Source organism: Cibotium barometz, chromosome 6 (assembly GCF_041138505.1).
Source record: "Cibotium barometz isolate CiBa-2024 chromosome 6, ASM4113850v1, whole genome shotgun sequence".
Lineage (NCBI taxonomy): Eukaryota > Viridiplantae > Streptophyta > Polypodiopsida > Cyatheales > Cibotiaceae > Cibotium > Cibotium barometz.
In genome coordinates, this window is record NC_141051.1 from 5192884 (window position 1) to 5337062 (window position 144179).

The following is a 144179-nucleotide window of genomic DNA, read 5'->3' on the forward strand; positions in this document are numbered from 1 at the left end:
ACGATCGGATAAAGAAAAATCTATTTATCAGACTTAAGTCATAGATCTCCAATAAGATCAACTGAGGAGCAAATTATGTCAAAAGTTTATCAAGACGCACAAAAAGGTTGTAATTGTTTGATATAATTCATACAAATTGTTAATTCAAATTGAAATTCGTAAATTAGTAATTGGGTCTTCAATTGGAAGTACCGCAATTGTATGGAACCCTGACTTGCTTGAGACCTAGACATGATGGTATTTACCTTATAGTTTCGAGTATCATGACTATTCGTATATACCGAGGGTATAACTGCAGCTCTTTACCGATAGTATATACGAGTAAATCTAAGACTTGAAATTATAAGCGTTAATGCTATCCAGATGATGATTTCGAATGTGGTTGATATGATTTTTAATTCTGTTTGAGAATTGATGAATTGAATTGGATTCTGATTGAAAAATGACGATTTTCGAAATTTAGTTGAAATGTAATAAGCTGAGCGAAACCACAATGAGGATGAATGGGACGAGTCCCAGTGATGATATTCATAACTGGAATGATGATAATGATTTCAGCAAATCACTATGAGATTAGTGGATTGTGCTGTCAGATTGCTACTGTTAACACTTGAGACGGTAGATTAAGTTAAGGGATGACAAATTGAGAACTTGCTTAACTAAAATTCCTGTGGAGGAATGTTCAGAAGGAAAATTTTCAGACTAATGGACCATTATCGTGTTAAAGATATGAATGATATGATCTGAATGAATTGTTATTTAATGATGAGTTCTATATAAGGGATAATTATCCCCATATTCTGTTGGGTTGACCAGAATATAAGGAACCCCAGAATAAATTGGATCTTAAGAAAAAGAGTTGTCCTCTACCTTGCGAGATGAGGACATCTCGCACTTTTCAAGTGGGGTAGAATGTAAGATTCTCCCCCAGCCTTAGAGGTATACAGGAGTAAGAATCTCCCTTTCTGATCTTATAATTATTCTCTCTCTAAAATAAAAGAAAGATTCTGTTTAAAAAAGGAAGAACCTTTTTCCTGAATACTTCTCAAGAGTCCCACCTATTTTAAGATTCAGAACAATGAGTTCAGAAGGAGAATCGATGTTTTGGATATCAAGGTTTTGGTCTTCATTCGAGTACGGCCCAAAAGAAGTTCTTTATCTCTTGGGAAGAAGTTATCTCCCAGATATTGTGGACCAAAGAAAGTAGGTGATTTAGCTTACGAGCTTCTTTTATCTCCTCATCTCAAAGTTTGAATGCCTTCTATAGAAAAATGTGCCAAACCCAAATCATGGAAAGACGGTAAAACTTCAGTAGCAAGTTACCGTTGGCTTCTAAGTTACGCTAGCTCCTTCCTTTATATAAGTCGTAACTTTTACTTGTCGTTCACAGTAATCTTACTTCCATCAATCTCCTTTCTTTCTTAATCTCCTTCATGGCTTGGCAACAAGAATTAGTTTTATCCATGATGATTTCTCACCTTCAAGACGCAAGGGAGTCTGTGAAGAAAGATTTTATAGAGCAGTATGAGCGCTCACTTTTCCCTCACTTGGGAACTTCTGTAGCGCAGACAAAATGGCGGACCTATCAAGACATAACTAGGATAACACCCTGGGGTCAGCAGCACTTTCGTAACAATGTCCGCTTGGCCATGGTTATTGAAGCTTTGGGTTTGGGTCCCCGATACTACTGCATCATGAGATCAAGGCATCCTGGGTTTTCTGAGCGGGTCTTCTTACTGGCGTGTTTTCTTCCTCATGAGAAGATATGCCTTTACCCCGTTTTTGGCTTGCCTCTCAGAGGTCCTTTTCTTAGAACACCTCATACCACTGAGATAGGTGCAGCAATAACCCATAGAATCATTCCCATAGATGAGTTACCTTATACTTGTGCAGCTTGTGAGGACTGCTTTTGTGACCATATGATGGACGGGCTTATGGAAGTGTAAAGAGTTCCTCTATCTTTACTGTATAAGTTCCGAGAATGAATAAAGTTTAAATCTTGTTCGTATTTTGAATCTTGCTCTCTTTAAGACTTATCTTGGTGGTTAATCTTGATTAAAATTTTTCTCTAAGTCTCATATTCGTGCATCTTGCGAAATTATCTCAGTTTGCGAGATGAGGACATCTCGCATTTTTTTAAGTGGGGTAGAATGTAAGATTCCTCCCCCACCCCCTTTTTGATGTCTAGTATCTTTCCCTGTAATCAATCCCTCTTCAGAAATATAAAGACCTTGTTTCTATCTGTTTTAGCCTAGAGAGAGAAAAATATTCTAGAGAGAGAATATTCAAATTTTGAATATTTTTGGATAGAAAAATATCTCTTCTAATTCAGATGAGTTCCCCTGAAACAGAAATTCAAAAAGAATTTTCCAATGTGCAATTGGAATTAATTGAAAATAGCTATAAAGAACCTTAGCCTAAGGGTCTAGATTTTCAGAAATCTTTAGACTATGGTCCAATTAAGGTTCCTATGGACCAATAGCATCAATCCATGTGTAGGGAGGAGATAAATCCAACTTGTAAAAAGAAAATACCCAAAAATGAGTAAATGCTCACATGAGGTGAAGAGTTGAAAATGTACAAGGTTTATTAGTAAAAAAACTATGAGCAATATTAAAAGTATGACATATGTAAGGAAGAGGAGTTCTTTAAAGGAGGTGAATATTTCACATAAGATGAAGAGTTGAAAATGTACAAGGTTTATTAGTAAAAAATTATGAGCAATATTAAAAGTATGACATATGTAAGGAAGAGGAGTTCTTTAAAGGAGGTGCATATTTCACATAAGATGAAGAGTTGAAAATGTACAAGGTTTATTAATAAAAAATTATGAGCAATATTAAAAGTATGACATATGTAAGGAAGGGGAGTTCTTTAAAGGAGGTGCATATTTCACATAAGATGAAGAGTTGAAAATGTACAAGGTTTATTAGTAAAAAACTATGAGCAATATTAAAAATATGACATATGTAAGGAAGGGGAGTTCTTTAAAGGAGGTGCATATTTCACATGCTTGAATGAGTTTTAAACTCATAAAAATTGAGATATTTCATCTCTCCTCTCTCCTCATTCAAGTCTAGTTCCAAAAAGTTAGATTAACTGACCTAAAAATGGTCAAATATTGACCAAACTGATTTAGAAAATTCTAGAATCAGTTTGTTTGGTTAGGAGCTCAATTTTTCCTATAAATAGAAGCCTCACCCTTGTTGAAAAATATATAGTGTTTATGCATCGTTACTCTACTCCACCTAAGCCAAGAACTGTGAATTCATTTAATAATTCACTAGTTTTTGGAGCTTCCCTCTTTCTTCAATCCCCATTAGTGGCTCCATCAACATACTTAACCAATTGATTGGTTGGGGGCCTCTACCGTGAACAAAGAATCAAGCAAGTTGTAAGGTAATTAGTGAATATTCATCTTTCTATAATTTCTCAATGTTTCTCTCTTCTCAACCCCTCTCAAGCTTGAGAAGTTTAATTGGTATGGTTTTTTTTTTTAAATGCTATTGAAGTTTGAATAGTAGTGAAGAGTTACATAATTTAATAAATGCTATTGAAGTTAATTTTCATTTATGTTTAAATTCTAATGATTCTTATGTAAATTCTCTCTCTCACTCAAGAAATGGTCATACTCATGACCCATTCTCAATCCAAATCAAGCTTTTCATAAAGTTTTTCCTTAACCCAAGATAAAGCTATGCTTGAGGCCAAATTAATGGCTTTTTCTTATGCTTTTAGTTTATGTATATTGATGATTCAATCCATTATGGATTAAGGATCCAATTAGAGAATCATTTTAATTATTTCCTTAATGATAAGCTTTATCCCTTAGAAAAATTGAGATTTATCAGTCATAGCAGCGGAGCTATGGCAAAATTTTTATAAAAATTATGCATAAAAAATTTTCATTCAAAGCATAAAAAGAGGACTTCCTACCATACTCTAGGAATCATCATCCTAGATTAATTGAAAGAATTTCATTATAATCATGGAGAAATTGAATTTTAATATTATGCATAAAGGATAAATTTTTATATCAAAAGTGTTATTTTTACCATTTTTATTTTCATGCATAGAAGTATGCATAATGGATAAATTTTTATATCAAAAGTGTTACTTTTATCATTTTTATTTCATACATAAAAGTATGCATAAAAGAAAATTTTTATATCAAAAGTGTTACTTTTATCATTTTTAATTTCATGCATATAGGTATGCATAAAAGATATTCTTTTTATACTAAAAGTATGATTTTCCTCATAAATGGATTTTATGCTTAACTTAGATGCATAAGAGAAATTCTTTTATTCTAAAAGTATAATTCCCTACCAAATTGAAATCATGCATAAGAAGATGCATAAAAGATTGATTTTAATTTCGAAAATGTTAGTCTCCTTAAATGGAATTTATGTATAAATAAATGTGTAGAGAAATCTTATATCAAATAAAAGAATTCTCTTTTTTTTTTTTAAGATATGAAATGTGATAAGATGTGATAAGAGGTGTATGAGATGTGATAAGAATTGATAAGATGCGTATGGAAAGTGATAGGATGTGATAAGAGGTGATAAGATGCTTATGAAATAAGTTAGGATGTGATAAGATGAATTAAGATGTGTATGGGGGAATGAGGTAAGAAGTATATGTGATAGGATAAGATGTATATGGGTTGTGATAGGGCGAGAATGGATGTGATGTAAAAGATTAGATGTGAAAGTATATGGGGTTATATAAATGGAAATGTGAAAATGGATGTATGTATGTGGATGTGTGGATATGGAGATGGGAGTGTGGATGTATGAACATGAAAATGGATATATGCATGAAGATGTATATGCATAGATGTAAATGTGGATGTAGATGTGGATGTATAGATGTGAATGGATGTGGATGTATAGATGTGAATGGAAATGTGGATGTGGATGTATGTGAATGTGGATGTAGATGTGGATGTATAGATGTGAATGTGGAATGTAGATGTGGATGTATGTATGTATGTGGATGTAGATGTGGATGTATAGATGTGAATGGGAATGGGGATGTGGATGTATGTGAATGTGAATGTAGATGTGGATGTATAGATGTGAATGTGGAATGTGGATGTGGATGTATGTATGTATGTGGATGTAGATGTGGATATATGGATGTGTATGTATGAATGTGGATATGGGATGTGGATGTATAAATGAGGATGTGAAAATGGAGATAAGCATGTAGATGTGGATGTATGGATGTGAATGTGGATGTGGATGTGGATGTATGGATGTGGATATGGATGTGAATATATGATATGTGATGTGAAGGAATCTGAAGTGAAGAGATGGAAAAGGAGGTGATTGGATGAGTACATATATACATGGAATGTGGAATAAGTAATGTGGAATAATGAGGGATAATGTGAAAAAATGAGAGTTAATATAGAAACTGTATTTGTAAACTGTTTGTAAATGCTGTTTGTAAATGGCTGTTTTATGTCAAGAATGCTGGGGAAGCATTTTGACCGTCTTGTGATTAAGGTCGTGGAGACCTAACTGATAAAGTTGCAACTGCTGACGGAGAGTCAATGGAGGACGTCTCGCGTAGCAAGGTCGACCGAGGTCTTGACCAGCCTCGGTTCGATTAAAATGGTGAGCTTCCGGTACGGTGGATGAGGGACCAAGGAAGCGGCCTATGAGTGAAGCGCTAGGTCACCTGCGAAGGATCCTAGAGGGTGCTGACCATACGGTGCTCGGGCTCTGGGTCGCCTAGGATACCCACGCGTGCGTCGAGGAAGATATTGGAACAAGGAGTAAGAGTTGTTTTGTGAAACCGGGCATGGATCTGGTTGACTGACCTTGCTGGTCCTCAACGGATGAGTCCATGGCTCTTTTATATGGATCTGTTGGTTGATCTTGCTGATCTTCAACGAGAGTCCATCTTGATAAGTGATTATATTGCCGAGTATTATGGGCTAGGAACTATGGAAACGGCCTCTGTGTGGACAGGTGGTGAGCGTTCTAGTTGCCAATGATGCCATAGATACTCTGATGAAGGAATGATGGGAAATTATGAATCAACTGGATAAATTGGGAGATTGTGATCAGTGGTACTATGGTTTCATTAAAGGATTGTTTTAAAGTTAGCTGATGCTAAGAAAAAGGCAATTTTCATATTGGGTGTGTAAGTGGTGTGGCTAGTTTTATGTTTGCATGAAATTCCGGCTAGGGGGCCTTGGAACTCTTTTCCTTGGTACCCGGGACAAAACCTAACCAAATTCCAAATTGGATCCCATCACTACAGTGGTTGGGCGGTTGGCTAACCCATGGGATCGGATGGGGTTAGGCTAGACTGATGGATCCATAAATCGAGACTCAACTTTGTTTTTACGATAGATAAAGTAAATCCCGGATAGAAATTGTTCTATGGATAGGAATCAACGGCTGTGCCTCTTGATGGGGAAAAAAGCGTTGATCCCAATGATCCAAGTGCAAGTTTCTACCTTGAATTGACCAAGTACCGTTAAAGGTGCAGTCAGATCAGTTGATCCGTAATGATCTTGACTACGTTAGAGTAAAGAGTTATCTTGGTGGAATCGCCCATGCTTTCCGAGTAAAGGAAGTTTTTCCAGTTTCGGTTTTGGACAAACCGACGGATTAGTCTCTTGTCCGGATATCCGTGGGCGAGGCCCCGAGTGTGAGACCCCTACCCACGCATGATGTGCTACTTCCGCTGCTAGTACCCCGAATCCGTTGATCGGTGGGGAACAGGGATCTCACAGTAACGAAGTAGATTTGGTTGCACATGCACATGGGGAATGGGGCCTAAGCACTTGGGCTTAGGGTCATTTACATGTGTAATTTTGGGGAGCCATGGGCTATTTTAGGAATTGGGCTCATAGGCATTGTACCTTTTTAATCAAATTCACTTTATAGACATCTATGTCTTCTTGGTGCTCATGCTTGCCCAAGCTTTCATGGTGAGCTTCTCCCATATGAGATGTAGGATGATGAACCACACCCTTGTTGTCTACTCCATGTAATGAGTGGGCCTCTTTCTTACATTGGTATTAGAGCTCTAGGCTTAGATCTTAATGCTTTGATTAGTAGATTAATTTTTCGGATTATTATTAACTCAATTTTTTTAAATGTATTATCTTGATCAGGATTAGTGTTAATAATTTTCAGAATTGATTTTTACGATGGTGACCTACATCCATGCTGCCTACTCCATGCCTTGAGTAGCCCCTTTCTTGCATGCCCTTGAGGCCCATGTCTTAAGAACAACCCTTGATCACATGTATCACGTATAGGACTAATCTTGTACCACTAGGTTTTAAACCCTTAGTGATGGCAATTCCCACAGTGATTGACTGGTCATACAATACAACAACTGGTCCTACTTTATTGCAAATGCTCAAAGTTGGTAACCCACCAGCCTCGTAACCCCTAGATGCCCCAACTCTAGCTATGTTGAACAATTTAGGAAGGGGATTTTCAAACGAATTACATGATGCTTTAACCACTAACGCCACATGACCAGGAAGGGGAATCATCTAGATTCGTGTCCATGTTCCAAGCTCATGGGTAAATACGATGGATCTATTGATCCTATTTAATTCATGCAAATGTTTGAGCAGCGATGTGAAGTATTTGGAAATCGGGATTGCCCTTCCAAGGTATGTGCAAGCTCATGGGTAAATACGATGGATCTATTGATCCTATTTAATTCATGCAAATGTTTGAGCAGCGATGTGAAGTATTTGGAAATCGGGATTGCCCTTCCAAGGTATGTGCATTGAATCTATGCTTAGTGGGCAAGGCTAGCAGTAGATGGTTCATCATAAATTTCACAACTCTAAAGATTGCCTTCTCTATGTATTCTCAAGACAAAGGCCCTAAAGTGGAGTGCTATAATAGAACTCTATAGGATAGAGTAGAGACTTGAGAAAACTATATGAGACTCCATCTTACATATGAAAACCTTGGGCTCACAATGTGAGGACCAAATTGAACCTTACTCTAGAAGGGGTAACCCTCCACAACCTTCAATATTAATAAACCCTTTGCTCGAGTAAATGGCATCTCCACCAAGACTGCTGCCATTGATAATAAAGACCTACCCTCTATATTGACATTACCGTATGATGAAATGCCTCTACTATGAGAGCCCCTCTTTGACCAGCCTTTCCAAAGGAGTCAATGGTTTCCATCACAAAAACTTCATTCATTAACAGCCCCTCCTGAAAACAATCCTAAGGCATCCATGATGATAACACCAAAGGTCATGTAACGAAGTAGATTTGGTTGCACATGCACATGGGGAATGGGGCCTAAGCACTTGGGCTTAGGGTCATTTACATGTGTAATTTTGGGGATCCATGGGCTATATTAGGCATTGGGCTCATAGGCATTGTACCTTTTTAATCAAATTCACTTTATAGACATCTATGTCTTCTTGGTGCTCATGCCCAAGCTTTCATGGTGAGCTTCTCCCATATGAGATGTAGGATGAAGAACCACACCCTTGTTGTCTACTCCATGTAATGAGTGGGCCTCTTTCTTATATTGGTATTAGAGCTCTAGGCTTAGATCTTAATGCTTTGATTAGGAGATTAATCATTTTTGGATTATTGTTAACTCAATTTTCTGAAATGTATTATCTTGATCAGGATTAGTGCTAATAATTTTCAGAATTGATTTTTACACAATTTTAGGATTTGATAATTTCTTGTTTTGACAAGATTAGTAATTAACCTTATGTTAATCATTTTTGAATTTGTATTAATCACTATTTTTAGAACCCTGATCCACTTTACAAGGTAAATTTTTGAATCTACAATTAAGGTAAATTTCACAACTCTAAAGATTACCTACACCTACACCTACTCCATGCCTTAACGTATTACCTTAGGATGGTGACCTACATCCATGGCTACTCCATGCCTTGAGTAGCCCCTTTCTTGCATGCCCTTGAGGCCCATGTCTTAAGAACAACCCCTGATCACATGTATCACGTATTGGACTAATCTTGTACCACTAGGTTTTAAACCCTTAGTGATGGCAATTCCCACGGTGATTGACTGGTCTTAAACAACACAACAATTGGTCCTACTTTATTGCAAATGCTCAAAGTTGGTAACCCACCAGCCTCGTAACCCCTAGATGCCCAAACTCTAGCTATGTTAAACATTTTAGGAAGGGGATTTTCAAACGAATTACATGATGCTTTAACCAATAACGGCACATGACCCAAAGGAATCATCTAGATTCCTGTCCATGTAAATTTCCAAGCTCATGGGGTAAATACGATGGATCTATTGATCCTATTTAATTCATGCAAATGTTTGAGCAACAATGTGAAGTATTTGGAAATCGGGATTGCCCTTCCAAGGTATGTGCATTGAATCTTTGCTTAGTGGGCAAGGCCAGTAGTAGATGGTTCATCATAAATTTCAGAACTCTAAAGATTGCCTTTCTCTATGTATTCTCGAGAGACAAAGACCCTAAAGTGGAGTGCTATAATAGAACTCTATAGGATAGAGTAGAGACTTGAGAAAACTATATAAGACTCCATCTTACACATGAAAACCTTGGGCTCACAATGTGAGGACCAAATTGAACCTTACTCTAGAAGGGGTAACCCTCCACAACCTTCAATAATAATAAACCCTGTGCTCGAGTAAATGGCATCTCCACCAAGACTGTTGCCATTGATAATAAAGACCTACCCTCTATATTGACATTACCCTATGATGAAATGCCTCTACTATGAGAGCACCTCTTTGACCAGCCTTTCCAAAGGAGTCAACGGTTTCCATCACAAAAACTTCGTTCATTAACAACCCCTCCTGAAAACAATCCTAAGGCATCCATGATGACAACACTAAAGGTCATATAACGAAGTGGATTTGGTTGCACATGCACATGGGGAATGGGGCCTAAGCACTTGGGCTTAGGGTCATTTACATGTGTAATTTTGGGGAGCCATGGGCTATATTAGGCATTGGGCTCATAGGCATTGTACCTTTTTAATCAAATTCACTTTATAGACATCTATGTCTTCTTGGTGCTCATGCCCAAGCTTTCATGGTGAGCTTCTCCCATATGAGATGTAGGATGATGAACCACACCCTTGTTGTCTACTCCATGTAATGAGTGGGCCTCTTTCTTACATTGGTATTAGAGCTCTAGGCTTAGATCTTAATGCTTTGATTAGGAGATTAATCATTTTCAGATTATTGTTAACTCAATTTTTTAAAATGTATTATCTTGATCAGGATTAGTGTTAATAATTTCCAAAATTGATTTTTACACAATTTTAAGATTTGATAATTGCTTGTTTTGACAAGATTAGTAATGAAACTTATGCTAATCATCTTTGAATTTGTATTAATCACTATTTTTAGAACCCTGATCCACTTTACAAGGTAAATTTTTGAATCTACAATTAAGGTAAATTTCACAACTCTAAAGATTACCTACACCTATGCCTACGCCATGCCTTAACGTATTACCTTAGGATGGTGACCTACATCCATGGCTACTCCATGCCTTGAGTAGCCCCTTTCTTGCATGCCCTTGAGGCCCATGTCTTAAGAACAACCCCTGATCACATGTATCACGTATTGGACTAATCTTGTACCACTAGGTTTTAAACCCTTAGTGATGGCAATTCCCACGGTGATTGACTGGTCTTAAACGACACAATAACTGGTCCTACTTTATTGCAAATGCTCAAAGTTGGTAACCCACCAGCCTCGTAACCCCTAGATGCCCAAATTCTAGCTATGTTGAACAATTTAGGAAGGGGCTTTTTACAGGAATTACATGATGCTTTAACCACTAACGGCACATGACCCAAAGGAATCATCTAGATTCGTGTCCATGTAAATTTCCAAGCTGATGGGTAAATACGATGGATCTATTGATCCTATTTAATTCATGCAAATGTTTGAGCAGCGATGTGAAGTATTTGGAAATCGGGATTGCCCTTCCAAGGTATGTGCATTGAATCTATGCTTAGTGGGCAAGGCTAGCAGTAGATGGTTCATCATAAATTTCACAACTCTAAAGATTGCCTTTCTCTATGTATTCTCGAGACAAAGGCCCTAAAGTGGAGTGCTATAATAGAACTCTATAGGATAGAGTAGAGACTTGAGAAAACTATATGAGACTCCATCTTACACATGAAAACCTTGAGCTCACAATGTGAGGACCAAATTGAACCTTACTCTAGAAAGGGTAACCCTCCACAACCTTCAATATAAATAAACCCTTTGCTCGAGTAAATGGCATCTCCACCAAGACTGCTGCCATTGATAATAAAGACCTACCCTCTATATTGACATTACCCTATGATGAAATGCCTCTACTGTGAGAGCCCCTCTTTGACCAACCTTTCCAAAGGAGTCAACGGTTTCCATCACAAAAACTTCCTTCATTAAAAGCCCCTCCTGAAAACAATCCTAAGGCATCCATGATGACAACACCAAAGGTCATGTAACGAAGTAGATTTTGTTGCACATGCACATGGGGAATGGGGCCTAAGTACTTGGGCTTAGGGTCATTTACATGTGTAATTTTGGGGAGCCATGGGCTATATTAGGCATTGGGCTCATAGGCATTGTACCTTTTTAATCAAATTCACTTTATAGACATCTATGTCTTCTTGGTGCTCATGCCCAAGCTTTCATGGTGAGCTTCTCCCATATGAGATGTAGGATGATGAACCACACCCTTGTTGTGTACTCCATGTAATGAGTGGGCCTCTTTCTTACATTGGTATTAGAGCTCTAGGCTTAGATCTTAATGCTTTGATTAGGAGATTAATCATTTTTAGATTATTGTTAACTCGATTTTCCGAAATGTATTATCTTGATCAAGATTAGTGTTAATAATTTTCAGAATTGATTTTTACACAATTTTAAGATTTGATAATTTCTTGTTTTGACAAGATTAGTAATGAAACTTATGTTAATCATTTTTGAATTTGTATTAATCACTATTTTTAGAACCCTAATCCACTTTACAAGGTAAATTTTTGAATCTACAATTAAGGTAAATTTCACAACTCTAAAGATTACCTACACCTATGCGTACGCCATGCCTTAACGTATTACCTTAGGATGGTGACCTACATCCATGCCTACTCCATGCCTTGAGTAGCCCCTTTCTTGCATGCCCTTGAGGCCCATGTCTTCAGAACAACCCCTGATCACATGTATCACATATTGGACTAATCTTGTACCACTTAGTTTTAAACCCTTAGTGATGGCAATTCCCACGGTGATTGACTGGTCTTATACAATACAACAACTGGTCCTACTTTATTGCAAATGCTCAAAGTTGGTAACCCACCAGCCTCGTAACCCCTAGATGCCCAAAATCTAGCTATGTTAAACAATTTAGGAAAAGGATTTTCAAACGAATTACATGATGCTTTAACCACTAACGGCACATGACCCAAAGGAATCATCTAGATTCGTGTCCATGTTCCAAGCTCATGGGTAAATACGATGGATCTTTTGATCCTATTTAATTCATGCAAATGTTTGAGCAGCGATGTGAAGTATTTGGAAATCGGGATTGCCCTTCCAAGGTATGTGCATTGATTGTGGGCAAGGCTAGCAGTAGATGGTTCATCATAAATTTCACAACTCTAAAGATTGCCTTTCTCTATGTATTCTCGAGACAAAGGCCCTAAAGTGGAGTGCTATAATAGAACTCTATAGGATAGAGTAGAGACTTGAGAAAACTATATGAGACTCCATCTTACACATGAAAACCTTGGGCCCACAATGTGAGGACCAAATTGAACCTTACTCTAGAAAGGGTAACCCTCCACAACCTTCAATATTAATAAACCCTTTGCTCGAGTAAATGGCATCTCCACCAAGACTGCTGCCATTGATAATAAAGACCTACCCTCTATATTAACATTACCCTATGATGAAATGCCTCTACTATGAGAGCCCCTCTTTGACCAGCCTTTCCAAAGGAGTCAACGGTTTCCATCACAAAAACTTCATTCATTAATAGCCCCTCCTAAAAACAATCCTAAGGCATCCATGATGACAACACCAAAGGTCATGTAACGAAGTAGATTTGGTTGCACATGCACATGGGGAATGGGGCCTAAGCACTTGGGCTTAGGGTCATTTACATGTGTAATTTTGGGGAGCCATGGGCTATATTAGGCATTGGGCTCATAGGCATTGTACCTTTTTAATCAAATTCACTTTATAGACATCTATGTCTTCTTGGTGCTCATTCCCAAGCTTTCATGGTGAGCTTCTCCCATATGAGATGTAGGATGATGAACCATGCCCTTGTTGTCTATTCCATGTAATGAGTGGGCCTCTTTCTTACATTGGTATTAGAGCTCTAGGCTTAGATCTTAATGCTTTGATTAGGAGATTAATCATTTTTAGATTATTGTTAACTCAATTTTCTGAAATGTAATATCTTTATTAGCATTAGTGCTAATAATTTTCAAAATTGATTTTTACACAATTTTAAATTTTGATAATTTCTTGTTTTGACAAGATTAGTAATGAAACTTATGTTAATCATTTTTGAATTTGTATTAATCACTATTTTTAAAACCCTAATCCACTTTACAAGGTAAATTTTTGAATCTACAATTAAGGTAAATTTCACAACTCTAAAGATTACCTACACCTATGCCTACGCCATGCCTTAACGTATTACCTTAGGATGGTGACCTACATCCATGCCTACTCCATGCCTTGAGTAGCCCCTTTCTTGCATGCCGTTGAGGCCCACGTCTTCAGAACAACCCCTGATCACATGTATCACGTATTGGACTAATCTTGTACCACTAGGTTTTAAACCCTTAGTGATGGCAATTCCCACGGTGATTGACTGGTCTTATACAATACAACAACTGGTCCTACTTTATTGCAAATGCTCAAAGTTGGTAACCCACCAGCCTCGTAACCCCTAGATGCCCAAATTCTAGCTATGTTGAACAATTTAGGAACGGGCTTTTTACAGGAATTACATGATGCTTTAACCACTAACGGCACATGACCCAAAGGAATCATCTAGATTCGTGTCCATGTAAATTTCCAAGCTGATGGGTAAATACGATGGATCTATTGATCCTATTTAATTCATGCAAATGTTTGAGCAGCAATGTGAAGTATTTGGAAATCGGGATTGCCCTTCCAAGGTATGTGCATTGAATCTATGCTTAGTGGGCAAGGCTAGCAGTAGATGGTTCATCATAAATTTCACAACTCTAAAGATTGCCATTCTCTATGTATTCTCGAGACAAAGGCCCTAAAGTGGAGTGCTATAATAGAACTCTATAGGATAGAGTAGAGACTTGAGAAAACTATGTGAGACTCCATTTTACACATGAAAACCTTGGGCTCACAATGTGATGACCAAATTGAACCTTACTCTGGAAAGGGTAACCCTCCACAACCTTCAATATTAATAAATCCTTTGCTCGAGTAAATGGCATCTCCACCAAGACTGTTGCCATTGATAATAAAGACCTACCCTCTATATTGACATTACCCTATGATGAAATGCCTCTACTATGAGAGCCCCTCTTTGACCAGCCTTTCCAAAGGAGTCAACGGTTTCCATCACAAAAACTTCGTTCATTAACAGCCCCTCCTAAAAACAATCCTAAGGCATCCATGATGACAACACCAAAGGTCATGTAACGAAGTAGATTTGGTTGCACATGCACATGGGGAATGGGGCCTAAGCACTTGGGCTTAGGGTCATTTACATGTGTAATTTTGGGGAGCCATGGGCTATATTAGGCATTGGGCTCATAGGCATTGTACCTTTTTAATCAAATTCACTTTATAGACATCTATGTCTTCTTGGTGCTCATTCCCAAGCTTTCATGGTGAGCTTCTCCCATATGAGATGTAGGATGATGAACCACACCCTTGTTGTCTACTCCATGTAATGATTGGGCCTCTTTCTTACATTGGTATTAGAGCTCTAGGCTTAGATCTTAATGCTTTAATTAGGAGATTAATCATTTTCGGATTATTATTAACTCAATTTTCTGAAATGTATTATCTTGATCAGGATTAGTCTTAATAATTTCCCAAATTGATTTTTACACAATTTTAAGATTTGATAATTTCTTGTTTTGACAAGATTAGTAATGAAACTTATGTTAATCATTTTTGAATTTGTATCAATCACTATTTTTAGAACCCTGATCCACTTTACAAGGTAAATTTTTGAATCTACAATTAAGTTAAATTTCACAACTCTAAAGATTACATACACCTATGCCTACTCCATGCCTTAACGTATTACCTTAGGATGGTGACCTACATCCATACCTAGAGTAGCCCCTTTCTTGTATGCCCTTGAGGCCCATGTCTTAAGAACACCCCTGATCACATCTATCATGTATTGGACTAGTCTTGTACCACTAGGTTTTAAACCCTTAGTGATGGCAATTCCCACGGTGAATGACTAGTCTTATATACAATACAACAGCTGGTCCTACTTTATTGCAAATGCTCAAAGTTGGTAACCCACCAGCCTCGTAACCCCTAGATGCCCAAACTCTAGCTATGTTGAACAATTTAGGAAGGGGCTTTTTACAGGAATTACATGATGCTTTAACCACTAACGGCACATGACCCAAAGGAATCATCTAGATTCGTGTCCATGTAAATTTCCAAGCTCATGGGTAAATACGATGGATCTATTGATCCTATTTAATTCATGCAAATGTTTGAGCAGCGATGTGAAGTATTTGGAAATCGGGATTGCCCTTCCAAGGTATGTGCATTGAATCTATGCTTAGTGGGCAAGGCTAGTAGTAGATGGTTCATCATAAATTTCACAACTCTAAAGATTGCCTTTCTCTATGTATTCTCGAGACAAAGGCCCTAAAGTGGAGTGCTATAATAGAACTCTATAGGATAGAGTAGAGACTTGAGAAAACTATATGAGACTCCATCTTACACATGAAAACCTTGGGCTCACAATGTGAGGACCAAATTGAACCTTACTCTAGAAAGGGTAACCCTCCACAACCTTCAATATTAATAAACCCTTTGCTCGAGTAAATGGCATCTCCACCAAGACTGCTGCCATTGATAATAAAGACCTACCCTCTATATTGACATTACCCTATGATGAAATGCCTCTACTATGAGAGCCCCTCTTTGACTAGCCTTTCCAAAGGAGTCAACGGTTTCCATCACAAAAACTTTGTTCATTAACAGCCCCTCCTAAAAACAATCCTAAGGCATCCATGATGACAACACCAAAGGTCATGTAACGAAGTAGATTTGGTTGCACATGCACATGGGGAATGGGGCCTAAGCACTTGGGCTTAGCATCATTTACATGTGTATTTTTGGGGAGCCATGGGCTATATTAGGCATTGGGCTCATAGGCATTGTACCTTTTTAATCAAATTCACTTTATAGACATCTATGTCTTCTTGGTGCTCATGCCCAAGCTTTCATTGGTGAGCTTCTCCCATATGAGATGTAGGATGATGAACCACACCCTTGTTGTCTACTCCATGTAATGAGTGGGCCTCTTTCTTACATTGGTATTAGAGCTCTAGGCTTAGATCTTAATGCTTTGATTAGGAGATTAACCATTTTTAGATTATTGTTAACTCAATTTTTTGAAATATATTATCTTGATCAGGATTAGTGCTAATAATTTTCAGAATTGATTTTTACACAATTTTAAGATTTGATATTTTCTTGTTTTGACAAGATTAGTAATGAAACTTATGTTAATCATTTTTGAATTTGTACTAATCACTATTTTTAGAACCCTAATCCACTTTACAAGGTAAATTTTTGAATCTACAATTAAGGTAAATTTCACAACTCTAAAGATTACCTACACCTATGCCTATGCCATGCCTTAACGTATTACCTTAGGATGGTGACCTACATCCATGCCTACTCCATGCCTTGAGTAGCCCCTTTCTTGCATGCCCTTGAGGCCCATGTCTTCAGAACAACCCCTCATCACATGCATTACGTATTGGACTAATCTTGTACCACTTAGTTTTAAACCCTTAGTGATGGCAATTCCCAAAGTGATTGACTGGTCTTATACAATACAACAACTGGTCCTACTTTATTGCAAATGCTCAAAGTTGGTAACCCACCAGCCTCGTAACCCCTAGATGCCCAAACTCTAGCTATGTTGAACAATTTAGGAAGGGGATTTTCAAACGAATTACATGATGCTTTAACCACTAACGGCACATGACCCAAAGGAATCATCTAGATTCGTGTCCATGTAAATTTCCAAGCTCATGGGTAAATACGATGGATCTATTGATCCTATTTAATTCATGCAAATGTTTGAGCGGCGATGTGAAGTATTTGGAAATCGGGATTGCCCTTCCAAGGTATGTGCATTGAATCTATGCTTAGTGGGCAAGGCTAGCAGTAGATGGTTCATCATAAATTTCACAACTCTAAAGATTGCCTTTCTCTATGTATTCTCGAGACAAAGGCCCTAAAGTGGAGTGCTATAATAGAACTCTATAGGATAGAGTAGAGACTTGAGAAAACTATATGAGACTCCATCTTACACATGAAAACCTTGGGCTCACAATGTGAGGACCAAATTGAACCTTACTCTAGAAAGGGTAACCCTCCACAACCTTCAATATTAATAAACCCTTTGCTCGAGTAAATGGCATCTCCAGCAAGACTGCTGCCATTGATAATAAAGACCTACCCTCTATATTGACATTACCCTATGATGAAATGCCTCTACTATGAGAGCCCCTCTTTGACCAGCCTTTCCAAAGGAGTCAACGGTTTCCATCACAAAAACTTCGTTCATTAAAAGACCCTCCTGAAAACAATCCTAAGGCATCCATGATGACAACACCAAAGGTCATGTAACAAAGTAGATTTTGTTGCACATGCACATGGGGAATGGGGCCTAAGCACTTGGGCTTAGGGTCATTTACATGTGTAATTTTGGGGAGCCATGGGCTATATTAGGCATTGGGCTCATAGGCATTGTACCTTTTTAATCAAATTCACTTTATAGACATCTATGTCTTCTTGGTGCTCATGCCCAAGCTTTCATGGTGAGCTTCTCCCATATGAGATGTAGGATGATGAACCACACCCTTGTTGTGTACTCCATGTAATGAGTGGGCCTCTTTCTTACATTGGTATTAGAGCTCTAGGCTTAGATCTTAATGCTTTGATTAGGAGATTAATCATTTTCAGATTATTGTTAACTCAATTTTCCGAAATGTATTATTTTGATCAAGATTAGTGTTAATAATTTTCAGAATTGATTTTTACACAATTTTAAGATTTGATAATTTCTTGTTTTCTACAATACATCAACTGGTCCTACTTTATTGGAAATGCTCAAAGTTGGTAACCCACCAGCCTCGTAACCCCTAGATGCCCAAATCTAGCTATGTTAAACAATTTAGGAAGGGGATTTTCTGTTGAGATATCGAGCTCTAGTGAGGCGGTGGACACTGATGACCCGCCTGGGGGATAGGCCCCGCACTTACACCACTGGCATGGTTGGTGAGATCTTGGGTGATATGCGGCGAGTGGGATGACAGGCTTTGTGACAGCCACTCTAGAGACTGGCATAGTTATAGCGCCAGCTCATTTAGTCGGGTTCACACTATAGAGAACCCGTGTATGTATTGGTTGAGTACCTTTCATATTGTGTGTACTCTTATTCTTGTATATGTGTGTTGAGTGTTGAGTAGAGAAGAAGAAGATTTTCAGCCTCTCACCTTGTGTGTTCTCTATTAGGGTTTTGTGAGTGTGTGTGTGTGCTTGCAAGAGCTCAAGCTCTATTCCCCCCTGCATCTTTTCATGGTATCAGAGCCTGGTTCGTGCTAAGGGCTGAGCTGCAAGCAAGAGAACCACAGGAAGCGGTACGAGGGTAAGAGCTTCAACTACTCTTCCCTATTGTGTTGGTGACTACACCCTTGTCGGGAGCTCTACGGGAGGCACCGGCAAACGATCTCCGATTGAGGAGCTTTCTTCGCAGGAGTGAAGCTATAGGGCAACTATACAGTCCTTCGGACTGAGATGTCCTTCGGACTGAGATTTTCGGGCCGAAAACGCGTTTCGGGCGCGTCTGGACCTCCGTTTTTCAGAAAGCAGACGATTTCGAGCACTGCAGGTAAGTCATCGATTCTCTGCAGAACTCTGTTTTAAGTACTGCAGGAAGACAGATTGACTGTGCAGACACTGTGGGTGCTGCAAAGAGGTCTACAGTTGCCATTGGGTGTATGTATGTGCATTGAGGTCACTGGTTGTGACATTTGAGTGGATTGCAGTACCGCTGTGCAGAAAATACAGCAGTTGTGCAGGAAAAACCAGAGTGCAGTTTCTGGTAAAATTGTGTGTTTTGCAAGATGTCTAATGATGGCATAACACAGATTGTGGCTGAGAAGCTGGATAAGAATAACTTCCATGCTTGGAGGTTCAGGTTGACTAATTTCCTGATGGGAAAAGGCTATTGGGACTACATAGAAGGTGAGCATGAAGAGGCACCGGAGATACCGGATATAAATCCGACTGCTGCAGATGTGAAAGAGTTTAAAGACTGGAACCAAGGAGCCAGGAAGGTTATGTATTGGCTTTCCATTAGTATACAGGACACCATGATTGGGCACATTCAGGATGCCAAGTCCCCCAAGGAGGCGTGGGACACCTTGGTAAAGCTTTATGAAACAAACACCAAGGCACGTAAGATACAGTTGAAGAATGAACTTCATACTGTGGAGAAAAAGAGCATGTCTGTGAATGACTATGCACTGAAGATAAAGGGTATTGTGGAATCCCTTGCATCTATTGGTGTGTCAGTAGATGATGATGACAAGGTGGAAGTCTGTCTACGTGGTCTCGGGCCACAATACAAGGCGTTCAAGACGTCCATTCAGACTCGGGAAAACATTCCCAACTTTACAGATTTGGTGTCTATGCTGATTATCGAAGAGAAGAGCTTGGGTGAAGACCAACAGTCTTCACAAAGCAAAAATAGTTCAGAACAACAGGCCTTCTACACGAGTTCAGGAAGAGGACGAGGTAGAGGAGGCCGTGGACGCGGTCAAGGAGGTGGCCGAACAGGTAATCAGAATTATGGCCAGCAGCAGCAGCAACAACAACAGTCCCAGAATCAACAACAACAACAACACGCAGGTGGAAGAGGCAAATTCAGAGGCAGGGGGAGTCAAAGAGGCCGTGGAAATTGGCAAAGACAATATAATGATGCACGTGAATGCTATTATTGTGGTAAGCCTGGACATGTGCAGTCAGAATGTTATAAGAAGCAGGCTGACATGCAAAATGGGAAAGTGCAGCAAAACAACTATGCATCCTCAAGCAGAAATAATGAGGATAATGAAAGGTTGTTTGTTATGCAGCATGTTGTGAATGCCATGTCTGAAAATGTTGATGCAGCACAAAAAGATAATGTATGGTATGTGGATTCAGGCGCTTCGAACCACATGACGAGTCATGGGGAGTGGTTCAAGGAAATGAAAAACCCGGAAAGACCAGGTTTTGTGGAAACAGGAGATGACACTGCTCATCCAATTGCCCACGTTGGAGATGTGCCATTATCTATGCAGGATGGCAAAGTGAAGTACCTTGCAGATGTACTTCATGTACCGAACATAACAAAGAATCTGGTTTCAGTTGGCCAGATGATTGAGCAGGGTTTGCAGGTTCGATTTAATCCTGATGGATGTTATGTTGAAGACTTTAAAGACAAGTGCAGGTTGGTTGCAAAAGGCAACAGAGTGGGCAGAATGTTTACGTTGGATGTAGACATGCCTGAAATGAGTGCTGCAATGTTTGCAAATGGTTTAGGAGTTGTTGCAGACATAGACATATGGCATAAAAGGATTGGTCATGTGAATGTGCAGAGATTGAAGTCTATGCAGACAAAAGGAATTGTGACAGGGCTGCCAAAATTTAAAGTGGAAGGTATGCAGAAAATATGTGAAGCATGCCAATTTGGGAAGCAAACAAAGCATGTGTTTCCACGTAACAGGTATGTGAGCAGAAATGCACTAGATGTTGTGCATTCAGATGTATGGGGTCCTACGAAGACCATGTCTATGGGAGGCTGCAGGTACTATGTCACTTTCATTAATGACCACACAAGGAAAGTGTGGGTATATTTCATGAAGGAGAAGAGTGAGGTGTTCACTCACTTTCAGAATTTCGGAGTTTTGGTTGAAAAGCAAATAGGGAAATATGTAAAGTGCCTAAGGTCAGATGGAGGGGGAGAGTACTTCTCCAATGAGTTCTCTGAATTCTTGAAGAAGAATGGTATTCGGAGACAGTTTACATGCAGATACACTCCGCAGCAAAATGGAGTTGCTGAGCGGAAAAACAGGCACATTGCTGAGATTGCGCGAGCATTGATGGAAGAGAAGAATATGCCGCATTGCTATTGGGCTGAGGCTGTTTCTACAGCAGTATACATCATGAACAGGACTCCAATTGCAGCCATACATGATGTAACTCCAGAAGAGAGGTTTACTGGCAGAAAACCAGATTTGTCTCATCTGAAAGTTTTTGGATGCATTGCATATGTGCATGTGCCAGATGAGCTGAGAACTAAGCTGGATCCGAAAGCTGAAAAATGTGTGTTTATTGGATATTCCCTTGAGCAAAAGGGATACAGGTGTTATAACCGTGCTACACGTGAGTTGAGGGTAAGCAGGGATGTTGTCTTTGATGAGATGAGCAGCTGGTATGCTGCTGAAAAAGAAGCTATTGGGGCTGATGTGAGTGGAAGTGTGGTTGCACAGAATGCAGGTCAGCAATCACAGTCTTTGAGTGGACCAGGAGAGTCCTCATCTAGTGGGTCTGTTGATAGACCATGGAGTGGCAGGTTGCGTCATAATACCAGTCCTGCAAATGTGATTAGTACATCACGTAAAGGAAAAGAGAAAGTGGTTGAGCCCCTTGGTATGCCTGACATGTCTGCAGGGCATTCTCATGTTGATGGAGAGTCTAGTGGCTCAGATATGAGCCTTGATGAGGAGCTTGGGATCCCAGCTATGAGAACACCTGGTGTAAAGAAGGCTATGGAGGCCATGAATGAAAAGCTGCAAAGATCAGGGAGAGTGAAGAACCCTGTGCAGAGATTTACATATGATGGTTATGTGGCACATCACTACGCATATATGGCAAAGGTTGTGCAGGTTGTTGAACCCACATGCATTGATGAGGCTGTTGGAAATGTGAATTGGGAGAAAGCTATGGATGAGGAGATGGATGCACTATATGGAAATGAAACTTGGGATTTAGTGCAACTGCCAGAAGGCAAGAAAGCCATTGGATGCAAGTGGGTGTACAAAGTTAAACATAACAGTGATGGGAGCATAAACAGGTACAAGGCTAGATTGGTAGCCAAAGGATATGCGCAGACATATGGGATTGATTATGAGGAAACTTTCAGCCCAATTGCCAAGATGGCAACGGTGAGAGTTGTGATAGCAGTGGCTGCGTCAAAGAAATGGTCTTTACATCAGATGGATGTAAAGAATGCATTCTTGCATGGGGATTTGCAAGAAGAGGTGTATATGTTACAGCCACCTGGTTATGAGGATGTGGGTCACCCCGAGCATGTTTGCAGGTTGAAGAAAGCCTTGTATAGCTTAAAGCAAGCACCAAGAGCATGGTCTGACAAGATTTTTGAATATCTTGTCACTATTGGCTTTCATGTAGCCAATGCAGATTTCTCATTGTATGTGAGACATGGTGATAGAGGGGTTGTGCTTGTTGTCATCTATGTAGATGACTTGATCATTACAGGGGACCATGATGCAGAGATCTTTGATGTAAAGATCTTGCTTAGACAGAAGTTCGAGATGAAGGATCTGGGGGAGCTCAGATATTTCTTGGGCATTGAGGTGATTAGGTCACCACATGGTATTGGATTACTGCAGAGACAGTATGGCTTGGACATGTTGTCCAAGTATGGTATGACAGGCTGTAAGCCTATTTCTGTGCCATTGGATCAGAATGGCAAGTTGAGTGCAGATTCAGGAGAGATCTTGGAGGATCCTACTATGTACAGACGCATTGTAGGAAGTTTGATCTACATGACGATCACCAGACCAGATTTGAGCTATGCTGTTGGGTTAGTGAGTCAGTTTATGCAGGTTCCACGGAAACCGCATTTGGATGCAGTGAGACGCATACTGAGGTATGTGAGGTCTACTTTGCATTGTGGACTATTCTATGAGACTGGGACAGAGATATGTGTACATGGGTACACAGATGCTGATTGGGCTGGTAGTATCTCAGATAGGAGATCTACTAGTGGCTTCATGTTTTCTTTGGGGAGTGCTGCTGTGACTTGGAGCAGCAAGAAGCAGCCTACGGTTGCTCTATCGAGTACAGAGGCCGAGTACAGAGGAGCTGCTATGGCAGCATGTGAGGTAGCTTGGTTGAGAAAGCTACTTGCAGATTTGGGTCTATCAGTGGATAGACAAGTTGTCATTTTTTGTGACAACATTAGCAGTATACAGTTGGCCAGGAACCCAGTCTTTCATGCTCGTACGAAGCACATAGAGGTCCACTACCACTTCGTCAGAGAGAAGGTCTTGGCAGGAGACCTTGACCTTGTTTATGTCAGCACAGAGGATCAGGTAGCTGACATCTTCACCAAAGCATTGGGTACAGAGAAGCTCCGCAGATTCAGGGCTTCGCTTGGTGTACATGAGATGGAGTTGAGCTCGAGGGGGAGTGTTGAGATATCGAGCTCCAGTGAGGCGGTGGACACTGATGACCCGCCTGGGGGATAGGCCCCGCACTTACACCACTGGCATGGTTGGTGAGATCTTGGGTGATATGCGGCGAGTGGGATGACAGGCTGTGTGACAGCCACTCTAGAGACTGGCATAGTTATAGCGCCAGCTCATTTAGTCGGGTTCACACTATAGAGAACCCGTGTATGTATTGGTTGAGTACCTTTCATATTGTGTGTACTCTTATTCTTGTATATGTGTGTTGAGTGTTGAGTAGAGAAGAAGAAGATTTTCAGCCTCTCACCTTGTGTGTTCTCTATTAGGGTTTTGTGAGTGTGTGTGTGTGCTTGCAAGAGCTCAAGCTCTATTCCCCCCTGCATCTTTTCATTTTCAAACGAATTACATGATGCTTTAACCACTAACGGCACATGACCCAAAGGAATCATCTAGATTCCTGTCCATGTAAATTTCCAAGCTCATGGGTAAATACGATGGATCTATTGATCCTATTTAATTCATGCAAATGTTTAAGCAGCGATGTGAAGTATTTGGAAATCGGGATTGCCCTTCCAAGGTATGTGCATTGAATCTATGCTTAGTGGGCAAGGCTAGCAGTAGATGGTTCATCATAAATTTCACAACTCTAAAGATTGCCTTTCTCTATGTATTCTCGAGAAAAAGGCCCTAAAGTGGAGTGCTATAATAGAACTCTATAGGATAGAGTAGAGACTTGAGAAAACTATATGAGACTCCATCTTACACATGAAAACCTTGGGCTCACAATGTGAGGACCAAATTGAACCTTACTCTAGAAAGGGTAACCCTCCACAACCTTCAATATTAATAAACCCTTTGCTCGAGTAAATGGCATCTCCACCAAGACTGCTGCCATTGATAATAAAGACCTACCCTCTATATTGACATTACCCTATGATGAAATTCCTCTACTATGAGAGCCCCTCTTTGACCAGCCTTTCCAAAGGAGTCAACGGTTTCCATCACAAAAACTTTGTTCATTAACAGCCCCTCCTAAAAACAATCCTAAGGCATCCATGATGACAACACCAAAGGTCATGTAACGAAGTAGATTTGGTTGCACATGCACATGGGGAATGGTGCCTAAGCACTTGGGCTTAGGGTCATTTACATGTGTAATTTTGGGGAGCCATGGGCTATATTAGGCATTGGGCTCATAGGCATTGTACCTTTTTAATCAAATTCACTTTATAGACATCTATGTCTTCTTGGTGCTCATTCCCAAGCTTTCATGGTGAGCTTCTCCCATATGAGATGTAGGATGATGAACCACACCCTTGTTGTCTACTCCATGTAATGATTGGGCCTCTTTCTTACATTGGTATTAGAGCTCTAGGCTTAGATCTTAATGCTTTAATTAGAAGATTAATTATTTTCGGATTATTGTTAACTCAATTTTTTGAAATGTATTATCTTGATCAGGATTAATCTTAATAATTTCCAAAATTGATTTTTACACAATTTTAAGATTTGATAATTTCTTGTTTTGACAAGATTAGTAATGAAACTTATGTTAATCATTTTTGAATTTGTATCAATCACTATTTTTAGAACCCTGATCCACTTTACAAGGTAAATTTTTGAATCTACAATTAAGGTAAATTTCACAACTCTAAAGATTACCTACACCTATGCCTACTCCATGCCTTAACGTATTACCTTAGGATGGTGACCTACATCCATGCCTACTCCATGCCTAGAGTAGCCCCTTTCTTGTATGCCCTTGAGGCCCATGTCTTAAGAACACCCCTGATCACATCTATCATGTATTGGACTAGTCTTGTACCACTAGGTTTTAAACCCTTAGTGATGGCAATTCCCACGGTGAATGACTAGTCTTATATACAATACAACAACTGGTCCTACTTTATTGCAAATGCTCAAAGTTGGTAACCCACCAGCCTCGTAACCCCTAGATGCCCAAACTCTAGCTATGTTGAACAATTTAGGAAGGGGCTTTTTACAGGAATTACATGATGCTTTAACCACTAACGGCACATGACCCAAAGGAATCATCTAGATTCGTGTCCATGTAAATTTCCAAGCTCATGGGTAAATACGATGGATCTATTGATCCTATTTAATTCATGCAAATGTTTGAGCAGCAATGTGAAGTATTTGGAAATCGGGATTGCCCTTCCAAGGTATGTGCATTGAATCTATGCTTAGTGGGCAAGGCTAGTAGTAGATGGTTCATCATAAATTTCACAACTCTAAAGATTGCCTTTCTCTATGTATTCTCGAGACAAAGGCCCTAAAGTGGAGTGCTATAATAGAACTCTATAGGATAGAGTAGAGACTTGAGAAAACTATATGAGACTCCATCTTACACATGAAAACCTTGGGCTCACAATGTGAGAACCAAATTGAACCTTACTCTAGAAAGGGTAACCCTCCACAACCTTCAATATTAATAAACCCTTTGCTCGAGTAAATGGAATCTCCACCAAGACTGTTGCCATTGATAATAAAGACCTACCCTCTATATTGACATTACCCTATGATGAAATGCCTCTACTATGTGAGCCCCTCTTTCCTATGTCTTCAGAACAACCCCTGATCACATGCATCACGTATTGGACTAATCTTGTACCACTTAGTTTTAAACCCTTAGTGATGGCAATTCCCACAGTGATTGACTGGTCTTATACAATACAACAACTGGTCCTACTTTATTGCAAATGCTCAAAGTTGGTAACCCACCAGCCTCGTAACCCCTAGATGCCCAAACTCTAGCTATGTTGAACAATTTAGGAAGGGGATTTTCGAACGAATTACATGATGCTTTAACCACTAACGGCACATGACCCAAAGGAATCATCTAGATTCGTGTCCATGTAAATTTCCAAGCTCATGGGTGAATACGATGGATCTATTGATCCTATTTAATTCATGCAAATGTTTGAGCAGCGATGTGAAGTATTTGGAAATCGGGATTGCCCTTCCAAGGTATGTGCATTGAATCTATGCTTAGTGGCAAGGCTAGCAGTAGACGGTTCATCATAAATTTCACAACTCTAAAGATTGCCTTTCTCTATGTCTTCTCGAGACAAAGGCCCTAAAGTGGAGTGCTATAATAGAACTCTATAGGATAGAGTAGAGACTTAAGAAAACTATATGAGACTCCATCTTACACATGAAAACCTTGGGCTCACAATGTGAGGACCAAATTGAACCTTACTCTAGAAAGGGTAACCCTCCACAACCTTCAATATTAATAAACCCTTTGCTCGAGTAAATGGCATCTCCACCAAGACTGCTGCCATTGATAATAAAGACCTACCCTCTATATTAACATTACCCTATGATGAAATGCCTCTACTATGTGAGCCCCTCTTTGACCAGCCTTTCCAAAGGAGTCAATGGTTTCCATCACAAAAACTTCATTCATTAACAGCCCCTCCTAAAAACAATCCTAAGGCATCCATGATGACAACACCAAAGGTCATGTAACGAAGTAGATTTGGTTGCACATGCACATGGGGAATGGGGCCTAAGCACTTGGGCTTAGGGTCATTTACATGTGTAATTTTGGGGAGCCATGGGCTATATTAGGCATTGGGCTCATAGGCATTGTACCTTTTTAATCAAATTCACTTTATAGACATCTATGTCTTCTTGGTGCTCATGCCCAAGCTTTCATGGTGAGCTTCTCCCATATGAGATGTAGGATGATGAACCACACCCTCATGTAATGAGTGGGCCTCTTTCTTACATTGGTATTAGAGCTCTAGGCTTAGATCTTAATGCTTTAATTAGGAGATTAATCATTTTTGGATTATTGTTAACTCATTTTTTTGAAATGTATTATCTTGATCAGGATTAGTGTTAATAATTTTCAAAATTGATTTTTACACAATTTTAAGATTTGATAATTTCTTGTTTTGACAAGATTAGTAATGAAACTTATGTTAATCATTTTTGAATTTGTATTAATCACTATTTTTAGAACCATGATCCACTTTACAAGGTAAATTTTTGAATCTACAATTAAGGTAAATTTCACAACTCTAAAGATTACCTACACCTATGCCTACTCCATGCCTTAACGTATTACCTTAGGATGGTGACCTACATCCATGCCTACTCCATGCCTAGAGTAGCCCCTTTCTTGTATGCCCTTGAGGCCCATGTCTTAAGAACACCCCTGATCACATCTATCATGTATTGGACTAATCTTGTACCACTAGGCTTTAAACCCTTAGTGATGGCAATTCCCACGGTGATTGACTAGTCTTATATACAATACAACAACTGGTCCTACTTTATTGCAAATGCTCAAAGTTGGTAACCCACCAGCCTCGTAACCCCTAGATGTCCAAACTCTAGCTATGTTGAACAATTTAGGAAGGGGCTTTTTACAGGAATTACATGATGCTTTAACCACTAATGGCACATGACCTAAAAGAAATCATCTAGATTCGTGTCCATGTTCGAAGCTCATGGGTAAATACAATGGATCTATTGATCCTATTTAATTCATGCAAATGTTTGAGCAGCGATGTGAAGTATTTGGAAATCGGGATTGCCCTTCCAAGGTATGTGCATTGAATCTATGCTTAGTGGGCAAGGCTAGCAGTAGATGGTTCATCATAAATTTCACAACTCTAAAGATTGCCTTTCTCTATGTACTCTCGAGACAAAGGCCCTAAAGTGGAGTGCTATAATAGAACTCTATAGGATAGAGTAGAGACTTGAGAAAACTATATGAGACTCCATCTTACACATGAAAACCTTGGGCTCACAATGTGAGGACCAAATTGAACCTTACTCTAGAAAGGGTAACCCTCCACAACCTTCAATATTAATAAACCCTTTGCTCGAGTAAATGGCATCTCCACCAAGACTGCTGCCATTGATAATAAAGACCTACCCTCTATATTGACATTACCCTATGATGAAATGCCTCTACTATGAGAGCCCCTCTTTGACCAGCCTTTCCAAAGGAGTCAACGGTTTCCATCACAAAAACTTCGTTCATTAACAGCCCCTCCTTAAAACAATCCTAAGGCATCCATGATGACAACACCAAAGGTCATGTAACGAAGTAGATTTGGTTGCACATGCACATGGGGAATGGGGCCTAAGCACTTGGGCTTAGGGTCATTTACATGTGTAATTTTGGGGAGCCATGGGCTATATTAGGCATTGGGCTCATAGGCATTGTACCTTTTTGATCAAATTCACTTTATAGACATCTATGTCTTCTTGGTGCTCATGCCCAAGCTTTCATGCTGAGCTTCTCCCATATGAGATGTAGGATGATGAACCACACCCTTGTTGTCTACTCCATGTAATGAGTGTGGGCCTCTTTCTTACATTGGTATTAGAGCTCTAGGCTTAGATCTTAATGCTTTGATTAGGAGATTAATCATTTTTGGATTATTGTTAACTAAATTTTCTGAAATGTATTATCTTGATCAGGATTAGTGCTAATAACTTTCAGAATTGATTTTTACACAATTTTAAAATTTTATAATTTCTTGTTTTGACAAGATTAGTAATGAAACTTATGTTAATCATTTTTGAATTTGTATTAATCACTATTTTTAGAATGCTAATCCACTTTACAAGGTAAATTTTTGAATCTACAATTAAGGTAAATTTCACAACTCTAAAGATTACCTACACCTATGCCTACGCCATGCCTTAACGTATTACCTTAGGATGGTGACCTACATCCATGCCTACTCCATGCCTTGAGTAGCCCCTTTCTTGCATGCCCTTGAGGCCCATGTCTTTAGAACAACCCCTGATCACATGTATCACGTATTGGACTAATCTTGTACCACTTAGTTTTAAACCCTTAGTGATGGCAATTCCCACACAACAACTGGTCCTAGTTTATTGCAAATGCTCAAAGTTGGTAACCCACCAGCCTCGTAACCCCTAGATGCCCAAACTCTAGCTATGTTAAACAATTTAGGAAGGGGATTTTCAAACGAATTACATGATGCTTTAACCACTAACGGCACATGACCCAAAGGAATCGTCTAGATTTGTGTCCATGTAAATTTCCAAGCTCATGGGTAAATACGATGGATCTATTGATCCTATTTAATTCATGCAAATGTTTGAGCAACGATGTGAAGTATTTGGAAATCGGAATTGCCCTTCCAAGGTATGTACATTGAATCTATGCTTAGTGGGCAAGGCCAGTAGTAGATGGTTCATCATAAATTTCACAACTCTAAACATTGCCTTTCTCTATGTATTCTCGAGACAAAGGCCCTAAAGTGGAGTGCTATAATAGAACTCTATAGGATAGAATAGAGACTTGAGAAAACTATATGAGACTCCATCTTACACATGAAAACCTTGGGCTCACTATGTGAGGACCAAATTGAACCTTACTCTAGAAGGGGTAACCCTCCACAACCTTCAATATTAATAAACCCTTTGCTCGAGTAAATGGCATCTCCACCAAGACTGCTACCATTGATAATAAAGACCTACCCTCTATATTGACATTACCCTATGATGAAATGCCTCTACTATGAGAGCCCCTCTTTGACTAGACTTTCCAAAGGAGTCAACGGTTTCCATCACAAAAACTTCATTCATTAACAGCCCCTCGTGAAAACAATCCTAAGGCATCCATGATGACAACACCAAAGGTCATGTAACGAAGTAGATTTGGTTGCACATGCACATGGGGAATGGGGCCTAAGCACTTGGGATTAGGGTCATTTACATGTGTAATTTTGGGGAGCCATGGGCTACATTAGGCATTGGGCTCATAGGCATTGTACCTTTTTAATCAAATTCACTTTATAGACATCTATGTCCTCTTGGTGCTCATGCCCAAGCTTTCATTGTGATCTTCTCCCATATGAGATGTAGGATGATGAACCACACCCTTGTTGTCTACTCCATGTAATGAGTGGGCCTCTTTCTTACATTAGTATTAGAGCTCTAGGCTTAGATCTTAATGCTTTGATTAGGAGATTAATCATTTTCGGATTATTGTTAACTCAATTTTTTGAAATGTATTATCTTCATCAGGATTAGTGTTAATAATTTTCGGAATTGATTTTTACACAATTTTAAGATTTGATAATTTCTTGTTTTGACAAGATTCGTAATGAAACTTCTGTTAATCATTTTTGAATTTGTATTAATCACTATTTTTAGAACCCTAATCCACTTTATCCAGTGCCCCTTTTTGGAGGGAATATTCCGGTCAAACTTCCTTACAGGGCCCCAAAATGAGCTCAAAAATTTCCTAATGAAGGTAAAATTTTGAATCTACAATTAAGGTAAATTTCACAACTCTAAAGATTACCTACACCTATGCCTACTCCATGCCTTAACGTATTACCTTAGGATGGTGACCTACATCCATGCCTACTCCATGCCTACTCCATTCATTCTCCATGCCTTCAGTACCCCCTTTCTTGCATGCCCTTGAGGCCCATGTCTTAGAACAACCCCTGATCACATCTATCACGTATTGGACTAATCTTGTATTATCTTAGGATGGTGACCTACATCTATGCCTACTCCATGCCTTGAGAAGCTTCTTTCTTGCATGCCCTTGAGGCCCATGTCTTAATAACAACCCCTGATCACATCTATCACATATTGGACTAATCTTGTACCACAAGGGTTTTAAAGCCTTAGTGATGGCAATTCCCACGGTGATGACTAGTCTTATACAATACAACCACTGGTCCTACTTTATTGCAAATGCTCAAAGTTGGTAACCCACCAGCCTCGTAACCCCTAGATGCCAAAACTCTTGAGAAAACTATACAAGACTCCATCTTACACATGAAAACCTTGGGCTCACAATGTAAGGACCAAATTGAACCTTACTCTAGAAGGGGTAACCCTCCACAACCTTCAATATTAATAAACCCTTTGCTCGAGTAAATGGCATCTCCACCAAGACTGCTGCCATTGATAATAAAGACCTACCCTCTATATTGACATTACCCTATGATGAAATGCCTCTACTATGAGAGCCCCTCTTTGACCAACCTTTCCAAAGGAGTCAACGGTTTCCATCACAAAAACTTCGTTCATTAACAGCCCCTCCTGAAAACAATCCTAAGGCATCCATGATGACAACAACAAAGGTCATATAACGAAGTAGATTTGGTTGCACATGCACATGGGGAATGGGGCCTAAGCACTTGGGGTTAGGGTCATTTACATGTGTAATTTTGGGGAGCCATGGGCTATATTAGGCATTGGGCTCATAGGCATTGTACCTTTTTAATCAAATTCACTTTATAGACATCTATGTCTTGTTGGTGCTCATGCCCAAGCTTTCATGGTGAGCTTCTCCCATATGAGATGTAGGATGAAGAACCACACCCTTGTTGTCTACTCCATATGAGATGTAGGATGATGAACCACACCCTTGTTGTCTACTCCATGTAATGAGTGGGCCTTTTTCTTACATTGGTATTAGAGCTCTAGGCTTAGATCTTAATGATTTGATTAGGAGATTAATCATTTTCGGATTATTGTTAACTCAATTTTTCAAAATGTATTATCTTGATCAGGATTAGTGTTAATAATTTCCCAAATTGATTTTTACACAATTTTAAGATTTGATAATTTCTTGTTTTGACAAGATTAGTAATGAAACTTATGTTAATCATTTTTGAATTTGTATTAATCACTATTTTTAGAACCCTGATCCACTTTACAAGGTAAATTTTTGAATCTACAATTAAGGTAAATTTCACAACTCTAAAGATTACCTACACCTATGCCTACTCCATGCCTTAACGTATTACCTTAGGATGGTGACCTACATCCATGCCTACTCCATGCGCCTAGAGTAGCCCCTTTCTTGTATGCCCTTGAGGCTCATGTCTTAAGAACACCCCTGATCACATGTATCACATATTGGACTAATCTTGTACCACTAGGTTTTAAACCCTTAGTGATGGCAATTCCCACGGTGATTGACTGGTCTTATACAATACAACAACTGGTCCTACTTTATTGGAAATGCTGAAAGTTGGTAACCCACCAGCCTCATAACCCCTAGATGCCCAAACCCTAGCTATGTTAAACAATTTAGGAAGGGGATTTTCAAACGAATTACATGATGCTTTAACCACTAACGGCACATGACCCAAAGGAATCATCTAGATTCGTGTCCATGTTCCAAGCTCATGGGTAAATACGATGGATCTATTGATCCTATTTAATTCATGCAAATGTTTGAGCAGCGATGTGAAGTATTTGGAAATCGAGATTGCCCTTCCAAGGTATGTGCATTGAATCTATGCTTAGTGGGCAAGGCTAGCAGTAGATGGTTCATCATAAATTTCACAACTCAAAAGATTGGCTTTCTCTATGTATTCTCGAGACAAAGGCCCTAAAGTGGAGTGCTATAATAGAACTCTATTGGATAGAGTAGAGACTTGAGAAAACTATATGAGACTCCATCTTACACATGAAAACCTTGGGCTCACAATGTGAGGACCAAATTGAACCTTACTCTAGAAAGGGTGACCCTCCACAACCTCAATATTAATAAACCATTTGCTCGAGTAAATGGCATCTCCACCAAGACTGCTGCCATTGATAATAAAGACCTACCCTCTATATTGACATTACCCTATGATGAAATGCCTCTACTATGAGAGCCCCTCTTTGACCAGCCTTTCCAAAGGAGTCAACGGTTTCCATCACAAAAACTTTGTTCATTAACAGCCCCTCCTAAAAACAATCCTAAGGCATCCATGATGACAACACCAAAGGTCATGTAACGAAGTAGATTTGGTTGCACATGCACATGGGGAATGGGGCCTAAGCACTTGGGCTTAGGGTCATTTACTTGTGTAATTTTGGGGAGCCATGGGGTATATTAGGCATTGGGCTCAAAGGCATTGTACCTTTTTAATCAAATTCACTTTATAGACATCTATGTCTGCTTGGTGCTCATGCCCAAGCTTTCATGGTGAGCTTCTCCCATATGAGATGTAGGATGATGAACCACACCCTTGTTGTCTACTCCATGTAATGAGTGCGCCTCTTTCTTACATTGGTATTAGAGCTCTAGGCTTAGATCTTAATGCTTTGATTAGGAGATTAATCATTTTTGGATTATTGTTAACTCAATTTTATGAAATGTATTATCTTGATCAAGATTAGTGTTAATAATTTTCAGAATTGATTTTTACACAATTTTAAGATTTGATAATTTCTTGTTTTGACAAGATTAGTAATGAAACTTATGTTAATCATTTTTGAATTCGTATTAATCACATTTTTTAGAACCCTAATCCACTTTACAAGGTAATTTTTTGAATCTACAATTAAGGTAAATTTCACAACTCTAAAGATTACCTACACCTATGCCTACGCCATGCCTTAACGTATTACCTTAGGATGGTGACCTACATCCATGCCTACTCCATGCCTTGAGTAGCCCCTTTCTTGCATGCCCTTGAGCCCCATGTCTTCAGAACAACCCCTGATCACATGTATCACATATTCGACTAATCTTGTAACACTTAGTTTTAAACCCTTAGTGATGGCAATTCCCACGGTGATTGACTGGTCTTAAACAATACAACAACTAGTCCTACTTTATTGCAAATGCTCAAAGTTGGTAACCCACTAGCCTCATAACCCCTAGATGCCCAAACTCTAGCTATGTTAAACAATTTAGGAAGGGGATTTTCAAACAAATTACATGATGCTTTAACCACTAACGGCACATGACCCAAAGGAATCATCTAGATTCGTGTCCATGTAAATTTCCAAGCTCATGGGTAAATACGATGGATCTATTGATCCTATTTAATTCATGCAAATGTTTGAGCAACGATGTGAAGTATTTGGAAATCGGGATTGCCCTTCCAAGGTATGTGCATTGAATCTATGCTTAGTGGGCAAGGCCAGTAGTAGATGGTTCATCATAAATTTCACAACTCTGAAGATTGCCTTTCTCTATGTATTCTCGAGAGACAAAGGCCCTAAAGTGGAGTGCTATAATAGAACTCTATAGGATAGAGTAGAGACTTGAGAAAACTATATAAAACTCCATCTTACACATGAAAACCTTGGGCTCACAATGTGAGGACCAAATTGAACCTTACTCTAGAAGGGGTAACCCTCCACAACCCCTCATCACATCTATCACGTATTGGACTAATCTTGTACCACTAGGTTTTAAACCCTTAGTGATGGCAATTCCCACGATGATTGACTGGTCTTATACAATACAACAACAAGTCCTACTTTATTGCAAATTCTCAAAGTTGGTAACCCACCAGCCTCGTAAGATGCCCAAACTCTAGCTATGTTGAACAATTTAGGAAGGGGCTTTTTACAGGAATTACATGATGCTTTAACCATTAACGGCACATGACCCAAAGGAATCATCTAGATTCGTGTCCATGTTCCAAGCTCATGGGTAAATACGATGGATCTATTGATCCTATTTAATTCATGCAAATGTTTGAGCGGCGATGTGAAGTATTTGGAAATCGGGATTGCCCTTCCAAGGTATGTGCATTGAATCTATGCTTAGTGGGCAAGGCTAGCAGTAGATGGTTCATCATAAATTTCACAACTCTAAAGATTGCCTTTCTCTATGTATTCGCGAGACAAAGGCCCTAAAGTGGAGTGCTATAATAGAACTCTATAGGATAGAGTAGAGACTTGAGAAAACTATATGAGACTCCATCTTACACATGAAAACCTTGGGCTCACAATGTGAGGACCAAATTGAACCTTAATCTAGAAAGGGTAACCCTCCACCACAACCTTCAATATTAATAAACCCTTTGCTCGAGTAAATGGCATCTCCACCAAGACTGCTACCATTGATAATAAAGACCTACCCTCTATATTGACATTACCCTATGATGAAATGCCTCTACTATGAGAGCCCCTCTTTGACCAGCCTTTCCAAAGGAGTCAACGGTTTCCATCACAAAAACTTCGTTCATTAACAGCCCCTCCTAAAAACAATCCTAAGGCATCCATGATGACAACACCAAAGGTCATGTAACGAAGTAGATTTGGTTGCACATGCACATGGGGAATGGGGCCTAAGCACTTGGGCTTAGGGTCATTTACATGTGTAATTTTGGGGAGCCATGGGCTATATTAGGCATTGGGCTCATAGGCATTGTACCTTTTTAATCAAATTCACTTTATAGACATCTATGTCTTCTTGGTGCTCATGCCCAAGCTTTCATGATGAGCTTCTCCCATATGAGATGTAAGATGATGAACCACACCCCTGTTGTGTACTCCATGTAATGAGTGGGCCTCTTTCTTACATTGGTATTAGAGCTCTAGGCTTAGATCTTAATGCTTTGATTAGGAGATTAATCATTTTTAGATTATTGTTAACTCAATTTTTTGAAATGTATTATCTTGATCAGGATTAGTGTTAATAATTTTCAGAATTGATTTTTACACAATTTTAAGATTTGATAATTTCTTGTTTTGACAAGATTAGTAATGAAACTTATGTTAATCATTTTTGAATTTGTATTAATCACTATTTTTAGAACCCTAATCCACTTTATAAGGTAAATTTTTGAATCTATAATTAAGGTAAATTTCACAACTCTAAAGATTACCTACATCTATGCCTACTACATGCCTTAACGTATTACCTTAGGATGGTGACCTACATCCATGCCTACTCCATGCCTTGAGTAGCCCCTTTCTTGCATGCCCTTGAGGCCCATGTCTTAAGAACAACCCCTGATCACATCTATCACGTATTGGACTAATCTTGTACCACTAGGTTTTAAACCCTTACTGATGGCAATTCTCCCACGGTGATTGACTGGTCTTATACAATACAATAACTGGTCCTACTTTATTGCAAATGCTCAAAGTTGGTAACCCACCAGCCTCGTGACCCCTAGATGCCCAAACTCTAGCTATGTTAAACAATTTAGGAAATGGATTTTCAAACGAATTACATGATGCTTTAACCACTAACGGCACATGACCCAAAGGAATCATCTAGATTTGTGTCCATGTAAATTTCCAAGCTCGTGGGGTAAATACGATGGATCTATTGATCCTATTTAATTCATGCAAATGTTTGAGCAATGATGTGAAGTATTTGGAAATCGGGATTGCCCTTACAAGGTATGTGCATTGAATCTATGCTTACTGGGCAAGGCCACCAGTAGTAGATGGTTCATCATAAATTTCACAACTCAAAAGATTGCCTTTCTCTATGTATTCTCGAGACAAAGGCCCTAAAGTGGAGTGCTATAATAGAACTCTATAGGATAGAGTAGAGACTTGAGCAAACTATATAAGACTCCATCTCACACATGAAAACCTTGGGCTCACAATGTGAGGACCAAATTGAACCTTACTCTAGAAAGGGTAACCCTCGTATTACCTTAGGATGGTGACCTACATCCATGCCCCTTTCTTGTATGCCCTTGAGGCCCATGTCTTAAGAATAACCCCTGATCACATCTATCACGTATTGGACTAATCTTGTACCAGTAGGTTTTAAACCCTTAGTGATGGCAATTCCCACGGTGATTGACTGGTCTTATACAATACAACAACTGGTCCTACTTTATTGCAAATGCTCAAAGTTGGTAACCCACTAGCCTCGTAATCCCTAGATGCCCAAACTCTAGCTATGTTAAACAATTTAGGAAGGGGATTTTCAAACAAATTACATGATGCTTTAACCACTAACGGCACATGACCCAAAGGAATCATCTAGATTCGTGTCCATGTAAATTTCCAAGCTCATGGGTAAATACGATGGATCTATTGATCCTATTTAATTCATGCAAATGTTTGAGCAACGATGTGAAGTATTTGGAAATCGGGATTGCCCTTCCAAGGTATGTGCATTGAATCTATGCTTAGTGGGCAAGGCCAGTAGTAGATGGTTCATCGTAAATTTCACAACTCTAAAGATTGCCTTTCTCTATGTATTCTCGAGACAAAGGCCCTAAAGTGGAGTGCTATAATAGAACTCTATAGGATAGAGTAGAGACTTGAGAAAACTATATGAGACTCCATCTTACACATGAAAACCTTGGGCTCACTATGTGAGGACCAAATTGAACCTTACTCTAGAAGGGGTAACCCTCCACAACCTTCAATATTAATAAACCCTTTGCTCGAGTAAATGGCATCTCCACCAAGACTGCTACCATTGATAATAAAGACCTACCCTCTATATTGACATTACCCTATGATGAAATGCCTCTACTATGAGAGCCCCTCTTTGACTAGACTTTCCAAAGGAGTCAACGGTTTCCATCACAAAAACTTCATTCATTAACAGCCCCTCGTGAAAACAATCCTAAGGCATCCATGATGACAACACCAAAGGTCATGTAACGAAGTAGATTTGGTTACACATGCACATGGGGAATGGGGCCTAAGCACTTGGGATTAGGGTCATTTACATGTGTACTTTTGGGGAGCCATGGGCTATATTAGGCATTGTACCTTTTTAATCAAATTCACTTTATAGACATCTATGTCCTCTTGGTGCTCATGCCCAAGCTTTCATTGTGATCTTCTCCCATATGAGATGTAGGATGATGAACCACACCCTTGTTGTCTACTCCATGTAATGAGTGGGCCTCTTTCTTACATTAGTATTAGAGCTCTAGGCTTAGATCTTAATGCTTTGATTAGGAAATTAATCATTTTCGGATTATTGTTAACTCAATTTTTTGAAATGTATTATCTTCATCAGGATTAGTGTTAATAATTTTTAGAATTGATTTTTACACAATTTTAAGATTTGATAATTTCTTGTTTTGACAAGATTCGTAATGAAACTTATGTTAATCATTTTTGAATTTGTATTAATCACTATTTTTAGAACCCTAATCCACTTTACAAGGTAAAATTTTGAATCTACAATTAAGGTAAATTTCACAACTCTAAAGATTACCTACACCTATGCCTACTCCATGCCTTAACGTATTACCTTAGGATGGTGACCTACATCCATGCCTACTCCATGCATTCTCCATGCCTTCAGTACCCCCTTTCTTGCATGCCCTTGAGGCCCATGTCTTAGAACTACCCCTGATCACATCTATCACGTATTGGACTAATCTTGTATTATCTTAGGATGGTGACCTACATCCATGCCTACTCCATGCATTGAGTAGCTTCTTTCTTGCATGCCCTTGAGGCCCATGTCTTAATAACAACCCCTGATCACATCTATCACATATTGGACTAATCTGGTACCAAAAGGGTTTTCCACGGTGATGACTAGTCTTATACAATACAACCACTGGTCCTACTTTATTGCAAATGCTCAAAGTTGGTAACCGACCAACCTCGTAACCCCTAGATGGCAAAACTCTAGCTATGTTGAACAATTTAGGAAGGGGATTTTCACACGGATTACAGGATGCTTTAACCCACTAACGGCACATGACCCAAAGGAATCATCGAGATTTATCTCCATGTAGATTTCCAAGCTCATGGATGGATCTATTGATCCTATTTAATTCATGCAAATGTTTGAGCAACGATGTGAAGTATTTGGAAATCTTACACATGAAAACCTTGGGCTCGCAATGTGAGGACCGATTTGAACCTTACTCTAGAAAGGGTAACCCTCCACAACCTTGAATATTAATAAACCCTTTGCTCGAGTAAATAGCATCTCCAGCAAGACTGCTGCCATTGATAATAAAGACCTACCCTCTATATTGACACTACCCTATGATGAAATGCCTCTACTATGAGAGGCCTCTCTTTGACCAACCTTTCCAAAGGAGTCAACGGTTTCCATCACAAAAAGTTTGTTCATTAACAGCCCCTCCTGAAAACAATCCTAAGGCATTCATGATGATAACACCAAAGGTCATGTAACGAAGTAGATTTGGTTACACATGCACATGGGGAATGGGGCCTAAGCACTTGGGCTTAGGGTCATTTACATGTGTGCTTTTGGGGAGCCATGGGCTATATTATGCATTGGTGGGCTCATAGGCATTGTACCTTTTTAATCAAATTCACTCTATAGGTATCTATGTCTTCTTGGTGCTCATGCCCAAGCTTTCATGGTGAGCTTCTCCCATATGAGATGTAGGATGATGAACCACACCCTTGTTGTCTACTCCATGTAATGAGCGGGCCTCTTTCTTACATTGGTATTAGAGCTCTAGGCTTAGATGTTAATGCTTAGATTAGGAGATTAATCATGTTTGGATTATTGTTAATTGAATTTTTTGAAATGTATTATCTTGATCAGGATGAATGTTAAAAATTTTCGGAATTGATTTTTACACAATTTTCAGATTTTATAATTTCTTGTTTTGACAAGATTAGTAATGAAACTTATGTTAATCATTTTTGAATTTGTATAAATCACTATTTTTAGAACCCTGATCCACTTTACAAGGTAAATTTTTGAATCTACAATTAAGGTAAATTTCACAACTCTAAAGATTACCTACACCTATGCCTACTCCATGCCTTAACGTATTACCTTAGGGTGGTGACCTACATCCATGCCTACTCCATGCCTTGAGTAGCCCCTTTCTTGCATGCCCTTGAGGCCCATGTCTTAGGAACAACCCCTGATCACATCTATCACGTATTGGACTAATCTTGTACCATTAGGTTTTAAACCCTTAGTGATGGCAATTCCCACGGTGATGACTGGTCTTATACAATACAACAACTGGTCCTACTTTATTGCAAATGCTCAAAGTTGGTAACCCACCAGCCTTGTAACCCCTAGATGCCCAAACTCTAGCTATGTTGAACAATTTAGGAAGGGGCTTTTCACACGGATTACCTAATGCTTTATGACCCAAAGGAATCATCTAGATTCCTGTCCATGTAAATTTCCAAGCTCATGGGTAAATACGATGGATCTATTGATCCTATTTAATTCATGCAAATGTTTGAGCAGCGATGTGAAGTATTTGGAAATCGAGATTGCCCTTCCAAGGTATGTGCATTGAATCTATGCTGAGTTTGGGACACTAAGGTAAGGTATGTGGTACTTCATTATATTTATGTGTGCACCCTTTGACTCGAGGATAGTCGGGTGGATGAGTATATGCCTCGTTTATGCATAGTGATTAGCTAAAGAGACTCATGAAAATTAGACAAAGGTTATTTCCAGTTTTTGGAATATCCGAGTTTGTCGATCGGCATGTGGCGTGTCCATTCGGGTGCATGACTGTTCGAATTCCTTAAAAAATCTATTTTTTGTCAAAAAAATTAGTAATTCCATTAAATTTAGAGATTTTGATTGGATTTGAGAATTATCGGGAGAAATTGAAAATTTTGGTGATTGATGGGATTCTTGAGGGAATTTTTTTTAAATAATAATTACCAGACTTAGGAAAATTCTAGAAAATATTTTAGAAATCCTATAAATTGGTATTTTTGAAATATCAATTGTATTTTAATAAATTTTATTGCTAACAATTTCTAGAAAATTTTAGACTTGGATTGCCATAAGATAGAATTTGGTGGATTTTAAAATTAGTAAATTTTTAGGCCCTAAAAAAATAGAAAAAATTAGAAAAAAAATCATGATAATTTTTTTCTCGAGAATTTAATATTTTCGGGAGTTATTTAGTATTGAAGTACGTTTTTTATGTGTTAACATTAGATAGATGCAGGTTATTCGCATATAATTAATACGAGTGTGCCTCGTATTCGTAGTTATTTTCGTTTGGATTAATTCTAGACGGTGTTTTCATGATTTTTTATCATTGTTTAGCCACCAAATGCTAATTAAACCATTTTTTCTTATGTGAAGTCAGTTCTAGCGAATTGATTTGCTATATCGTTTTGGTCAAGAGTGGGCAAGTGAAGTTGGTTTGAGTGAATCGTGATTTTTTGAAGAACCTTATTACCATGGCTCATATTGACTTCTCGGTCAATGATAATGTTAATGAGATGAGTGATCATCCTAACTCAGGTAGGGAAGATTTCAAATTCCAAGTTAAAGAAGAGAAGGCTGTTGGAAAGAGTGAATTTTTGGAAGTGACAGAGCGTCTAGAGGCAACTATTTCCAAATGCCATGATAAGATGAAGTCACTAAAGATGCAGATCTTAACTTTGCAAAAAGCTCTTTTGGTGGCACCTCCTGATCCTACCAAAGAAATTGCTTCGTCGTGTACACCAAAGGTGTACGGCGGTGAGAAAAAGGAGAAGACTTAGGAATGTGTAGACATCTGGCTCAATAGGTGGACTACAAACTTTGCTTTTCATCGATTTTTTGATGCGCAAAAGCTGCAGATGGCGCAGGGATTATTGAAAGGAAAGGCATTAACTTGGTGGAAGGATCTCAAAGAAGATTCCATTCCTACCACTTGGCAAAGTTTCGAGGAAGCTTTCAAAAAAGAGTTTGTCTAACTAGACGATGAACTCGAAATAATTGCCAAGCTTGTTAAAAAAAGCATGGTAAATCAGTCTTTTGACAATTATATGCAAAAGTTTAGACAATTGGCTAGCAAAGCCAAGTCTGATGATCATACCTTTTGTGGAATTTTCATTAATGGTCTAGATGGTGACTATTAGTACGAGGTTTAAAAAAATGCAAGGTCAAAACAGTTGAGGATGCTATTCAGGCAGCTCAGGTTTTTTATAAGACCATGGTCAGCGCGCTAACACTTCAAAACCATCAAAACCATCCACGTTCACTTTTTCAAATAGTGGACAAAAAAGAAAGTTGGTTTCACACCAAAACCAAAAAATTCTGACAACACCAGCAAGAAGCATAAATTTGTGAGCAAGAATAATATCACATGTTTCAAATGCAAGGAAAAGGGACACACGAAGAAATTATGTCCTTTGAATGGAGCTACAGCACCTTCAGCGCCTTGACAAAAGGTGGCACCGAAGAAGTTTATACCAAAGAAATCTGTGCACATTACAAAACTTCAAGGTAATTTTTTTTTGAAGTCAATATTATGCATCTTGAGAGGAAGCCGATGTTCAGATTGTACTTTCAGTAAAGACGTTTTTGGTCCAAACGAATTATTTTGTGTTTATGGATTAATAAATGGACATTAGGTTCATATTTTGTTTGATCCTGGTAGTACTCACAATTTTATTGACAACATTGTGGTACAAAGGATGAAGCTGGAAACCACATAGAATGATCACATGTACAAGGTCAGGATGACTGGAGGACAAGTCCAATTTTGGGACAAAAAGGTGCCAAAACTACCGTTAGACATCCAGTTGTACTCAGATAGACTTGATTTTCATGTCATGAGCTTGGGTCATATAGACATCATTTTAGGGATGGAATGGTTTCATCGAAAAAATAAGGATTTTTTTGTTATTTGGGTCAAACATTTGATGTCTTTCCATTACAATGGAAACCTTGTTACTTTTAAGGGAAACATTGTTGTACCCATGGAAACTTTTATTAATGAGCTTGAGTTAATGGAAAATCTTTTTAACTATGAACTTTTCCAATTATGGATCCAATATCTTCATGTGGTCATTTTGATGTAAACATTGTTTCTTTGGATGTTTGGGAAAGTAAAGTGTTAAATTTCATTAAGAGTGAATTTCAGGGTGTATTTCTTGATGAGTTACCTCACGGATTACCTCCTAAATGAGAGGTGGACCATAAAATTTAGCTAGTGTCGGGTATAAAACCTGTTAGTATTCCTCCATATCGGCTTAGCCAGACTGAGACTGAGGAAGACGAGGTAGCAAAGCAATTAGCTGAATACTTGAGGATGGGTCAAATTAGACCAAGTAAGTCTCCTTGGGGTGCACTAGTTCTCCTGGTTAAGAAATACAGTAAAACTTTAGCTGAGCATGAGGCTCATCTTAAACAGGTTCTAGGAAGGCTCAGGAAGGAGAAACTGTATTGTAAATTATTTAATTGTGATTTCTTCAAGAAGGAATTGTTATACTAAGGTCATAAGATCTCTCGAGATGGCTTAAGTATAGATTTGGATCGGATCCAAAAGGTTTTGGAATGGCTAGTTTCGCATACGATCAAGCAGTTAAGATCTTTCTTAGGTTTCGTGGTATTTCTTTGAAAATCAGTCAAGGATTATTCAAAGTTGAAAGTGCCTTTTCCCAACCTTCTTCAGGGTAAAAATAAGAAGTCTAATTCTCCGATTAAGTGGAATGAGAAGCTACAGGAAACCTTTGATACTTTGAAATATAAATTTTGAGATACTCCTATGTTAGACTTACCATATCCTAGTATGCCTTAAATTGTTGAGACTGATGATAGTAATTTTGCCGTAGGCACAGCTTTGTTCTAGGATGGGAAGCCTATGGCCTTTGAGAGTAAGAAACTCAACGATGCACATACTAGGTACCCAGTTCAGGAGAAAGAGTTGTATGCAATCATTTATGCTTTAAAGGCATGGAGACAATATCTCTATGGGTCTCAGTTTATGGTCTTAACATATCATCAGTCTTTGCAGTTCATTTGTGATCAACTAGACTTGAAAGGTAGAAAGGCCAGATGGGCTGAATTGATGCAAGACTTTGATTTCATGATTAAATATAGAAAAGGTAGCTTGAATAGCATTGCTGGTGCATTGAGTTGAATTGGTGAAGTTAATGAACTTAGCTTCACAGAAATTACTTCTAACTTGTACGATTCACTCAAGGGAAAATACAGTATTATGGAATTTTCTTTGAAAAATATTAGAATTTGGCAAAATCATGGTCCAACTCTAAGGTAGATCAAAACCTAGTGAATGAAGGAAAAGCCAACTAATTTTTTATTCGGAATGGTCTTTTATTCCGAAATGACAAGGTTTGCGTGTCAGATATGCCGAAAATTAAACGGAGGATCCTATTTGAGTGTCATGATGATGCACCGTATTGACAGGACATCCGAGCATACAACGTATCTTGGCTTTGGTTGGAAGGACTTTTTATTGGCAAAAAATGAAGGATTTTGTTCAGAATTATGTGGTCAAGTGTCATCAGTGTCAGATTAATAAGGCATAGTGCCTTAAATATACTGGGTTATTCCATCTCGAAAGTGGGAAAGTATTTTAATGGATTTCATTATGGGACTTCCATGTACCAGCAGGGATCATGATGCCATTTGGGTAGTCGTATATAGATTGACAAAGATGGTTAGGTTTTTACCCACAAAGACAATAGTTAAAGCTTCAAAATTGGCTTACCAATTTGTTGAGCAATTGTTTAAATTGTATGGTCTACCTTCTGATATTGTGAGCAATCGAGACTCTAAGTTCACGGCTCAATTTTGGCAAGAAGTTTTCAAGAAAACGAAAACTACTTTGAGTATAAGTTCCTCTGATCACCCGCAGTCTAATGGGCACACAGAGCGTGTGAATCAGATTGTAGAGGATATGCTTCGTGCATGTCTCTGGAAAACCATCAAGTTGGGAAAAATATCTTTTAATGATGGAATTTACCTATAACAGTTCTAAGCATACGACTACTAGTTATAGTCCGTTCATGTTTATAGTCGCTTAATCCCTGAGGTTAAAATTACGTGGAAAGACAGGCAAATTGAGGATTCAACTTGGGAGTCAGTTGAGAATGTTCAACGCAATTTTCCTTCTTTTCATTGCAAGAGTGCAATGTTTTGAGAGAGGAGAATTATGTTATGTGCACATTAATGTGAATATACTAGGAGGCTAACCCACCCTAGGCATGTGAGCATGGGAACATGCTCTAGTGGGGAAAGGGTTAGGTGTAACCTTGGGTTGAGGTTAGGGTTAGGCAACCAAGGGTCACACATGGAAATGGAGAGTCAAGAGTCACTTGAGGGGCCTGCTATATAATAGGGGCATGGGGCACTCTCAAGGGATGTTCTCTTGTGTAGAGCATTGTATCTACTCTCTTGTCATTTCATGCTAGAGCTATGTGCTGCTGGAGTGAAGTCATATCTCTTGGTGGTATGGGACACCAAGGTAAGGTATGTGGTACTTCGTTGTATTTATATGTGCACCCTTAGGCCTCGAGGGTGGTCGGGTGGATGAGTATATGCTTAGTTTATGCATGTTTATGCATGGTGATTAGCTACAGAGATTTAGGGTTTTAACAACATGTGTGCGTCTCTCCATTCCTTTGTATGGGATGACGAGGAGCTATGTGGCCTACTTGGATTTCATTGATTAATTTGCGACTCTTTGCACATACTAAAACTTCTGGGAGGAGTGGTATACGTGAAAGTATGGGTTTAATCCATATCATTCCGTCGAGGATGATGATGATGTTCATGCTACGACTATAGATGATTATATGGGTGTGATGATGATCGTAATAATCATTCATGGAATACATTTTGTGAGTTACGGTATGACAAGATTGGATCCTTGGAGGACATGTACTAAGCACACTTCCACTTTTGTCACTACTATCAGAGTGGTGTTCTCATGGGCCTTGATAGCTTCTACGGCTCACCCACAAAATCGACTAGCCATCATCTCATCGATTCTCATTTACTTAGACCGACTCATTCATTGTATTATGATGGGGATGATGATGATATTGTACATACACACACATGATGATATTGATGTACCACACACACACACACACACAAAATGATATTGATGTATCACACACACACACATGATGATATTGATGTATCACACACACACACATAATGATAGTGATACACGTGCACACGATGCCACTGACATATGCACATGATGATGATGCATGTGATAGTGATATTGATAGTGATAGTGATAGTGATAGTGATAGTGATAGCGAGAGTGATGTGTGTGAGTTAGATAATGTGGGCATGATCTCGAGGGTAGAGATGACAGCGAGCATACCGAGCATTGACACTTCTATGCCTATCATCTTTCCTGCGGATCATGAGGATATTCTAGTTGATCATGGTGACATTTTAGAGGATTATGTGCATTTGATTACTGACGCATCCATTAGTGCATTTGGGATGGGTGTATCCATTAGCACATTGGAGGATAGTGATACTCTACATACGAGTCACAGAGACACCTATAAGTATAGGCCTGAGTGATACTCTACATTTGGGATGAGTGTATCCATTAGCACACTGGAGGATAGTGATACTCTACATACGAGTCATAGAGACACCTATAAGCATAGGCATGAGTTACTAGTGTTAGATGCATTAGGCTATTCTTTTAGGATTTCTATTTGTGGAGATATCATTGATACGACCACTACTTCTGTTATTCATAGCATTCCTGGCAAGGTTCATGTGGATACAGTTCATGTATTTGAGTAGTCAAGGATAGTGCATGAGAGTAGTGATGATTTTTCTCATATTAGACCTTGTAGGAGAGGTAGGATTGTGCATATGGATTTAGAGAGCTTTGTATTTGATTTGGATATTTTCCTAGATCCAGTGATTAGAGAGATTGACCTATCTTTGGATATAGGTTATATATGGATTCCATTGATGGATATAGATGATGATCATGATGATGATTTTAGAGATTGTGAGGATGACATGGTCAGTGATTTGATAAATGATGATCATATCCATAGTAGATCATATGGCATAGATCTTGAGAGATTTGCATTTGATCTAGACATCTCCTTAGATCCTATACTATTGGAGATAGATTTATCATGGATTTGAGAAATGATGACCATATCTATAGTAGATCATATGGCATAGATCTTGAGAGATTTGCATTTGATCTAGAGATCTTCTTGGATCCTATACTATTGGAGATAGATTTATCATGGGATTTAGGTCACATTGGGGCATCATTGATGGAGATAGACCATGTTTATAAGGATAACCTTGGAGGCCTTAGGGATGTCATAGATGATGATTTAGGAGATGATACCATTTATCTTTCATGTGAGTATACCTGTTCATTTTTTACTATGATGATGTTGATATCTTAGATGATCATACACACATTTAGGGTCTTGCACATGGAGATATTATGCATGGGTCAGATCATACTCATACATACTTGATATGGTGGATCATGCCTTCAACTTTTCGAGTGGTGCTACATGGGATAATGGCATGGGTTTCCATTTTCTTCTACATGAGGTTGACCTTGAGATGAGTTCATTTGGCTCCCATGGGTGTCTACATGATCCTATGATCTTTGGAGCTGGGGTATTCATCTTTGGGTGCATTCTATGCCACTTGAGATGTATGGTGGATGATTATGTTGCACGACACTTAGATGCACGTGCGACACACCTTTGTCTTGGCCTACACGATGATACTTTTGCACCAGGACCATTTTTCATTCCGACCAAGTGTGATGGTTACATTTGGTGGACTCCACGGATGTCAGATTTACATTATGATCATGATGATAGACTTACAAGTTTTCCTTGTGACCTAGGAGCTACTACATCGACATCATCGGAGATCCATGATGTGCACTATATCTATCCGTTTGATTGAGGAGGGTTGACTAGCGGCATCATCGACATTGGCTCTTCACATTTTCCATTCAATCTAGGTGGTTCGAGGGCCATTGCTTTGGAGTCTACATGGCTTGGGTTTCTCTTTTATCTAGGAAGATGCAGTTGTATGGATTACTTTACCTTTGGGGTGACATTCGTATCTTTTCCTTTGGACCCTAGAGGATGCCCGACTAGCCTCATCACTGACAGGAGTCATTTATCTTTTCCATTTGACCCCGGGGGTCATGAGATTCATGTATTGGTATTGGTGCTTTGCGATGGTGACATTTGTTCATGTATTTGGTTCATTGTATATAGCCTTTGTATTTGTTTTGTGCACGACCACCCTTCGATTTCGAGGACGAAATCATTGTAGGAAGGGATGGTTTGTAATACAATAGATTTGGTTTCACATGCACATGGGGAATGGGGCCTAGGCACTTGGGATTAGGGTTATTTACATGTGTACTTTTGGGAGGCCATGGGCTATATTAGGCATAGGGCTCATATGCATTGTACCTTTTTGATCAAATTCACTCTATAGACATCTATTTATTCTTGGTGCTCACACCCAAGCTTTCATGGTGAGCTTCTCCCATATGAGATCTAGGATGGTGACCCACACCCTTGTTGTCTACTCCATGTATTGAGTGGGCCTCTTTCTTGCAGGTCATCATCATGGCATCTGGCAAAGCTAAATCCATCTAATGACCTCACCATCATGTGGCAAACCCTATCCGAAGACCCAAGCCTCATCATTGATGGTGCCCAAATAACCAATTGTCAATCCTACATAAAGCAAATGCTAAATCTTCATTTCAAAAAAAGAAGGCATATCCACCACATAAGATAATGTCAAGATATCTTCATAGTATTAAAGGTGGGTGGAAAAGAAGTTATTAGTAGCTCAAGGCTACTATGAGGGTGGCAACCCGATTTGCCTACCTTGCCAAATGATGCAATGCTTATAGTAACACTCACCACGTAAATCTTGAAGCCTAGAAGGCAAAGTAATCGTCAACATTTTCTGCACAACAAAAACCCAAAAAGAGCACGATAAAATCTTCTTTCAAAGCCTCAATTATGAGTCCCCAAGAAATTATTATAAAGATGTGTGGATCCCAAAGAGATCCAAAAAAACTCATTACCTTACATAAATTAGGAAACCTCATCAATTTCCTCATCGCAAGATCCGTAAAAAATGCACCAATTTACTCATCGTAAGATCTGTAAAAAATGGGTGTCTCCATGCCTACTCATTACTCAAGGATATTTTAATGGTAATTCCACCATCTAGATTCCCAAGGCCAATAAGAAGCGAGTTACCTCGCCAATTGACTTATGTGCCAAGAAAAAGTACACCAATGTCTTGAATGCTGGGGCGGCCAAAGCAACAAGAAGCAAATCACAAGAACCCTCTGCCAAAATAGAGAAGCCAAAGTACTCTAAGTAAAAAAAATATGCATTAGTTCTTCGCATATCAACATCTAACGAATACGAGTCAAAGATTTAACTTTAACAATTAGTCTAGCCCATGGTGAGATGAGCAAAATTCTCAATGGCTCAATGCAAACTATTTGCCAAACCACTTTGGGAGTCACTGCCAGAGGTCCTTGAAGCTTACTAGTAGGCATAAAAAAAGTCCATTCACACCCATGAAAGGCAAGGATGAACAAAACATGTAAGAATGTTTATGCGTGTATCTTAGGTTTTCCATGCCATGAGTATCTTAGGTTTTCCATGCCCAAAAAGGATCATAAATCATGCTTATACTTCTTAAAAGTCAAGGAAATGATAAAGGCCACTCAAAAGCATGTAATTTAGAAAATTAATTAGCATGAAAAACCAGTGGGCTAAATTCACGCTGTGAAAAACTCAAGTTTTTCATGCCCAAAAAATTAGTTCCAACAACAACAAACCATTCCTAGATCTTCTCAATGATTAGGTGAACCATAAAATCACCTCACAAGCAGGGAATGCAATAGTTCAGTCGACATGAAAAACCAGTGAAAACTCATGACCGTGAGTATATCGAGTTTTTCATGTCCAAAAAAGTTGTTTCAAAAAAGAAATGAAAATCATACCTAGCCTTTCCAACAAATCACTTGAACCACAAGATAACCTCAAAAGAAGAAAACCCATAAGTTTATTGATGTGAAAAATCAATAAAAAATCATGGCCCTAAATAAAACTCATGAAAGCGATGAATAATATCTTCACCATAGCATCCACACTTCTCTCAAGAAGGTGAAGAACTTTTCAATTAACCTCTCAAGTCAGAAGAATTCTTTCCTATCCTATGATTTTGACTTCAATAGTAGCAGCTATCTCAAGAGTCGGTTCCACCTGCTTTAATGCACCTCATTGTATATCTACTTGTAAGAGCAATAATAGATTTATACATAAAAAAAGTAAAAAGCACATGGGATGAAGAATACAGGACATGTCCACTTCTAGATCATTTGACAAAGTCCTGAAGCAATAGGGAAAGCAACAACTATGAAGCTACATTTGCATTGCTTTAATGTATCAAACGAGGAACTCGGATTCACCCTCTCATTCTGATGATTGTATCAATGTTCCTCTAGACCCTCGATGTATCAAATGAGGATATGAGATTCACCCTCTCATTTCGATAATTGTGTCAATGTTCCTCTAGACCCCCAAGTCTTCTCCTCCATTGCTAATAAGCTTTAGATCCACTGCTAACTTGAAATAGTCAATGTGATTGCCAAAAAAGGGGAGAAAAAAGACAAGAGAGAGAGAGAGAGAGAGAGAGAGAGAGAGAGAGAGAGAGAGAGAGAGAGAGAGAGAGAGAGAGAGAGAGAGAGAAAGCAATCACTTATAGAAATCCCTATCATATTTACTAACTTCATCATGCACTAACTAGCCTTCCCCATTCCTTCTGGAGGAACAATGAATCATTGAACATTTATGCAGCAATATAAGCATTAACAAAATAGCTTCTCAAATCTCCCCATAATAAAGTCTTCCACTCTGTCACATGAGGACATGATCAACAACAGGAAGGGGCGGTTAACATGAGTTGCCATTATAATTGTACATCAAATAGCAAAGACGCAGACACCAAAAGCATGTAGGATTAATCTATGAAGCAACAATGTCCAAATCTATAACTTGGATGGGATGTGCAAGAATGGTCTGATGGAATACTCCAAGAGCGTGTGGCAATAAGCTAGAATAGATTCCCAGTGAATGTACTTCATATAAGGACTATGAGATTAAGCATTGTATATGAAATAGGCTATTTTTGAGCCTTGGGCATGTGGCCAGCCATAGTTTAAGTGTGTGTGAACACTTATGGCCTTGTATATAAGTCAGTTTCTCTCATAATACAATATAACTCTCCCATTAGTCTTGCTCTTGTGCTAATCCTCTCTCTAATCTTCTTCTCTAATACATGCTAGTGAGCTTGTATGAGTGTTGTGAGGTGAGAGGAGGGATGAGGACCCATAGTCCAACATGATGGTGTGACAATGCTAGTGGGAGACGGTGACTGAAACTACTACCCAAGGAGATGTGGAGCTTGGAGATCTTGAGGGTTACAAGCTTGGCCATTAGAAAGATCCCCACACGATGGTTGTAGCTTGCTAAGGTAATCTCTTTTGAGTGTGGTCTTAGGAGAGGCTGAAGCGGGCAATAATAGTGTCTTTGAGACTTTATTTGTGTCTCTAGAGTTGAAAGATGTAATGTAGCTATACCCTGTGAGTAATGTTGTTGCCTCCTTTTGAAACTGTGATGTGTCTTTATTTAGAAAATGATGTTTTTTTCTATGTTCGTTTTGCTAAATTTACCATAACCTTATCATAAAGTGCCATTGTAATTGCCATATTCACCTTGTTTGTAGCCATCTCTAGTGTCCCATAAATCCCATGTTGCCATGTAGCATTAGTTGTTTATGTCTTTTTCCTCATCTTATTGATACAAGCTTGCTAGTTTTTTTAGTCATCAGTTTCTTTTTAAAGATCTCTAATTGATTGGGTTATGCACTCTAGAACTTGAAGTCTATAGGGGGTGTGTGTGTATGTGTGGGGAGAGAGAGAGAGAGAGAGAGAGAGAGAGAGAGATGGTTATGATTCAATAGGATATTGAAAAGGCTTATGATCACATTAGTTGGCCTTTTATTTCACAACTTATGCAGGCTATGGGATTTGGCCCTCACATGTCTTCTTTGAGTTATACTATTAGCCAACATGCAGCAGCTAGGCTTATGATTAATGGTGGGGTAGCTGAGCCCATATGGTGGTGAAGTTGTAGGGCTTAGTCTTCCAGGTGGAGAGCAAATGGTCGGCTAGGCATTGGTAGATGATTCTTTCATGTTCCTTAAGGCTCAAAGAGATAATGTTCAGAAGGCTATGGCTGTTTGGGATACTTTTGGTCTTGCTTCAGGGTTATACATTAATATGCAGATAAGCTATACCGAGAGCAATTTTCTTGGTTTGGGATGGAATGGGCAGGTCATACAAAGGGGATGCATCACACACCACTTGGGTTATCTGATTAGAGTTGATGTTGATTCACATGCTTTGTTGGCATGGATTTCTGCAAGGATACATGATAAGTTTGTGTATTGGAAATCTCAGGGTTAGCCTATGCATGCTCGGTTCAAAGTGGCACAATCCATTATGATTAGCATGCTATCTTTTTTCTTGCCTTTATTGCCATGGGTGGGTAAAGCTTTGCATCAGATACAACAACCAATTATGGAAAAAAGCAAGAAATAAGCTAGGGCTGATGTGGATTTCTTGGGAACATGTTACTACTCTGAAGAGGAGTGGAGGGGCAACCCTATTAGATATCAGATTATATATGGTCGCTAGGAGATGGCCTTTATCACAAGATATGTGTGTATCTCAAGAGCCATGGGTGGTAATGGCTAAGGTCCTCATAGAGAAGGTCACACTTATGCATGGTCCAGGATTGATGGTTCATGGTGGGATGTAGTGAATGGTTCCCAATAGGTTTGAGTGGTGGCTTCACCTCTCCTTTCTCATTTGATGATCTCATGGAAGGAGGTATTGGCAACCTTGGTTAGATTGGGCATTTTGAAATCCTTAGGACATTGTCCAACGTATAACAAATCAAGTGTACCATATGATGGTGGAAGATAAGCGCTGGATCACTGAGAAGGCTAATAGGGTATGGAACATCAGGAAAAGTAGGACCTAGTGGAAGGAAGTAATCTTACAAGGCTGGTGGTCAAAGATTCCATATCAAGGGAAGGTGTCCCTATGGCGCATGCTAGTTGGAGGCCTACCATTGGGGGATAATTGTGCGTTTTGTACTACATGTTTGGAAACATGCTTGCATCTTTTCATTTCATATCCGGTGGCAAAGAAGGTGTGGGATTTCCTTTCTCGCATATGGATTCCGTTGAGACAGATAGACTCGTAAAGGTTAAAGGCTGGATTTTTGGCAAGATTCCGAATGGGCCGGATAACCCAGAACATTCAATTTTCTTTCATTTTTTCAGGTGGACAGGTTTGTGGCATATCTGGTTAACTAGGAATGCCTTCATATTTGATGCAAAAGTTGGTATTACAGCTCACAAGGGCTACTATTGTGGCAAGTCTCTTCCTTGCAGTCAACTCATTTGGTGGAGAATGACACGGCTGTATATTGGATGAGGGTACTCCGAGCTACACCTGTGGCTAGGAGTAATTAGTGAGAGAAAGCTAGGACATCACATGGTGGCCATGTGGCTATTTTTAAAGTATTTTTTTGGTAATATATCTTCTATTACGAAGAGAGAGAGAGAGAGAGAGAGAGAGAGAGTATTTGAACGCTAAAATTTGATTGGGTGTCCCACCGAACCAACCTCTCCCCTCCCACAAAAAATATAAAAAAGTAAAAATAAAACATTTATCACACTTGATTGGAGAACAAGGTCTCAACAAAAAGGCAAAGTTATCAATAGGCTGATTTGCAAAAATTGCATATTTTACTTGTCTTATATGTGATTTCCTTCTCCCCTCTCAGTTGCAATATTTTTGGCTCTTCTCTCTAGCTGCATGTGATTCAGCTCAAATTTTTGTTCCAGAAGAATGTTGTAAAGAAACCAACCATGGATGACAGGTTGTGGTAAAAGGAAATTTCTAATCTATTGTCAGTAAATAATCAGGTCATGTTGCCTATTTATTTTGTTTTTTTTTGTAATGCGATATTTTTTTTTAGTACCAAGCAATGTCCTTACGGATGAGAGCTGGAAGTAAGACTTGATCAGGAGACCTTACCCAAACAAGCAGTGTGGTAGAGTAATTGGTGAAGCGTGTGTATATTTGGGGTAAGGTCTCGTGATAGAGTCTTACTTCCAACTCTCATCCGTAAAGACACTTCTTGGTACAAATAAAAAAATTGTTTACACGTGCACATAATAAGGCCATTGCTTTACATTGCAACTAAAAGATCTCCCTCCACCTGCTGCGAGAGCGTGTCTACAAACGATGAATTCGAAGGCCAAGGAGCCCAGTACAGCGCCGCCAGCCGAGCAGTGGTTCCCTCTCACCCTCGGCTCCACTCTTCGTGATCCCTCCCCCTCCACGCGCTTTTACAGCCTGCGATGTGAGCGTCTCGTCCTCTCGTAATGCAGCTCGTCTTTTCTAAGAATTGAAAGCGTCAATTGATGTCTGGACTTAACGATCTTCTTCTGTGTGATTTTTCTACACTGCTATAGTCGAGTTATTGGGAACCAATTGCTCTGAAGCAAGAGAGAATGCCCTGAGAGGGGTGAAAGAGGTTGAGTTAGATGGAAGGCAGGTCTACAAAGCATGTTGATCTCATTGATTTCCCTTGATATTCAGTTTTTCAATACAGACAACACACACATGCACTCACGTAAATCTACATCTACATATACATACAGACGTACATATCCACACACACACACACACACACACTCTCTCTCTCTTTTTTTTGGGGTAAAAACCAGTACTCTATTACCCCAGAAACAATATACATGGGGAGGATGTACTTCAGAGAGAAGCCATCCAAAGAAAAAAGCTAAAAACAGTAGAAGAAGACTTCAAACTGTGGGACGTCAATAGCCTCCAGCTGTTGGCAGTCATGTAAGGAGTGGTGAAGATTGGCACGAAAAAAAGCATAAGAATCTAGAGAAGGTTGTCGAAACATAGCTCAAATACACATATGCCTATACATATAACATGCACATCTACATCTATATACACACATACACATAGACATACATGTATATGTACATGCAGATACATAGAGATATATAAATACACATATACATGTACATATACATACAAAAATCCATATTAAACCTTGACTTTTTTGTTGGAGTCATTGTTAAACTTTAGCTTAGGGTGCTTTCAGCTCCACGACATATTACAAAATCAAGTTTGGCATGGCCACCCTCTTCCGTGTCTCACCACGTGCAGTGGGATGGGCTTGTATGTGGGACCTGCCCAGCATATGAAACCATTGAAGAGGCTGTATATGCTGATGTTGGGCAAGTATGGATTAGGCTGGAAAGGCTCAGGAAGGCTCTTTAAGTAGAGAGAAACTGCGGTTTGTGGTCAAGGAGTATTCAGCCAAGGGGCTGTCTCCATTTTGCTCCATACATAGGTTGGAGACAGCTGCTGATGTCTAAAGGAATGGAGCTCCACTGATTTTGGGCCTATCTGGGGCCTAGAGGTGATTTGTCCTGCCCTCTCATCATCTGTTCTTGGCCCGCCAAATATCCAGCTGAACATGGTCTTAATAGCATGTAGCTTGTCTGGTGGTGGTGCCTATCACCATTAAATCTCAGCTTTATCTTGTTCATGGTCTAAATGGGGATATTAGGTTGTTTGGCCTGCTCGATAATTGCCTTTCCTCGTATTGGGAGCATGACAACTTGAGCCAACGAGAATGAGGGCCAAGTACATGGAGGGTGCAAAATTATTTATACTATGGGCATCATTTAGTCAGATCCGAGGCCTTGTGAGAGTCATGGTAGTTGTTTGTTTTGTCTGAAATTTGTTGGGTATACTTGAAGCCACTTTAAGCTCTTTGACGGCTGCAGAAATCACCTTGTTGGTGCTAATTTGGGAAATAATCCACTGTTGATCATTATTTCCCTCTTGCTTCTATGTATATATGGAGTTCAACCAGCATGTAATAGACAAATATCAGCATCGAGTTGTTACAAGCTTAAGCTCTAGTTGTGTGATTGTAACAAAAATTTAGTGCAAGAGTAGTTAAGACGAACTTTATATTAGAGTAGCCTACTCATGTGCTTTGCATTGAGAGTCTTGTTAGCCATTTGGCCTCCGAGAAGTTCTGGTGTGAACACCTCTACCCACGGGCACTTTTTACTCTGGCTGGACATAGGTTGTTTCCCTGTGGGAACACACTCTTGTGTGTTGGGCCTTGAGCCTTAGAGTATTTAGTCCTTAGTACTTTGTGCTTTCATTATCATTAAGTACATTTTTCCAGCACGTCTCACTCTTACGTTTCTCTCTGATCTCGGCTCTGTGCGTCTTTGTGAGTGTTCTATTGTAGAGCTCCCTCACATCAGCCAACATTGGTATCAGAGCATTGATTAGCTGGTCGCCTGTCAGCTATGTTGCCCGTAGCTGGTCACACGTGTGAGTTGGTGGCCATTCAAAACAGTCGTTATTCAGATCTGCATAAGCCGGCCCAATCAAATCTGGTCGCCACTGCATAGATCTGGAGCAGCCATCACCAAAAAGCGTCGTCGTTGCCTGCTTGGCCACTTGCCCCTCAGCGTCATCGGCACCAGGGGCTTTGCCCAACATCTAATTGACAAACCCCCAAATCAATTTTTGATTTGGGGATTTTTGCCAACGCGGCCATAGCTGCACCGCCTTCGCCGTCAGTCTTACCAGTTCCGCTTGCCTCGGCGCCGGCGTTAGCGCCACCGTTGCAGAGCCAAAATCTTAGACAATTTTTTGTTTTGTTTTGTTTTGCACAGTAGTGTTCCTCATCCTTTGCCAAGTCTCCCAAGCCGAAGCACTCCTAAATCGGAGCCCTTTTAGGCCATCGAATCCCCTCTTCAAATTTTCAGCTTCTCAAAAAACAGAGCTAAATTGTGTCTTGGGTTAAATCCGGCATTCCTCGTGCTCTCTCTCAGTGCACTCGGCATCGAAATACAACATTGTGTCACCCATCTTTGGGGTCCATTTTGGTCATCAAGCCTCTATTCAGATAACTTTTCTATCCCTACACTCTTGTCATCTCAATACATTTGTAGGTCCTTGTCATTAGTGAATCATTGGGCATCACAGAAGCTTGTCTTCCAGTGGACATTGAGGGTTTGCAGTGCATTGTGCAGCGAGCTTGGGACAGATTGGTTACCTCTGAGCCACGGCCAATAATGATGTATTTGGGATACTCTCTGGTGAGGACAAGCTTGATGGGACTAACTATCCCATGTGGGTGTATTTGGTGTCGAGTTAAAGCCCGCTGGTCCTGCATCTGCAGCTAGCACGTCAGGTTACACAAGCACAACTCAGATGGGATGCTAAAGATGCGCAGGCTCATGCTTTGATTGCTCTCTCGTGTAAACGACAAGTCATACCTCATATCCGTTCATGTACTTCTTCTAAAAGTGCATGGGATATACTTGCCTCTTTATATTAGATCCGCAATGAAGCTTGTGTAGCTTATCTCCGAAAAAAGTTTGACTTGGAGCATATGACTGAGGGTGATTCTCTGGATGGATTTTTCACCCATGTTAAGGATTTGCGAGAGCAGTTAATCAATATTGATGAGGTGATACTGACAGTTCTCTTGTCTCTACAGTTCTCAATGGTTTGCCTGAATCCTATCAAGGATTTGCTACCACTCTTTGCCTCTTGACGAAGAGAAATACAGATTTGTATACATTTAATGATTTGGCAGCTCTCTTGGTGCAGGGAGAGCAATCTTGTTCCAACCGGAATAACATGATCGGTGCAGATTAGGCTTTTGTGTCAAAAGTGCGCAGCGGAAAGCGTGAGACATAGGCACAGAGAGAAAGAAATCGAATCTGCATAACGATGAAGAAGCAATGATACAAACAGCCTTGTGCACGGGGGGGTCCCCGTAAGTGAGGGCATGATGAGCAACTCCCCTGAGGGAGGACCCGGGCCTGGAAGCCCCTGTTAAGGTGTCTACAAGCGAGAAGGAGGCAAGCCTTATATAGCCCCAAAATAGGCTGGCCGACTTGCTCCAGAAAAGACTCACAACTGGACAAAAATAAACATGTGAAAAATGGGTGGCCAACCCTACAACCAAGGGCCTGAACATGAGGGAAAAAAATATGGTGCTACCCGGGATAAATCTGGGCACCCCTGATACACAACTTGGGCACACTACCATGAGATGAATAATGCTAACACCCCCTCTCAGATCCTGGGAGAGAAATCGGTCCAAGGAGCTGGAAAAGGAAACCTCCAAAGCAAGTCGAGAAGTCGATTTGCTTCCGCCTCTGCCACGTACTCCAAGAAATTGCTCCTAATCCAGAACCACCAGATGTCCATATCTCCAACCCAATTTGTATCACACCAGTCCACACAATGTGCTCCCTCTTCAGCCCAAGAAAGGATGTTGTCTGATTTTCTACCTCCAAGAAAAAAATCTGCTCCTTAGAGAACACCGCCAAACTGTCTCCTTGTTGGCACCCCCTCTAGACACCCTAGAGTCCCACAATGTCTACATCAGCCCTGGTACTCAAGCCTCCAACTCCGAGCTTGTTGAGCACCAATCTCCAGATACAAGGTTTCCGGATCTCCATGTATCCCTCGGTTCAAGAATGCCTCTCTGTCCTGCTAACACTCCAAGTGGAAGAAACATACCTCCAGCACTGTAGTTGACAATCCTGCTGGCACCTGACCTTTAAAACCTGTATCCATATTACATAACTCGCCGTCGCGTGATGGGACTACTACTCACACACCCCTATGAGTCACCCAATCACATGGCAACACCCCCTGAGCTCTTTGGTGTTAACTATGGCACTGAGCTCAAGAAAGCTCTCCCACCAAAACCTGACACCCCCAGCTAGCAAGCTCCCAACCAACTAGTCATGTGTCCATGTGGAACCAACCATCCACAACTCATTATCCCAAAGCACAATCTCATGTCAATCATCTGCTCCAAACTGTTGCTCCACCTGTACCCAATGAACCTGTACACCTGCCATGCATCCTGTTCCCATCCTGCAACTGAGCAAGTACCTGTGAACCTCGACAACAACTCTCGTCACCAAATGACCTAGCCTGCCTCTGCAGGAATACCGATATCAACTTGTACACCAAGCTCCCAAATCAATGCTCATCCTAGGGATGAAGACTCCTGTGCGTGTACCCTGTAATCCAGAAGGCCATCTGCCTGGGGAATAGGAGTGGCTCACCTTGCCAAGTAACCACATCCCCCTCTCAAGGTGAACACCCTGAGAACCTAAAGGAAACACGTGAACACCAGCAAGACTATGCTGAACTGACGCAAACTCATAGACCCCCTTTGCTATCGAGAAAGGACAAACTGTCTTCCCCACACACCTGGAGGATGTGAATCCAAGTGTGCACCCATGAGTCTGAAAACTCTGACAAAGCAAAGATTGGCTGAGCAAGGGCTCAAGGCCATGTGGGAAGGCACCATTCCTGAAGAGAACACCTGCCTCCACTGCCTCCAGAAATGCAGATGAGATAATGCAAAAAAACCCTGCTGTAAACAGCTGGCAGCATGTGTACCAAGAAGAAGAGAGGGAAGAGGAAAACACAGCACCTTGAGCACCTCCTATGGCTGCCCCAGATCTGCAGAAAACGCAGCACGTGTATCTCCCCTACCCGCTGCCCCATATTTGTAGAAAACGCAGCCATAGGGGGCTGCCCTCCAACTCTTCACGAGGTCCCAACACTTAGCTTTAGGGGCTGCCGACAGCACCTTCTCCAGAGAAAAACGCAGCCATGCTACCCAGCACCTCCTCCACAGCGGTATAAAAAAAAACTCAGAAATCCTTCTTTCTCAAAAAAAATGCCAGAACACCTTCTATAGAAGAGCTTCAACCTGGTGCTCTGATGTCAAACCCCCATAGGATCACCTCGTGGAACGCTCCTGGTACGAGACTCGAAACCTGCAAACAAACCAAACAAACAAGAAGGGGGTGCAGGCCTGACTCACCTCCCAACCACGATAGCCGTGGGCAAGCCCACTAGACTTGGCTGTCCCCACCGAGTCACGAGCTGAGCTAACTAGATGGACTTACCGACCAATCTCTACCTCATTACGTCCCATACCGCCACGAAGCTACCCTCGCGGGCCTCGAGACTGCTGCCGGTTTCGGCTGCATAAAGCAGGTGCACGTCTGCACTAGATCCATTAATGCTTAAGCTTTCAGAGACAGGTCGAAAGGCGATAGTAGATACAAAAAAAAAACAGAGCTTTGAGACCGTCCATAATCCATGCTCAAACTGAGTCATGACTAGTGACAGCCAAGGCACGTTGTGTGGCAGTACAGGGACCAGTCAATCGTTGTAAAATGGATAAGATTCCATGAATTTCAGCCGTTAAAAAAAAAAAACTTGATTTTTATTTGGCGCGTATGTTTGACAAAAACATACTCATTTTCCAGAATGCGTATGCAAACGTCTGCTCTTTCAAGCATACGCGTCTGTTTCAAACTATGAGTGAGGGCATGATGAGCAATTCCCCTGAGGGAGGACCCGGGCCTGGAAGCCTCTGTTAAGGTGTCTACAAGCGAGAAGGAGGCAAGCCTTATATAGCCCCAAAATAGGCTGGCCGACTTGCTCTAGAAAAGACTCACGACTGGACAAAAATAAACATGTAAAAAATGGGTGGCCAACCCTACAACCAAGGGCCTGAACATGAGGGAAAAAAATATGGTGCTACCCGGGACAAATCTGGGCACCCCTGATACACAACTTGGGCACACTACCAGGCGATGAATAATGTTAACATTTTGCTGCCTCCTATCATGGCAAAAGAAATTCTCGAGCAGGTTCTAGTGCTAAACCTAAGCGCAAAGCACAAGCCCATTCAGATCCTCCTAAGTCTAAGTCTAAAGAGGAGAAGACTGAGAAAAAGAAGAGATGCAACTATTGTTAGAAACTTGGTCATGTAATTGAGGAATGCAGTAAGCATAAAGAGAGTGAGAAAAAGAAGCAGCTGTGAGGGAAAAAGGACGAAAGGACCAGATATACGAGAGAGCAAAGGAAAACCACACAGCATGAAATATGTGAGTGAATATATATATAGAGGTGAGTGCAAATATGTACAAGAGCCCTCTGATATGAGGTGACTTTGAGAAGAAAGACCAGTGCAGAAGCAGAGATGATGTCGGAGCTGCACCATGGTCGATGACGAAGGCTCGTGTCGATGTGAGGCAAAGCACTTCGAGTGGTGGTCGGTGTTGAAGGCTCGCGTCGGTTGATGCAGAGGCACTCCGAGGTGATAGTGGCAACGGAAGATGAGGTGATGCAGGCTCCGATGACAAGGCTGCTGCTGTACCTGAGGTGGTAGATGAAGAGCAAAGAGGGCCGCCGTCCTAAGTGGTGGTGGTGGTGGTGCGAGCTCTGATGACAAGGGTGCTGCAAGACCTGAAGGGTTCAAGCTCTGGTGACACGGGTACTGCGTACTTGAAGGGTGCAGGCTCTGATGACAAGGGTGCTGTGTACCTGAAGGGTGCTGAAGAGCAGAGAGGGCTACCATCCCGAGTGGTGCAAGCTTTGGTGACACGGATGCTGCATACCTGAAGTGGTGAGGAGCAGAGGGGGCTGCCGTCCTGAGTGGTGCAAGCTTTGGTGACACGGGTGCTGCGTACCTGATGTGGAAAAGGAGCAGAGGGGGCTGTCGTCCCGAGTGGTTCAAGCTTTGGTGACACGGGTGCTGCGTACCTGATGTGATGTCGATGGTGAAGCTAGGCAGAGAGTGGGCTGCCATCCCGATGTAGCATAGAGTGGGCTGCTGTCCCGATGGTGAGAGCTGAGGCAAAAACGCTGATATGCTCTATGTATAGTAGAGGGGGCTGCTGTCCCATGGGCTGTGGCAAAACAAAGATGATATGCTGATGTAAGCACAGATGTGAGCCCTGATGTAAGCCTGATGTAAGGCTGATGTGAGGCTGAAGATAAACGCTGATGTCAGCCCAGAAGTAAGCGCTGAGACAGGCTGAAGAAAGGCTGATGTCAGCCCAGATGTAAACGCTGAGGTAAGCCTGATGGTGTGCTGAAGTAAACGCTGATGTACACCTGATGATGAAACGCTGATGTAAGCTTAGATGGTGTGCTGAAGTAAACGCTGATGTACACCTGATGTAAATGCAGACGTAAGCTTGAGGACAGGCTGATGTAAACGATGTAAGGCTCATATGATAAACGCTGATGTCAGTGTAGCCTGATGTAAGCGCTGATGGTAGGCAGATATAAACGCTGATGTAAGCAGCCTGTACCAGCAGATGTGAATGCTGAAGTCAGCCCTGATGTAGGCGGCCAGCAGGTGATAGCAGAGAGGGCTGCTGTCCCACGGTGGCCTGTATAGCAGAGGGGGCTGCCGTCTTGGGTAGTGGCCATATGGTACCGGTTATAACAATGAAGTGGTACGTCAATGATGAATGATAGGCAAGGCTATATATACTGAGGGGGGGGGGTGTTGGATTATATCATCTCTAGAGGGTCTACATCATCTTTTCCATGCTTGTATTGGCCGTTTATGGGGCCCTGCATTGGCATATCTTAGCAAAGATATTCAGCATTTTTCTACCCTTTTTTGGTATTTTTAGGCATTTTATGTAGCATTTAATGCTACAGCCATGTTGTCGGCCTGCTACAACTGGCTGACCAGCATCCTGAGGAAGTATATAAGGGCTGGCTCCCTTTCCCTCAGTCCATCTCATTTTTCAGCATTCAGTTGAGGTTATTAGCAGCTGTTACTGCTTCTCATCATTGTACAACACCTACGGGCTTCCCTCGTGCTCAGATTTTAGCAATAAACATCAGTTTCCAACATTTACAAGTCTTGTACCTGGGCCGCTCAATGACTCTGTGTGGTCAAAGTGAAACAAGTGGACTACGATAGATAACTACACACAATTGAAGTGTAACAAGTGGTTTATGCAAATGACATGCCATTCTAGATGGTGTGTATAGTGATATGCTCATTGAAGTGTAACAAGTGGTAAGATACGCCATGCTAGATGATGTGTATAATGATACTCTCATCGAAGTGTAACAAGTGGTAAGTGTATGTTGTGTTTTCTCTTATCAATGTTTCATATTGGGATTAATTGTTGAGATAGGAATTAATTGGAACAACTAATATGTTTGTGAGATAGGTGGTAAACAGTACATGTGTCGCACATGGAGGATCTTATCTATGTCATATCAGATTATTATTATTTTTTATGAGTTATTTTATTAGCCATGTGCCAAATGATTGTGTGTTAGAAGAGTTTTAGTTATTTTACACTTACTTTGTAAACAAGCTTTAGTGCTTGAGTTATTTTTGTAAAAGTGTACATCATAACTATTAAAAAAACACACATTCTCTCTCTCTCTCTCTCTCTCTCTCTCACACACACACACACACACACACGCAGAGTTTCAACAACATATATAATAGAAGTACAATTGTGCTAAAGTTAAATTATCTTGACATCTGTGTTTTATATTTGCTTCACTTTCTTTCATGGTATCAGAGAAAAACACCCTGTTGAGCAGAAGAAAGCTGCGTTTTCTGTTTTGGAGCAGAGGCTTCGACAGTTTGCTGCATTTTCTGCAGATTTCAGCGTAGAAGGTGCTGTGTTTTCTTCCGGGAGCAGAGGCTTCCCCAAGAGTGCTGTGTTTTCTTCATTTGACACTTGGGACTGTTGTATTTCTGAATTTTCAGCAAAGATTGCTGATTTTTCTGATTGCTAAAGCCCTCTTCTAGGTGCTGAGGACAGGGAACTACATCTTGGAGAGATCTTCTTCCTCTCCTTTCAGTTTACCACCCTCCCTCCCTTTCTTCTTGCTGTGCACAGCCTGAGAGGAGGACTTGCTGGTTTTTTTAGCCCCTTTTCTTCAGAGAAGGTTTCTTGTCAGAGGACATGGCTTCACGAGATTTTTCTACTGCTGCTCCGTCTCCTGTTGATTCTCCAGCACCATCACAACTTGGATCCCTTGCTCCGCTCCACAGGTGGTTCCTATTCCCAATCTTTCCTCTCTGAGTTTCTCTCATCCAGGTCTTGCTCCTACCCCTACCCACATACCATCCTACAATCCTCCCCAAGTTAGTGACTCCATGAAGCTTTCCGCAACCAACTATCATACTTGGTCTTTCTACACTCAGTTGTTGTTGGAAGGAGCCGGTGGTGGATGGCTATCTCCACACCTCACTTGGTGGACCCTTCTTTGAGAATCATATTGGATGCTCGGGCTTGTCTTATCATCATCCATTGCATGACTCCATCCATACAGGCACAGTTTGTCTCCTCTCGGAGTAATACTCATCAGATGTGGTCAGAGATCCAGAGGAGGTATGGGAGAGTTTCGACAGTGAAGATTGCCAAATTGGAGTCAGATCTGGAGAAGCTTACCATCACTTAGTCAGATTTCCTGATTGAGAACATTGGAGAGTTTTCCCGTATCAAGCTCTAACTGGAGGAGTACGGGAGCACCATCAACAATCCCATCCATAAACTTCTTGGTAAGTTACCTGCTTCCTTTGATTCTTTGAGGGATAATATTTATTTTTGTGATCCTCTCTCCCCTTTTGAGGAAGTCGTGAGTTATCTCCACGACAAGTGCATGCTTCGCGGAAAAGGCAAGTCGGAGTCTGCTTTTGTTGCCTCTGACAAGGGCAAAGACAAAGGCGGAAAAGGGAACACCAACAACAACAACAACAACAACAACAACAAAACAAAGGCAAAGGCAAGGGTAAACAGGATTCTAAGGAATCCAAGGACAAAAACAATGAATGTGATTATTGTGGCGGGACAGGTCATACTGAGGCTTGTTGCTTTGCTTGTCGTGATGATTCTCGAGCAGCAAAAGCCAAGAATAAATCCCAAGATGCTTCTAAAGCATCTGACAAGGACAACACCAAAGATAAAGGCAAAGTTTCAGAGGAGGGATCTGCCAAAGTTGCATACATGGCAATCACAGATTCATCCACTTCTTCAAAGGATTCATTCCTCGTGATCACAGATATGACTTCTCTTGAAGAGGTTAGTGTCACACCTGAAGCGGTGGAACGGGTTGGTGATAGTGGTGCTTCTGTCCACATGACCAATCAGGTCCATATCTTGGAGGACTTCCAGACTATCTCTTCTTTAGTTCGTATCGGCGACAACTATTCGCTTCATGTCACCGGTGTTGGTAATGTTTCTTTGGGTTCCTCTGCCACCTTACATGATGTTCTCCATGTACCACGAATTTCAAAAAATCTGTTTTTAGTATACAAAGCTTCTCAAAAGGGACTTGGTGTGTACTTTGATGATGAGGTCATCGAAGTAATTGACAGGAAGACTCTCTCAGTTGTTGCCAATGGAGTCCATGATGGGGGTCTCTACAAGATCACCAATTTTTCTACGCAAATCCCTCACACTGATTCCCATATTCATCAGCTTTTCTCACCCGTGTTGGCTTTGGTTTCTGAGGCAGATACTTCTTTGTGGCATTCTTGCTTTGGTCATGTATCCATTGCTGCCTTACAAAAGTTCCATTCTAAGCAGGTTGTCAACGGACTACCTTAGCTCAGGTCTCTCTCACACACATTTGCTCATCTTGCATGATGGGCAAGCATCATCGAGATGCATTTCCAGAGGAGGCCACTCATCGAGCAACCCGAAGATTGGAGCTTATACATGCAGATCTTGCAGGACCTATGGAGGTTGAGTCTCTTGGGGGGGCTCGATATTTTCTTCTTCTTGTGGATGATTTCACTTGCAAAGTTTGGGTATGTTTTCTGGCTTGCAAGTCAGATGCTTTTGCCAGTTTCAGGACTTGGATCGCGATGATGGAAAATCAGTCTGGGGGTAGAGTTTCATTCCTCCGGACTGATATTGGTGGCGAGTTTGTACCATTTGATGACTTCCTTGCTTCGAAGGGCATTCACCGACAGACTTTAGTTCCTTACACTCCTCAGTAGAATGGAGTTGTGGAACGAAAGAACCGGACCGTCAAAGAGATGGCTCGTGCTTTGTTGCATCATGCAGGTCTCCCTCCTGCTTTCTGGGGTGAAGCTGCGGCTACCTCAGTTTATCTCATTAACCGCTCTCTCACAGGAGGAGGTCTTTACAGGACACAAGCCTTCTGTATCTCATCTTCGTGTTTTCGGCTGTGTTGCTTATGTGCATGTCCCAAATAAGAAAAGGACCACACTCGCCCTGAAGTCAAAGAGGATGATCTTCACATGCTACAGTCTGAGATCCATAGGGTACCGCTTCTGGGATCCGGAGGTTGATGACATCATCATTTCCCGTGATGCTCGATTTGATGAGAGCTTGTTTGGCATTGATTCCTCTCTGCCTGATGCATCTTTTGACTTTCTGGATGATCCATTCCCGGTAGATGCTAGTGATCTTTTACCTCTTCCGTGTCTAGCTCCTCCTCCTCCTCCTCCCCCTGCTGCAACCCCGGTGCCAGCTGCTCCTTTACAGTCACCCGTTCCCGTTGCATCAACTCCTGCAGCTTCCAGTCCCTCTACGAGTCCTGCTTTGACTCTAGATTACCCTCACCAGTGCTTACCTTATCACCACTTCCAACAGCATCGGGTGCGTCCTCTAGCTGGATCTTCTTCTTCACGCTTTGAGAGGAAGGCTGGCCTACCTCGGTGGGTTCAGCAACTCTTTAGAGATTCTGGTCTCACTGATGCACAACTCTATAACCAGATCTCTACCACCACCCTTGGACCTCACTGTTCATCTTGGGCTTCCGCATCTCATCACACAGTGAATTATGCTTTCATGAGTTCTCTCCAAGAGATTGATGAGCCTGAGAGTCCAGAGGAGGCTCTTTCATAGCCGAAGTGGCGGCAAGCCATGGAAGCAGAGATGGCCTCTATTGAGAGGAATAACACTTGGTCTTTGGTACCACGACCTTTACATCATCGTGTTATTGGCATGAAATGGATTTTCATAGTCAAGTTTTATGCAGATGGTACTTTGGACAAGTACAAAGCCCGCCTTGTTGCATGAGGATGTGCTCAGAAGGCAGGTGAAGACTTTGTTGAGACATTTGCTCCTACAGCCAGGTATACCACCATCAGGATTGTTTTGGCTCTAGGTGCACACTTCAGATGGCCCGTGTTCCAGATGGATGTCAAATCCGCTTTTCTGAATGGAGATTTAGAGGGGGAAGTTTATGTTGAGCAGCCTCCTGGTTTTGTGATTCAGGGACAGGACACCCATGTTTAACTTCTGTAGAAGGCTCTTTATGGTCTCAAACAGGCACCTCGTGCCTGGTATCAGAAGATTGATGCCTTCTTGTTATCGGCACAAAGTGGGTGTATAGATTGAAACGCAAACCTAATGGCTCGATTGATTGCTATAAGGCTCGTTTAGTCACCAAAGGGTATGGCCAACGAGAGGGCATTGACTATGAGGAGACTTTTGCGCCTACTTCCCATATAACTACCATACACACTATTGTTGCATTGGTTATGCATAAAGGTTGGAATGTGCATTAGTTGGATGTCAAAACTGCTTTTCTGAATTGTGATTTGCAGGAAGAGGTTTATGTATGACAGCCTCCTAGCTTTGTTCAGAAAGGTGCAGAGCGTATACAGATTGCGTAAAGCAATTTTTGGCCTTAAACAGGCTCCTCATGCTTGGTATCAAAAGATTCATGCGTACTTGCTCTCTCATATTTTTAAGAATAGTCCTACTTAGAGTACACTCTATGTTCGCAAACAAGAGGATCATTTCATAATTCTGAACCTTTATGTGGATGATTTGCTAGTGTCTGGCCATGATGAGGGGCAAATTTTAGCTTTCATAGCTGAATTACAGCATGCATTTGATGTTACAGACATGGGGCTTTTGCATTACTGTTTGGGTATTCAGTTTATACCAGTTGAGGGGGCATTATGCTATCTCAGAGAAGATACATTGAGCAGCTCTTAGAAAGGTTCCAAACGACAGATTGCAAACCTGTTTCTACTCCTATGGAACCATGCTTATGACTATCACTTGAGGATTCTTCTGAGCCATTTGATGTTGCCACCTATCAGTAGGCTGTGGGATGCCTTATTTACCAATGCTCTACCCATCTTGATGTTGAGTATGCAGTGTCACAGTTGAGTAGATTTATGCATTGCCTTGGCACTAGGCAATGGCAAGTAGTGAAGCGTATCTTTCGTTATCTTAAAGGCACTCAGGACTTTGCATTGTTTTATGGCAATGCGTCTTCTTTATACTTGACCGCCTACACTGATACTGACTGGGCAAGATGTTATGATACTAGAGTGTCAACCAGTGGTAACTGTTTCCTTCTTGGAAGTTCATGCATTTCATGGCTCAGCAAGAAGCAGCTGACAGTGGCCACTTGTAGTTGTGAGGCTGAGTATAGGGTAGCATTCACAGCTACTGTGGAGTGTGTATGGCTCCGCCATCTATTGAGATCTTGGTATTAGACAACTGTCTTCTACCACCATTTTCACTGACAGTCAGAGTGCATTGGCAGTGGCCAGAATCCGGTTTTTCATGTGCAAAAACAAAGCACATTGAGGTGCATTATCATTATGTCACGGAGAGGCTCCATGCAAGAGAGCCTTGACTTACGTGCCTACACAGGCCAATGTGGTAGATGGGTTTACCAAGTCTCTTTCGAGAGAGAAGTTGAAGCTTTCCGCAAGGCTTTAAACTTATTACCTCTACTAAGGTAGTTTGCTACACCTTGTACACGTTCACACCATTCACTTCAGGGGGGTTTGTTAGCCATTTGGCCTTCGGGAAGTCCTGGTGTGTGCACCGTCCTCACACCGAATAACTGACACCCTCCGCTACCTCCACCACACAAGATGGGAGATTGCACATGCTACCACAGATCCTACCGACGGGCACTTTTTACTCTGGCTAGATAGAGGTTTTTTCACGCCCTTGTGTGTTGGGCCTTGAGCCTATTTAGTGCTTAGTACTTTATACTTTCACTATCATCAAGTACATTTTTCTAGTACGTCTCCCCGGTATGTTTCTCTCTAGTCTCGACTTTGTGTGTCTTTGTGCGTGTTCTCTTGCAGAGCTCCCTCACATCAGCCAACAAGTCTTTGGATTGGGTGTCGTACTAGCATGCCTCCTCTCTTTGTCAAGCTTTATGTTGCCGGCTTTATCATTGTCACATTTACCAGGCTTTGCATGCATGTGCCATGACTAATGAAACCATGGACAGGGGTACACTAGGTGAGTGTTGCCTTCTTGTGAGCCTTATTTGACTAAGGGATAAAGATTTGGATGAGAGTGTGGATCAGGGGTGTACATAAGTAGGCTAGAGTGCATACGTATTTGTCTAGTTTTGCAAGTTATTATTATTATTATTTCTTACATGGTGCAATAAAAACGAGTAGCAAGCAGCCCAGGTCCAGTCTCAATCAGCCAGCAGAGGAGCACAATTCAAGCCTGCAAATTTAGCAAAGAAGACCTATTCATTTTGAAGGAAAAGATCAATTGCTCCTCGGTTCCAACTTACTATCCCGGACACTAATGATACCAGTTGGTAGCCCATAAAGCTTGAATATACCCTCCACGAATAGTTTATTTAACTCGTTGGTTGAAATAAAATGAACCATCTTTGTCTATCGGTCAACTACCACTGTCATCATTTTTTTTTTCCAGAAAGGAGACTTCTATTAAGTATGAAAAATTTTACAAAATGGAGATTTCACACCAAGCAAGGCGGAGATCTCAACCAATCAGGAACCCTGTGCGCTGCCAATAGGGTCCCGAATGAGAGGATGTGAAAAAGATACCAATGTCCCACTCTCTCATAAACTGGCCGCGCTTCCTCTCCGCAGCCCTCGAAGATCCCTAGATTGTGGCCCAGGTAGCCATAATGGTGTGAATAATATCACTCCAAATCCTGCAAAGACACTGAGAAATAAGAACGGGAGTACCCTCAATGGCCTCAGTGCATCTAGCCTTCCAGATATTCTAGGCTGAGATGCTAGCAATAATCTCCCAAGAACTGTCTAACCTCTGTGCCGGAGGGACAAAGTGTGAAAGTGGCAAATCTTGAAGACAACACTGCCGAGCAACTCCTTGCCTAACCATAATGGCCAAGCTCCTGTCAGTCCCCTCGAATCTCAGCTGAGGCCCAGACTGTGTCAACCAAATGATAGAACCAAAAGAAATGATAGCATCCCTCTTAATCCTACCAAAGAGGGGTGCAATCGCAGATCAAACCCTCTGTGCTTCCCTGCATTCCCATAGACAATGGTAAACTGACTCCGAAACTCCTGCACATCTAGGGCATGCTGGGCAAGCACCAGTAACAGACCTCCACTGATTGGTGGCCAGACCACCATGAAGGGAAACCCAGATAAAGGAGGAAATCTGTGGCTTCCTATAGGAATGCCACAATCTCCGCCAAAATACCCTCTGAATGTCAATCGAAATGCCGTAAGACTCCCAATGGGGTCTAAGAGTAGGGACACTCCACCCAAGTGGTCATTCCCCATCTTCGTGCCACCTTACGGGAGTCCAGGCATCCTTTGTGCACCCGTAACGTGACCAAGAGAGTGCCCATGAATCCCAGGTGTGTTTCCATTGGTGAGCTTCATGTGTGGGAACACCTGTGTTGTGCGCTTTCCATAAACGGGAAGTTTGGCCACCTTAACCCATATCATTAAAAATCAATTGCCACATGTCACCTAAAGTTTGGACCCCCTTCAATTTCGACTAATCGACCACCTTTCCTCTCTTTGTGTACTCTGGGCAAGCTTCCCTGCACACAGACTCAAAAACGTTTTTGCTTATATCTCTTGCCACAAGCAACCATTTGCAAAATTGAATCCATATCTTTGGTGATCCTCGTGTCATAAGCATCCTATTCATGCTATCAATTCTTGGTTTTTGTACTGTAGTGCTAGAACACTAATATGGCTACCATGTCATCAACTGCCCACTGTATGGCTGGATGGACAACACTAGAGCTGTAGAGATGCAGCATTGCCATGAGAGTTGTAACTATTTGGCCCTCCGAGTTTTTTTTGGAACTCATGCCCGGACACATGGACAGGTTAATGGATGCATGGGAACATGGTTCCTAAAGCTGGCATTGGAAAAAGCACCAGTCTTGGTCAAAAAGCAAGAAAAAAGTAAAAGTCAAACTATGTTGACCGAGAGCTGAGGGCACCATTGGAAAGAGGACATCGAACTGGATCAAAAAGCTAAAAGTCACTTTTCCAAAAAGCAGCTTCAGGGCTAAAAAGCAAGGCCCTGAAGCTACAAAAGCACAAATCAAGAACTTTGCATATTTTTTGACTATTATTAAAATATTTAAAAGAGAAAAGCAAAAAACAAAAGTAGAAAGACAAAGCAAAAGCAAGGCTGTCGCCTATAGCTGCCCGCTTTGTACGCCTCCACCGCCAGTCACCACCCTGCTCCAGCAGTTCCGCCTTGTGACGCCTCTGCTCTGTTGGATTATATATCATCTCCTGAGGGTCTACTGCATCATTTTCATGCTTGTACTGGCCAGTTATGAGGCCCTGCATATGCAAATTTATTTAGGCATTTTTTTCGTTTTTTATGCCTTTTATAGAATTTTTATGCTATTGTGATACTGTCGGCCTGCTACAGCTGGCCGACTAGCTCTCATGGGAAGTATATAAGGCTGTCCCCCTTTCCCCTCATTTTATCTCATTTTTCAGCATCCTCTTGAGGTGATGCACCTACTTTTGCTTCTTATCATTGTATAGCACCTACGGGCTTCCCTCGTGCTCAGGTTTTAGCAATAAACATCAATTTCCAACATTTACAGGTCTTGTACCTAGGCCTACGTCTGTGTTTTCTATTTGTTTCACTTTCTTTCATGGTATTAGAGAAAAACACTGACCTCTGAACATAAGAGAGCTGCGTTTTCTGTTTTGGAGTAGAGGCTTTGACAGTTTGCTATGTTTTCTGCAGATTTCAGCGTAGAAGGTGTTGCGTTTTCTTTCGGGAGCAGAGGCTTCCTCAAGATTGCTGCGTTTTGCTTCATCTGACGCTTGGGACTGTTGTATTTCTGGATTTTCAGCAAAGATTGCTGATTTTTATGCTGATTGGATTGTTGAAGCCCTCTTCTAGGTGTTGAGGATAGGGATCTACAGCTTGGAGAGATCTTCCTTCTTCCTCTCCTTTCAGTTTCCCACCCTCCCTCCCTTTCTTCTTGCTGTGCATAGCCTGAGAGGAGGATTTGCTATTTTTTTTTCCACCCCCTTTCTTAAGAGAAGGTTTCGTGTCAAAGTACATGGCTTCACGAGGTTTCTCTGCTGCCGCTCCTTCTCCTGTTGATACTCTAGCACCATCATAGCCTAGATCCCTTGCTCCCGCTCCACAGGTGGTTCCTATTCCCAATCTTTCCTCTCTGAGTTTCTCTCATCCAGGTCTTGCTCCCACTCCTACCCATATACTATTCTACAATCCTCCCCAAGTCAATGACTCCATGAACCTTACAACAACCAACTATCATACTTGGTCTTTCTACATTCAGTTGTTGGTAGAAGGAGCCGGTGTGTGGATGGCGATCTCCACACCTCACTTGGTGGACCCTGCTTTGAGAAGCATATTGGATGCTCGGGCTCGTCTTACCATGATCCATTGCATGACTCCATCTATACAGGCAGAGTTTGTCTCTTCCAGGAGTAATGCTCATCATATGTGGACGCAGATCCAGAGGAGGTATGGGAGAGTTTCGACTGTAAAGATTGCCAAATTGGAGTCAGATTTGGAGAAGCTTATAATCAATGAGTCAGATAACTTGATTGAGAAGATTGGAGAGTTCATCTGTATCAAGCTGTAGCTTGAGGAGTACGGGAGCACCATCAACAATCCCATCCATAAACTTCTTGGTAAATTACATGCTTTCTTTGATTCTTTCAGGGATAATATTTATTTCCGTGATCCTCTCCCCCCTTTTGAGGAAGTCGTGAGTTATCTGCACGACAAGTGCATGCTTCGCGGAAAAGGCAAGTCGGAGTCTGCTTTTGTTGCCTCTGACAAGGGCAAAGGCAAAGGCAAAAAAGGGAACTCCAACAACAACAACAAAAACAAAGGCAAAGGCAATGGTAAATAAGATTCTAAGGAATCCAAGGACAAAAGCAACGAATGTGATTACTATGGCAGGTTAGGTCATACTGAGGCTCGCTGCTTTGCTCGTCGTGATGAATCTCGAGTAGCCAAAGCCAAGTATAAAGCCTAGGATGCTCCTAAAGCATTTGACAAGGGCAACACCAAAGATAAAGGCAAAGTTTCAGAGGAGGGATCTGCCAAAGTTGCATACATGGCAGTCAACAGATTCATCCGCTCCTTCACAGGATTCACTCCTCGTGATCATAGATATGACTTCTCCTGAAGAGGTTAGTGACACACCTGAAGTGGTGGACTGGGTTGGTGATAGTGGTGCTTCTGCCCATATGACTAATTAGGTCCATATCTTGGAAGTTGGAGGACTACCAGACACTCTCTTCTTCAGTTCGCATCGGCGATAACTCTTCGCTTCTTGTCACTAGTGTTGGTGATGTTTCTTTGGGTTCCTCTGCCACCTTACATGATGTTCTACATGTACCACGGATTTCCAAAAATCTGTTTTCAGTAACAAAGCTTCTCAAAAGGGACTTGGTGCATACTTTGATGAGGTCATCGAAGTAATCAACAGGAAGACTCTCTCGGTTGTTGCCAATGGAGTCCATGATGGGGATCTCTACAAGATCACCAATTTTTCTTCTTAGATCCCTCACAAACTCCCATATTCATCAGCTTGTCTCCCAGATACTTCTGTGTGGCATTCTTGCTTCGGTCATGTACCCATTGCTGCCTTACAAAAGTTCTATTCTAAGCAGGTTGTCAGCGGACTACCTCAGCTCAGGTCTCTCTCACACATCTGCTCATCTTGCATGATGGGCAAGCATCATCGAGATGCATTTCCAGAGGAGGCCACTCATCGAGCAACCCGAAGACTGGAGCGTATACAAGATCTTGCAAGACCTATGGAGGTTGAGTCTCTTGGAGGGGCTCGATATTTTCTTCTTCTTGTGGATGATTTCACTTGCAAAGTTTGGGTATGGTTTTTGGCTCGCAAGTCAGATGCTTTTGCCAGTTTCAAGACTTGGATCGCGATGGTGGAAAATCAGTCTGGGGATAGAGTTTCATTCCTCTGAACTGATAATGGTGGTGAGTTTGTACCATTCGATGACTTCCTTGCTCGAAGGGCATTCATTGACAGACTACAGTTCCTTACACTCAACAGAATGGAGTTGTTAGAACGGATGAACCGGACCGTCAAAGAGATGGCTCGTGCTTTGTTGCATCATGCAGGTCTCCCTCCTGCTTTTTGGGGTGAAGCTGTGGCTACCTTAGTTTATCTCATTAACCGCTCCCTCACAAAAGTGGTTGAGGGGATGACTCCGGAGGAGGCTTTTGCAGGACACAAGCCTTATGTTTCTCATGTTCGTGTTTTTGGTTGTGTTGCTTTTGTGCATGTCCTAGATAAGAAAAGGACCACACTCGCACTGAAGTCAAAGATGATGATCTTCACAAGCTACAGTCTGAGATCCAAAGGGTACCGCTTTTGGGATCCGGAGATCGATGACATCATCATTTCTCGAGATGCTCGGTTTGATGAGAGCTTGTCTGGCATCTATTCTTCTCCACTTGATGCATCTTCCAACTTTCTGGATGATCCATTCTCGGCGGATGCTAGTGATCTTATACCTCTTCCATGACCAGCTCCTCCTCCTCCTCCTTCCCCTGTTGAAACCTCGGTGCCAACTACTACTTTTCAACCACCCGTTCCTGTTGAACCAGCTTCTGCAGCTCTGAGTTCCTCTACGAGTCCTGCTTTCACTCCGGGATTACCCTCACCAGTGCTTACTTCATCACCACTTCTAGCAAAGCCAGTTCTCATCAGCCGCTTGAAGGTCTCATTGGTAGGCAGCTTTGAGAGTTCTTCGTTATCTTCGAGGTACTTCAGATTATGGCATCATCTACTCCTGTGGCTATGGAGGTGTTACTTCAGCATGCTGGTATTGGACCGCCCCTCTGGTGCTGAAGAGGAGATGTTGGATTATATATTATCTCCAGAGGGTCTACTGGATCATTTTCATGCTTGTACTGGCCATTTATGAGGCCCTGCATATGCAGATTTATTTAGGCAATTTTTTTTTTTTTGCTGTTGCATTTTTAATGCCTTTTATAGCATTTTTATGCTATTGTGATGCTACAGCTGGCCGACCAACTCTCATGGGGAGTATATAAGGGCTGTCCCCCTTCCCCCTCATTTTATCTCATTTTTCAGCATCCTCTTGAGGTCATTAGCAGCTGCTTCTGCTTCTTATCATTGTACAACACCTACGGGCTTCCCTCGTGCTCAGTTTTCAGCAATAAACATTAGTTTCTAGCATTTATAGGTCATGTACCTGGGCATACATCTGTGTTCTCTATTTGCTTCACTTTCTTTCATGCTCTGCTTGTGTGTGCCGCCTTTGAGCGCTGCGTTGCCTTGCCAGTACTATGCCACCTTGTTCAGCTGCACCACCCTCTGCCCGTGCAGCGGCTAAGATCACCATCCTCCACCTGCCGTGCCGCCTATCAGCACCGCCCAAAAAGAGTTGCCCCGTGTCGCTTGTGCCCCTCCATAAGAATGTAACTTTTGATGTAGGAGTTGAAGGGAATTCCATTCCACTCATTAGTCATGTACAAGTTCCTAAAGCAATAAAGTAATCTATTTCCTCTTACTTGATATATGTAAGAGATCCAAAGGAATCTAAGAGTGATGAGTCACTGCCAACTCTTGATCATGAAAGATTTCCTAAAGAAGTATGAAGATTGTTTTGCAGATACTCTTTCAGGAGAGCTACCTCCTAAGAGACCAGAAGATCATCACATTGACATCTTACCAAGAAGCTCACCTCCTGACAGACCTCCTTATCGTGTGAGTCAAGCTCAACAAGAGTAGATTATGAAGTGAGTGACCGAGCTATTGGAAAAGGGTTTGATTAGACCTAGCTCATCACCTTTTTGCACCCCAGTCTTATTGGTTCAGAAAAAGGATGGTTCTTGGCGCGTGTGTATTGATTACTGTTGGGGTAAAGGCGTTATGCCCACCCTTATAGTGTGTACAAGCCCATAAGTTATAGTACATAGTACACTTAGTACTTTTAATGTACTAAGTGCACTATGTGTACTAGTGCAATATACATGTGTGATAGGGGAGTCACACACTCATGCTTTTCATGAGTTGACTTATCCCCACAACTCTCTCTCTCCCTTGCTTCTCTGTGTATGTCTCCCATGAATGATCTCTAAACCCTAATTCAGGTTCCTTCTCCCATCAACTGGTATCAGAGCAGGTGTTTGTCCCTCCCTCTCCCCCTTCTGCTGGTCATGCTCTCCTGCTGGCTGCCCTTCTGCTGGTCGCCTCTTTCTGCTGCTGGCTGCTTCCTTTTCTGTTGGCCGCCTCTTCTCAGCTGGTCGCCTTGCTCCTGGTAGCCTCTTGAGCTGGTCGCCTAGCTCCAGCCAGCTGCCCCAGCTGTTCAGCCAGCCCACAGGGCTGCCCAGCCAGCCAGCGCAGCCCCACAGGCTGCCCAGCCTGCTGTACGGCTGCCCTTGCTGCCCACCAGCTGACCACGACACCCCCCAGGTGCTGTCCAGTACACAGCAGCAGCATTCATCTAGGCAGCAGCATTCATCAACCCCACTTTTCCTGCAACAACAAAAACTCGCCTGCAAATCAGAAAATCAGAGGTATTTTTGCTTCAATTTTGCGAATTTCTTATCAATTCAAGCAATTGAGCAGGTACAGGTGCCCAATTGCTCAATTTTTGAGCAAAATTGGCAAAATTGGGTGACATTGGTCACAATCAGGATAAATTTGCAGGAAATTGGTCAAATCAGGATCAATTTGCAGGAAATTGGTCAAATCAGGATCAATTTGCAGGAAATTGGATGTCGAAATTTGGGGCTTTTGATGTAATTGTGCAATTAAGCACTCATACATGCTGTATGATGTGAAAAAATCGCACATTTGGGCAAAATTGCAGCAAATTGCAGTGCAAATCAAGGGGCTTTTGTGCCGATTTGGTTGATTTGCATGCAAGCAATCGCATTTGATGCTGTGGATAATGTGCTGATGCCTTACAAGCACTCAATGTGCCTGTAAATCAAGGGGCTTTCATGTATTTGATGTATATGTGGCCAGGGGGAAGCATCGTGAACACTCTGGATGCCTTCATGTGCGTCAATGTACCATGCATGATCAGAAATTGATCTCAAATCAAGGGGCTTTTCAAGTTTGTATGCTTGTTGAGCTTGGCAAAGCAGCAGGCGAGACTTTTATGCCTTGAATCCTCAAAAATCAGCTTGCAGTCAAGGGGCTTTTGCCCAATTTCTGTTCGGGACTGTTGTATGCAGTGTACGGAACTGTAAAAGTCTGATTTTCACTCATTTGGACAGCCAGGAGAGCATTTATTGCTATTGTACCTGCTGGTACAGATTTGGCACAGCTTTGTGCATGTTTTGGCATGGCTGTACACTGTTTTGAGTGATCAAAAGGTTCAAATTCAGCTGCTGAAATTGCCGGTACAGGTTTGGTACATCATTGGAGAGCGCTTAGTACTGCTGTACAGTACTTTGGAAGGGCAAAAGAGGACATTTAAGGTGCTGTCCAAAATCTGCAGCAACCAGATTTTGGTGTTTTCATCACAAAAAGTGGGAGAAAAGTTGCATTCTTGCTTCCGCAGTGGGAGATAAAGCTTGGGAGAACATTTGTAAGCACTTTGTGTGCTTTGGGTGCAGTGTTTGCACATCTTGGGTGCAGTGTTTGCACATTTGCAGGGAGTCAGGCATTACAGGTTGTATTTTGCTATGGCAACCACAGGTGAGAGCTCTTCATTGCTTCACATCAAGAAGCTTGAAGGCTCGCATAATTATGATATTTGGCAAACCCAGTGCTACAATGTGTTGCTTCAGAAAAAGCAACATAAGCCTATCAAAGAAAGGGGTGTGATGCCCGCTTCTCTTACAGCTGAAGAGTGGGAAGATATGGATGAGCTGGCAAGATCTACTATCATGTTGTCTGTGTCAGACTCATTACTTTTCAGCATTCGTGAAGAGAAGACAGCTTGGGGAATGTGGCAGAGATTGCAGGACTTGTATGCCCAACAAAGTGCCTCAAGCAAAGTGTATTGGTTGAAGAAACTCATAGGCCTTCAGATGAAGGAAGGGGCTTCTATGACAGCCCATCTCAATGAGTTTAATGGTATTGTCAGCCAGGTTATAAATCAAAAGTTGGCAATGGACGATGAGTTCAAAGCCACTTTTTTGTTATGCACTTTGCCAGAGAGTTGGGACACATTCAGGACAGCCACTAGCAATTCGAATGCTATGCTGTCATATGCAGATGTTGAGGGTGCTCTTCTTCAAGAAGAGATGAATAGGAAGAACAACTCTGTTGGCAAGTCTAATGCAATGAATGCACGTGGGAGATCCCAGCAAAGGGGGAAAAGCCAAGAAAGGGGAAGGAGCAAGTCTCGCTCCAAAAAGGATTTGGAATGCCATTATTGTGGCAAGAAGGGACACATTAAAAAGCAATGCTACAAATGGAAAAATGATCAGAAAGAAAAGGGAAAAGGCAAAGAAAAAGAGAAGGATGAAGCCAAAGATGTAAAGCCAAAGGGCAAAAGTGGAGTCAAGATCGAAGAAATCAATGTGTCACATGCAGGTGGCAGTGAGGATGAGGTCCTCTTTACGTCTTCACTTGATGCCCATTCACTTCTTACAGGTGGTCATGGTATGCACTCATGGATCATTGATTCAGGTGCCTCCTTTCATGTCACAGGTTGCAGAGACTTGTTTGTCAGGTATACTGCTGGCAATGAAGGAGTGGTTTATTTGGGTGATAACCATGCATGCAAAATTCTTGGCAGAGGTGATGTGAGGCTTGTATTTTCAGATGGCTCACAGCTTATGCTCCATGATGTCAGGCATGTGCCTGAGATCAAGAAGAATCTGCTTTCTACTGGACAGCTTGATGATGCTGATTATGTTACCACATTTGGTAGTGGAAAGTGGAAGATTAGTAAGGGCTCACTGGTTGTTGCCAGAGGCTCTAAGGTGGACACTCTTTATTTCATGCATGCAGGTGTTTGTCACCATGCTAATGTAAATGCAACCGAGCTGCCGGAAATTTCTATGTGGCATAGCCGGTTGGGACACATGAGTGTCAAAGGAATGGAGCAATTGTCTCGTTTGGGTTACTTGCCTTCTCTAAAGTTTTCCAGTTTTCAATTTTGTGAGCATTGTATATATGGTAGGCAACTACAGTGCCCCCACAAGAAAGCTCTTGGACAGAAAGATGCTCAGTTAGAGCTTGTGCATACAGATGTATGTGAGATGCCTCAGCTTTCTTTGGGAGGGGCAAAATACTTTGTGTCTTTTATTGATGATGCCACACGCAAGGTGTGGGTCTATCCTCTTCGCTTGAAGAGTGATACATTCTCAGTGTTTCAGAAGTTTGTTGCTCTTGTTGAGAATCAAACTGGCAAAACACTGAAGGCTTTGCGTTCCGACAATGGTGGAGAGTATACGTCCAAACAGTTTCAGGACTTTTGTGATGCTAAAGGCATCAAGAGGGAGCTCTCTACTCCTTATGATCCTCCACAAAACGGGACAGCAGAGAGGATGAACAGGACCATACAGGAGAAGGTCCGTTCTATGTTGTCACATGCTGCATTACCTCATGGTTTTTGGGCTGAAGCTGTTATGACAGCCGTTCACCTTATAAACAGGTCACCTAACACGAGGCTTGGTGGGAAAGTGCCAGAAGAAGTATGGACAGGGAAGCCTCCGTCATACAAGCACTTGAGAGTGTTTGGTTGCGTTGCGTACGTGCACATACGCAGGGAAATGCGCACCAAACTTGATCCTAAGTCTCACAAATGCATATTCCTAGGATATGGTGACAGAGGTGAAATGGGGTATAGACTTTGGGATCCCGTGAATAGAAAGATTATACGCAGCAATGATGTCATTTTTGATGAAACATGCATGTATAAGGAGCCTGCAAGGCAACATGAGCCTGGCAGAGTCATCTTTGACGATGATGGACATCATGGACAACAACAAAGGGCTGTAAATCAGCCATTACAGCAGGAAAACCAGCCCTTAAATGGTGCTGAAAATGGTCCAAATGGACAGCCAGAGATGGCAGAAGATATCCCTATGGATATACCACAGTTGGAGGATATACCGGGCATGATTTTTCAGCCTTATGGCATGGAACAGGAGCCACCAATGGGTGATATGCAGGCTGGACAGCAACCTGCAAATGATGGTCATTGGGTACGGAGGTCCACTAGACCCTCCAGAGCCCCTGACAGGTTTGTTCCAGGGGTTGACTACTTGATGCTAACTGACTGTGGGGAGCCCTCATGTTACAAAGAGGCTTTACAGAGGGCAGACAAAGCTCTATGGGAGCGTGCCATGAAGTCAGAGATGGATTCTCTGCATAAAAATGGAACATGGAAATTGGTGCCTTTGCCTGCAGGCAAGAAGGTTTTGCCATGCAAGTGGGTATACAGGCTCAAAGTTGCACCAGATGCAAAGCCAAGATACAAAGCCAGGTTAGTGGCTAAGGGCTTCAAGCAGGAATATGGTGTGGACTTTGATGAGATCTTCTCTCCAGTGGTCAAAATGACCACACTTAGAGCTGTGTTGGCTTTGGTTGCACATGATGATCTGGACTTGATTCAGATGGATGTGAAGACTGCTTTTCTTCACGGTGATCTCCATGAGGAGATATATATGCAGCAGCCAGAGGGTTATGCAGTGAGTGGAAAGGAGAAGCTTGTATGCAAGCTGAAAAAGAGTCTTTATGGGCTCAAACAGGCACCAAGAGAATGGTATCATAAATTTGATACATTCATGAAATCTCAGAAATTCAGGAGAAGTGACATAGATCACTGCTTGTACACCAAAAAGGCTTTGGATGGCAGTCTATTGATTCTCATTTTGTATGTTGATGATATGTTGATTGCCGGGAAATCTCGTAAAGAGATGGATGCTTTGAAAAAGAGGCTGCATGAAACCTTTGATATGAAGGATTTGGGTGATGCAAATCACATTTTGGGTATGCGGATACTTCGGGACAGAAATCAGCATGTGTTGTATTTGTCTCAGAAGGAATACATTGGCAAAGTCTTGCAGAGGTTCAATATGGATGGGGGGAAGAAAGCTAGTACTCCTTTGCCTCCATATGTGAAACTCAGTGCTATGGACAGCCCACAGTCAGATAGAGACAGGGCTGATATGGCCAAGATTCCGTATGCTTCAGCTTGTGGCAGTCTCATGTATGCCATGGTTGCTACTAGGCCGGACATTGCATTTGCAGTGGGAGTGGTTTCTAGATACATGGCCAACCCTGGCAAGAAGCATTGGGAAGCAGTGAAAGGTGTCATGAGATACCTGAAGGGCACACAGGATTTGTGCATTTGCTTTGGCAAACAGGATGCATTAGTGCATGGTTACACGGATTCGGATTATGCCGGTCATCCAGATAACCGGAAGTCTACTACCGGTTATGTATTTACATTCACAGGAGGTGCTGTGTCATGGATATCCAGGATGCAGAAGTGCACTGCCTTATCTACTACAGAGGCCGAGTATATTGCAGCCACAGAGGCTTGCAAGGAGGCATTATGGCTATCTCGGTTAGTGGTTGATTTGGGTTATACAGGGGATATTCCATTGTTGCATTGTGACAGTCAGAGTGCCATTCAGTTGGCAAAGAACCCTGTCTTTCATGCAAAGACGAAGCATGTGGATGTGAAGTATCACTTCATCAGAGAGGTGATAGAGAACAAGCAAATTCAGCTTGTTAAGATTCATACGGATGACAACCCGGCTGATCTGTTGACGAAGAGTTTGCCTCCGGAGCGTTTTGCTCATTGCAGACACTTGATGGGCATTGGATGAGGCCATTTTCAGCCTTGATATGGCCTTGTATATTATCATGTACATGCTGATTTTTTCTTTTCCTTCATTTAAGGGCACTTTGCCTTTAAGTGGGAGGTTGTTGGGGTAAAGGCGTTATGCCCACCCTTATAGTGTGTACAAGCCCATAAGTTATAGTACATAGTACACTTAGTACTTTTAATGTACTAAGTGCACTATGTGTACTAGTGCAATATACATGTGTGATAGGGGAGTCACACACTCATGCTTTTCATGAGTTGACTTATCCCCACAACTCTCTCTCTCCCTTGCTTCTCTGTGTATGTCTCCCATGAATGATCTCTAAACCCTAATTCAGGTTCCTTCTCCCATCAGATTACAGGGCTCTTAACAAGATCACTGTGAAGAACAGGTTTCCTATTCCTAGGATTGATGACATCCTAGATAGATTGGATGGAGCCACTATCTTTAGCAGGATTGACAGGATTGACTTGAAGAGTGGTTACCATCAAGTTAGGATTGTTCCAAAGGACACTACTTTTGGACTCTATGAGTATTTGGTGATGCCTTTTGGTGTTACCAATGCCCTGGCTACTTCCAACCGAATGATGGAAATAATATTTTGAGCACATAGAAAGTTTGTACCTACTTTCTTTGATGACATTATTGTGCATTCAAAGGATGAAGAAGAGCATCGAGAGCACTTGGATATGGTATTTCAGGAATTGCGGAAGCACGAGTTATATGTGAATGGAAAGAAGAGTGAGTTCTTTTTGTTAGAGATTCACTACTTGGGCCATATAATGTCCAAGGAACGGGTCAGGATGGACCCAGAAAAAGTCAAGGCTATTATGGAATGGCCAAAGTTGACTAGTGTGCATGCAGTTCGAAGTTTCCTTGGCTTATGCTCTTACTACAGGAAGTTCATGAAGTGGTTTGTTGACAAAAAAAAAAGAAACATGGTTCTACATGGTGCTCACATACATTTCTAATAAGGTGGAGTACAAAGGATCACACTCCTAAAATCTAGGAGGGTTATTATTTTTGGACAATCCCCAATGGAAATTATGTTCACGTCATTATGTCCGTAAGCTAAGAAAATGGGGGGGATTTGTTGAAGCACCTTTGATAGATGTTCTATGAGTTAAAATATTTTTAGAGGTTTAGTTTATGTGTGGGAACCATCTCTTAAATTGGAACATGTGGCACGACAGTGGATCAAAGTGAGACAAATGGCCTCACACTTGCCATCTCAACTCTCCAGTTATCATTATAGCTTTTACTTACCATTATAGCTCATTGTCATGATTGTGACTAACTCTCTTAATCTCTCCTTAATTACTCCTTAATCTCTTATTAACTGAAAGGACACCTGTGAAGGGTCACCCTTACACATGGGTCACTATCAAAGGACATGTCTATTCATTAAAAGACACACCCCTAAGTCCAAAGGACATAACCATTGACTCAAGAGCCACACCCCTTCCCAGGGATGTGTCTCTTCACTTGTACCCTTTCGGCCTCTATTTAAGAAAGGTCCCTGTCTCAATGCAAACAACTCAATCTTTCTTGCAGCATTTGTCTTATGTTTGTTAATTAAGTCTTAATCGTGATAAAGCTATAAAAGCTTTACAATGGTATCAGAGCAAATTTTTTTCCTGCCCATGGGTTGTGAAGCCCTCACCCTCTCCGTGGCACTACCCTGTGGGTTTTGCGGGCCACTTAGCCTCTTCACTCAGCGTTCTCCCCCCTCGACAACCCACACGTGTGTTGTATGGGAGTTACGGAGCAATGGCAGATCTGGCGCAACACCTCCCTCATTGCTTCGTGCGCTGCAGGCTGTGAGCCCCTCGTTTGATTCATGCAGCTGCCGCAGAGCTCCTCGCCGCCGAATAGTGACAGCCTGCCACCTCTTCGCTTTGCTGGTAGCGCCCCTACGAAGCGGCATCCCTACGAAGCGATCCAGGGCGTCACCTTTACAAAAAAAAAAAGCCTTATAATTTAAGGCTTATACTTAAGCCTTCCATACACGTGGCCTCCACTAGCCACGTGAGCAGCCGGCAGCCAGCACCCAACGGCCACCCGACCAGCGAAAGACAACCCGCCAGCGCAAGGAAACCCGGCAGCGACCAGCGCAAAAAAAAAAAAAAGAGAGAGAGAACCCAACGGCCAGCCGACCAGCGCATTAAAAAAAAAAAAAGGGGAGAGAGAACCCAACGGCCAGCCGACCAGCGCATTAAAAAAAAAAAAACCATAAACTTACCTTACGGGTTCCTACGAAATGGCGCCTACCTTGGTCTTCTGCGCGCCAACTTGCTGCCGCCTCCCTTCCTCGAAAGCAGCCTTCTTCATTGCTAGGCTCCTGCGGTCTATGTTGGTGTTCTTCGCGGCTTGACGGCTACTAACTTGGTGCTTCTTCTCCAGCAAAACTATTTATTATGGCAACCTCCTTCAGGTGTGATCTTTCCATTTTCTTGAGTATACACATTTCACATAATGTGGAGTATTAACATATCAGCAACCCGCCATTTCATTCTTTTGCGGGCTCTCCACTCCTCCGGGGCCAATACCCCTTTCTACGGGATCAAAGCACCTCTCCGATCATGTGGACACACACTACCCTCTTCTCCGACGGCTTATGGCAGAGGAAACCTATAACTTCAGTTATTTACAGGATACACCCTCTCAATACATAGTGCCCTCTCCTACCCTCTCAGTCCATAGTGCCCTCTCCTACCCGTGTTTCTCCACCAGTCCCAGCCCTTGTTCCAGTGAGTGTGCCTCCCTTTTTCCAGCCCACTCATTACCGCATGCAGATAGCCACACCGACTTCTCACCTCCGAGAATTCGACGTGTGGGTGCTCCGTGTTCGTACTTCTGCACAGGATCTGGATCATTATTGTTTTATACTCAGGCGTCATCCTTATCTGGGCGCTATCCTCCCTGAGTGTAGCATCATCTTTCATGAATATTGCACTTATTCTGAGGACATTCATCCCTCTTCATTCACGGTGCGCCCCTCTACACCGGAGTATACACCCTTGACACCAGTAGCTGCCCCTACTCCTGTACCTTCTTCTCCAGTAGCAGACTCTCGTGCGAGCCCAGTCCCAGAGGATCGCCCTTACTATACTGGATGGTCTATAGCCGCTTCACCAGCTAAGGCTAGATATTATATGTGTGTAGTAAGCAGTGATGTCATGGAATATACCATGTGCCATTATTCTAGGGTGTGTGAATGAGTCAAAAGACAAGGCTTACGTCTATAAAAGCATTGTACTTGGCAAGGTTCAAAATAATCAATCAAGAGTATCATTGAGTCGTGCAACATTGTGAGCTTTGTCGTATCTCTCTCATCTCATCTCATTATCTCTGCCCACTCTCCCATAGCCTATGCAATAGTATGCTATGCATAAATCATCCCTAAGAATGTTTGCCATTAAGGGAAGGCAATCATTGAGTGGTGGTAAAGCTATGAGTCAATTCAGCTTATGGGAAAGTATGGGCTTTTGCATACTATGTTAAATGTTTGTAGGTAAACGATGCCAAGCGTATCCATAAAGTTGATCGTACAGCCTATGTACATCATGTCAAGAATGTCTTTTGCATACCATGTTTGCAGGTAAACGATGCCAAGCTTATCCATAAAGTTCATTGTACAGCCTATGGTACATCATGTCAAGAATGTATGTCAAGATATGGAAATGTATGTTGCAAATAGCATATACTATCCAGGGTAAGAAGGACATGATTGTTATTAAGGCATTGTTACAGCTTCTGCTAGATTGGTTAGGAGCCGAGGCCTTGATGTTGCTTGCCTTTGCATAGGTGTAGATAGGCATAGTAGGTCTCAAGACAAGCATAAAAAGGGTACCGATAAGCATAGAAGGTGATTGAACATTCAAGAGAATGATTGGGTCTTGCTAAAATTTGGGAAAGCAAGGCTACATAAGTGGTGAGGCAAGGAGGGAGCATACCCTAAGCTCTCTACTAGGTACTATGGGCCTTTTAAGGTGATCAAGTAGATCAATGAGATTGCTTTCTAGTTGACATTGCCTAGACAAGCGTATTCATAATGCCTTCCATGTGAGTTTATTGCAGTGGGGCCAGACTATGAAGAGCTTGTCACAAAAGATTTGCCAGAGGTGAGCTAGAGGAGATCCTCCAGCTGAGCAGATTGTTTTTCACAAGGAGAGAAAGTTGCGAGGTGGTGATGACAGACTTCCTAGGCGATACTTTCGAAGTTTAAGAACTATTTGCCCATTGATGCAAAGTGGGTGGATGAGGAGTACTTTACTGACTATCCATAGCTCCTCCAGATATCTTGAGGCTTCTTACAACTGTTTAGAAGCCGGGAGTGATGTCACCATTTGGCGTTGTCCAAGTGGTCATTTCCCATTTTCGTGCCACCTTACGGGCGTCCAACCATCCTCTCGTGCCGCTCGTAACATGTCCAGGATGTGAATTCAGAGTGCTCCATAATCCGAGGTGTCTGGCCAGCTCCGTGCTTGAGAACACCTGTGTTGTACATACATGAATGGGAAGTTTCGTTGTAATTCCACTGGTTGGTGTGGAATGTGTAACTATTTGGCCCTCCTAGCTCTATTTCACATGATGAAACCCATGCCCGGACACTAGCAGACAAGTGGAAGAAGACATGGGGACAGGGTCCATAAGGTTTGATTACGAAAAAGCATCATTCTTGGTCAAAAAGCAAGAAAAAGCAAAAAGTCAAACAGGGTTGTCCGCGAGCCAAGGGCACCATTGGAAAGAGGAGACTGAGCCGGACCAAAAAGCTGAAAGCCACTTTTTCAAAAAGTAGCTCCAGGGCCAAAAAGCAAGGCCCTAAAGATAAAAAAGCAAAACAAGAACTTTTGACCAAAGTTAAGTAATATTTTACTATTGAAAAGACCAAAAGCAAAGTAAAAGGAAAAAGCAAAGCAAAAGCATTACTTTTTGGCAAAAAGCAAGGCTTTCCCAAGTATAAAAAGGCTTGAACCTCTCTTGTAGCATCATGAAGGAGATCGTGGAGTGTGTGGGCATCATTATGATCATGGAGAGCTTCTTTTTCGCCATCAACACCTTCTCCAACTTGCTTTTCAGATGTACGGTCAGCCCTAGGTTTGTATGGGCATATGCACGTGTACGGAGCTGTACGGACAAATTTCAAAAACCCTAAAAATTTTAGAAACCCTGGAACTGCTCGTAAAATCCTAAAAATTACATTTTGGAGGTTTTTATCGCCGAAAACCCATTAAAATAGGTATTTATATCAGTTTTCTTGCCAGAAAGAGCTTTTCCATGGTTTTCTTCATCGACAAGGTTATAGGAGTTGTGGAGATTACTCATGGGAACTTGGACTACTTAAACTTGGATTTGAACTTGGATATGAACTTGGACTTGGATATAAACTTGGACATGGAACATCGAACTTGGACATAAACATGGAGAACTTGGACATGGGCCTGGAACTTGGACATGAACATGGAGAACTTGGACATAGAGCTTGGGCATGGAACTTGGACTAGGATTTGGACTTGGACTTGGACTTGGGTTCATTGGACTTGGATTCATTTGGACTTGGATTTGGGTTCATTGGACTTGGATTCATTGGATTTGGATTTGGATATTAGATTTGGTACTAGCTTGGTGAGAGATACTTGTGGGTCATCCCCGTGGTGTGCTCGGCATCAGAGATCTCGTGCCTCGACATTGACGTCGACTTGGATATCCTACTTTAGCATATCTGTTTGTTTTGTATTCATTGATTGTATTGATCTTGGCCAGTGTACCCGTGGATTGTTCTTGAATAAATTCCTGAAAGGGAGCGGGGTTTGTTTCCCGCTCAATGTGGTATATTGGGCAAGATCCCTATTCCCATCTCTCTCTATATCTTTATCTGTTGGACATGTGGTTGAGTCTGTCAAGGCACGCCCTGACAGACTTACAGTGGTATCAGAGCAGGATTTCTCTTCAAGAAACTTTCTTGGGGTGACAGAGCCATGTCGAGAGCAGAGGGAGACCAAGGGCCTAATGAAGGGAAAAACTATAAGGCCAGTACAAGACTTCAAAATGGGACCCAAGACCGTGAATCTATTTATCATGAAACTGCGGCCATGACATCAGAAGAGTACCATGACTTTCAACAGCTCAGACGACCTCTTAGAGACGAAGAATTTCTTTCTTGGAGAACCAAGAGAGAACAGGACCAAAGAAGAGAGATCTGAAGATCATCAGATTGACATCATGCCAGGAAGTTCGGTGAGTGGTTTGCAATGGTGTTTAGCCCATTGCATATTTCGACAAATAAAGCCATGGAATCTTTGTGGACCAAAGCTAAAACAAAACCCTTTTGAAGCATTGAGACTTTATGCTAGCCAAGAGCCGGTGTTGGTTATTCTAGACCTTTTTGTGGTTGAACATAATGAGATTGCATTGGAGCAGTCTTGAACCAAGCAGGCCATGTTGTGGCCGATGAATGTCGAAGACAACAAGGAAGCAGATGCATTATCTCGGAGACCCTTGAGCTATGCAGTTTCTATGGGTTACCATATGGATTTCACTTTGATGAAGGATCCTTATGCTACCAAAGAGGATTTCAAAGATGTTTTGTACTCTATTTCACATGATGAAACCTATGCCCGGAGGCCAGACAGGTGGAAGAAGACATGGGGACAGGGTCCATAAGGTTTGATTACGAAAAAGCATCATTCTTGGTCAAAAAGTAGGAAAAAGCAAAAAGTCAAATAGGGTTGTCTGCAAGCCAAGGGCACCATTGGAAAGAGGAGACTGAGCTGGACCAAAAAGCTAAAAGCCGCTTTTTCAAAAAGCAGCTCCAGGGCCAAAAAGCAAGGCCCTGAAGCTAGAAAAGCAAAACAAGAACTTTTGACTAAAGTTAAGTAACATTTTACTATTAAAAAGACCAAAAGCAAAGTAAAAGGCAAAAGCGAAGCAAAAGCATCACTTTTTGGCAAAAAGCAATGCTCTCCCAAGTATAAAAAGACTTGAACCTCTCTTGTAGCATCATGAAGGAGATCGTGGAGTGTGTGTGGGCATCATTATGATCATGGAGAGCTTCTTCTTCACTATCAACACCTTCTCCAACTTGCTTTTCTGATGTACGGTCAGCCCTAGACTTGTATGGGCATATGCATGGGTGATATGGACGCGTGTACGGAGCTGTACGGACATGTATGGATAGAAATTTCAAAAACCCTTAAAAATCCAAAAACCCTAAAGCTGCTCCAAAAACCCTAAAAACTGCTTTTTGGAGGTTTTTATCGCCCAAAAACCATTAAAATAGGTTTTATATCAGTTCCATGGTTTTCTTCATCGACAAGGTTGTAGGAGTTGTGGAGATTACTCATGGGAACTTGGACTACTTGAACTTGGATATGAACTTGGACTTGGATATGAACTTGGACATGGAACATCGAACTTGGACATAAACATGGAGAACTTGGACATGGGCATGGAACTTGGACTTCAATATGGAATTTGGACTAGGATCTGGACTTGGACTTGGATCTAGACTTGGACTTGGATTTGGATTTGGATTCATTGGATTTGGATTTGAATATTAGATTTGGTACTAGCTTGGTGAAAGATACTTGTGGGTCATCCCTGTGGTGTGCTCGGCATCAGAGATCTCGTGCCTCGACATCGACATTGACTTGGATATCCTACATCAGCATATTTGTTTGTTGTGATTGTATTGATCCTGGCCAGTGTGCCCGTGGATTGTTCCTGAATAAATTCCTGAAAGGGGGCGGGGTTTGTTTCCCGCTCTATGTGGTGTACTGTGCAAGATCCCTATTCCCTTCTCTCTCTCTCTCTCTCTCTCTCTCCCCTCTCTCTCTATATCTTTATCTCTTGGACATGTGGTTGAGTCTGTCACGGCACGTCCCGCTAGGCTTACAGAATGTTTGGTTGAACACAATGCTAATCAGTACACTTAAATATACTAAGATTTAATAGACAACAAGCACAATATAAAATTTAATTTGTTGAATTGACAAGAGACGCACAATGAGCCGTAATGGCCGGCTCCTCCCTCAAATAATGTATATTGATCTTGGGAGAGTCAAGTACATAGAATCACGGGCATTTTTGACGAGATTTCCATACCAATGCATATGATAACAATATTGCAAACAATATGGCTGTCGATGGAGTTCTCCAAGGAGCTGCCTTCTCACACTACCCTCTCAAGTGCCCATGTTCCCTTCTATTTGCTCTCTATTGTTCCACCCAAACATGGTAGAGGAGAGCACGTAGGACAAGAGAACACTACAGAGGATATGTGAGTACGGAGTTATGCCCTTCCGTCTTGCTACTTGTTACCATAATTGGTCATGATTGCAAGATGACAGCGGAAGTCTTTGCGATAAAAGCATTTAGAAGGCTGAAAATCTTCAATTAGTCGCGATCCTTCGTGACAAAACTCTTCAAGCAAGGGTAGGGAACCCTAGGAAAGCTTCCCCTATGGTTCTACTGAAATTAGGATTTTTAGCCAAAATACCAGAAATTATTGCAAACAAATGGACTGTTTTGCTGAATTCAGGCCATTGGAAGTGTGTAGGAGGAAGAATATGACCCGGGAACAAGCTTGGATGCTTGAGAAACACTCTAGCAAGCTTGGATATGGAGTTGAGAGAGTAGAAGTGCAAAAAATACAGTCATCTAGCCCTCTTGAAGTAGGCTCCCACTTTTGAGACGAGGAGAGAAAGGGAGAGAGTCCGAGTGGAGCATCTAATCCCAAACATGACATTGCGGGCATGAACACATCAAGTCCAACATAAGATCATGTTCATAGTATCACACATAGTTTTTCCATATGACAACTATACGGCAAACGCTTACGGATATGGAAGTATGGAAAAGGTACGGTTCACACTCCCAAGAAATTCCATACGTTGGATACCATACGGCACCCTAAATTTAAGGAAAAACATGCTACATATTACACAAAAAACCAAAGAAACTTGAAACTGCAAAGATTTTGGGATTAGAAAAAACATAAATGATGTAGAGCCAAAGTCCTGGCCGCCTTCTATGGGAGAGAAAGAGGGAGATAAAACAGTCCTGCGTCTCTTGTGTTCAGCCCAGCACCTCCCCTTCTGAAATGGCCTGCAGTCCTCTGCAGTCCTGGCCACCTTCTATGGGAAAGAGAAATGAAATGAAATGATATATTAACGTCTCTAAGAGGCCATAATGGCCTATGAGACCAAAACTGAGAGTACATCTGAAGTTGGTGTCTCATCAAAGAGAACAAGACTAAAAAGTACAATAAACTGATTGTCCTACAGCTATAAGAACAAAACTGCAAGACTCCGAGATGATACTGAGTAGAAAATACTGGAAAATGTATATCAGGTAGATCCATGTATGCTGATCAGTTGAAGTGTTGCCCTCTCCTTAGATCAAGTATCTCCGCCATGGGGCTGTCTAGAATGGAGAGGTCGTAGAAGCGAGGTAGGCGCCTCTGATGCCAAGCAATAATGGCTCTGATTTGGCGATGGTGAGGATGCCGTGGTCGGGATCCTGGTGGGCGTGGCCGACGAGCACGGCATAAGATAACTGCTCTATCCGAAGAAATCTGTCAGGGTCCTCTGTCTAGGTACATCATGGCTCGGCCTCCTGTCTGCCAAGAGGGTCTCTCTATGTCTCCTGAGCTCAAGTAGAAACAATCCGAGGCATCTCTGATCCTCAAACTCCATGACCCTGCATAACGGCCCAAAACCCTCTCGGAAAACGCAGTGATATCTCCCTCGGATCTCATAATAGACTGTACATCGGCAGATGTAGTGTTCCTCTGTCTCTACCTCCCGGTAGCATAGCTGACAAATGCGGTCATCCACGATCTGATGCACATATCACCCTGTCTCAATCCGCAGCTGGTGTGATGAGGTTCGGATCTGTCCAATGGCACAACGTATCCCATGTGATAGGTGTACATCCATGTACGCCGGGTGGGTGATAAAATCATCTGGTGAGAGGTGTAGAAAATGGCTCTTGTAATGAGTCATTTTTGTGCCCAAGGGCTCAAGGGGGCTAGTCCATGTCCTCTCTGTGTCCACTCTGATGATATCCATCCTGATCACGCGGTTTTGCTCTGAGCGGGTGAGATCCAAAAATGGACAATCCAGACTGTACTGAAAGGGTGGTAGTGCCTCTAAACCATGTAGGTCAAACCATGATCTCATCTGAGCGTACCAACAATGAGTATCTCCATCCTCTGCCAATTGTATGGATGAGGTCAATGCCAAACGAGAGTACCTCTGCTGAGGGAGCTCCCATAGCCGCTGTAAAAAGGTAATTGCCTGGAATAGGGCCTCGGTTACTACTGGTGGGGCATCCAGCTCAGCCCGAACAATCTCATGTGGTACTGATGATTTGCTTCGAATCATGCGGGCAGTCATCATAACCAGTGGTCTCTCCATTTGCCTCCATCCCTCATCTGTCCCTCTCTCAGATTTGTGATGTATACTGGGCCCCCAAATTGGAGCTCCGTACAGGAGGGTCGGTGTGACAAGCGTATCAAATAGCCACAATTTGGTGCGTGGCTCTTGAAACTGTATGTGTGCACACTGCCTCTCAAGTGCCCCCAAGGCTGCATGCCCTTGAGCTAATCTAGCTGCTGCTGCCTCCTTCAGGGAGAAACGCGCTCCTGTGAAAGTAACTCCCAAGTAGACATATGACCTGACGTACTCTACCGGCTCCCCTCGGAAAGTGAACTGAGGCTCTGATCTCGTCACCCATGCCTGTGTGGTGTCAAACACCATAACCTTGGTTTTCCCAAGGTTCACTGTCAGATCTCTATCCGCACAGAAAGCCTGTAATGCATCCAGGTGTCTTTGTAGTCCTCCCGGAGAGTCTGAGATTAGAACAATATCATCAGCATATAACAAGATGGGTATCAACACCCCTAGCAGGCATGTCCCTGGGCCTCCCAATTTGTCTACATAATCAGAGACCGCATCAATGTACAGTCCAAAGAGGGTGGGCGATAGCGGGCATCCCTGCTTCACCCCTATTGTGCTGGTCACCCTATCAGATAGTCCGCCTGGAGCTCGGACTCTGCCTGTCACAGACTCATACAAAGCATATATCCCCCACTGCATATCCTCGGGTACCTCAATGTTATGCAATCTGTGCATAAGCCTGGCACGTGGTACGGTATCGAAGGCTTTGCGGAAGTCCACAAAGCGGCAGTATATCCTTCTCTTCTTTGCCCTGCCCTCTTCAATAAGTGCCCGAAGTGTCAGTATGTGATTCAAGGTAGTAAATCCTCTCCTGAAGCCAGCCTGTCCATGTGCTCGATGACCATGCCTCTGTCCTTCGGCTTAGCTCCGACTCCAATATAGAGCCATATAATTTGGCCAAGTAATGACCAATCATGATCGTCCTGTAGTTGCCTGGTACCATGGGGTCCCCACTCTTAAAGAGTGGTACAATGATATGCTCTGTCCATCTTGTCGGGAAACCCTCACAAATGGCACGATTAAACACATGTGGATGAGCAGAGCCAAAGTGTCTCGTGCATATGAGAAGTGCTCTCCAACTAGCCCATCATGATCCTGTGCCTTTCCATTCTGTAACCTGTCTATCGCATCTAGCACCATCCACATAGTAAAAAAGGTGCTGCTAGGCGGTCTAGCTCCCAGTGGAGGGGGGGTGGGGGGCTGTCCTGGTGCATCACATAGCTCTCTAGCATAAGTATGCCATGCCTCAGGTGCAGTAATCGGAGTACCAGGCTGTCTCTCCTGAAACATCTTCCATGCCCTCTTGCTGTCCTTCCCAAGGAAGAGTTGGTAAATCTCCTCCTCTAGCTTAGCCAGATAGGCTTGTTTCTTCCTCCGCACAATGCGCCGAAAGATCATCCTGGCCTGTCTGTGTGTGTGAGACCCAATGGCAATCTCACGATGTAGCTGTGCTCGTGTCTCACGACACTCATCATCATACCAACTGTTCTGTGGGGCAGTGCTGCGGGGGTAGGGATCATAGTGCAGGATAACGCATATGAGGCGGATGCATGTAGAACACCTGCCAATCCTCTCGTGATCTCGTCCAGAGAGCTATGCGGGTCTAAGGCGAACAAGCCATCAGATACTGCATCCCGATAAACCCCAACTGTCTCACGTGTAAACTGATATCTCGGGTACCTTGCCGTGATCTCCCGGTACATAGCCTCTTGAGTATCATACAACTCTGTTTGCTCTGTGCCTGTACGTGCATTAAAGTCTCCCAATAGTAATATGTCTCCCATGCTGGCAAACCTCATGATATCATCATATAGTGGTATATAGGGCGACTCTCCTGATGGTGCAAACCTGAAGTGGGCTGGGGGAAAGTAGCATACCGCCACATATAGCTCGCGGAGTCCCTCTCTGCATATTCGGACCCACATGTACCTCACATCTGCATCTCTATGTACCACATGTATTTTGTCACGAAGCTCCTCCCTGTAAAGTATTGCCACTCCTCCCGATCCTCTGGTACCTCCCACTATGCGTGGCTGAGTGCGGAAAACTGATTCCCATCTTTAACCCCGGACGTCAGGAAACCTCTTGTTTGTGCACTGATGGGTCTCCGTATACATAGCAATATCATTGTCTGAAAGTATCCTCAAAGTATCCTGCATCTGTTTTAAGGGCTCCGTTGCAATTCCACACCGTGAATCGCAAGATCTCATAGGCCGCGCATCGTCAAGCGGGCCTCCTCTCCGTAATGATGGCTCGGCCATCTCTGCATACCGCCCATTTCCCCTCTTTCCTTGCCTCAAGCACACGTGGCATGTGTTCCTTCCGGTGTGCTATCTGTGCCGGTGTAAGGTCCTCATCCAAATAAATCTTTTCCCCCTTAAGGGCCATCCTTTTGGAGAGGAAGGCCTTCTTCTTCTCCAAGTCACCAAACCTGATGATCAATATCTTCGCCCTGGTTTCATCTCTGCCTACTCGCCATGCTCCGGTAATGGGTACATCAGTGGCTCCAATTTTTGTTGCAAGAGCTTTTGCATCCTCTTGGGGATTTCCCTTATCTTCCCACCCAACTACACGTACATGTAAGGCATGTGCCCGTCTCTTGGCTTCCTCTTCCAATGTAGCATTCATCACCTCTACTTTATTGACTGGTGTATCTTTTTGTTTTTTTACTACTTCAATCCATTGGTTGACTTCCTCAATTTGTTTCTTTGTGGCAGTGGCAATTTCAGCCCATGAATGCATTTCCTTCTCACCTGCAGCCACTTTTGCCTTACATGATTCCAAAGTGTTTTGCATTTCTGTGAGGTCTTTTTCGCGGTCAGCCATACATGTCTTCAAAGTGCCTTCGTATGATGCAACTGTTGTGCCAATCTCTCGGAGCATGTTATCCTTCCATTTCTGCATCTCTTTTTTCATTTCCGTGTGCATCAAGGCTTGGGCTAATTCCATTTCAACCCGTACTTGGGCTTGCATTTCTCCCTTCAATTGGACATATATCTCTTCCTTCAGCATTTGGTATATCACTTTCCTTTGGGCATGCATCTGCTCGGTCCATTCCTTTTCAAGCTCCTGTCGCATGGTGTTCATCTCTGTCCTTATGTGAAGCTGTAGCTCCTCATAAAGGGCCTCATCTCGTCGGGCCATCTTTGTAAACCTTCGTGAGCCAGGGGACATGATTCCTTCCCTCAGTCTTCTGTGGTAGGCATTTGGTGCCTTCGTGGGGGTGTGAAAGGTTGTCTCACCATCCTGTTCCCCCTCTAGTGGTTGAGACATGTTTTCCCCTACTAGTTGCTGCCTTGGGGGCCAGAGCAAGGGTGGGTGCGAAAAAGGAGGCAAATGCTGTACCTTCTGCCGGACTGTACAGTCTCAAGGTGTGTGAAAAGAATCTTTCCACTGGCCAATTCCACTTGCATAGGTTTCCCTGATTTTTGATTTAGGACTAATTTACGCAGACATCCTAGGGAAATAAAAGAATGAGTACTGACTGAATTAATCAAAAGCTTGAATTGCTTACCTTGGTACTCTGCTAGAGTCTGGAGGACTGAAAATTGACGGTTATTCCCCTGATGCTCTATTGCTGCATAGATCTGTCCTTTTTCTTCCTCGACTTCCTCAGCTATAGTGACGACTCTAGCTGCTGCAGTCTGAGGTGGAACTCTCTCTTTTTGGTTGTTCCAATTCTAGGAGGGAGTTCGGAGACTGCTTTGCATGGAGGCTATAGGTTGAGCTGGCACTCTTCTTGGGTTGCCCTGGTTTTGGCGCGGGGGACCCTGATTTTGGCGCGGGGGACCTTGATTGCACCTTACTGTTTGCACCTGCGCAGCCTGCCAATAGGCCTCCAGCCGTCCCTTCTGCGCTTTCTGCAACTACCTGCAAACCCAAGCGCCTCTTGCAGTTCTATTTGCCTGCAGCCCAAACTTGGTAAGCACCTGCGCAGAAGGTGTGTGTGTCTGTGTTGTTGGTGTTTGAGTGAGCGCTATCGCCGCCACTGTGCATCACCGTGTCTGCTGACTGTGCAGCGCCGTGTTTGCTTCTGTGCGCTCACGTCTACTACAGTCCCTTGCCTGCTGCTGTCCAACTGGACACAACGCTCCCTGCTCCCTACCATTTTTCTACAGCCAACCGCCTGTAAACTCTCCGACCAGCCTTCCAAAGGCGTGTGGAGGCCCCCAGCGTACAGCCGACTCTGGCCAGAGAAAGAAAGCCCCATGTGCTGTTCAGAAGGAGGCGTGTCTTTTCAGCTGCCAGCCCCTCCATAAGCATGTGTGCCCCCTCAGCATGCAGTCCAGTCCTCCGTGTGCCAAGCGAAGGAGGGAAAGAGAGAGAATATGTGCTGTTGCTTCAGCCCGCCAGCCCTTCCAATAGAGAAAAGCACACCCTTTAGATTTAGTAGGCGCCTACCAAAAAGCATGAGATAGAAAGAGGCGTGTCTCCCAAATTAGCTTTTTGGCCCTTGGGCCACCAAAAGGTTATAAAACCTTTTAAATTAAAATCTCTTTGTCCCCTTCACACTTCGGTTGTCCACACATGGATTTCCTTTTTTAAAACTCCAAACTGATGCCATTCACACTGTCCACCATGTCCCCGTGCACACTTGCATACTGTCTAGAGAAAAACACAGGGTCGTGACAGGTGTAGAAGCCCCAAATTTCTCCCACCATTTCACACCCTCTTGCATTCTTTTCTCATCTTTTGCAATGGGACGAGCAAATGTGCCGCTTTCTCGCTTATACTTGTCTAGCTCATGAATGAGATCTCCTTGCAAGGCCAAATCACCCTTAGTGTATTTTTCCAACGAGCAAATGTGCCGCTTTCTCGCTTATACTTGTCCAGCTCATGAATGAGATCTCCTTGCAAGGCCAAATCACCCTTAGTGTATTTTTCCAACAATGTCATCCATCCATCATGCACCTCTGAGTCACTATCTTGCTCTTTTCCTTTCCATACAGGGTGCAAGATATACCCCACAACATGCAATGGTGTGTGCATCTTTCCCCATCTACCAATGCATAGATCTTTGATCTCTTTTATCTTATTGGCCTCAATGCCTTGCATGTTTTGCACTTGCTCTACCATACGATCTGTAAGCTCATACATGAGGCCCATGGTGACTCCTTCCCTGTCAGCCAAGCGGAGAATCTTCAAAATGGGAGCACATATCTTGTCAATGGTTCTTGCCTCTTACCAAAAAGATGCAGAGAACACAATGTCTGACACCTCCATTGCATGAGGGGTCTTTGATGCCTTCATTTTTACAAATTTATCATCAATCATCAGCTTGCGCACACCCTGCATACATCTCTCATCCAAGAGAGTAACTAGCATAATAAAAAAGTAGGCAAACCAAGTTGCAGAAGGCTTGACCAAGTCCTTCTTACTGAGTTTTCTAAACAATGCCAACACTGTGGACTTCCTTGTGACAAATGTGATAACTTGAGTTGCTTGGTTTAGCACTTTTGCAACCCAAGAAATTTTGCCAATGTCCTCAAACAAGAGGTCCAATCAATGGCATGCACATCTAGTGTAGAAAACGGTCGGCCACTCTTGTTCAACCAATTTCCTAGCCCGAACGCAATTCGATGCATTATCCATGCATACGTGCACAACATTTGTTGGGCCAACCTGAATGATAATCTGCTTTAAATGCTGGAAAATAAACTCCCCAGACTTGAACTCCCCAGATGTGTCCATAGATTTTAAGAATACAGTGCCATGAATGGAGCATGCAAGAAAATTTATGATAGGCCTGCGCCTAGTGTCTGACCATCCATCATCAGAAACAATGGTGCATCTATATTTTTTCCATTTCTCGCGCACACCCATGATCTCATGATCAATGCATTTGACCTCATCCACTAACTCAGTGGTGCGCAAGCAATGGTAAGTGGAGGCACATAAGAAGGACCAACATGTCCAATTGCCTTCACCATCTCCAAAAAGTAAGGACTCCTCACTTTCCAATGGGGAATGTCCTCCGCATAAAAGAATCTGCGCACTGTAATGGTTGCTTGCTTTCGTGCTTGTACATTCCATGCATTTGCCAACTCCCCCTTCCCTTTAGACATCCTTCTCTTCTTACATGATGACCCAACATTTGCACTACTGCTGACTTGTGCACTTCCCTGTGCACTTCCCCGTGTGCCCATTGATGCACCCTGAGATACATCTCCACCCATATCATCCACCAAAGCATCCACAAAAGCCTCTCGGCCATGAACACCTCTACGACTGTCTGCATGCAACCTCCTACAAACATCTTTAACGTCTTTTGATACATTTGCGCAAGGCCCCACACCATGGCCAACCAAGCCCAAAATGTGTGCCCAAATGCATAGCGGGCCTCCATCCCATTGATGAGGGCAATAATTGCATTTGCAGGTGAATTGCCCTTTCCCAAGGGCCTTTACTTGGATCACATATTGCCACTCTAGATGCTTGGATCGACCCATCTGTAAAAAGGGTGATTTAGATAGAACTTCGTTAGAGGTTGAAGAGGCCGACACTGGGCACAAAATTCACGTTTGAGCAAACTCGACTCTTGAACTTTGAAGTATGAACTTTGAAGAGGGCTCAGAGCCTCAAAGGAAAGGCACACAGTGCATAGTGCAGACTTGTAACTTTGTATTATGTAAGTTTAAACTTCAAAGTTGTGATTCTGTGCAGTGTGAAGTTTGAACTTGTAAATTGTCACTGCACATGCATGAAGCCAGCAGCCACACACAGTGCAGTAGTGCACACTGCAGTGTGCACATGCCAATGGACCAACAGCCTGCAGGCAGCAGCACTGCCCGCAGCTCAATTCTCACGAGAGGGGGAAGGGGGGGCGAAGGTAGAAAAAAGGTGGGTGCACTTATGGAAGAGGGAGGCGCAGGCTGTACAGTGTAGATACTAGAAGGGGGCGCAAGCTGCATCAGATTCCATGCACAGTGCAGGCAGAAAATGCATAAACTCGAGACTCATATGGTGCCGGGTCACGGGTGTACCTGGGAGTCTGGGTGACGAGTCCTGAAGGCGAGCCTTGACTGGTGTGTCTTGGACGTTGTGTACAGGTGACAGTTGACCGTCGGGTACAGGCGATAGCAGCTGCGCAGGGGGAAACGTCAAATCGGCGTCGGCAGACCAAAAACCCAAAAAGGCCCAAAATTTAGGGCACCGTATGGTATACCCTATCGAACGTGTATGGACGTAGACGTGGGCAGCAATACGGAATTTGAACCGGACGCGTTGGAAAAAAACCATGGTATCACATGACATGCGTCAATCCAATGCATAAGCATACATGGACGCCAGTCCAATGCATACACACAGTGAGAAAGCAAGGGTGGACCATTTGGGTGGCCAAATGGTGACATTCCCCCTGGTTTTTGTCCGCAATTGAAAAGCATCCAAGTACGTCTGAAGCAAGTGCCGGCAATCTCTAAAGAGCTCTTCATCTACCCATTTAGCATCAATGGGAAGATAGTTCTTGAACTTTAGAAGGTCACGCCTGACAAGTTTGCCTCCAGCAAGCTTGCGTTTCTTGTGATACACAATCTGTTCTGCTTGCAAAATCTTCTTGAGCTCATGCACTTTTGGTGGATCCTCAATGACCGCTTCATTGGGCTCCAGCCCCATATACTTACGAAGGAGACTCACATGAAAAGCATTGTGTACATACCAATGACTAGGCAATGCCAACCTGAAAGCTACTTCATTGATCTTCTTGATCACTCGAAAAGGCCCATAGTACCTAGTTGCAAGTTTAGGGTTTGCACCCTCTTTGTTAGGTCTCTTTCTAAGTCTTGCTTTCTCAAATACCAGCAATAGCCAATCATTCTCTTTGACATCTAATTGCCTTCTATGCTTATCGGCAGCCCTTTAATGTTTGTCTTGTGACCTTGCAATGGCTGTCCGCACCTAAGCATAAAAAATATCCAAGTCTCTTACATTCTCATTAGCTGCAAATATCTCATCCTTTGTGCGAAGGATGGGGCGGTAAGTACTTCTCCCAAGAAGACTTTTGATCCGCCACATAACATTTCAATAGGTCCAACATGGCTGAATTTGCAGCCTCACTTTGCCCATCTGTTTGAGGGTGATAAGCTGATGAGAAGTCCAATTTGGTGCCCATGTTATCAAGCAAGGCCTGCCAAAAGAGACTTGTAGTCATGGGATCTCTATCCCCTACAATGGACTTTGGCATTCCATGATGTTTGAACACTTGTGCAAGATATATCTTAACCATATGCTCAGCTTTGATGGCCTTCTTGACTATCATGAAGCCAGTGAGTAATCACGCAGGCAAAGAGTACTTCGACCAGGAGCTTCTATAGCACCAACTTTGAAAACTCAAAGTATACTTAGACTTTTCTTTGCCAGGTTCGGCATGAAGCCAAAAGAAATATCTCCTCACCATATCCAGAAGATATCCTGGGATATATTTCCATATAGCTTGCCTATAAGCTTGATTATATAATCCACAATCTCCATATGAAAAGAGTGCTAAACATGGGCACATAAAGCCAACTCCATACTTCCAGGATAAATTCTGTGAATCCATAAATCCTTAGACTAAGCTATCTACTGCTCATGCTCTTGACCTTGATGCATGACTGCTTCCATAAGTGAATAGGTTGTCCATGCTTAATAGCAATGATGGCAAGTGTGGTCCCCACTTGAGTTCTTTTCTCTTCCTCATTGAGCCTCCTGCTTCCGAGAAAGCCTATGCTCTGATACCACTGTAACCGGAAGGCAAAGACCTAGGCCAAAAGAGAAACACTTCAAGTGCAAACAGAGTATAACAACAGAAAAAGCCACAAAATATATATATATAGACAACGCACTGAGCCGGAATGACCGGCCCCCAGTAGGAAACTCCTTTATTATATAGAAGCTTCTACAAGACATCCAAGGTGAGGATGCAATCTGCACTGGATTTTCCATACGTGTCCTGGGTAGCTTTCCACAAAGCTCACCCGAGACTCTAACCAAGCTCTTGTCACAAAGCCAAAGAGCCCCAGTCTTTTGCTATCTGCTCAAGCCCGACTGTCCATGAGAGAGAGAGAGCCTCAAACACCGAGCCAAATCAGTCCCAGAAAACAGCCTCAAACATTCCCCAAATCTACCCCACAGCAGCCCACTGTTTACAGCCTGTTCTGAGGGCAGGAGAGGGAAGAAACCTCTGTAGTCTGCCTGTACCGAGTCCCGACCACCAAAGGAAACAGCCTGACTAGAGAAATGCGATAAACAACTTCTGTACGGCCTATTTACAAACGGCCAAAAGAGAGAAAGCAGTGCTGCTGCTGTACGGCCTGTTTACAGAAGTGTGATAAACAGCTGTACTGCCTATTTCAGACAGGAAGAGAGAAAGCAGCGCTGCTGCTGCACGGCCAGCACTGGTGCAACCAAAGAGAGAGAGTTCCAGTTCTGCTGTCAGCCAGCCTGAGGGTGACCAGAAAAGGCAGGGGCTGTACTGTCGTTGGCCTATTCAAAGGTGACAAAGAGAGAGAAAACTTGCAGCAGTAGTCGGCCTGTTTGTGTCGAGCAGCAGAGAGAGAGAGAGAGAAAGAAGCTTCCGCTGGCCTGTGTCCCTGTGTGCATCCTCCAAAAGAGCAGCCTCCTCCTCCTTTTTAACGATTCAGTCCAGCCTCTTTTAGCTGCGGTCGACCAGCTCTAAAAACATGGCTATGCTTTTCCTTTTCTCCGAAAGTGGCTTTGCGTGCCAAAGATATCCCACCTTTTGCTTTCTTTAGCCAACATCTCTATGAATGACAAAAGTTGGCCTCCTTTAGTGTCCATGCTATATAAAAATCTCTCTCAAAAGTGGGCGCCTAGCTTTTACTGTCCTTGTGCACCCACAAACTGGCCCACATGTCCATGCAGGGTGCTCATGAATGTTTTAATGATATCCGAAGCCCATGAAAGCTCTTGTCAAGTGGCCAGGCTTCAAGTATCGGTTTAAACACCTGACACCTTCTTCAGAGAAATGCTTTTATCCTTTAGCATCTCCCTCCTTCTGTGGAAAATCCCTGTTCTCACCTTGGTTCCATTTCGAGTGTGGGCTTCCCCCAAAACAGTGATCAAAGTTGGTAAAAGGCTAGAGTGGTGACACACACCATGGAATCTGTATGACTATTCATACCCCTGGTTTTGCATGTGAATCTCTATGACAATCGTAGTCGTGTATCTAGAAGATCATCCAGAAAATAACTGACATGGATTTGAGGCTGAGAGAGAGAGAGAGAGAGAGAGAGAGAGAGAGAGTCATTTAGATTCATTTGTGAGCAGATGAATTCAAGCCAGCCTCTATCGACACAACGCGGCCTGGTTCACTTTTCAAAAGCACCGATAACAAGGTCACTGTCGACTTCTGCAATAATCAGGCTGGGAAACCTAAGGTTTCCTTTCAAGGAAACAGTGAAGACTGCAAGGAGCTTGATGGCATCATCTTCTTTGATGGAAAGGGCTTCAGATTGGAGCGTTTGCACAAAGCTGTGAAGAGCCTTAGACATCTAAGGCTTCCTGGAGAGTCTGCCGGGGCTGCAAATATCAATAGCAATGCAGGCACTGTGGGCACTGGAGGAGCTGCAGCTGTGGAACCCACAACCTCACCAGGACATCTGAATGGTGGGGGGGTTGTTTCTAGTGCAAATGTCAATGTAGAAAAAATAAACCCTCTGGTAGGTTTCCAAGTGAAGTGTTTCCGTGCAAGGATATGCCTGCTTGTTGATGCTTGTCTTGGAGATCAGCCTAACATGGGTCTCTTGATGTTTATGCAGGTTCAAGTGGAGGAGATAACTGTTGGTCAGACAGAAACGCCAGGTATTTTCTCCACATTTGATAACATTTATGAATTGAATACTTTTTTGGTTTTTGCATTTCCAGTCTTATGCTTGTGCATACCCACAGGATAGTGATCAAGAGATTGCCAGCAGCACACTACTATGGGTAAACATCACCTTGATTATCATTGGTTCCTTGACAAATTTGGCTACCTGGACTTCTACATGGGCTATTTCTCCTAGGGAACTCTCTTTTCTGTGGGTTGTCATTGAGGAATGTAAGGGCAAGACAGCATCCAAGCCGCAACTGTTGATGTGATGACATTACTGCATGCTTCTCTCTCTCTCTCTCTCTTTTCTTCCCCTTCTAACAAGTTATGCGTAATAGTTTATTTTGATGAAGGCAAATGACTTCTACAAGATATGGTGGGGGTTTCTCATATTAGTTTTTTTTTTCTAGGAAAAAGATCCTTCAATTAGTTATAGAAAAAACAGCCACAAAGGGCTAAGTACAACCACAAAGGGCTAAATACAAACTCGTCTCATATAAGGACGGGAAACAAGTGATCATAAGGGGAAGAGATGCTTCTCCTCTGGCTGGCCGCTCTATGAGGAGAAGGCTATCTCATACAAGGGAGGGGGGGAACAACCACACAGGTGGTCTGTAATGCCAAATGGGGTCACCGCCTCTATCTGTGAGGAAAGGGCCAGGCCTCCAAAGTCTCAAGAAGGCTTCCCGCTGCTTCCGCGTGCGGTCAGAACCTCCCTGTAGCTTCCCCCACTGACCGCGGAGGGTGTGAATGATGTCGAGCCATATGCTGCTAATGGTCAGCCGGCGGAGTGTGGGTACCCTCGATGGCCTCGCTACATCTAGCACGCCAGATGTGCCAGTTTGCTATGCTATTGCAAATCTCCCATCGCTGGCATGAGCCTGGTCGCTAGACACCTGCAGGTGGGGCTGTGACTGGTACTATTGCAATACGATGGTGGGAGACCTGAAGGGCTAGGCCTCCCCCATCCTCCTCGTAAATCCTGACCACTCTAGCCTCGGTGGCCCAAGCGACAGTACCCCAAGTGATGATCCGGGTCGATGCCCTGTCCATAGCGAAGGTGGGAAGAATCCAGTGCCAAACTTGCTGAGCCTTGGGCAATCCCAAAAGCAATGTCGTTGAGACTCCTGGGGGTGGCCGCACCTTGGGCAAGCTGCTGACCGACCTCCGACTGCCAGCCAAGTACCCACCGCCAGACTCCTATGTGCCGTCAGCCAAAGGAAGAGAGTGATCTTCCTCGGCCGAAAGCTGTCCCAAAGCCTCTTCTAGAAATCTGAAAGGTGCAGCCTCTGAAATCCTCCAAGGGGTGCTGTGATCTCTCTAATCTGCCATGTAATCCAATAGAATAAGTGAGTAGACCACTGTTCTCATCTGCTTCATGGACTGCCACGAGGATATAGTGTCTGGTGAACACACCTAGCCACACTGGGGGGTCGGGTCTGGAATAGGAGTCAGCCACTCCGGAGGAATAGCTGAGTCAATGTCAATGCTGAGCGTGTCTCTACCTTGGATCCCTGTCAGGCCTCTCTCCTGCTCCTCCTGAGGTAACTGCCTATGTGCAACCCAATCTCCAAGAGACCTGGCTGGTCCCATGCTCAAGGCGCCCTAGGATATGTGCGGTCGGGCCCCTAGCATGTGGCCACTGGGTAGACGGATCAGGGGATTCCAGATCAAAGGCTGCCGAAGTTGCTCCTCTGAGGCCACTGGAACAATCTGCCTGAGGGCTGGCCTGAGATGATCTCAAGCTCGAAGTAGACAATTTGTGAAGTAGACTAGCTCCCAGGCAGGACTCAAGCCATGGGCTCGCATCTCTATGAAGATCCATCTAGTACTCTGCGGCCACGGGCCTCCAAGGCTCGGAGTGCGGGCATAAATCCGGGCCAAGAGGAAATCCTTCCAAGGCTCACCACCAGGTAGGAGTCCTCTGACAATGAACTTACCCAACAGGGCATGGCTTTGTATAGCTGGATCATTGAGGCCGAGTCCCCCTCTACTATGTGGCTGAATGATCACTCTCCATGCCACCTTGGCCCTGGCTGGCCTCCCATCACTACCACTCAACCTGCTAGGGATAGCCTTGCCGAGCTCCAATATAGAAGCTTCTTCCTAATACTCAGAAGAAGCGGAGCGAGCTGTTGCTCGGGGGAGAGATCAATGTCAACGTGGCAACCAAGGTATCGGAGTGGAGTGTTCCTCGAGATCCACTGGAAAGCCTCAACTGGTCGCCAAGTTGGGGTGGGTGCTGAGCCTACCCAAAAGCCACATGACTTGCGCCAGTTGATTTGTGCCCCTGATGCACGACATAAAATCTCTATCGCCTCTGTGAATCTCTGGAGATTCCCAACATCTCCAACAAGCTGCTGTGTTGTCTGCAAACTCTGAGTCCAGCAGCTCCTCCTACGTGCAGAGGGGAAGGCGCAATCCCTGAAGACCGGGGCAGAGAGAAAACTACTCATGACCTTGGCGACAAATAGAAAGAGGTACGGAGCCAGAGGACAGCCTTGTCGAACCGAGTGGGAAAAGAGGAATCTGTCACCTCGGGCTTCGTGAATGAGAACCTGGCTGTGAGATGCTGAATAAACTTCTGAGACTCCACGCATCCACTCCATGGGGAATCCCATCCGGCTCATAGTGCCCTCCAAAAAGCTCCAGTCCACCCTGTCATAAGCTTTCTCAAAGTCTAGGAGTAGCACAATGAGGTCCTGTTGTTGCATCTTGGCCAAAGCTGTCGCCTCCCAAAAGGTAAAGCTGTTGTCGAGAATACTCCGATCCTGAACAAAACCAGTTTGAGTGTCGTGTGGGAGGGAAGGCTGAAGACGCCTGTTGATGGCCTTGGCCAAAATCTTGTTGGCCATCCCTAGAAGGGTGATGGGTCTCCACTGCCGGATCTCCAATCTATCACCACCCTCCTTGGGAATCAAATGTATCAAGCCCTCTATGAGGCTCTTTGGCATGGCACCTGTGAGCATAATCTCATTGAAGGCAGCGTGAAGGCCACCTTCCATGAGATCCCAATGGCGAAGAAAGAAAGGAACAGGAAGCCCATCCGCCCCCGAGCATTTGTCCCTGGGTAATGCCTTCACCGCCTCCGCTAGCTCCTCTGTAGTGAAAGGGGTCAATAAGAAAGACTGAAGAGAGGGAGGAACCACACCTGGGGGGGTAATGGGGCACCAGTGAGAAGAGACCGGAAGAAATCCGTGGCGATGGCTCTCACCTGTGGGGGATTAGAAACAATAGCTCCATCCTGGCCACGTAGCCTGCGAATACCGTCTCTCCTCCTGTGTGGGCCAACTATCTCAAAGAAGTCTCCAGTAACTCTGTCACCGGCCTGAGTCCAGAACTATACTCCACCCTCCTCTCCTCAATGGAACGAATCTCCGTGCGGGCAGCAGCGATCTGACTCTCAATCCACGGGCTATCTGGGAAACTCTCTTGAGGACGCTGTAAAGAGGCTACGCCCCTCCTCAAGCTCCTCTCCTGCTCTCAAAATCCCTCCAATCTACTCTAGGGGGAGAGATGGAATCCCGGTTGCTCGTGCGAGGGCCGAGGCATCGCGGTGGGGGGGGGGGGTTCCATTACTCTCTCGATGGCACCACCAATCACCGAGAGAAGAGGAAGGCATTCCTTCCTAAGGCCTGGAAAGCAGACTGTCTCACGGGAAAGCTTGAAACTCTAGCTAATGGGTCGGATGTCGGGTCGAAGCTGTGCTGCCACTGTGCAACGAACGCCTGGGCTGTCGCAGTGCAACGGTGAAGTTCAAGATGGCAAAGGAGCAGCACAGTGGTAGACCGTGCATTCAAGATTTTGCCATGCTACTTGGGGGGAAGGCAGGGGTAAGGTGGAGTACCTCTGACATACTGCCGGGATCCCCTTTGTGCCCCTCCAAACATGTTAATTATAAAAACTTTCAGGTGTGCACGGGGACAAGGACACGACTGCCAGAATTGCCTGTTATCCATTGGATGGGGAAGGGCTCTTGTCATGACCTTGTGAAAATGGAGTAGCACAAGTGTGGGCATGGTGGTTGCTGAGCAAAATAAATATTAAATGATTCATATTTGGGGTGCCCGGACAAAGGGAATGTTGTGTGGACATCTTCAGGTGTGAAGGGGGACCAAGAACATTAATATTTTTAATGTTCTAGCCATGGGTGACCCTAGGCCGAAGTGGCCCTTAGGAACTTTAATAAACATTAAAGTAAGGGCCTTAGGATATTTTTGGAGGGAGGAAACTCCACTTTTGGTACACGCCTCCCTCATCTCTCTCTCTCTCTCTTGCTTTTGGAAAAACGTGCAAGTTGCACGCGTGGAGAAGAGAAGGAAAACGCTGTGGATTGGACTGGTTGCATAGTCGACTGGCTGCTGGTTTCCGTACATAACAGGACAGGCCATACAGACAGCAAGTACAGTCCACGTGGCTGCTGTACGATTCAGGCGGCGCTGGTTCAGGCGGCTGTAGCTCTATTGCAGGCTGGTTCAGGTGAAGTAGACAGGGTACTGTACAGAACAGGTACAGGCGGCTATACGTCAGCTGACACAGGCGGCTGTTGCATGCACAGAATTGTACCAGCTGGTACAGTCGGGTACAGCAGGCGAACACCTGTACGGGCAGATTCAGGCGACTGCAGCACATTCCGTACAGTCCTGTACGGACAGGTTCAGTCAGGTATTGTTGACCTGTACGGGCAAGTACAGGCAGGTACTGACCTGTCAGTCCTGAACAGTAAGGCGGCGCATCTCCAGCTGCTGGTGGGATTTAATCAGAGCATAGTTGGTGCATCAGTCAAGTGGTTGCAGGGAGGAAAGTACAGACAGTCTTTGGCAAGTACAGACTGGTACATTCAGTTCCTCGGGTGCAGAATCACGCACTAAATTGGTAAGCTCTGAACTTGTCCATCTTTCTTTCTTTCCATTGGCTTATGTCTGCTGCAGAGTTGTGTTATCTGGCCCCTTGTGAGAGGAGGGGTATGGTAGTTTGAAAGGGTGGAAACAGAGAGTGGACAGTGGATGTATGTTTGTACTGAGTTGTGAAACCATGTTCATGGGATATGCTAGATGTGTGCTCAAGGCTGCCCTGCTGAATTGTCTTGGTTGATCAGAGGGAAGCACAGAGTGTTGCTTTTGTGGGACATAGATCTGTGTGTGAATCCTCTGTGCTAAGAGGTCTTGTGGGCTACCAGATTGGACATACAGGTGTATTCTCCTGGCTGGCTTTGTTGTACTCAGTTTTACATCTTTTTGAATTTGAATAAAGAAATACCGTAAGGAGCGCCAAGCTTTGGGGCCAACAGGTGTCGATTTCATTTCAGTTTTGGGACACTCTAGCTCCAGTTAATTTTGTTTCTTATTTGGACTACAAGTGGAAGGGTGACTGCTAGTCTACCGCACTTTGGTTTTTATCAGAGGCCGGTTTCAAGGTTCCGTTGCCGGGACCCATCATCAACTTTCTTAAGGGGGTGAGCTCATGGTTGACTCGAGGAAAGTCATTGCTGAAAAATTCAGCAACATGTCGGATACAGAAGACGAATATTTTTATAATGAAGAGGAAGAGCAAGAGACCTCTCCTGAGAGAAATAAATCTGAGGATATTCTTGCAGGAGAACAGGCTGCAGATGATGAGCAATATGAGGATGTAACACAGCCAGAAGATATGCCTAGTAAAGAGGAAGATGATGCTCAGTTTAAAAACCGTTTGGCCAGTGTAATGGATGTGTTTATGCAGTTCACACAAAGTGAGAAGTTTGCTGAATTTATGAGATCCCGTTCTGAGCCTGAAAAGAAGAAGAAGAAGGTGCGTTCTAAGAACCTACCTCAGGGTCATAGTGGTGCCTTCCCACAGGATCCATCTTTTGGACAGTTTCCGAACATGCAACATGCTTTTGGTGCTCACTCACAGAGTTCCTTTTTCGGACAGCCATCTATTCCTCAACAGACTATGCATCCAGGTTATTTTGGTGGTGGCTCTGTGTTCCAATCCATGACTGGGGGTTATCCTCAGGGAGGCATGGGTATGCTAGGGACTTTTGGAGCTAATTTTCAGCCTGGTATGCAAGGGAATATGCATGGTGGTATGCAGTCCGGAATGCAAGGAAACATGTTTGGGGGCATGCAACCTGGAATGCAAGGAAATATGTATGGGGGCATGCAGCCCGGTATGCATAATGGTATGTTTGGAAACATGGCTGGAATGTATGGCATGCCAGGTGTGGGAATTGGTAATGTTGACCCTATGATGGGCATGAATGCTGGGGGTAGCAATCTTGTGAAGCCACTTCCTTACGATAACCTAACGCCTATGGGTAAGGCGAAGGATTATAAGGAAGGGGGAGCTGCTGTGAAATTTGATACATTTAGTGGGGCCAAAGATAAACTAAAGGCACTTACCTTTTTACAGCAGTTTGATGCTGCTTTTTCTAGTGGTAATTACACGGAGTCTTCTAAGGTGAGAAAAGCTGCGACTTTTCTCAAAGGCAATGCATTGTAGTGGTGGTCTACTCTTCTTTTGCAGGGCATAGCACCATCTACTTGGGTACAATTTAAACAGGTGTTCTCTTCCGTATGGCTCACATCTACTTTTGAGGTGGATGTAATGACAGCATGGCACAAGTTGGATACATCAAAGTGTGAAAATCTTGAAGATTATAATAAGAAGTTTTGGGAAGCTTTACTCCCAGTTACTTCTTATCGTGCAGTGCCTTTGTCTGAGCAGGTGGAGAAGTATTGTTGTGGGCTGCCCAAGGAAGTGCGTGACTATTGCATAAAGACTCGAGTAACAAATATGTCACAGATGATAGAGAATGCTATGACAGCAAATGCGTTACTCACTGGAGTCTCATCTGGATTTAAAGGCAGTAAAAACTCAAGCAAGAAATCTGAAAAGTTAGGGCATGCTTCGCGTGATGCAAAAGGGTCTACTGAGAAGCGGTATAAGAAGTTGCCAATGTCCAAGAGAACTCCTGAGGAGAGACAGGCTTTGATGGATGCTCGGAAATGTTTTTACTGTACAGAGGAGGGACATATGTCTTTTAATTGTCCCAAGAGAAGGTCCCAAAAGGACTCTGACACCAAAGGAGAGCCCAAGTCAAAGAAACCAAAACCTTCTGCAAGGTTAGTTCCTGATCTTGTTGGGGAACAACCATGTGGTGAAGAGACTGAGTTGTGCAGGGCATGGGACAAAGTGAGAGATCAAAATGCCTTGATATTCTTTGACACAGGTGCTAGAGCCAACTTTATTTCACCAGATTTGGCTGGCCGATTGGGGATCCGTGCAGAGGAGATGGGGCCTTTATATGAGGCTAACATGGCTTGTCCTGGGTATGCAGAACCCGTCACTCCTATTATTGGGAAGCTCAGGCTTCATTTGCAGGGTTATGTGGACAGCGAAGAGTTTTTCATCATGCCACTTGATGGATGTGATGTTTTGTTGGGTATGCCATGGTGCCATAGAGTACATGCGGTGGTGGATTCATACAATAGGAAGATCACTTTGACTCATAGAGGGAAAGAACATGTTTTGGATGTAAAGTTAAAAGGGGAATCTGTTCCTATTGTATCAGCTTCGGCAATTTCATCAGTAATGAAAAAGCATCTTTCCGCGTACTTGATTTATGTAAAGGATGCAAAAGATGATGAGTCTAAGTCTAATTTGTCTATGTTAGATAAGGACAGGACTGATTTCTTATGTGGGTTCCAAGATTGTTTTTCCGAGTCTTTGCCAGGGGAACTTCCTCCGGAAAGGCCAAAAGATCATGCCATCGATCTAATTCCTGGTAGTACTCCACCAAATAGACCGCCGTACCGTGTTAGTGCAGCCCAACAAGAAGAAATTATGAGTCAGGTACAGGAGCTGTTGAATAAAGGGTTGATACAGCCTAGCTCATCACCCTTTTGCTCACCTGTACTCTTAGTGCAAAAGAAGGATGGTTCTTGGCGCATGTGTATTGATTACAGGGCGCTGAACAAGAATACCATCAAGAATCGATTCTCCATTCCGAGGATCGATGACATTTTGGACCGCTTACAGGGCTCCACAGTCTTTAGTCGGATTGACTTGAAAAGCGGGTATCATCAGATACGTATTAGACCCGAGGATGTGCATAAGACAGCATTTCGAACCACTTTTGGATTATATGAGTTCTTGGTTATGCCCTTTGGTTTGACAAATGCACCTGCCACATTTAACAGAATGATGGACAGGATTTCCGGCCTCATAGAGCGTTTGTGGGCACATTCTTTGATGATATGATTGTGCATTCACAAACTGAGGAGGAACATAGAAGGCATTTGGCCATTGTGTTTGCAGAACTCCGCAACCATAGGCTGGTTATTAATGGCAAGAAGAGTGAGTTCTTCTTGCAAGAGATACACTTCTTGGGGCACAAGTGTCGGCATGGTGGTTGCTGAGCAAAATAAATATTAAATGATTCATATTTGGGGTGCCCGGACAAAGGGAATGTTGTGTGGACATCTTCAGGTGTGAAGGGGGACCAAGAACATTAATATTTTTAATGTTCTAGCCATGGGTGGCCCCTAGGCCTAAGTGGCCCTTAGGAACTTTAATAAACATTAAAGTAAGGGCCTTAGGATATTTTTGGAGGGAGGAAACTCCACTTTTGGTACACGCCTCCCTTATCTCTCTCTCTCTCTCTCTCGCTTTTGGAAAAACGTGCAAGTTGCATGCGTGGAGAAGAGAAGGAAAACGCTGTGGATTGGACTGGTTGCATAGTCGACTGGCTGCTGGTTTCCGTACAGAACAGGATAGGCCGTACAGACAGCAAGTACAGTCCACGTGGCTGCTGTACGATTCAGGCGGCGCTGGTTCAGGTGGCTGCAGCTCTATTGCAGGCTGGTTCAGGTGAAGCAGATAGGGTACCGTATAGAACAGGTACAGGCGGCTTTACGTCAGCTAACAGAGGAAGCTGTTGCAAGCGCAGAACTGTACCAGCTGGTACAGTCGGGTACAGCAGGCGAACACCTGTACGGGCAGATTCAGGTGACTGCAGCACATTCCGTACAGTCCTGTACCGACAGGTTCAGTCAGGTATTGCTGACCTGTACAGGCAAGTACAGGCAGGTACTGACCTGTCAGTCCTGAACAGTAAGGTGGCGCATCTCCAGCTGCTGGTGGGATTTAATCAGAGCATAGTTGGTGCATCAGTCAAGTGGTTGCAGGGAGGAAAGTACAGACAGTCTTTGGCAAGTACAGACTGGTACATTCAGTTCCTCGGGTGCAGAATCACGCACTGAATTGGTAAGCTCTGAACTTGTCCATCTTTCTTTCTTTCCATTGGCTTATGTCTGCTGCAGAGTTGTGTTATCTGGCCCCTTGTGAGAGGAGGGGTATGGTAGTTTGAAAGGGTGGAAACAGAGAGTGGACAGTGGATGTATGTTTGTACTGAGTTGTGAAACCATGTTCATGGGATATGCTAGATGTGTGCTCAAGGCTGCCCTGCTGAATTGTCTTGGTTGATCAGAGGGAAGCACAGAGTGTTGCTTTTGTGGGACACAGTTCTGTGTGTGAATCCTCTGTGCTAAGAGGTCTTGTGGGCTGCTAGATTGGACATACAGGTGTATTCTCCTGGCTGGCTTTGTTGTACTCAGTTTTACATCTTTTTGAATTTGAATAAAGAAATACCGTAAGGGGCGCCAAGCTTTGGGGCCAACAGGTGTCGATTTCATTTCAGTTTTGGGGCACTCTAGCTCCAGTTAATTTTGTTTCTTATTTGGACTACAAGTGGAAGGGTGACTGCTAGTCTACCGCACTTTGGTTTTTACCAGAGGCCGGTTTCAGCTCTTAGATAGTTTATCTCAAAACACTGAGACAAGAGATAATTGAAAAGAAGAATCAGAAGTGCTCATATTTATGCATATAATCGGTTTGCTGTAATTTTGGAGCTGCATTTTTAAAAATCTCTTTGATTGTTTGGATGTAGTTGAAAAGAAAACAAATAAAAGAAAGGCAGATGCTGCTGCCAAGGCACCCAAAGGAAGAACATCTCCACCTCCAGAGTCACCAATAGAGGCCAAAGCTAATGAAGAAGTGCAAGTGGAAGTAGATAATGAAGTTGAGGAGAGGGGCAAGAAATTCAAGGCAGCTGAAACATCATCTCAACCTGAAGTCATTATTGATGAAGAAATTGTAAGTGACTACGAGATTGAGGATGTTGATGTGAGTGAGGATGAAGACGGGGTGAATGCAGCAGAAGCCCTGAGAGCCCAAGCGGCTGTAAGTCAAAAGCCGCAAAGCTCAAGTGAGAGCAGCGGCAGCGGCAGTGGCAGCGGCAGTGGCAGCGGAAGTAGTGACAGTGGCAGCGGGAGCGGCAGCAGCAGCAGTGGATCAGGGAGCGATGACGAGGAAGATTCTGCAAGTTCTGGAGATGACATTTAAGTGTTATTACAAAGGTAACAGGATTTGAAAGAGCGTGGTTTTGTATCAGAAGCTTTTCAACTTAAGGGGCTTCACATCATATGGAAAATGCACATGGGTTTGTGCATGGGCATGTGTGTGTTGGTGGGTTAGTACGTGTGGGTGCTTTTGTGAGTATGTGTGGGGTAGTTTTGTGGGTGGGTTTGTATGTGCGTGTGTGTGTTTGTATGCGAGGCATGGGCATGGGCATTCTTAAAAGAAATTACTTCGTCACTGCAGAGTTCACCCTTTTGGGAATGTTTTTCCATCTCTCTCAAACCATCTGGTACAAAGCTCATTTTGTTGTTAGCCCAATTTTGAAAGTGTGTTGGAATGAGACCTTTTTATGAGTATGTTTCAGAGCACCTGGTTGGTTTTAGGTAAGCCTCTGGTCACTACTCTCCCTTCTTCTTTTGGTTACAATGTATCATTTTGAGTTTTCATGGCGATCTAATGACCTTTATTTGCAGGTTCAAGCTGGTTACTTGTCAAGTAACTTCTGATTTGTGCATGAAGAGCTCAGCTTACAGACTCATACGAATAGCGTTTTTTCGAGATTCTGAATCATTGTTAAATAAGCTGCTGCACCTTGTGTGGAAATTGCAAAACTGTTCGCAAGCTTTCCTTTATGTAGGTGGCTTTCTATGTGCATGATCCCCACCCAGTTAAAGCAAAACGTATACCAATTTGTTGGGTGTTCTAAGACCATAATTTCTTTGTTTGAACTCTTGATGTCAAGCTGCTTTTTGGCATTTGTTTGAAAACATGAAATATGGGGGGCTTTCAACATGAAACATGAAAACATGAAAACATGAAAGTAGTAGTCATCATAAAATAATTGGATCTTGTCAGTGCTCGTGCCTCTTATTTTGCCAATCTTTGCAAGATGTGATATTGGGCTTCACCATGGATGATTATCATCCACATTGAAATTACAAGCCCATTCGCATCCAAAATAAGTGCCCAAAACGTTTTCTTCAATCGATCAATTTATTAATCAGCATAAAAGTTCCCTTGACATTTTAATAAACTTTCAAGTTCTTGTGTCATTATTATGATCGTAGGGGTTAAAATCCATGTATGTTTGAGACTGAAATAGTTATTTATAATCAAACAACTATTTGCACATGTGTAGGCATGAAAGGTTTTTATTCTTCCAGGATGTTATTAGGCTTGTTAAATTATGTGTGCTATCTATGCAACCAAATATATTTAAGTGTGGTACAAGGCTCTTTAATAAGAGTCACTAAGCAATCGTTCCATAAGTGTAAGAACACAATTCTAAAATTCACCTTGCTAATAAGTTTGAGTTGAATTTAGCTAGCATACCTTGTAATTTACGAACTTAAGTGCAATTAGTATATGATGTTTGAAAAAAAAGGAACAATTAAAATCAAGATTTAGTTATTAAAGATGTGATAAGCAAATAAGAAAGGTCCTTTGCTTACTCATATGGTGCTTAATGGTGTGGTAAAATTTATATAGTGGTGCCCAAAAAACTTTTGAACTATTCTAAATCATGAATCTTCAATTTTGAAATCTAGGCTAGTTTAGTAGAAGAACAAGATAACCTTATCAAAATTGTCTCGTATCACCTTGGCGAAGTCCAAGAAAAAGCTAATCCTAAAAGCCTATTAATACTCACAAATTTTTACCTAGAAAGGCCTTAGAAAACTCTCTTCTAAGGATCAATGCTTAAGGTTGTCATGATAATTTAATTGAAAAAAGGAATTAAAAGACGATCAATGTGTGGTAAAACCAAGGTATAGTTATAGTTTATCAAGTGCTCAAGCTTATTACCCATGCATTTGGGAAAACAAGGCCTAAAGGGTCATGTTGAGCTATGGATCAAAGTTATTGCAACAAAAAGAAATACCCATGGAAACTTACATGTAAACATGGCATAAGCTCAAGATCACACAGAAGATAAATATAATCTTTGGGAGTGCGAAAATGGTTGGAGAGAATTAAAGTGGACCTTGCATATTGGTTGGTCCTTCCATAAGAGAATTATGTGAATATCTTTGTGTATAGTTTGATTCTTTCAACAACAATACGCACAAACACTTAGTTTGAAAATCTCAAAGAGAGTGCTATACATTCCTTACTAAAGTAGGCATGATGAGAGTCATATCCTTCATTGTTACACCTCTCATGGATGAAACATGTAATCATAAGAATTGAGCATGCAAAAGAGCACATACAACACATTATTAAAATGGTTAGAGATCACAATTGAAAGCATTAACCCAATTTCTTTGAGCGCCACCCCTTATAGCTTGAAAATTTTTAAAATATTTATAATGAGTTGTGTATTCTAACCTTAGTAGTTAGGAGTTTAATAAGTAGAAGGTTGATAGAGATGTATCACATATCTTTAGCATTGGAACACTTGGCTACATTGATTTATCATTTTGTTGACTTTGCAGCACCCATTTCTACATGGTATCTTTTTTAATTTATTTTTTAATGTGTGCTTTTCTTTCTAGTGACACATGATTATCTTGCCTTGGTGTGGCACGTACTTTACATATGCATATTGAGGGAATAATCAAGTTATTGCATAAAGGAGGAGATAGATGCAATACAGCTATTCAAAAATTTATTTCCTTCTAGTAAAACTATTGCTAAAGATATAGTTCTATATTTAATAGATTAGAATCAGCGGATTAAATCTGAATACATTTTTTCCTAGGCTTTAGCGCAAACGGACATCCCCCCTCCCTCTCTCTCTTCCCCTCCTTGTTGAGATGCTAGTGTGCGGATATGGGTGACACGCTAGGATGACAACTCCACACTTACGCTACTGGCATGGTTGGTGAGATTATGGGTGATATGCCGCCAGTGGTTTACAAGCTTTGTGACAGCCACTTTAGTGTTTAGAGTTATGGCATAGTTATAGCACTAGCTTATGTAGTTAGGTTCTGACCTTTGTATGCTTTGGCAACATTGAGATCTTTTGATTATTACCATCAAAATTAATAAGCGTCATGATAGCCAATCTTTGTAGGAAGAGCTCCTTCGATGATCGTGGGATCTTCACTTATGTTAAAGTATTGTGGATGTTCGAAACCATAACTGCTTCAACGACGACTAATGGTGTAGATTATAAATCCTTAAATGTAGGATGGAGGAGGATTTGCTAAAAGATTTTCTTTTGAGTATTCAATTCCATCCCCTTTGTCTGTCGTTTAAAACAATTTGTTAATACTCTACAAACCTGGCCTCTTCTCTCTTGGCATCCACATTAGTAATCACCTTAGTTGAACGCTCTGAGCGTTGCAATGCTTTGGCTCTTTTTCGTAACTCTCTTTCACGAGCCTCGGCTTCTTGTCGAGCTTGTTTCTTCTTTTTGATTTCCTTCCTTCTTGTCTCCTCAACTAGGTGGATGTCTTCAAGTTGCTTGTATAGGAGAGAGGACCGCGAAACTTTCTAAGTTTACTTCTGTTGAGGAATCTTTCCATTTGGACTCCATCCAATGTTTTTGAGAGGACTACTCCCGTGGTCATTTCATAGATCCTGAAAAGACCCATTTCCCATTTAGCAAAGGGTCTGACATGATTGGTTGTGAGGGCATTCTATCTCTCTATTGTGGTATTGTGAAGCATAGGCATACCTAATTAGTGTGCTCAATGAAACCTATCAAAATAATCATGTCAAATTCTTCCTTAATGGTTCCAAAATATGTTTCATTGGTGTATGGATTTTGTTGGATTGTTCTTGCACCATCTACCCAGTGGATCGTGTGTCGGTAGACTTTTTGGAGGGACTCGCTTGATATCCAAGTGAACACATCTCGCTTGATATCCAAGTGAACACATCTCGATATTCCTTGAGTAACTTTGTTAATTTTTTTCCTCATCAGGGGTCAAGTCTATAGAGATTCAAACCTTTTTAGGCTCTTCCACCCTGTTGTGCTAAGTCAATTTGTTTGGCTTTCAGGTCCGTCATTATATGACACCCATGGTTTCTTTTGTATCTCTCTTCTCTGTCATGGGGTGCACACCTTCCTATTTTTGATTTTGTAGTTCCTCAAATGTGAGGGGACTGGCGTGTAGTCCTCTTCTTGGTCACTATCCTCGGAACTAACAATTTGATTCTTTTGTGATTTGTCCCTCATATGTAGTTTTGATTCTTTTTTGATTCGTCCCTCATATGAAGCTTTGATTAATCCCTCACATGTCGCTTTGTTTTGTCTTCTCCGTTCAGACTTGGATGTCTTTTTAGAGTCAACTGACGCTGAATCCATGGGAGTACCATCTGCTAAGGTTTTAGCAATTTCGGGATCTATTTTCAAGGCATATCAATAGATCCTTCCAATCAGAACCAAAATCCTTTATAGCTCTCAAGGCATAGATATGTTGTAAGTAGTGTTCTTCATCCTTAAGGCTATATGGGTTCCTTGTTCTAATATGTATTGGCTTTTAAAGATTTTTAAGGAAATCTTCTCCTCTTTCAAGGAACTCTTCGAGGAGTGCCTGATGTTCTTCTGACACCTCCTCATTGTCTTCATCCTTGTCTACTAGTCTTGAGGCATATTTTTGCTTGAAGTTTACACTAAAGCCTCTGAGTGGTATGACTTTGTCTTCCTTTCAAGACATTTCTTCACCTTTTTGTTCTATCATCACTTTATGGTTTTTGAATGATGAAACCCCTTTTAGTTCTGAGAGTATGAAAGATATAGTTTTAATAGGGACAATGCCATTTTTATCTTCATCATAGAACTGAGTTCATGTGGTTTATGTGTCCATCTAATGCTTAAGAGGGGATGTTATGGGCTACCACACCTCCAAGAAGGAACTCAATGCATTCACCTTTGAAAAGAGCAATAGAACACAACCATCGTAGGGCACTTACCGATGCTTCAAGCTCGTGTCCCTTGAGGTATCCAAGCTCACATGAGAAGCTCCAATCCTCCAAGATTCATCTCCACGCTGTCACCATAGAGTCGCTCACACCACCACACACAAGGCAATCACTCTCTCTCACTCCTCCACATAAGAATACAAGCATATAAGTATAGAGAAGGCACATGTGATAGAGTACTCTCTCTCAAGAAAAAAGCAAGAACTCTCATAGCACAAAGGGGGATTGTGTCCATTCATTATGAGAAAATATCTTATATACAATTGGTCCTTATTCACACTTGGGCACCCAAAACATACTTAACTAAGGCCTTGGATGGCCAATATCTCATAATGTACAACTTTTATAGTGCCTTTGCATGACACTTATTAATGTCCTCAAATGGAGGAGCATATTTGTTAATCCAAAATGGGATTAACATCCCCCCTACTTGATGTAGGTTCTGTCCTCAAAACATGTCACTAAGGTCTAAAGACCCGGTCGTCGAAGTGATGATAGAAGTTCCGGCGTGATCGAAGCTTTTTGAGGGTTGTCTGAATGCAACGTGTGATATCCAGAACCCGGTGTCAACCATATCTTCGAATGTTACATGCATTTATGCGGGTAGACACCTTAGGCGATGATAATCTAACATCATGCCTCTATTACTAGGTCCTTGATTCATGTCGAATTGTAGAAGTTGATCAACATCATATCCATCATATCTTTCTTTAGGTTAATCTATGAGGACCACGATCAATTTCAAAAATCAGACACTAGCGACAATTGCTGGGTTCGGAATCTGGCGCCATGCATGTATCTAAGTCAGCAATTGCTTCCTTTGCTCTCCTATATTTGTAAATGTTGCTGGCAAGAATAAAGGAAAGTTGTAGCAGACATGCGAATCCCTTTGCTTTTCCTCTTGGAACTCCAATGGTGTCCACCTTCTTTTTCATTGGCATATACAAAGGGTCCACACTCTGAGTTGGTGGTGTACACATATACTGATGACTATATTCTGGAATGCTAAGATACTCTTTCCTCCATGCCGGCTTTATACCAAAATCTTCCAGTTTGGGGTTGGCATCATCTGTGTGGTGACAATGGCTTTATATCCCTGTCATGTATGGACTGGATTTACCCTTTTCCACTTGCAGAAGCAATAACTGATCATGAATGTAACAATTCTGATTTCAAGTAGATCTTGCCAGCTTTGTATGTCGTGCCACATTTGACCATAATGTGCCCTCTCCAACCAAGTGCAATAACTCTTCTAATTTGAGCTTTGGTGCTCAGAGAGGGTAAGGTACATATGGCTGCTTCGTTGGAGTAACAGCAGAATAGGCCTCTGGCAGGATGCGTCGAGTAGGTTCAAAAGGTGTTATTTGCATTAACACTTTGAACATGAGTAGAGGATTCCCAGCTTTGAACATGAGTAGAGGATTCCCAGCTTTGATTAAACCCTCGTATTCTGCAGCACACAAAGAATCAAGAATATTATTATAAGTAAATGGCTCAAGAGTATCTTGGGGTAGAGTTTGAGTTGGCCGTGGGGTGGAGAGGGGTCGGGTTTCGACAACTCCTCGGGGGCGACAGTGTTAGTGGGAAAATCTAAAGATTGAGCAAGAAGTCTAGAAAATATACAGTCTTGTTAGTGTAGGAGGAGCACTTGGGTATGGATTAAGTAATTTACTTGTTGCGACATTTGAATATATAGGGTAAGTTGGATTAGGTGATGAACTTGATGCTTCTTCTTGACCCTCTCTGGAACTAGGGGGTGGGTGGCTAGGTTTGTTGACCTTCATGAATTCTTGTAGCTCACTGATATCCTCCAGAGATATGTATTTTATCAAAATTGTAAAGTACGGTGGTCAACATGGCTTCTAGATGTTCGTGGATATTTTGATATAGTTTAAGAATGCCAAAAGGATGATATAGTGTAGAGTCACAAAGATTTAAATGTTGGTGAGTATTATATACTTCTAACCACCCATGGCTTATGATCCACTGGTAATTGCGAGCTACAACCTCGTAATTGGTCGGTGTTTCAGGAGTATCATCTCGAACAAACAGGTCTAATTTGTCGACACTGTTGTTGTCCAGGATGTCTGAGTTTTGTAGCACCCGACACCAACGAAGGTTGAGAACAATGGGGTGCAATGGATAGAAGAAAATATCCTTAGGATGAGTCAATACTAGGTCCCCCCAAAAAATCCCCATGATTATAGTAGGGTCAGCATCACGCTCTGTATTTTGTTTAATAAGTGTTAATTCTCCTAGGCTTAGATCATCAGACAGATTGATATCATATTGTAGTAAAGAGAGTGTTAGTGTAGATAAAAAGAGAGTCAAAGTTTGAGGAGGGGCCTGAGGAGTTACTGGCAACAATGAACCAATCTCTGAGGCTCGCTCTCAAGGAGTAGTCGCAACTCGTCGGTTGGCTCTTGTCTTTGGCTGCATTCTTGGATTGCAGCTGGTGCTCTAATTCCTGGATGCGAGAATCCTTGGTGGTGAGAAGATGTGCTGATATAGTGGTTTCTCGCACCATTCTTGCGGCATCCAATTCTTCAAATCGTCTTGTTGTTGCCTCCTGTGATTGTCTGGCCGCCGTAGCTTCCATTCCTTGAGCCTCTGCAATCTTTTGAATTCTTTCTGCGGCCAAGGCTTGACTAGCTTGGAGTTGCTGTGTGTAATCTGCAGCATTGCCTCTTTGTGTGTATCCATCAAATTCTGCATTTCCAAATTTTTGGTGTTGATGTTCTCATTTAGTGCTCGTACTTTTTTTTTTGTGCATTTTCTTTATTGCTTTGTTCTCTTTCTTGTTGGAGTTGGAGCACTCTTTGTTCAACATCCTTAAGGGCTGTGGATAGTGATTTCAGGTTGCCTTGTAGTTCTTCTTCCTTAGCCTGGAAGGTATTTTGGAACTCCTGTAGAGCTGTTGAGTCTAGATGGTTGCTTGTTCCTTATTATGTGCCACTTCTCTTTGAATCTGCTCCTTTTCTTGTTCCAGTTGCGCTTTCAAGTCTGTATTTTCCTTGATTCTTTTTACCAGATTATTATTTTTAAGTGTTTGGTATCTCCCTTCTTGCTCCTCGAGCCTTTAAGCTTTTTAGGATTACATCTCTGTGTGTTGCTTGTGTTACTGTTAGATGCTCTTGGAGTGTTTGAACTTGATTGGTTGCATCTTGGACCTGCTTCCATAGCGTTGTATTTCTGTCATGAAGCATATGAGTTGTTAGGGAGATGGCATCGCCATACTCTTTGCTCTTGTTCCCAAAGAGAAGCACTTGTTTTCGCTACTCCTTCCCGTCCAGAGTGTGGCAATTGTAAGAGTCCGTCTAGGCCTTCCACATTCTCATGAAGGAATTTGTTGTAATCCATGTTATGAAGGAAGGATGTCTCTAGAATCCCCTTTGCATCATCCAAACGTTACCTCTTGTTGTGTTGAATTTCTAAGAGGGGAAAGGTTTTTGAAAACCAATTGTGCCGGACTTGGGGGGGGTTTGATGATGTGTCTGTGCTGTTGTCCCCTCTGGAGGTGCTGATAAGTTGAAACTTGCTGCTTCCTGCTACCCCATTACTTCCTGGTAAGATGCTATTTCCTAGGCTAGCTATTCTTTGTGTTTCCTCTGCAACATCAGGCATAATTCCTCTCATCTTCCTTTCAATTTTCTTCTTTTTGCTCTTCTTGAGCTCCTTCATGATTTCCTTTGTGTCCATTAATAAGGCTTGTCCTTCCTACATTTCTTCAGAGGTAAGTGGTGGTGTAACTAGAAGAACGGATGCAACTACGACCTCTTCCTACATTATTTGTATTGCTAGTTGCATCCGTTCTTCTAGTTCTAGATCTGGAAGAGGCCGTTGTGCTATATGATTCAACACCTTTGTCATCAACAAGTAGGGTTGCATACCTTTGACTAGTGTGCCTTTAGATAATTTTCCATTTCTCTATGGATGTGATATGCCTAGTTATCTTCTCTTTCTTCATGTACTTTGGCTATCTTGTTAAGGGGAACCTTGTAAAAGTGCAAGGTCTAAAACCTTGATATAGTGAAACTGTATTTCCGTGAAAGTGTAGGTTCCAATCCTGTGAAACAGTTTATCTTATCCCCCGTTAAGAGTTGATTGGTGAGTGTAGTTTATGAAGTGGTAGATCAAGGAAACAAGAGACTCTTATGTAGCAATCAGTTTTTGTGAAAATATAGTACCGTGAGAGTGCAGGGTGTGATTTACCAACGTGATTGCGGGGTTTGTGAAACGATGAGTATGTATGTTTTTGTAGATACAGGGAGTAATTAACCACACCTATGCAATTAAATAAACTCTTGTATTTATGTGAACTTGCGATCATGCAATTTATGCTCAAGAAGAAAAGAAATGAAAAAACAAAAAGAAAACGCAAAGGCAAGGTACAAGCTCCCACCTCAACCCGGATATGCCGATTTCGGAGGTAGAGGATCGACGGGAATCAAAAGCGTGGAGATGCAAGCTCGGGGATCGCACACATGATGGAGAATGATGAATGCAGAATGCACGAAAAGGGAAAGAAAATTGATTTTATGGTGCAGCTGTTGGACTGGGCGGCTGCCTTAATGAAGTTTGCCACGTGGCTTTCCATGATTGGTTGAAGAAAATGTGACCGTTTCACGGTGTGAACCATTGAGAACCGGTTCATGGCATGAACTGTTTGGAATGTTTCATGGCATGAACTATTTGGAATCAGTTTATGGCATGAACCATTTTGAACCAGTTCACGACGTGAACCATTTTGTGTTGAGTGTGTGTAAGGTTGATACCCTACATTCCCTTCATGCTCAAACACTCAATCATGCATTCAAAGGTTGGTTAGATGAAGTAATACCTTTGTACTTCCATTTGTTTATTTCCATGGAAACCAAGGTGATACTTTGGCACTTCTGGGCATTTGTTGTTGTAATCGTTTTAACTCCGTGTGAGAGTTCTTGATCTTTCCCTCTATCCAACTGAAGAGTGCTTCTACTGAATCCTATTGATTGGGATTTGTATCTGTGTCCATTGGTTGTACCTTTTCCTTCTTCTTCTCAATAACATTGCCCAACTCCTCTATTATGGTGGGTACAAGTAGCGGGTTTGTTATCTTTAGTTCATCCTGTTGAATTGGCTTCTATCTCCACACTAATGTTTGTGCATTCCTAGCATTTGTTTTAGCTGGGATTTGGCTTTGGTTGCTCTTACTGTCCTTTTGTTTGTTTCTGAAGGTATTTGCAACAATGGACTTTGGGAACCTATATTGTTGTATTTTCTTGGGAATAGCTTTGTGCCACTAGCAATTCCTTTTCGAACCCATTGCTATGAGTACCTTGTGGAGTACGGTTTTGTTTGGAATGCTGCGAGCTTACCTTTGAAGACCATCTCTATCCCTTGTCTGATTTTTAAACTTTTTTCCCTGATTCCTTATTTACTCCCTTTGCATCATTGTATAGCTGGTTTCCAAGTTGACCCTTAGGTACTACCCACTGAGTACCTAGTGACTTTGATTGTTTTTTGCGTATGGATTGTGGGGTTGATGCCTTTTCTGGTATGTGAGCTGCTATTACCGTGCTTGGTGTTTCCATATCCTCAATCATGGCTTGCTTCCCTTTGTTTATTGGGCTCTATAAGGGCACAAAAATGACATTGTTTCCCTTGTTCAGTTGTGCCGTTCTCTTTTCCCATTGGATATTACAGTTCATTCATCATTTCAAGAGCATAGCACATGAAGTCAGTGCATGTCCCACATCAAGTTTGTATGAAGGAAAAAGGACGAAAGGACCAAATGTACGAGAGATCAGAGCAAAACAACTTAGCATGAAATGGGTGAGTGAGTGTATATATGATGGTGAGTGAAATGCAATAGGTTTATACATAGCCTTATGCAATAGAACTTATGCATAGCCTTATGCATAGGGTTGCATAAGCCCTATGCATAAGGCTATGCATATCCTTATGCAATAGACATATGCATAAGCCCTATGCATAGCCTATTTCATAAGCCTTATGCATAAATCCTATAAATATCCAAGATTGTCCTTGGATCATTTCCGTCTCTATAGATTCTGTAGGCATAACAAACACCTTCCCAACCAAGGGATTATTTCTAATGGAAATATTAATAGTTAGAAATCCCTTAGCTTTCGTAGTTGTCATGTGCACACTTTGTACTTATGCATTGATGGCCTCAAGGTGTAGTTTGTCTAGAGCTACCTATTCCTCATATGAGATTAGAGTATGACTTGATCCTATATCTATCAATGCAATGCTCGTCATATGACTTTTAGTCGTTAGAAACTTCCACCTTGAGCCATGCTGGCTCAATGTACTCCCCTTCAGCTTTCACTTGAGAGAAAGCTATGGAGGCTCACTCTCCTATATATATATATATATATATATATCAAAAGACCGAGACCGAGACCGGGGTTGGGGTCGGGATCAATTGGGGGTTTTTTCTTTTTCACTTTTTTTTTTCAATAAAAAATTTCTTTCCACGCGGGTTGGGTTGATTTCATTTTTTTCCCTTAAAAGAAAACCCTTTAAAAAAAAACTTGAAAAATGTTTTTAGAGAAAAATAGCCCTAACTAACTTACTAACTTACTACTCTAATAGCTAACACACAGATCTGGAATGCGTAGAAAATGAAGATAACAGAATAGAAAAATACTGAAGAACAACAGCAAACACACAAACATGCCTCTCTTTGCCTTTCCTGCAGGATAAAATAGACTTCAAACAGGAGCCCGAGCTGCATCTGGAGCTTGGTGCAAGGCAATTTCCCAACAGCGACACAAAAAATGTGCGCTTTTGTCGCACGTGTTAGAGCTAGGGACTTGCCGAGCACCGTGTGTGAGCCACGAATGGCTGCAAGCACACAACCAGGAAACCAGTAAGCTCAATCAGGGAGCAATGGTGTGTCACTCACCGCTCAGACCGCCCTCGTTGAAGGAATCTCGCGCCGCGGTGAAGAAGGAACTGCCGCCGCCGCTCTGCCGCCTTGCTGTCACCGTGCCGCCACGCAATGCTCTATCGCTACTTCACACACTCTCTCTCTCTCTCACACACACACACATGCGGGAGAAGGAGATGGAGAAGATGAAGCAAGAGCACTCCTTGTATTCAACACTTTGAGAATGAGAGGTTTTAGGTTACATTTGACTTTTATATATGACTTGGTCGTTCACACATGGGCGCCCACACATGGCCAGTCGATCCTAACTCTTATCCTGATGAAATTCGAGGTCCGCCTCTCGGCGATCACCCAATCCCTTTACCCTTTACATGTGGTGCCGACAAGCCCGGCCCATGACTCAAAATATGTAAAATAATTATATGACGTAAAAAGTAATACGTCTCAATGTCCGCCATAGGTTAACAACATGCATCTAGTTTTCATTGAAATTCGGAGGAGGAAGTGATGCATACATTTTCGCTTTCTCTTCCTCTTTGGAAATTTCCACCATGGGCTAGCATATTTGTACGGATGTGGTTTGCTCAGTTGTGACCGAATCATTACCAAACAATTTTCCTTCCATGGAGCGGGCTTTCCATGTTCGCAGATTTATCTTTAGAATTTGCGAATCCCTTCAAACATACACATGGTCTAATGCCCAATCGTGCACAAATTTGGATTCCCTCATGAAGGGTCTCATTGGCATAGAAAGTCCATCATCACAAATGTATGATGGTAGTGAAACGTAAAGAGTTTGAGTCGCACATTCTCTAAAAGCCCAATGGGTCTTGAAGATGTTATGTCTTCCATTTAACAATAAGATTTGCTCTTTTCAGATCGGGTTTTTCTCAATTTTTCCAACATCGTTTTGTGATGATGCTGACCCCCGCCCCACCATCCACGATAACCAGTGCTTGGTATCTGTTATATTTCCCATCTCCTTTTGTTTGGCCTTAGCCCTTCGAGTATCGAGCTCTTGTTTCCTTGAGCTCAATTCTCGTAGCTGCCGTTCTACTTCAATTCTTTTTAGATCTAACTCTACTTCCTCTAAGGTTGGGAAGAATACTTGACCTGTCCTGGATGCACTTTCCAAGTCTCTTCTCATTCTGGGGGTGCTAGTGTTAGATAGCCTAGAATTTGAAGGTTGGATTGGTAATTCTTGCCTTGGACCAAGTCCGTGCGCTGTGGTTGACAGATCCGTGCCTGCAAATTGCGCTTTCTCATCATTTTTGGTTTGGAGACCAAAAAATCCCCAGGCTATATCAATGATACCACTAGATCTGGTAGGGGAGGGTGGTTTCTCCTCTTCCCCAAACCCAGAGAATTGTAGCCCTTCTTCCATGGATTCTTCACTACTTAACGGTGGTTAGATTCCTCAAGACACTCAACTGAGTGGCCTGAACCAACACTCTTTTGATAGGAAGATCCTGGGTGATTTGATGCACTATCTTCGGAAGTGAGGTCATCTCCGATGAGCTTTCCAGACCTCAAGTGCATGTGAATATGATTTGATGCACTATCTTCGGAAGTGAGGTCATCTCCGATGAGCTTTCCAGACCTCAAGTGCATGTGAATATGATTTGATAAGCTAATTTGCTACCCCAATTGAATTTTGGTAAGATGCTATCGATTTGTTTTCTGTGGCTGTGAGAATGCAGATAACAGCTCATGGCGTGAGAAGTAAGAGAATCGTTCATGTCGTGAAATGGTAAACCGTTCACATCGTGTACTAATTCATGTACTTTCATGTGCTCTAAATTTTACTTCGGACTCAGAAATCAGCGTTACCTTGTTATAATTTTTACTGGTCTCAAGCACTTCCCTAACCTTAATATGAAAATACTAGGTTCATGAGCTAGTTTTGGTTAAGTCGTGAAACTGCAAAAATCGTTCACATTGTGAAATGGAAACTGTTCACGTCATGAGTTCCTATGTAGTTTACGCCATGAGATGTAATTGGTTCACGCTGTGAGATGCACTGAAACCATTCATGCCGTGAAATGTAAATCATTCACGTCGTGAACTATTTAATGTTTCACGTCGTGAAGCATTTTCTACTAGTTTATGGATTACAATTTTGTCAGACTCCTGGTGTCAAAGATGTCAGGGTAAGATAACCTAATTTTAGCAAGGTAATCCCGTGAATTGTGGCTCTAGTTGTGGTTTTGATTTTGGGAGTGTTTCACATCGTGAGATTGCAAGAAGTAGTTCACGTCGTGAAATATTTTCCTACAGTTTCACGTGGACAATTCTTGCATCGACAAAAAGGAGTTTAGGTGCAAATTACCTATCTAGATGCTTCCAAAATGATTGTGCTAGCCATAAAGAATGTAATACGAGTTCAAAACACAACCAATGGCTTCTTATTTTTACGATTTTTGTGGATTTTTACAAAGAAAGAAAAACACAGTATCACCCTACTCGTTCACGTTCACAATTTTAGTGATAAAACATCAAGATTAAAAGGTAAAAACAATGGGGCTTTCCTCTACGGTCACTCCCACACAAAAAAAACAACCAATTTCTCACAAACTTTCACTTCCACTCAAATCTTATCCATTCATTCCATACACAATGTACTACCAGAATGCAAAGGCAATAATGAAACTTATGTAATGGGAGCTGAAATTGAAAGAGGATGGAAGAAACAAAGGTGTTTTCTCGACAGCGGCGCCAAAAATGTTATGGGCTACCACACCTCCAAGAAGGAACTCAATGCGTTCACCTTTGAAAAGAGCAATAGAACACAACTATCGTAGGGCACTTACCAATGCTTCGAGCTCGTGTCCCTTGAGGTCTCCAAGCTCACTTGAGAAGCTCCAATCCTCCAAGCTCCACCTCCACGGTGTCACTATAGAGTCGCTCACACTACCACACAAGGCAATCACTCTCTCTCACTCCTCCACACAAGCATACAAGCATACAAGTATAGAGAAGGCACATGTGCTAGAGTAATCTCTCTCAATCTCTCTCTCAAGTCACAAGCAAGAACTCTTGTAGCACAAAGGGGGATTGTGTCCATTCATAATGAGAAAATGCCTTATATATATAATTGGCCCTTATTCACACGGGTGCCCACAAAACTTACTTAACTAAGGACTTGGATGGCCAATATCTCATAATGTACAACTTTTATAGTGCCTTTGCATGCCACTTATTAATGTCCTCAAATCCTCAAATGGAGGAGCATATTTGTTAATCCAAAATGGGATTAACAGGGGAGCATGTGGCTTGGCATTTGTCCTCATCATACCAAATTTCTAGGGTATGGAACTGTAAGGTGGCTTGGCACAGTAGACTATCGCATGTAGATGAAAGAAGTGGTGGTAGATGTGTGGGTGATGTGAGGACAGGTAAGGGGGGCAATAGGATCCACATCTTGGAGTTGGCGGTAGATATGTGGTCAGACTAAACAAGGTCAAGCTCGTGATCAAAATGGACCTAGGTGTAATGTGGGATTCGGGCTGGTGGCGGGGGCACGGGTGGTGTGCAAGTAAGAGTGAAAGAGAGGTAGGAACGGTTAGCTTCAAAGGTGGGTGGTAGTATGGGAGACGTTAGGGAGAAGGTGTGCCAAATCCGGAGATCTCATCAAGTAATCCTCCCCACGACGCTCACACCTCCTGAGTACGGGAAGGAAGTGAGGGAGAAGGCGTGCAAAAGCTGGAGATCCCATCAAGTAATCCACAGTGTTGGTACCTCCTGAGTAGGGGAAGGGGGCGATGGAGTTGCAAGAGGGCCATCAGGACATCTTGTTATGGATAACAAGACCTGGATGTTCACATAAAAAAGGGGCTATTGGAATCTTTAATTTCACTTTGGTGAGGTTATAAGATGCCACCGTGATTATGCAACAGTCTGCATAATAATGTTTTTGAAGTGATGAGTTCTTTGTTGCTAAAATGATAGAGGGGTGCACCTAGGGCAGTGCCTACCCATTTATGGTGATTACATGCATGGTGGAAGGCATTCATGAGAGGAGAAGAGATGAGAGTTGTGTTTTTCAGAAAACTAGGATTTCATCTACTGTGGTTTTTGCCTTACACACACACACACACACACACACACACACACACACACTATAGATGCACAAATTCATGTACACATTTTATTTAGACCTGATTTAAAATAACCCTAGCAGATTGGATATCAATGTTTTGGGCCTTTAAACCACGTAGGCCTAGCTTGTTGACTACTTTTCTTTAATTTTGACATAAATGGTACTACTCGACAAGAGCAAGAGTTATTGCATGGCATGCTTGGGCTCGTGTATACGCAGACTTGCTTCTCTTGCATGGTTGGCATTTTGAGGGCGAGTATGGGGAAATTTGTTGTTTGGCGGACTGTGGTATGTTGCTCTATAGATTATACTTTGACGGATTTGCAATGACACCCCAAGGCAGTGTCAGCTGGCTGCTTCGATGCTTGACAGATATAAAACGGCTTGGATACCTGTGAGTTTGCTCACTTAGCTTGTGTATGTTCTACGTGGTGCTTCTGCATTGTCACTTGTTTAGGCTTCCGTGGGAAGTTCGTCTTCTTCTTAGGTATTTGTAGCGAGAGTTTGTGGCTACTTGCCCTAATGTCATGAATTTATCACATACACTCTGTGTTAATGACTTCTGTGAAAATCACCTGATGGTTTTGTGGCTAGGGCAATGCTATTTGAGATCATCTACTATATTTGATTTATGGTGCGCTTCTTAAATTGTTCATACACTTAAAAAACCTGCACTACCTTTTGTTATCATTTTAATTTTTGATTGTAAATGCTTCACATGCGTGCTTGCGATTTTTATCTTTACCTTCTCTTGTTATCGGGCTATTTTTGACGATTACGTTACTGACTAACTACTATTTATGTAACTATAACCATTTTTTATCCATGTGCGCCTTCTGATAAATTTCTAAGCCTTAGTAAAAGAAAGTCAGAGAATGCGTGTACTAACGGTGTACTAAACCGAGCTATGGATTTAGATAATCTATTCAGATTTTTTGTACTAAATCTCTTCTCTTTGAAGGTATATGGATTTATACTTTTGATAGCAGATGTTGTTGCCTTTGGTTTTGTGTGCTCTGATTAATATTCATCACTGGTTAAAAAAATATTATGGCTTGGCTCTGCGGCTCTGCTGTTAATGACTTCTGTGAAAATCACCTGATGGTTTTGTGGTTAGGGCAATGCTATTTGAATCATCTACTATATTTAAATTATGGTGCGCTTCTTAAATTGTTCATACATTTAAAAAAAATGCATGCACTACCTTTTGTTATCATTTTAATTTTTGATTGTAAATGCTTCACATGTGTGCTTGCGATTTTTATCTTTACCTACATTCTGAATAGGTTTCTCTTGTTATCAGGCTAATTTTGATGACGATTACGTTACTGACTTACTACTATTTATGTAACTATAACAATTTTTTATCTATGTGCGCCTTCTGATAAATTTCTAAGCCTTAGTAAAAGGAAGTCAGAGAATGCGTGTACTAACGGTGTACTAAACCGAGCTATGGATTTAGATAATCTATTCATATTTTTTGTACTAAATCTCTTCTCTTTGCAGGTATATGGATTTATACTTTTGATAGCAGATGTTGTTGCCTTTGGTTTGGTGTGCTCTGATTAACATTCACTGGTTAAAAAAATATTATGGCTTGGCTCTGCTGTTTTTTGACCAGATAGTTTTTATGTCAATCTATATTCGGGACTCATTCTTTGTGGCTTGATATGACTAGATTTGCGCTATGGTCCATAGTGGCTTACTGAGGGTATGGATAGATTTGTTCCCATTACCTCATACTGTCTGAATGAATATTTGGGATTGTAGCCCCTTACAGATGGGTGTATTGGCATTTTATAGAATGATACCTTATAGGTTACTTACTACTATGGGATGTGACTGCTTGATCGATAAGATGCCTTATAATATATATATACATTACTAATGACCTACATAGGTGATTTCATCATTGGTATGAAGACTCATGTGAAAATCCACTTTTATGATTATTATGCATTTCTTTTGGAAGACTACATTATAAGCCCACGGGTTATCCAATTGATGGAATAGAACAATGATTGGGCTACTCAGAGACTAATTGACCCGATATTAGTTTATACTTTGGGATACTTGAATGACATCTATAACATGTGGTAGGGCCACACACAGTCTAACTATTTGTTTGTCAATGTTGGATGGATGCATGTAACATGTTCTACCCTCCTCTCAAATATCTTGCAGTCTAAGCTTTTGGACACATGGTGTACTACCTAGGAGATTGTCTCATAATTCTGATAACATGATTATTATGATACTCTTGTTTTATAATCATGTTAAACATTTTATTGATCAAGATTGTTGTGGTTCTAGAAATCTTTGGGTTTGGATATGGATATGTTATATATTTCAAACACACACACACACAAACACACACACACACACACACACAAACACAAACACACACACACACACACACACACACACACACACACACACACACACACACACACACACACACACACACACACACACACACACATGCTTGTTTGGATAAACATTTAATAGTAGGAAAGAACAAGGTCAAGAAAGAAGATGATGCTCATACCTAGAAGGATGTGTGTGTGGTAAAAATGATGTAGATGTAGGCACAGAGTTGGCTTGAAGAGATTGGTGAAAGCTCGATGCACTAATTCAAAAGTGAAGGAAACGATGAAAATAGAAGGATAAATCACCCATTTATGACCGATGGGATCATTGGTAGCTGGGCATTAATTCATGAGTGACATGTGGCAGCATCCCATTGGCTTGGGTATGGGCATGTGATCACATTGATCGTTGTTTCCATGATCACATCGACCAATCACGCGGTGAGAATCACGTCAAATCCCATTGGCTTGGGTATGGGCACTGTGATCACCTTGATCGTTGTTTCCATGATGACGTCGACCAATCACGATGAGAATCACGTCAGAGGAAATGCATTAAATAGGTGAAATTCAAGCACATGCAATCACATCACATCATGGGGGCTTCAAGATTTTACCGTTTTGGCTTGGCTTATTCTCAACCTCACAAGAACTTTACCAGTCTAGAAATCTGTTGAATAAGCAACAACCGTCATGGGGAACTTACCATTTTTGGTTCTCCTTGACATCAACACCAAAAATTTCATGGCTTATTCTTAGCCTCACAAGAACTCTACCATTCTAGAAATGTGTGGAATAAGCAACAATCATCATGGGGAACTTACCTTACTTCCAGTTCAGTATCCTTGACATCAACACCAAAAATTTTATGGCTTATTCTTAGCCTCACAAGAACTCTACCATTCTAGAAATGTGTGGAATAAGCAACAATCATCATGGGGAACTTACCTTCCAGTTCAGTATCCTTGATCTATAAGCACTACCAAGTTGCTAGCTCCAAGCTCCTGAATTCGTCTTCTTATTATCACCACCAAGAAGTTTCTTCAACTCCCTACAAAGACTCACCTCTCTCACTCTCGTTCAATCTCACACAATGAGCAAGAGGCACATGCACCAAGATTTATTTTTTCATCATGAGAAAGTCACTTATATACAGTTGGCCTTTATTCACATGGGCACCCAAACTTATCCCTAATCTATTAAGCTTAGTTATTTGCTAGATTTTCTCATAATATATATAACATTTATAGTGTTGCTTATATAACACTTATTTGGTGTGTTCTATGGAGTGCCTTCATTAAGCCCAACATAGGGTTAACAAAATGCTAAGTAAACAGCTGACTCGGACGGTTAAAGATACATATGCTAGAAAGGCTGTTGTTGATATCCAATGCTTAATTTCCCAAGGGAAACCAGACATCCAAATTAGGTGTGTCGAGTTGATCCAGCACTATGATGCACAACTCTCATAAATTCATGTGACACAATATTAGGAGACGGTAGAGAATGCCTAGCAAGTGCCAGTTCTACAAGAACACATCAAGCAGCTAGAGGCTAAAAAATATGAGCTCATGGGGTTAAGGGATGCCTTGTTTGTAACAATCCGGGACATTTAAATTTCCCAATTAGAAATTCAATTGTAGCATCATGTGGCTAAAATGGAGAGTCTCTCTTCCTAAATTTTAGAAAATCAATCCATCCTCACACAAAAGAACAAGGCCATAGGCACCTTTCAGAGGAAAAAAGAGCTAGCCCCTACACATTAGCCGAACAACAAATCGAGGTGAACCATCTAGAGGTCATGAGACACAACACCAATTCCTTGCATGCATAACATAACTCAAAAGGAAATATGCCATCATCAAAGACCTAGCAAGAACTTGTGAAAGAAAGAGCTCCAAAGCCCAGCAAGCCATGCATAGTCGCTAAAGAGATAATGTAAAAAAGGAACAACTAATCGTGGAAGTAGTGATGAACTTGCCAAAATTGGTGCTACAACACCATAGCCGAGTCCAATATCTTCATCTCACTTTCTAGGCAATATCCTTCATGTTTATCTATCAAGGATACCTCTCACCCTCCACGTGTTCACAGAGCTATGCCACAAAGTGCCAATGGAATACATGCATAGTTAAGATACTTATTTTCAAAGGAGATATTTAACCTTAAGCAACCATCAAATATCTATATTCAAAAGGTGCATGCTTGTTACAAACTACCAAGCTTGGTGCTACCTTGGGCAATGACATGATGGACCATGCAAAATGATGGGTTCTTAGAGAAGGCCTTTCTCTCATGTGGGATATATACAAAGCACTGCAAACTACTCCATCGTCTACTACTTATAACCCAATCAATGTTATAGTTATCTACCATTGGATTACAACCCAAATTGAATGCCTTCTTCTTTACCATAATACATGTTGCTTATCCCACCCTCGGCAAGATGGAAGGGGATGATGCCATGCTAGAATTTATTGATGAGCTTGGAAAGATTTTGATGAGTATCACAAGTTGAGAGAAAAAGACCCCAAAGTCTTTAAGGAGAATGTGGGACAGAGGGAGAGCCTGAGTTCCTTGCAAGTGGACACACAAGAGAGAGAAAGGCATAACCAAGAAGGGATGGGATAGTGTGTATGTGGTAGTGGTGGATAGGTTGACAAAGACAGCCCACTTTATACCTATAAAAGTGAGATATTTAGCATCACAAGTGGCACATCAATTCATGGAGAATGTGTTTAGATTGCATGGGGTGCCACAAAAATTTTATGTGATAGGGATGTGAAGTTCATGAAGTAGCTTTTGGCGCACCCTATTTGTAAGCATGGGAACAAAGTTGACACCGAGAAGCATTGCCTATCATCCCAAGTTGGATGGTCAAACTAAGAAGGTGAACAAAGGGTTGGAGACTTATTTGAGGCACTATTATTTTGATACCCAACATGCTTGGGATGAGTGATTGCATATGGTGGAGCTTGCGTTTAATAGGTACTATCATTCTAGCATTGGGATGCCACCATTTGAGGCTATTTATGGATACAAAGTGAAATTGTCAATAGTGATTTTCAAGATGGTAGAGATGAAGTGGAAAAGATGCAAGCCGTAAGGACAACCTCAAGAAGTATTAAGAGAGAATGAAGCACCACAAGGATTCTCATGACAGGCCATTGTCTTTAAAAGAAGGGGATTTGGTGTTTTTGAGAATTCCCAAGAGTAGATATGGCTCACTCAAAGACAACACGTGCAGCACGAAGCTTGCCCATCGTTATTATGGACCATTCAAAGTGTTGAGTCGCCCCATCAATTGTTGCTTAATCCTACCACTAGGATACAACATATTTTTCATGTATCACATTTGAAGGCTTACTTGGTCCACAAGTGATGGATGAGCTACCTTCCATGGATGAGGACGGCATGATTAAATTTGTGTCGAAGAGTATACTGGCAAGAGGGAAAGAGTGCTTTGCAATCGTTCTGTAGTAAAATACTTGGTGAAATGGAAAAGTTTACCCCTTGAAGAGGCTTCATGGAAGTCATCTTCCATGTTGAATGCATTTGGTGGTGAATAATTGAGGCAAAGGGGGATCACATGCTTGATGGAATTCCTTATAAATTTCAGTCTTGGAGGCCCTATGAGCTCCTATATGTAAAAGATCTTTATGGGAGCTATAGGATAACATCGGTCTTTATGGAGGGCTGATTTGAGAGCATTACATGCAGTTTTTTTATCACACAAATGACATTATGCTCTCATGGACATATTTTACAGCCATATCATTTTTTTGTCATTTCATGACAATTGGTGCACATAGTGTGGTGGTGTTGAATACCATCTCTTGAGCTGAATGTTAATGGTAAGTTAATGGTTTCAAGCACGAAACCTATGGGTAGGGATGGTTTGTAATAAAAACAATGGTGTGCCATGGTCATGTACATATTCTTATATAAGTTTGAGCATGGGCATAGTTTAATAAGTGTAAAGTATGTAAGATAATTATTAGGCCTAATCCTATACTAACACTAATCTATTTACTAATAATTTTCACTAATACACTTTCTTGGAGAGCTCATTCAAGCTTCCATGGAACCTTGGCTAAGTAGAAGTAGACTTTCTTCTATCTTGTGCCCATTTTCAAGCCCAAATGGGATCCCCTCCCTTGCATAATTGTGGGTTAGTAGGATTACACATGGAACATAAACCTATGCATGCCCAAGATTAGTTTATTTTGCCTCACAAAATCTATTTTCATTTTTTGTGGTTATATAAAAGCTTTTGTGTTTTTCATCCTCTACACTCATCAGTGTTGCAACCTTCTTTATCATATCCATGTTTTTGTTTTCATATATGATGCATGTGCCACATGCAAAGCACAAGGTCCAAGGTGAAGCACATGGTGCTGCTAGAGGTAGTAGGGTTAAAAAACCAGTTTCATTCAGTGTTGCTAGAGGCAGTAAGGTTAAAAAGCCAGTTTCATTCATTACCCTGGTATCAAGAGAGAGAGAGAGTGGACATAACCTCAAGCTCTAAGACTTGAGTCCTAAAGATTCATTAGCATTTGGGTCCAAGAGAACCTATAAGACTTGAGTCCTTGGTATATGGTGTACCATTGAGCCTACAACACCTCTACAACTTAAGTCCAAGATCTATAACTTGAGACTAGATCATATAAGAGTAACTTTAGGACTCAAGTCCTAGAGTTAGATAACTCTACCATATCCATCTCTACAACTTGAGTATAAAATATGACATGGTCTAACTCTAGCCTTCTTGAGTCTAGGCAAGACTTGAGTCAAAGTGGTTGAAACACTTCTCTCTAACTTGAGTCTTAGAGCACCTCTAGGACATGAGTCCAAGAGCTCCTCTAGGATATCCTCTAGGAATTGAGTACAAAAGATGACACAATCTAACTCCAGCCTTCTTGAGTCTAGGGAAGACTTGAGTTAAAGTGGTAGAAATGCTTCTCTACGACTTGAGTCCTAGAGCACCTCTAAGGACATGAGTCCAAGAGTTGTTCCTCTAGGATGGACACGAGTATATAAGCTGACATAAGCTAACTTTGAGCACTTGATTCTAAGGTGTAACTATAACACTTAAGTCTTAGAGCACCTCTAGGACTTGAATCCATAACGAGTAACATGGCTTTGAGACCAAGAGTTGTTCCTCTAGGATGGACACGAGTATATAAGCTGACATAAGCTAACTTTGAGCACTTGATTCTAAGGTGTAACTATAACACTTAAGTCTTAGAGCACCTCTAGGACTTGAATCCATAACGAGTAACATGGCTTTGAGACCAAGAGTTGACTTGACCAAGCACACCTTTAAAAGGAGTTAACTCCAAGAGCTAACTCTATCTAGTTTGACACCTTGAGTCCTCAAGAACCTCTAGGACTTGAATCTCAGGGCACCTCTAGGACTCAAGTCTAGCTCTATTATATGCACCTTTGAGACTTGAAACCTAGAGCACCTTTAGGACTTAACTCCTAGAGCTAGCTTTACCTAACTCAAACCTTTGAGTCCATGGTGCCACTCTAATGCTTGAGTCCAAGAAAACTAACGAGACCTGACACCATGTGATAGAATACATGTGATAGAATAGCACCTTTATGACTTGAGTTCTAGATCTTCACTAGTTTATGATTCCAAAAGCGCCTCTAGGACTTAAGTCCTTGGTGTATGGTAGACTTCTGTGTCTTAATTCCTAAGTCACCTCAAGGACTTTACTCTAAAAGCTACCCTAAGCTAACTTTACCCCTAGATTCCAAGGTTTACCTTTAGGACTTGAGTCCAAGACCTAGAAGAAGAATAGCATAATTTCTAGACTTGAATCTAAGGTGTACCTTTCGGATTGGAGCTAGTAATTTAAGATAGAACTTATGCTTTATTCCAGGTGTAAGTTTATTTCAATAGTTTTTGTGTGCCTTGACAAGGGCTTGAGTCCAAGAGCAAGGAGAATAATGCGATTATTCTTGGGCATGAGTCCATAGCATACCTATAGGCCTTGGACTCATGCTAAACATTAAGAATATAGATCGGACTTGATTGCAAGGTTTACCTTTAGAACTTGATTCCAAGAACTAGAAGAATGGGATAGTATTTGGACTTGAGTGCAAGGTGTGCCTTTAGCTCTTGAGTTCCAAAGCTCCTCCACTCCATAAAACATGATGAAAGAGTGTGTTTCATTAGGCAAAATATGGACTCTGATTTTTGCCCCTTAAGGATTTTCATACCTCCTCTCTTTAGAAAAACGGGCTCATGGTGAAATTTTTGCAAATCAAATCAAAAGTTGGCGGAGATTGTACATTTGGAATCTACTCATTGAGACCTTTTCAATGATATATAACATGATGAAAATTTTTGATTATTCAAGCAGTTCCCAAATTGGTGATGACGTGACGTGACATGTAACATGCCACGGTATCACCAAATTTTGATTATTCAAGAAGCCCCCAAATTGGTGATGATGTGGCATGTAACATGCCACATCATCACCAATTTGAGAACTTCTTGAATAATCAAAATTTTATATCGTGCTATATATCATTGGAAAGGTCTCGATGAGTAGATTCCAAATGTGCAATCTTTGTCAACTTTGATTTGATTTGTAAAATTTTTACCATGAGCCCAGTTTTCTAGAGAGGGGAGGTGTGAAAATCCTTAAGGGGCAAAATGAGAGTCCATATTTTGCCTAATACTCCTTAAAAAAAAGAGCTTAAATGAAGTAAATTCACATACAAAAATGATCTTAACAAAGAAAACTATTTTTTAAGTAAAACATGAGAAAATAATCATAGTCCAAGTGTCATATTGGCTAGCATGTACCAAAGTGTTCTTTTAGTTAGCGCTCCCATAATCCTAGCATGACAAAAGGAAAACACTCACATGCATACTAGAACAAAGAATGTTCCTAGTCAAACGATGCGTAGTCTATAACATTTATAAAATACAAACTACTAGACGTATCCTAGCAAGGCTACATGAGTAACATTTATAGAATGCAAACTACTAGATGTATCTTGGCAAGGCTCTTGAAAGTCTCGTGGATAGATCCTAAGTTTTTTTTTGTGCAGTTTTTGTTTAGCTAAGACATCTAATGATCTAAGGTTTGAAATGGTCTATATTTTCCCTCCACGGACATAAATCAAAACTATCTATGTTTTTATGCAGCTAGCTCTTACCAAGTTTTATCCCTTCCCCATTAATATAACAATAAGAATAGTGTGTGATAAGTCCCATTCTTTACGCTTCCATGCACCATCATATAAATCATATGTGCTCTGCTGGCTTCGACATGGCATTTAAAGATGTCATCCCATTTGGGATGTAACCTTGGAGATCTTCAAAAGACCACAAGTGCTCAAAGGCTCCCATTGTTGAAATATACAAGTGAATAGGGTGTGTGCGAGAACAAGCCCTTGGCTAGAGGCTGTAAAAGAGAATCTGTAAATGTGAGAGAACCTGTGAAAAGGTGAGAAGAATCTATTGGGAGAGAATAAAGGGTTGCATGAGAAGATTTAGGAAGTGTGGAGATATTCTGGGAGAGGTGGAGAGAATCAAGCAAAAGAGGTGAAGTGAATCAAGGAGAAATTAGTGGGATTAGATGCTTGGATGTAAACTCTATAAATTGAGGCATTGGCCTAATGAGAACTTGCTGGTTTTTGATTATCCATGCCTACATTAAGCTATCAGTTAATTACTCACTAATCACGTGTTAATTATCATCTAATCTCTTTGTTAATGATATTGATTCTAGCATTTGATCCACCATAGCTCATCACATTGCTGTAATTTTAACACCCATGTCAAAGGCCACAAAGGTAAGCATGAGACAAGATTTGATTGCATATTCTGAGGAAAAAAGAAAGAGTCATCAACATACTCCTGAGCAACTAAATGTTGACCATCAGGGAGGAAGCCCATGTAATCTGCCAGTCTCAACAAACTTATTCATATATGCCAAGAAGGGATGAGTAGCAATAGCATAGAGCAAGGCACTGAGAGGATAGCCTTGTCAAACACATCTCTACCCAAAACCCATGGACAGGATAAGTCTTTTCCCAAAATGCATATGGCAGTACTATCTCGATACAGCCAGTAAATTATGTTCTGCATTTTTGGACCGAAGCCCAACTTTGCCATAATTTCTACAATGTAATCCCATTGGAATGTATCAAAAGCCTTAGCAATATCAACCTGCAATCCTACTTGGTGTATTTTGCATATCCTATGCCAACATAGACATTAGCAATGTTATCTATTATTTGTCTATGAGGCACAAAACCATATTGCGCTGGATGGATACCCTTATTCAAAATATTTTTGAGTTGATTAGTGATCAATTTATAGATCACTGGCATTAAGGTAATGGGGCACCAGTTAGAAAGTTTTTGACACAAATCCTTTTTTGGCATCAATCTTATCAATCCTTCCTACCAAGCAGAAGGCATGATGCCCCAATCCCAAGCCTCATTGATCATAAGCAAAAGTGATTCTTCAAGCGTAGGCTAGAACTGCAAAATAAAACTCCAGAGTTAATCCATCCCATCCTGGAACCTTTAGTGCCCTGTTTAGTTCTAGGGCTGAAAACATGGACTCCAAATTAGCCGCTTCATCCATATCCACAATGTTAGAAATAGGAGACAAAAGCTCCTGCCGCCTAGCCCTAAGAACATTAGGAGTCATATGGGGTGCTGTTGCAAAAACATGCTGAAAATGCATAACACATCCATGCTCTACTTGATATATGTTCCATGTCCAATTGCCATACTCTTTCATCACTCTATATATACGAGACACATTCATGCATTGTGCTCCTTCCTAGGAGATTGGGAGTTCAAGTCGCATCCCTTATCCCTCAGGGACTACCTTTGCTAACGTTTTAAAGAGCGCGCGCTCTCTCACACACACTCTCTCTCTCTCACACATGTGCAACATGATCGTATCACTTTGAGAGAGCGTATTCGTAAAATTCAAGCAAAATATGCAACATCTGATGGGTTGTAATAAGCATGCCCCAATCTACTCTCGCATTTTGAACTCTATCTAGATATCACATAATCGGTGACTTTTTACAATCAGCAAGGCCTAAATGAATCAAGTCCTTTCTCTTGATGATGAAGAACCTTCGGTACTCATCACCAACATCGACCTCGACGAAGTAGTCGTTTTATCATTCATCAAGTAAGTCCATGCTCATTGTGTAATCATTTAATGACAGCAACTTCTTCCTCACCTCTTCAGGAGTCATGCTAGCTTCACTATCATCATCTTCAAGGTTCTCATCAGTTGGCTTCCATGCCTGCTGCACCCAAGGGGTCAAAACATTAACAGCATGGCTCATATCTGGCCTTAGAGATGCCTCCCTGTTAGTGCAATGCCCCGCAAGCTCCGCTACTTGATAGATACTTTGGGCCGTATCATCATCAACCGGAATGTTGGGATCCACTGCCTCCAAAAGCTTCTCTCTTTTGTGTATGACTCGTCTGAACCAGGACATCAGGTGATAATTCTCTTCTGTTTGTTTATCGTCCAAGGCACGGCGGCCAGTAATGAGCTCCATCAACACAACACCAAAGCTGAAGACATCTCCTTTCGTGGTTATGTGCCCGGTGACTGCCAATGAAGCGTTCACAATATCATATCATGATTAGCAGAACATGTCATATGCAAATGCCAAAACAAGCAAAAGAATTTGCATTATTAGACGAACATCCGGACACGACCATCATGACATAATGCAAGTGAAATGACATGATGATGATGATGATGATGCATCCTCCCAGCATCGAACGTGACATGATACAGCACCCCATTATGGCCATCAAAGCTTGAAGGCATGACAAAATCAGATTACTAACATGCATATTCAGGAGCTAAGTAGCCGAAAGTCCCTGCCACCAGAGTCTGCACCGACTGCTTCTCGCCATCTGGAACCAGCCTCACCAAGCCAAAGTCCGAGATCTTCGCCCTCAGGTTCTCATCCAAGAGTATATTGGAAGGCTTCAAATCCCTATGGATGAAGCTACTTTGAGCAAGCCCATGAAGGTACTCTAATCCTCGTGCCACATCCAGTGCAATTGACAGTCGATTGTTCCAGCTTAAAGGCATCATACCATGCTGAGACCACTCAAAAAGATGCTGGCTTAGTGTTCCTCCAGGCATGTACTCATAAACTAGTGCTTTCTCGTCTCCTTCTACACAGTAGCCCAGTATTGCAACAAGATGCCGGTGGCGTAGCTTTGTCAACACACCAATCTCTGATTGGAACTCCTTCAGCCCTTGGCTGGACATAACAGCAGCCTCCATTCTCTTCACGGCAACGACTGTGCCATCTTCAAGATACCCTCTGTACACAGATCCAAAGCCCCCCTTTCCCAAATAATTATCTACACTGAAATCATTGGTTGCCATTTGAAGAGTCCTCATAGAAAGAGCAAAGCTTCCATCTTCAAAGCCTTCCATGGCTTTCCCACTCAAACCTCTACCTGCATCTGATTTTCCAAAGACTGGCAACTTGGCGGAGCCTTTAGGATCCACAACATTTTTCTTGTGCATGCAGAAACCCACTACAAAAATTGCAGTAAGGCCAACCACCACAGAAGAAACAACTATGGGAACAAGGTTACCGAATCGTGGTTTAGACCTGGCTGTACCACCAGGGGTGTTACTGCTGGGTCCATTTGGGGATGGGGGTATGATCACATTGATGAAGGGGTTACCTGCAGTGTTTACAGTAACACCATTAGTGAAAGTGGGCATGGGGCCTGTGAGGTTATTGTTGCTTACGTCCAGGGTTTTCAAGGAGGTGAGTCTAACAAGCGTAGAGGGCACTGTTCCAATGAGGTGGTTGTTGCTAAGCTTCAAAGTAGTGAGAGACGTAAGCTGTGCAATGCTTGGATTCAAAACCCCTGATAGGTTACTGTTGGCCAGATTGATGGCCACCACATTGCCTTTCGAATCGCATGTGATTCCAACCCAAGAAGCACATGGGTTGTCACCACTCCATGAGCCCACAACTCGAGATGGGTAGTTTACAGAGCCCAGGAAATCAAGCAATGTAGCCACCTGAGGTGCACATGGAACCCCCATTGTGTTTTGGCAGAACATATTGTTGCTGTATGTGAACTTGCCGCCTATATGAGGTAGCGGTCCATCAAGTTGATTGTTCTCCACAGCAAACACAGTCAGGGACAAAGTGCTGTAGGATGGGGGTATTGGGCCAACCAGCTTGTTACCATTTAGCCTGAGGTCAGTCAGAGAGATAGAGTTAGTTAGATTTGGAGGAAGAACACCTGAAAATTCATTCTCATGGAGCCATAGCTGTGTCAATGACTGCATATTTCCAACAATGTCAAGACTGCCTGAGAGTCTTGGCCCCAACTGATTATTGGCTTGGAATTGCTGCAAGCTGGATGAGCTGAAAGAGCTTGGGATGCCCCCTCCTAGCATGTTATAGGCCAGATTCAGCACAGTTAAGATACTCAAATTGCCCAAAAAGGAAGGGATTTCACCCACTAAGCTGGTATTAGTGAGAGAGAGATTAGTGAGGAGGAGTGAGGATTGCAAGTCTGTTGACAGAGACCACCCCCCTCCTGAAGATGCATTAAGCTGTGGGTTGTTGTCAAGATACAGAAACTGTAGACTAGTGAGATTATTGAAGAAATCTGATGGGATTATGTTAAAATCGTTGTTATCCAGGTAGCAAGATTGCAAGCTTGAGAGCCCACTAAGAGAAGGCAGAGCACCTGTGAAGCCATTTCTCTGCAATGAGATAGAAGTGAGGAAGGTGAGCTTGTTGAGATTAGGGGTAATTGAGCCCCCTAATTCCTGATTAGCCAAGCTAATTGAAGAGACAAAGCTTCCTGTGCATTTGATCCCCTTCCAAGAGCATGAGTCTTGGCCACTTTTCCATCCAAGCTGGTCTCGATTCTGAACTTTATCTTGAAAATCCACCAAAACAGCCATGTCCCCTGCATCCATCTGCCCAACGACACAAACCCATCTGCATTGCCACACCAAAGCCAAAATCCACATCGCCCATCTCACCACACAGGCCATTG

The 144179-nt window shown here is 42.2% G+C and overlaps 2 protein-coding genes and 1 pseudogene across 3 annotated transcripts in view; 1 reads left to right on the forward strand and 2 right to left on the reverse strand.

The window, feature by feature from the left end:
- Positions 1 to 54472: 54472 nt before the first annotated feature.
- LOC147637371 (uncharacterized) lies at positions 54473 to 114612 on the forward strand. Of its 2 annotated transcripts, XR_015266029.1 has the most exons (6): positions 54475 to 54666; positions 102940 to 103331; positions 103431 to 103473; positions 113415 to 113883; positions 114128 to 114267; positions 114358 to 114612. XR_015266029.1 is itself a non-coding variant. In XM_086799158.1 (5 exons), exons 1-4 carry the CDS (start codon positions 54549 to 54551, stop codon positions 113867 to 113869), a joined length of 1008 nt encoding a protein of 335 aa, XP_086655284.1. In that variant the 5' UTR covers positions 54473 to 54548; the 3' UTR covers positions 113870 to 113883; positions 114358 to 114612. The 2 variants fall into 2 exon arrangements, 1 of the variants encoding a protein (XP_086655284.1); XM_086799158.1 differs by lacking the exon at positions 114128 to 114267 and having other exon boundaries at positions 54473 to 54666.
- On the reverse strand, positions 75021 to 99174 carry LOC147637372 (uncharacterized; annotated as a pseudogene).
- A 26505-nt stretch (positions 114613 to 141117) lies between the features above and the next one.
- The window catches only part of LOC147637373 (receptor-like kinase TMK4), a 3329-nt gene continuing 267 nt past the window's right edge, over positions 141118 to 144179 (reverse strand). The window contains exons 1-2 of the mRNA XM_086799159.1: positions 141978 to 144179; positions 141118 to 141732 (exon numbers count right to left, since the gene is read on the reverse strand). The exon at positions 141978 to 144179 is cut by the window's right edge and continues 267 nt beyond it. Coding sequence (XP_086655285.1) covers positions 141290 to 141732; positions 141978 to 144177 — 2643 coding nt within the window. The 5' untranslated portion in view covers positions 144178 to 144179 and the 3' untranslated portion in view covers positions 141118 to 141289. The remainder of the gene's footprint in view (positions 141733 to 141977) is intronic.

Excerpts from the sequence above, each read along its gene's own strand:
- LOC147637371 (XM_086799158.1), top strand. The coding sequence starts at position 54,549 with ATGAATTCGAAGGCCAAGGAGCCCAGTACAGCGCCGCCAGCCGAGCAG. Across the intron at positions 54,667-102,939 it reads GCGCTTTTACAGCCTGCGAT|ATGAATTCAAGCCAGCCTCT; the intron begins GTGAGCGTCTCG and ends ATTTGTGAGCAG. Across the intron at positions 103,474-113,414 it reads TGGTCAGACAGAAACGCCAG|TTGAAAAGAAAACAAATAAA; the intron begins GTATTTTCTCCA and ends GTTTGGATGTAG.